This window comes from Lissotriton helveticus, chromosome 8 (genome assembly GCF_964261635.1).
Source record: "Lissotriton helveticus chromosome 8, aLisHel1.1, whole genome shotgun sequence".
NCBI lineage: Eukaryota > Metazoa > Chordata > Amphibia > Caudata > Salamandridae > Lissotriton > Lissotriton helveticus.
In genome coordinates this window covers 1,380,671,801-1,380,815,979 of record NC_136069.1, presented here as the reverse complement: position 1 = coordinate 1,380,815,979, position 144,179 = coordinate 1,380,671,801, and positions in this window count along the sequence as shown.

The window sequence follows — 144,179 nt, the reverse complement described above, 5'->3', positions numbered from 1 at the left end:
GCAAGTACATGAGAGACTGCACAGGGGAGACTCCAACACAGAAAAGCAACAGGGCCAGTGTCCATGGCAGGTGGCACAGCAAGTACATGAGAGGCTGCACAGGGGAGACTCCAACACAGTGGAGCAACAGGGCCAGTGCCCATGGTAGGTGGCACAGCAAGTACATGAGAGGCTGCATAGGGGAGACTCTAACACAGCAGAGCAACATGGCCAGTGTCCATGGCAGGTGGCACAGCAAGTACATGAGAGACTGCACAGGGGAGACTCCAACACAGAAAAGCAACAGGGCCAGTGTCCATGACAGGTGGCACAGCAAGTACATGAGAGGCTGCACAGGGGAGACTCCAACACAGCAAAGCAACAGGGCCAGTGTGCTAGGCACAGGTGAGAGTACAACACAGCAGAGCAACAGGGCCAGTGTCCATGGCACAGGTGAGAGTACAGCACAGCAGAGCAACAGGGCCAGTGGGGATGGCACAGGTGAGAGTACAACACAGCAGAACAACAGGGCCAGTGGGCATGGCACAGGTGAGAGTACAACACAGCAGAACAACAGGGCCAGTGGCCAGGGAGAAGTGCAGAGTCAGGGCATGAGAAGCTGCACAGTGAGTGTGTTTGACTGTACCCTTCCATGGCCAGCAACACACACATGTGGTAAACAATGGACAGGATTATCACACCTGTATGAGAGACAGGTGTATGAGGGGGACTACCACTCACTCTTGGCTGTCAGGCGGACTTGGAACTGGCTGTGTCTCGGGGACAGCAGGACCACTAGACTGGGGAGAGAGAGGCCCAGGTGATGTAGGGCTATCAGTGGTTTGGCAAGCTGGAGGGCTGTTTGGACCAGGTGGTATAGTGGCACGTGGAGGTAGAGTCATGCAGACATGTGACACAGTGTGGGTGGGAGTGGTTGGAGGGGTGCCCTTCTACTTTTTGGGAATACGAAATGGCTTCCCTGTCTTGGGGTTAATGGGAACTGGTGATGACACAACAGGCACACACACCAACTGTCCCGCATCAGGTGCAGACACTGGCACTCTCTCTGGTGATGTGCTGGATCCTGTGGAATGCTTTGTCTGGCTACTCCTCTGGACCACCTTCCCCTGTTTGCCAGGTGTCCCACCTACAGGGCCCTCCTTTGCCTCTTTGCCAGGTGTCCCACCTACAGTGCCCTCCTTTGCCTGTTTGCCAGGGCTAGCCCATACAGTGCCCACATCGCCCTGCTTCACTGGGCTTGGAATTGGAGATGATGTGGTGGGGGGATGTAGCCCTGTGCCCTTCCTAGGTGTACCCTTGCCATACAACACCTCCTCAGTGGGCACAGACACTGCACACCTAGCTCTGCGTGATGTTTTTGAGACAGTAGAGTCCTACGCTGGTGATGCCACAGAGGCATGTGAGCCTGATGTCAGCTTCATTGCTTTTTCGGCCTTGCTCTTCCCTGACTGACTCTTGTCTTTGCATTCTGGGGTGGCTCTTGTCTTTTGTGGGGATGGTGTCTGTGGGCGGGACCGCTTGGGTTGTGTCTGCTGTGTGCTCCTTGTGCTGTATCGTGTTTGTGATGCATGCGAACCGTGGTCACTGTCATCTGATGTGGCCACTGACTGGGGGGTGGACAAAGGCACCTGAGCAGGAATGGGAGTATGTGCCTGTTGAAGGGCAGACGTCACTGCGGATGACCAAGCCCAGACTGTACGGTGTAGGCCACCTACGTCAGAGTGTATACCCTTCATGTATGCAACCACCTGGCCTAATTTTTTGTCACGGTCACTGAAGGCATAGAGCAAGGTGGTCTGGCCCACACAAAGCTGGAGCAGGAGCTCTACGGACTCAGCACTGAGGGCAGCAGGGGGGACAAGTGCAGGCTCAGCGGTGCCAGGTGGGAATGTGACACGGACACAGGCAGCACCAGAGGAAGTGGATGGGAGGATGGCCACTGGCCGCTGTGTGGTAGATGATGATGCAGACTCACCATCCCCTGTGCCTACCAACATGGATGCATCACTACTGGCTTCAGATGATATAGTACTCTGTGTCTCAGGCACGGATTCCTCCTGCATACTACGGTCCCCATCAGATGCGCTGGTGAGCTCTGTGTCACTGGCCTCTGGTGCAGCTGTGGTGTTACTCTCAACACCACGGGTTTCCGGCTCCCGTTCCGCCATGTCCACTGGTGATTCTGCATGAGAGACAGATACAGGGTTGTGTTAGTCTCATCATCAGGACAAAGGAATCCAATCAATGCAGTACAGGAGATGCCCAAATCAACATGGTGAACACCACACCCTGCAATCACATTGCAGCAACACATTACATTGACCAGAACATTGCCTGTAACACTGAATCTCTGCCATGACTGAGCCATGTTGAGGCCACACAGCACAACACCCTGCCCGTGGATGAAGTGTACCAGGCACACATCTTGCCCAGCCTACACCTAGGGACATGATGTTGGGACAACACTTACTACTACTGACAGACCTTCTGTGAACTGGAGGGGACAACACACACACCTATTAGGACATGACAGTCCACAATGCCAAATAGGCCATACCAAGCACCATGTGCTACTCTGGGGCACCTTCTTGTCAGATGTGTGGGCCTCACCGATCATGGTGCATGCAAAGTAGGCATACATGAAGTCACACTCACATAGTGGACCCTGCTCTTCAACCCCAAATAGACTTGCCACACTATCCCAATGCTGAATGACCATGTGGATCCCAACACATCTGGCTATGAGAAAGCACAGCAGGGAAGATCACCTTTGTAAGGCCAGTTTGGCCCAATGCATGACACTGGCACTCACCCCAGCAGCCACTCACATGACACAGCACAGCACCACCACACGAACATCACATGGCCCACCGCTGCCATAGGACCTGTATACATGCATCCGCTCCCAGCCAAAGTCACCCTCGCCAAATACTCACCCCTGCCTTGCTGCCGATGCTCCTTCAGACGTGCATCCAGCTCAGGATGAGTCACTGCCAATATGTGGCCCATCAGTGGTGTCATGTTGCGCTGTGCCAAACGCCCATTGCGCGATAACAGGCCCAATGTAATCTCTGCTACTGTTTTTGCCAGCCGGCTGATGTCGTCCCGCCTCTTGTGGCAGTGGGTGCGTCGTCGGTTGGATGCCCCCAGGCCTCACACCTTTAATGCAATGGCCCTCCACATGGCCTTACGCTGGTGTACCTTGAGCTGCAGGTATGGGAGAAAAGAAGGGGAAATGATCAGTGACACAGTGTCATGTACTAACATCTATCAGTACATTAGCAAGACACAGACTCATGACCAATTTTAATCTCCCTCCATCACCAACTGGGGGACACCTCACAAGGGCACTCTGCATGGGTCAAATTGATGTGATTTTATGCATTCATGAGGGCGTACAGGGTCCCTGATAATCTCACACACATGCAGGATGACTGCACTGAACCCCCTCCGTGGCTTGAACACATCTCCTGTTCCATGCATGTCTGGCCACTACATACATTACATATCTACCTGTGTATGTGTGTAGAATCACTGTGTGCATGACTGGGCAGCATTCAATGAGCATGTCCTGTGACCATACGTGTATGTAATGTGTGTGGCATCGGGGCACATGGATTCACCACAAAATATCCATCTCCCCAAGTGTGGTTGTGTGCAAATATACATGACTGAGATGGTGCATATCTTCATTTCAGTGTGAATGAACAGGAGTAAGGACCCAGTAAGTTCAGTGATGTGATCTCGTTTGGGTGGGCGGGCACTGGGCCTAGTCTCTGGTTTCACACTGTATCGGACAACAGGGGCACACAGAAACAATCACCCAAGCAATTACTGCCCTGGCACCTGCATGTCCAATATCCTGTGGCTCTGTATGGCTGAGAATGTAACACACTCCACTCACACATACAGCTGCAGGCAGGGAAACAGTGACATTGGGACAAACACACTCCCTTGCCATGGAGACAGCTTGTTTGTCAGTGTATGACACAACCCCATGCCCTCAGGCATATACTGCAGCAGCACAACTACATGTCTGACAACCCCTGCCCTACACCTCCCTTCATGATGCCTTACCACTACATTGGGGCCACCATACAGCCTTGGGTGTTCCAGCACCTCGTCCACAAGGACCTCCAGCTCCTCCCTTGTGAATGCACTGCCACGGATCTTCTCTGTCCTTGCCATCCCTGTGGACATGAAACACCTGTGGTAGAAGTGATTGGTGAGGGGTCCCAGGCAGCAGGCACTTGGGGCAGAGCGGAGAGGGTCCCAGGCAGCTGTAGGCAATGCTCCATGGGGGGGTGATGCACCGCCGGGGTCATGCGTTAGCTACCACGATTTGGCCTGCGGAGCATGCCCACCGCCCTCTACACATGTCCCCATGGCAATGGCTACCGCACTTGTGAAGGGGGTGGTGCTGGTGTGGCACTGCCGGGGCCATGCGGTAGCTACCGCGATTTGGCCTGCGATTTGGCCTGCGGAGCATGCCCACCGCTATCTACACATGTCTCCATGGCCATGGCTACCGCACTAGTGAAGATGGTGGTGCTGGTGTCATACCGCCGGGGCCAGGCAGTAGCTACCGCGATTTGGCCTGTGGAGCATGCCCACCACCATATACACATGTCCCCATGGCAATGGCTACCGCACTTGTGAAGGGTGTGGTGCTGGTGTCACACCACTGGGGCCATGCGGTAGCTTCCGCGATTTGGCCTGCGGAGCATGCCCACCGCCATCTACACATGTCTCCATGGCAATGGCTACCGCACTAGTGAAGAGGGTGGTGCTGGTATCACACCGCCGGGGCCAGGCGGTAGCTACCACGACTTGAGGCACATGCAATGGAAATGTTCATCGTGAACACTGCATCGGTACACAGCAGCAACATGGTTAAGGGCACATTATTGTGCACACAATGCATTTATTCCATATAATCCACAGGTGCACGCACGTAATGTGTGACGCACATTGGTCTGTGGTCCCTGCCATGTCACTTATGCATTTGATGGTTGATGATGCTTGACAGTGTGAAGCTGGTGTCAATAATGTGAAACCAATCAATGTGTTGTGGGTCAGTGCTGAGCTTGGCAAGACTTGTCTCACTGTATGGTGTTGCTATTGACTTGTGCTTTCATATCAGCTAATGCACAAAACTGACAGTTTTTCGGCTAGTGTGATCAATGGATTGTGGATGAGTGCCAAGTTTACATGATGCATTGAGGTGTGACAGATACAGCAGATGGGTATGAGACAGTCATGGTCATTTCACTCACATTGGTGATGGTACCGTACCAGACGTGCACATGTGAAATGTGGGGTTCAGTATGTGTGCATTCAGATTGTCTTATGTGCTGTTTGTGGGACTTGTGTATTGTAAATGTAGAGGTGTGCCCTCTGTGAGTCTCATATGTCCAACCATGTAACCTGTTGTGCCACGCATTTCTCAGGGCAGTCTTCATTTTACCGTGGCATCCTTAACGGGATATGCTGTGGCCATCTCATGATGGTTGTCATTGACAGGTGTCCATTTTCAACTCAACTAGGAGGAGGCCTAATCTCAAACGTCACCTGACACCGCTGGAGGACATGGAGGATGTTGCGACCATTCGTAAATTCCACCTCGACAGACCGACACTGAAGACCCTTTGTGATCTGTTGGAGCCCCGCCTGCAGCCTCGTCACCACTACCCAACAGCATTCACACCCACGTACAAAGTGATGGCAGCCCTCCACTTTTTTGCAACTGGTTCCTTCCAGGAGACCGTGGCCAGCGCGGCAGGGATGTGGCAGCCCATGTTCAGCCTGGGGCAGAGGGATGTTCTTGCAGCCATGATGATATATAAGGATCGATACATACATTTCCCCAGGGGAGCAGAATTGGCCGTTATGAAGGGTGACTTCTATCCCCTTGGGCACATCCCCCATATCGGTGGTGCCATCGATTGCACCCATGTCGGTCTGCTGCCACCACAGGCGAGTGAGAAAATGTTTAGGAATCATACACATTATCATTCGATGAACGTGCAGGTGGCATGCCTTGCGGACATGACCATATCACATGTGTGTGCAAGATTCCCCAGCTCAGCCCATGACTTGTACATCCTGAGGAACAGCATGGTGCCCCGGATGATGGCAGATCTTCCTGAGCCTGCTTGGATTGTGGGTGAGTATGTCTAGTGATATGGCGTGCTGTGTGTGTGTGTGACCTGCTGCCCTCTGCCTGTGCAACGTTGCAATGTGTGTTTGTCATTCCTAGGTGACTCTGCATATCCCAGCCGTACATGGCTGCTGAGCCCACTATGGAATCCCAGGACCCCGGCTGACATCAGGTACATTAAGGCCCATGGCAGGACCCGACGTGTCATTGAGCGGACTTTTGGCCTCCTCAAGTCAAGATTCCGCTGCCTGGACAGGACAGGAGGTGCACTGTCATACTCGCCTAGGAAGGTCTGCAAGATCATTGTGGCATGCTGTATGCTGCACAACATGGCCATCCACAAGGGCATTCCCCTGCTCCTGGACGATGGTGAGGACCCAAGGCCACCACCTGCTCAAGGACCTGATTCCAGTGATGAGGACAGTGGAGAGGAGGAAGGAGTTGTCTTGCGTCAACAGCTCATCACCCGCTACTTCACTTGAAGGTGGGTGACGAGGTACAACTTGTACATTGTCCGGTGTGATTGCTGTTGTCGTGAAGGGCTATGTACGGATGGTACAGACAGGCACATGTGTAGTCACCTGTGTGTGGAAATGTGGCACTGACATTTCACCTGTGAACGTATATGGAACTCTGTTTGTCGGCACGTGCTGCACATTTTGCTGTCTGCTTGTTGACTTGTGTAGATGGTTGGTGTAGTGTCATGTCTGTGATGCCACACTCACGCCAGTGACTATTGTTCTGTTGTATCTCCCTAGGTGCCTACAATTTTTCAAGGCCTACATACTGTACTTCTTTTGGCATACATTATGGACATTTTGAACTGTTGAAATATTGCACTAAAGACAAATCAACACCAATTGAAGTGTATAAAGTATTTCATTTACAAAGTTAACATGTGAAGGGTGCGGGCAGATTTACATGAAGGTGGTGATGGAGCAGTGAGTTGACAGTCATGGTAAATGAGATGTAAGAGTTGACTCCACATGGATGTGGTGACCCCGTCCAACTGACAGGTGCCATTGCAAGGCAGTGTGGGGTAGGACAGTCCAAACAGTCAATGCAGAGGGGAAGAGGGTTGCCATCAGGGCTGGCTCCATGACTGGCCTTTGGCTGGTGCTTTGCCACCAGAGACTCCCAGGCTCTTCCTAGGACGGCCCCTTGCTCACTTGGCCAGGGGGGGGCCTGCTGCTTGGCCAGCGGCATCTGAGGACTCACCCCTCTCTGTGGCCGCAGGGGAGGATGGTGCACTGTCATCCTGCAGCACAACAGAGGGGGGTGGAGGTGTTGTTTGGGACACAGGCCTGTCCCTCAGTAACGCCACTTGCTGGCCCATGAGGTCCACCATTTGTCCAAGGCGTGTGTTGATGGACCTAATCAGCAGGATGCGCTCACTTAATAGTTCGTCAGACCGGCCACTTTATCCCTGGACCTGTTCGTATGACCCGATGACTCTGGTGAAGTGGTCCAGGGATGGTGTCCCAACCTCCTGAGGTCTGGGGGTGACCCTGGCCCTCCCACCTGCCCTGCTGCCACGGACCTGTTGCCTCGCCACTGAGGGTCCACGCACACTCTCCCTGCCGTCCACAGTTGTTGGTATGGGCTGGTCATCCCCTGGGACAGGGAGGGTGCTGCAGGTGGCACTGGTGGTGGTAGATGTGGCAGCGGTGGAGGCACAGGCCATAACTGCAGGGGTCTGCTGTACAGTTGTTATTGCAGCAGACGTGGTGGTGGTGAGGAAGGGGGGCTGGGACGAGTTGCTCCCTGAGACACCAGATGGGCCGACCTGGAGCTCATCGTCCAGAGAATCCTGGGCGTCTTCATCCGAGAGTCCATGTACCGGGGGTGGAGACTGGCTCTGCTGGTCATTGTTGATGTCCTCAGCAGTGAGTTCTTCGTCACCTGTGGATTAGATGGAGAATGGTCAGTGTTGTGCACTGTGCAAGAATTCTGTTAGCTGTTTGTCATCCACTGTCTGTACACTACACAATTGACTGATCTTCAGTAGTTTTGGTTAGCGCAATACTGTGCCTCATTACATATTGCAGAGGTACATCAATTACTCGTACATGTCAGATATTGATGCATTGCATACACTTGGTGCTGTGTGTAGGTCTCATACCCACAAACAGCCAGCCCAGAGAAGAAGGCTACCTACCTGTAAGTTTCTTTGGTGAACAGTGCAATGGCTTCCAGGTGCTCCTTGGTGGGGAGGGCTCTATCCAGCTCAGATGTGGGACAGGGGGCATGGTGGGAGTGGTAGTGCAGGCCTTCCTCCCCCACACAGGCGTCACTGTGAAGATGGCTACCTACCTGTAAGTTTGTTTGGTGAACAGTGTGGCTTCCATGTTCTCCTGGGTGGGGGGGGCTCTATCCAGCTCAAGTGTGGGATAGGGGGCATGGTGGGAGTAGTAGTGCAGGCCTCCCAACCCCACACAGGTCTCACTGTGAAGATGGCTACCTACCTGTAAGTTTGTTTGGTGAACAGTGCAATGGCTTCCATGTGCTCCTGGGTGGGGGAGGGCTCTATCCAGCGCAGGTGTGGGACAGGGGGCATGGTGGGAGTGGTAGTGAAGGCCTCCCACCCCCACACAGGCCTCACTGTGAAGATGGCTACCTACCTGTAAGTTTGTTTGGTGAACAGTGTGGCTTCCATGTTCTCCTGGGTGGGGGGGGCTCTATCCAGCTCAAGTGTGGGATAGGGGGCATGGTGGGAGTAGTGTTACAGACCTCCCACCCCCAAACAGACTTCCCAGGCGCGATGGGTTCCTACCTGTTAGGTGAGGGTGAACAATGCAATGACTGATACATGCTTCTGGCTGGTGTTGGGGGAGGGGTCCATCTTGGAAGGCTTTGGGACAGGGGGCATGGTGGGAGTCGTGGTACAGGCCTCCCACACCCAAACAGGCCTCCCAAGCAAGATGGCTAGCTACCTGTTAGGTGAGGGTGAACAATACAATAGTTGTATACTGCTGCTGGGTTGGTGCGGAGTGCTACATCCTGCTTAGGGGTGGGACAGGGGGCATGGTGAGAGTCTTGGTGCAGACCTCCCACCCCCAAACAGACCTCCCAGGCAAGATGGCTAGCTACCTATTAGGTGAGGGTGGACAATGCAATGGCTGACACATGCTTTTGGCTGGTGTTGGGGGAGGGGTCCATCTTGGTAGGCTGAGGGACAGGGGGCATGGTGGGAGTCGTGGTACAGGCCACCCACCCCCAAACAGACCTCCCAGGCAAGATGGCTTCCTACCTGTTAGGTGAGGGTGTACAATACAATAGGGTTTTGGTTTTACAAGACAGTACATATCAGTGTGTTGGTTAACATTTGTTTGTACTTACCAGCCTCCACTCCCCTTGATACTCCTGTGAGACTCTCAGGATGCTGTACGGCAAGCTCCTTCTCCTCACATTGTGTGAATGTTTACTGTGGGATGGGAGGGCCACTGCCAGTCCGGTTAGCCAGCTCCCAGTTCTTGCTCCTCCTCTCTTTGACAACCCTCTTGAGATCATGCCACCGCTTCATGCTCTCCTTCTTGGTTCGTGGGGTGGTCCCTACTGCATTGACCCTTTGTACCATCCTTTTCCCACATTTGTGTCCTTGTGGATAATGGTGTCTGTTGGACTAGGTTACCAAACTGTTGTGGTTCCACTCTCACTATCTCATTGACAATGACTGTCAACTCACTCTCTGTGAATTTTGGCATTTTCTGAGATGCCATGGTGTGTGGTGTTTGCAGTGTTTGTCGGTGCAGGGGTGGGTGTGGTGTTGGTTTGTGAGGTGTGTTGTGTGCTGGGGGATTGTTCGTGCTGGTGTGATGGTGGTGGTGGTTGTGCTGTATTGTCTTGCCTCTCCTGTCAGGTCTGATGTGTGCCCTTCTCTTCTGGAGTGTTGCAAAGGATTGTGGTCAGTGAAGGGGCTGGTTTTATACTCAGCTATGTGAGTGTTTCCAAATGGGATTTTGCTATCAGGGGTGTTGTGGGAGTTGTCTTGGGAATTGTATTATTTTTATTGCCATTTATTTTTACATCGGAATGTGTTTTTTGTATTTGGTGGGCATGGCTACTTTGATTGGTGCAATGTTTGGCATTGGGTCGGTGTTTTAGCATCCTCCGCCATGTTTGTCAAGTATCGTCCGCTGCGGTGGCTATGCTGCAGCTCTTCCGCTGTCTCTCCCATTCACTCCTGTGTGCGACCACGGCGGTCGGAAACAGCGGATCGTACCACGGGACCAACGGGGATATACTAATTTCCCGTACGGTGTCTCCGCTTTGCTTGAGGTGGGTTGTAGCTTTTCCGCTGCGTTTCCGACCGCCACGGTCGGTTTTTGGACGTCACCGCTCGCATCGGGCGGTTTTTGTTAGCCCGCTACCGCCATGGTCGGTCTTTTTTGGCGGTTGTTCCTAGTTTGACCGCCGGTTTATCCGCGGTCCCGGCGGGCGGTTGTTTCCCGCCTCCATGGCGGTCTGGATGGTTTTGCGCCCGCTATCCTAATGGGGCCCCAAGTGTGAATTTTGAGAGGGAGATGGCAAATCATTAGATAAATCACATCATAATATAAGACCAAGGGATATATGTACGCCAAAGTGGCGGAGCATGTCGTTAGCCTCCTGGGCTTAACGACATGCTCTGCAACTTTGGAAATGCAAGGTTGCACCATATTTACAAGGATGTGGTGCAGCCTTGCATTTCCCCCTGCGATGGCGCTAAGTTTCATAACTTACCACCAACGCAGGCACCCTTGCACCAGAGTGCCAGGGTGTCTGTGCGCAGGGGAGGATTGGTTATGTGTGGGAAGGTTTTCCTTCCTGCTCATAACCAATGCCAAAATAACATTTTGTAACTTTCATGTGTGCTGATTCATGCAGGACATATGATATTTACAAAATAGCATTATTAAAAAGGTTTATTTATGTACAGGAAGGGACACCTTCCTGTACATAAACAAACCATGGCATTTTGCTTTTTCAATGTGTGCTGCACAAGTCACAATAATGCAATTCTCCTTGTTTCGCCACCTTAAGACCAAGGTTTTCCTGGTCTTAAATGTGGTGCTGCCTCCTATGTACGTCACCCTTGTACATAGGGGGCAGCTCCAAATACAATGGGTGTTGCGGTGGAACGCCCACTACAACACCCACTGCATGCCCCTTTCGCGCTAAACATAGCTTTAAAGGGTGCCTTGTGTACAAGGCAGCGTTAAGCCATGTTAAGTGGCTTAACGCCGCCTTGTACATAAGGCAAGGCCCCGCTCACCACAGGAACATCACAAAAAGTGACGTTCCCATGGTGGTAGGTGCTTGTACATATGCTCCCAAGTTTGGTAAATAGTTTTGCAAAAAAGGTCACTATATTCTGATTTTTAAAAAATGGATTGCGGCCAGTGAAGCCTGCAGGCGAAACTTTATCTCATGTATAAATATACAGCATGATAAATTTTATGCAGTACTAAGTTCCGGGTTAGGGACAATCTCACACAGTTTCCAAAATGTCTCATTTCAATTGTTACAAATAACGATTGAGATGATGCCATTATGCCACGTCATGTAAATAAGATTTCGTTTGGATAAAAATCCTATCGCGGAAGCATGGTGGTAACATGAGCTAACCAAATGTGACCTGCTGTTGTTCATGTAATTTTGCCCTTATTTTACAGCAAAATGCCTCCTTGGGTCAATTTTGGACACGGTGTCCTTGGCCAGACCCTTGGAGAATTTTGCATCATTTTTGCCATTTTGCATAATTTCTGTAAAAGAAAATTCACTTTACCCTGGCTTAGGTGTAGTGTCTAGAATTTGACAGTTTCCTGAATGGTGGTGATTAGAAGAAGTTTAGGAAAACCCTCAAAGTCGCAAGTTTGTGGATTTTTTAAATATCTTCCCTATTGCACGTTTGTACTGGGTTTACTCACAGAAACTTACCCAAGAAATATTGAGAGTAACTGTAAATATGATGCAAATTATCCTATTGCAAAAAACACAGTTGATGGACAGAATGTAGAACAATGTCATACATTCACCCCAGTACAAGGATCTGGCCCTAAATCCATCGTTTTTTTGCACTCCACACCACCCTGGGTTAGACACTGGCTATATGCAAATCAGCTCTGACCCTGTGCCTCATGGGAACAGTCCAGTCCGAACTACCAAGCCATGTCTTTCCCAGACCGGAATCAAGCATCCAAGGACCGGTTTCTGGCTATCAGCCTTCATCAGCCTGGATAGCTTGACTCCAGTGGTGTGGAGAGCCTGGGACTCACGTCTGAGCATACCCAGCCCACTCGGGGTGAAAATTGCAAAAAACACAGTTGATGGACAGAATGTAGAACAATGTCATACATTCACCCCAGTACAAGGATCTGGGCCTAAATCCATCGTTTTTTTGCACTCCACACCACCCTGGGTTAGACACTGGCTATATGCAAATCAGCTCTGACCCTGTGCCTCATGGGAACAGTCCAGTCCGAACTACCAAGCCATGTCTTTCCCAGACCGGAATCAAGCATCCAAGAACCGGTTTCTGGCTATCAGCCTTCATCAGCCTGGATAGCTTGACTCCAGTGGTGTGGAGAGCCTGGGACTCACGTCTGAGCATACCCAGCCCACTCAGGGTGAAAATTGCAAAAAACACAGTTGATGGACAGAATGTAGAACAATGTCATACATTCACCCCAGTACAAGGATCTGGGCCTAAATCCATCGTTTTTTTGCACTCCACACCACCCTGGGTTAGACACTGGCTATATGCAAATCAGTTCTGACCCTGTGCCTCATGGGAACAGTCCAGTCCGAACTACCAAGCCATGTCTTTCCCAGACCGGAATCAAGCATCCAAGGACCGGTTTCTGGCTATCAGCCTTCATCAGCCTGGATAGCTTGACTCCAGTGGTGTGGAGAGCCTGGGACTCACGTCTGAGCATACCCAGCCCACTCGGGGTGAAAATTGCAAAAAACACAGTTGATGGACAGAATGTAGAACAATGTCATACATTCACCCCAGTACAAGGATCTGGGCCTAAATCCATCGTTTTTTTGCACTCCACACGACCCTGGGTTAGACACTGGCTATATGCAAATCAGCTCTGACCCTGTGCCTCATGGGAACAGTCCCATCCGAACTACCAAGCCATGTCTTTCCCAGACCGGAATCAAGCATCCAAGGACCGGTTTCTGGCTATCAGCCTTCATCAGCCTGGATAGCTTGACTCCAGTGGTGTGGAGAGCCTGGGACTCACGTCTGAGCATACCCAGCCCACTCGGGGTGAAAATTGCAAAAAACACAGTTGATGGACAGAATGTAGAACAATGTCATACATGCACCCCAGTACAAGGATCTGGGCCTAAATCCATCGTTTTTTTGCAAATGATCCTATAACACGTATATATCTCAAGGCATGTATCGCCAAGCGATTTCCTTGTTGAGAAAAAATATCTACTGCGCTTTCAAACCACACTTTTACTCCACAGACAGTTTGGAGATTGTAGAGAGGAGGGTGCTTAGATGAATCCTCTTGTAATAAAAAATTTATTAATGTCATACAGGCGTCGTAATTATAAAAAAAAAGTCTTTGAAATGAGTGTGAATCGGCCCTATAGTCTTTCTGTTTCTTTTCATTGTAGCACCAGATGGCAAAGACCTTTCTTGGCTCTCTTACAAGACAAGGTTCCACATTCCATCTTATTTTTTTCCTTACATCGACTCAATCAAATTGCAAAACCATTTCCGGGAGGGCCAGGCAGAGTTTCCACAGTAATCGGAGGTCAACTGTCAGGAAAGTTCTCAGCATGTGACTTACGCTGGCAAAAGCAAATTATGTTCCCGTTTCCAATCTAGTTATGGTTTGCAATAATGACATTATTCCGTAAATCCTACATTTAAAGGGGTTGTAACTATTTATGCTTTGCTGTGTCTCTGCCATTATAACAAGCCCCTGAGTTCTATTGGATTAATATAATAGATATGCATGCATGTTGCCTTACCTCCGGCGTGCATTGCCCTTGATTCTATTACACGATTCTGTTCATGCTGGCCGCTTGAAGGCATGTGAGAGATCAGCTTTCAGGACTTGGCTGAGACCAATTCATTTTAATTAATTCAGAGCGCATGCTGTCATCTAAATTATAGAAAGGTCTCCAATCGGGCAGGGAATTTATAGGTAGTTTTACCTTAATATGATGGCATTCTATCCATGCTGTTGGCTCAGTATCGACAGCACAATTCGGCACCGGTTTAAAGCAAAGAGATTCACAATCCCTTAGGGGGAAACACACAGACACGAGATTCGGGTGGACACATTCACCTACAGAGGCTTAGTTAGCAATCGTGCAGCAGGTGCAGTGTCACCGGGACCCAGAAGTGTGAGGTCGCTCTACATCCAGATTGGTGGCAGCCCTTGCTTGCATTAGGGACACTGTTCCTTTGCTACTTGATCGTTCACTTTGTCGATGAGTCTCAAAATGGACCTTGAGGAAACTTTCTAGTCTTTATTCTATGTTCATTCTCGCTCCGTGATAAGATTTAATGTTCGGGTTCCATCTAACAAATAGGCATTTTAGGGAAAACAGATTCCACTCTGGAGCCTTAACTTGAATAGGCACCCTTTTCCTCAAAGACATCATATTATTTTTAACAATAGGTTTTACAAAGCACGTCTTACATTCCTTTAAATTGTTGCACCACTACGTTGGACATTTCAACACAGAACTCAGAACAGACAGTTGCTGCCTACTAGGCTATGTGTGTGGCAATGTGTAAAACTCTCCCTTCCATAAATTGAGTGCTTTGTTTTTCCCATGTAAATTTATAGAATAGCGGCTGGTTAATTAGATGGGGCCCCATCCGTAGTCCCTATGTGTCATATGAGCACAGAATTGGGGGTACAGGTTTACTGTGCTTCATCTTTTCTCTACTTCAAGCCCAAAATCGAGTTTGGGTTAAGATTTTCATCCAGTGGTTTAAAGCTGATTTGTTTTAATTTATAGGACGTTTATGCTGAATATTCAAGTTTATTTTGGAAGTGTATCTTCAATTCTAAAAGGGAATAGTTGATGCATTTTTTCCTCAAAATGGTGGCATGTGCAAAGTTTGTAATTTTTTTTATAACAATTAAGGAATGATTTGGATCAGAGTGAAAAACACAGGATTCTGAAATCAAATAATAAACTTCCTTTAAATTGACAATGTTTTGTACCCTCCTTTTCAAAATGAGGTATGAGACATGGAGCCTGATGAATGACATTCCATTTTGAGGGTCGCAAATTGCGAATTATTTTTACCCGCAATTTGCAACTCAAAAAATGTAGTGTACTAATGTGTTTTAGTCACATTTAGCGATTCCCAATCGGGTCGCAAATGAGCTGCCTCATCAATATTCATGAGGCAGGGCACAATTTGTGACCCATTGGGAATGGGCAACAACCCAGGGAAGGTGGACTACTGGGGACAGCATGCCACCTTGTCTGTATTTGCTTTTTAAATAAAGCAACTTTTTTCCCAAATGTAGCCTGTTCTCCTTTAAGGAAAACGGGATGTGTTTTAAAAGGAAAAAATTAAAACTTTTCTGTACATATTTTAAGGGCAGGCGTTGGTCCGGGGGACCTCTGCCTGTTTAAAAAAAATATTTTTGTACACATTGACAAAGGGGAAGGGGTCCCCAGAGAAACCATGTGTGACTGGCTTACCTGCAATTGTAACAATCCAAAATACCAGTGTGTTATATCTAGGGGTCTCTACTTGGCAATGGTATTCACCTTTGTCCAAATAGGGACCCTTACTTCTAAGTCAGAATCAGGGGATTAAACTACTAAATAACCCCTGCTCACCCCCTTGGTAGTTTGGCACAAGCAGACAGGCTTATCTCAGAGGCAGTGTGTTAAGCATTTGTGAATATACACAGTAATACAGTGAAAACACTACAGATGGACACAACACAGGTTTTATAAAAATAAGTATTCTTTATATAGTCTTAACACAAGACCACAAACGACACAAATCCACAATACTATACTTAAAGTTGACTTAAAGATGATAAATGTTCCTTAGTTCAAGTTGATGGTAAATGCGACACAGTTCTCAACAAAATATCTGGATGCATAACGCAAAGTGAACAAAAGGCTTGTAAAAGGGGAGATGCGTTGGTTCTGTGATCCGGGTAAAATGATGTGTCGTGCCTCAATGCTTGCGCAGAGTAGGGGATGCATCGTGATCCTTACCGGTGCGGGGTTGATGGTTAGATTCTCGGCTTGCGGTCCGGTTGTGATGCGCAAGATGGCGCCTCGATGCGATGCGATGATCCTGGTGCAATGCGAGAAGACGGCACCCTTGATGCGGCAATGCGATGACGATGCATTGACGCCATGGTAGCCTTGCAACGAACCTGTACTTTGGAGCTGCGACAGGCCCTGCGACACCATCCTCCGGTGATGCGATGGCGACTCTCACGATGGCGTCACTCTTCTACGGTGAAGCGACAGCAGGCAGCTTTAATGAAAACACGGTTCCTGGGAGAGGCGGCAAAGGCCCGCTTCTCTGGCGAATCAACAATCTCAGCTGCAGCGGCGTCACTCTTCTTCTCGATGCGTCACGCTTCCAGCTCCCAGTGACAAGCAGGTTTTGGCAAACAGAATTCCCAGCAAGGAAACTCTGAGGGGAGCTGGAGGTGAAGTTTTTTGTCCCTGAGACTTCAGCAAGAGGCAAGCACATGTTCAAGCCCTTGGAGAATATTCTGTAAAATGATGAAAGACCTTGAAAATTCCTTCTCTTTTCCTTGGCAATGAAGAGACCACTGCAGGCCAACCCAGCAAAATAGCACTCTGGCAGAGGGGCAGTCCAAACTCCTGCAGCTTCCTTGGTTCTTCTCGTTGGCAAAAGGTTTCTTGTTCCCAGAAGTGATCCAAAGTTCTTGGGACTGGGTCCTAATATTTATACCCCAAAATCCTTTGTTCTCTGAAGGCAGAGAGGCCTCTGCCTAGTCCAAACCAGATCCTGAGCACTTTGTTTACATGACTCCTTCCTTCCTTTCACAGTGCAGGGCAGAGACATCAGGCACCCCACAGGAGGTGGAGCCCACTCAGGGGAGGGAAGGCACAGCTCTGGAGCACTTTGTTGACAAGATTCCTCCTCTCCTTTCACAGTGCAGGGCAGAGACATCAGACACACCACAGAATGTGGAGCCAGCATTGTAGAGGGAAGGCCCAGCACTATTCAGGTCCCAGGTGCAACTCCTCCCTCCCATCTAGATGCAGATCTCTCTATTCACCACTGGGCTGCCCCAGCCTGTCTCCTGGGATCCACCAGCCCTGTCACTCAAAACTCCAGGCAAGGAATACACAACCTAGCAGAGGCAGGCCTGGATAGTTAGGCAAGAAAATACCTGCTTTCTAAAAGTGGTATTTACAAACACAGAATGTTAAAACCACTGTACTAAAAGATGTATTTTATCCTTATGAGTTCAGGCATACTAAATTCGAATTTGTACCATGTTCCCTGAGTCAGTTAGGATTATAGGATGTAATAATCTAACAGCCCATTCTGGCCTATGGAGAACAGGTAGCCTTGCAATAGTGAAAAACGAAAATGGCTTTAATTCACTATTAGGACATGCTACACACACCAGGGCATGTCCTACCTTATACTTATAATGCACCCTGCCCCTGGGCCTACCATAGGGGTGTCTGATATGAACCAAAGGGAAGGTTTAGGGACTGGCCAAGTCAACATGGCAGTCACAGACTGCACACAGGCCTTAGGATGGCAAGCCTGAGACACACTTTACAAGCTGATTCTGTGGGTGACACAACCAGTGCTGCAAGCCCACCAGCATCATTTGATTTACAAGCCCTGGGCACACTTGGTGCGCTGTACTAGGGTCTGACTAGTAAATCAAATAACCCAATCACGGAATCACTAATTAGTACATCAATTTAACATGGGGAGCACTTGCACTGTGGCACTGAATAGCAGTGGAACAGTGCCCAAAGCATATAACCAGCAAAAACATATAAAAACAGAGGAGGCAATCAGTAAAAATGGAAGGGAGACTCATGCCAATGATGCCAGGTCTAACACAGTGCAACTTGCTATTAGGAAAGGACACCCTTGGCGCGCGCCATCCTAAGAGCCATTCACAAACCCTATTTTGCTAGTTGGTAATACGTTACAGATTCGTAAAATATGATTTGTATATACTGAAACCCTTTATACTGGTCGCAAATGACCCGATTTTCTGTTTGCGACTGCTAACATTGGTCGTACAACTGCCCATGGTCTGCCATTCTCTCCTATCCTTTAAAACTTCATGTGACCTCAAATAGCACCAGGAAATTAAAGTATTTACAATCTTGCTTTCCTTGTGCCTTTCTTTTCAGTCGCCTGCGGTTGGCTTGATTTAAGCTCAGACAATTTCATGTTTTATATTGGTCACACAATCCTGGCAAACAGGTCATAGAACCAGGGCCAGACTGGCTACCAGGCAGTTGTGTGTGCTGCCGAGCTGGGGGCTAATTTCGTTGATGGGGACCTGCGTGTGCAAAACGAAATTCGTTTTGCTTTTTTTATTTCAAATCGCACGCAGGTCCCCATCAATTAAATAAGTCCCCAGCTCAGAGAAATTAGCCCCTAGCTTGGCAGTAAACACAACTGCCCGGTAGCCAGTCCGGCCCTACATAGAACAGCCCAAATGGGCAGGCTAAGCTTGTGAAGCGTCAGAAAAACCTTTTCTAAGTGTAGAATATCTTCTTCCCCGTTGGCACAAATTAATGCTATATTATCATACAGAATTTGTGGGTCCTGCCTATCATTTTGTTCTTTAGCCTTTAAATAGTACCTGTTGTGTTCTTGGTCCTAGTATGCACCAAGTAAACTATGAATTACATCTTTTTATTGAGAGAGTAGGGATGGCTGTTCCTTCCTCAGACAGGAGTATTTGTTGTCTTTCTTTTAAGGTCTAATGAGCTTAAATACATGAATGCCCATAGAATGGGACTGGCACCTACTACCTTGAATGGAATGTGAGCTCTGCAGTCCTTGAAAAACCTCACTATTAGGACATCGCCACCCTCGACTCTTAATTGTTCACAGTCTAAGAATGTTGTTCTCCAAAATGTTGATTCTTCTTTCAACGTTCTGAGAGTCTGTACTTCTGCCTCGCATTGGCAGGTAAAGCATAACTTGAATTGAACTGTGCATTTACAGTGTACTTCCCTCGACATCAGTGAGTAATACACACCCAAGACCTCATTTACACTTCTTTATAGCTGGTTATGTAGAAGGTGAAATTGACTTCTGTGGTCTACTTGTGAAAAGCAACATGATCATATAAACATATTTGTCAAAGGTAGTTAACCTGTTCGCGTGTCAAACAGCATGGAGTTGCATATGTACTTTAGGATTCCGTTAGTAAGGTATTTTACTAATCTTTTGGTGCATAGTGCATGGGCCTGTCATGAATCCTAGGGGCTCCTAATTTGATAGTGGTTAGTATTAGTATGCACATCTTTCGTTATGGTGTCTATCTACTCAGATATTGATTTTCAGTTGAAACTACATTTACTATACATCTTTTTGAGCCCAATTTTCTTCCTCTTCCAACCCCTGTGCCATGAATTCTGAAACTGGGGAAGCAAGGATAGTGTTAGGCCAACCAAAGAAAAAGCCAGCTGCCACCATTGGCTTCCCATAAATCAATGGAGTAACACCAAATTCGTGGACCCCATGCAGAATTTGAATAGGAGACACTTAGGCACCCATATCTCACAGCTATCCGTTGGTGTTTGGCTAAACTGAAGTCACCTTGAAGTGATGAGGGGCTCTAGTATTCGGGGCCTGGTTGCAATGCAGGGGCATGTGTTACATCCCTGCCTTAACAGAGATCCAGATGATATTTGCATTGTCACTAAGTGGAATACAATGGCACTAATGATCCGATTGAAGGATTCAGAATAGTTACATACTTAAATGGATACCCAATACAGTTACTGTGTTGCACAAAATGGGCACTTTGATAAGTTGGGATGTTGTTTAAAGTTCTTTTATTAGGTGGTTCAAAAAGGACTACGGGCTGACAGTGGCAACATTAATGGTCTGTGCATCAAAATCCAAAAACTGGACTGCTCCTAATGGAGCAGGCTCTAGGCGACATTTAATATGACTGGTCTAATGCGTTAAGAAGAACTTCCAGTGTCTACGATTATTTTAATCTTTCCTTCCATCACTTTGTTAATTGTTGCAGTGTACCCTTTAAGTGCAATGGATATTTCAAGACAGGGGTTCTGTGCTTGCTGTACCACAAGAGTCAAACTGTACTTTACTGATGAGGTTTAAAAAGCTTGAAACCAGTCTGAAGTTGTTTTTGTTCCCGTCAGGAGAGGACCTGGCCTAGAAGTTCTGGCTGGACCCTTCCCAGAGACGGGCAAATACTAATTTGCGTATGACTAGTCCCTGTCAATAGTAGCATAGTTGGTGAAAAATGATGAACTGGAATGTGTCCTTGGATCATTGCCTGTGTTCAAAATTAATGCATGCATTATTTCTATCACTTGGATGTTTGTTGCAGTACATGCTTTAATTGTGACGGACATTCCCAGATGTAGCTCCTGTGCTCACCGTGCCACAGTACGTAAGCTTTACCTCACTGATGGGGTCTAAGTAGGCCAACCAATCTGGGCTAACTGGTATTCATATCTGAAAGACACCTGATCTGGCGTTTCTGGCTGGACTGTACTTATTGAAGCAGTGCTAAGGCGGATTTGCTTACGGCTTGTCTTTGTCCAACGTGACAAATTGGCACAGAGTCTTTGGACTGGAAGGCAGTCTCAGGTGATTGCCAGTGGCTGCAATTCATGGAAGCATCACCTCCATCATTTTGCTGTTTGTTGTAGAGGGTATCCATCTACCATCAACAAGTAAGAGAGCTGACCCACACCACTTGAAGGCAGCAGCTCTGCCTCAGTATTTAAGGCAGTGGCACTAGTCTCCTACAGTTCAAAGACTCTCTAGTCTAGAACGCCAACCCTACAATCATATTGGTTATGATGACTATGAAGCACAGTAGCCAACATCAAAATGTAAGTAATTGTACACAATTCACATATACTCTGATGTGCACATCTCAACATCTCGAATAAGCACAATCAACAGCTAACAGGGTTCCATCTGTTTAACAGCAGGAAGCTGCTATATTCTAATAGGACTGTCAAAATGATCTCTGTTGTTTGGATCTATTATTCCACACCTACCTGATACATGAGTGATGGTTTACCTGTGACAATCCCAGTAGCAGAAGACATATTCTACAGCACAGAGTTTGTCATTGTCCATAAAATAATTGTTCTTCAACACCTTTATTTCATGCCCACCAGTTACAGATAATGTGTTTCTACCGGAAACCAAGCTAATAGCAGCATACTCTACCTAACAAACTTTTTTGTAGCAAGCTGATCTGCACTCCAACATCACTTAAGTTCTGTAGCCCCAAAAACATTTGAAGCGGAGGAAACATGTGAAACTTCATAGAAACTGAATGCCCGGACACTACAACTCGTTCCTCACAGAAAATATGTGTACATTTCTAAAAACCAAGGATCCAAAGATGAAGTATAAAGTACATAACTGTAGTCAATTGGATTATTAGTTGGGGTGGATGGTGGTTCACCACATGTAATAATGTCACTATACTTGTTAGGTCCAGAAAAAGGTTTCAGTAGTTTAAAACCCTGGTAGCCAGTAGCGCCTCCCCGAGGGAGCGAATTACATTGCGCGCGCTGCAACCAAATTGGCGATGCAGCATGTGCAATATAATTTGTTTTATTTATTTATTTATGTAGTTACCTCGGTTCGGCCATATGCCGGAGTTTACTACACCCACCCTTCCACTCCCCCGCCCCGCCCCGCCTCATCCCCCCACAGCACTCCCTCGAGCAGCCGCCACTGCTGGTAGCTATGGCACAGAGCAGACAATCTTAACTTAAGAAAATCTGTAAAGCATCTGGGCGGACCACTGTATCGGGACAAAGGAAGGTTTAAGGCCAATCACGATGAAGCACGATTTGGATATGAAGCCCAGGTAGATGCTGGTCAAAGAATTACCTTGGGACTTGAAAATCTTTCTCGAGAAAAGGTGGTTGTTGACAAGTCAAGTCAAGTCAAGTCAAAACCACTTTATTCGATTAATTAAAATCATAAAAGTATACTAAACATTAATAAAACTATCTAAAACATGTTTAAAAGGTCAATTAATACGATTTCAGTCAAAATGACAGTTAAAACCCATTAAAAATAAAAATAATTACACAATTTCATTTCCATTCAAGCCCAACAATCCATTATTTGAATACATGATACAGAATAGTTAGCTTCCAGCGTTAAGAGTCCAATCTTGATCTCCTAATTCTTGTAGATGCAGCCAGAAAACTGGCGATACAGTACATAATTACGGGGGTTTCCATCATTTGCAGAAATAGCAATGCAGGCTTATACTGCGAAAATCTCATCTCTTTCAGCATTGGTTTTACAAACCGATTCCGGGGTTCGGAATACCAGGGGCAAAAAAACAAAAAGTGTGCAGTGTCCTGGACGGACTGATCATCACATTTACATGGAGTAGAATCCTCAAGCCTACACCATCCTTTCACATCCCAAAGAACCATATGGATTTGATTGAAACGGAATTTTGTTAGTAACCATCTATGGAAAAAATTTGTCACCAGTGACAAATAAGGAGCCAACTCAAGAGATGTGGTTACCATTACATGTGCCCTCACTGAGGGTTTATCTAGATCATCCGCTTCACGCTCGGCAACACAGAGCCAAGTGAAGTTAATCTTCACCCATTCTAGATCTGCTTTACACAGGGATTCTGGTCTAGCAAAAATTTCAGGGCGTCCTAGCTTCACAGCCAAGGTCTCTACATAGGACAACCACTGAATATCCCTCCTGTGATCTAATTTGAGACAATCCTTAATGATTTTATGATTAAGACTAAGGTTCGGATTCAGCCAGAGCTTACTCCGTAACAGGATCGGTGCTATTTTTAACATGTCTGTGATATATTCCAGTCCTAGCTCAAGGTGTAGGGAGTAAGTCGCTGTTGACTGAGGTAGGCCCAGGAAAGACCGCAAAAATTTGTTTTCCTCCATTTGGATGCGGTCAGATTTTACAAACCCCCAGATCGCAGCCCCATATCTTGCAATGGAGACTGTTTTGGCTTTGTAAATAGCCAAGATCGCCTCTGTGGGTTTCCCCCCTAGTCTTTTAGCGAACCCCAAAACTGCGGAAGCAGAACTACTCACCGCATTCGCCTTGGATGTTAGCTGTGGTATCCAAGTACCCCTATGATCAAATACTACCCCCAAGTAGGTGAAGACCTTTACGCTAGAGATAACCTCACTGCCACAGAAAAAGATTTTATCTTTAATTTTAGAGCAACCCACTGACATTGTATGGGATTTACCACTATTTATCACCAAATCTAGACTAGACATAAAAGTTCCAAAGGAATCAAGCAGTTTCTGCAGGGCAATCGGGGTCCTGGCTATCAGCACCGCGTTGTCGGCATAGAGGAGCACCAGAATTGGTGTACCCCCCATGCACGGAATATCCTGAGTGACAGCTGTTAGGTTAGTCTCCAATGAATTCACGTATAACGTGAATAACATGGGGGCCAAAATACAGCCTTGGCGTACCCCTCTGCAGGACCTAAAGCTTGCTGTACATTTCCCCTCTGTTGTCATTCTAATGGAGGCATTTAGATCTTTATGCAACTCCGCCAGGAAATGCACCAATGAGCAGTCAAGGCCCATTTTCAAGAGCATAGTCCACAGCCTTGATCTATTGACTAGATCAAAGGCTGTGGATAGGTCCATGAAGCCTAGGAATATGGATCCCTTTTTTGCCCTCGTGTACTTAGATATTATGAGGTGAAGATTGAGGCATTGGTCCTCCGTGCTCCTCCCCGCTCTAAAACCGTACTGTACATCTGTCAGAACATTATTCCCATTGACCCAAGATGTTATTCTAGCCAGGACAACCTTCCCTAAGATTTTAATAGAGGAGTCCAACAATGATATAGGCCTATAGCATCTTGGGTCTCCCCTCTGGCCTTTTTTAAACACGGGGAATATAGTAGCTCTGGACCAAGAGTTAGGAAATCCCACAGTAACTGAGGCATTAAAAACTTTAGTTAAAATATCAGGCCAGTACAAAGAGTTTGCCTTAAACATATCAGCGGGAACCCCACCAGGGCCCGGGGCCTTTCGACCCGCGGTACCCTCGATTGCTTTAATGACTTCAACTGTATCAAATCTAACTGGTGCCAAGGGGAGTTTGGATGCAGGGACCTCAAAAGATTCCTGGTCCATGTTGCTACCGTATATTTTTTCAAAATGGCTAAGCCAGTCTTCCTCAGGGATATTAAGTTCCAACACCGCATTTTGGTCGCGGGAGAACAGTGGGGTATTAATAATTGACCAGAACTTGGCACTATTTTTTAAAGTAGCTTTGTCCATGAGCTCAGCCCAAGCTTCACACTTTACTTCATTTTTACGTGCTTGGATAGCCTTGGAATAATCCTTTCTGCGCTGCCCCACTAAGACTTTATCCCTCGGGCGAGCATTAAGTGCTTTTTTAAGGAGGTTATGGGCTTTACTGCAGTTTTTGTCAAACCAGCCCATTACCGGTCTATTTTTATCTCCCTGGACTTTAGCTGATAATTTCAAGGCCACTGTCCGACAGACACCTTCAAAAGAAGTTAGAACCTCCTCGCTCTTAGAGAGAGGGTTAACACAAATATTTAAATCTTCTGCAGCCATTAACGTTATGTTAAGGAAAAAATCATCTGGAACTACCTGTCCCCATTTGATCCTCCTCCCCTGATCTTTCGCTTTAACTGGTAATACAACCTGTGGGGTAGCAGATGAATTTAGGAGTGAAAAACCATTAGCTAACTCCATCCCCACGGGGTTGTGATCACTTGATGACATGGGTAATGCATTATATGAAATCACATAATTAAGAAGGCCTAATGATAGAAAAATGTAATCAATTATCGATTCACATTCCCTTCCAGTATATGTGGCTACACGTGAACTTTTATCATAAAATTCTGCCTCATACAGATCATTACTAGTTAGTAAGTTTTCAAGAACCTCCCCCTTCTGGTTATGTTCAAAATGCGGAGGGGAAATACTGTCGGGGCCATCTGAGTCGATTAGGTCACAATTTGAACACAAATGAACATTAAAATCACCCAACAAAATAAAATGACAATAAGTGGTTTGCTTTTCCTTGTAGACAGTTAAAAAATCTGTTAGCCACAGTAAATGCTCATTAGCAGGGTAGCTATGTGGGGAGTTATAACAGTTTGCGAAGAGTATTTTGCTACCATCAACCAAAGTTACCTCTATAACAAGGAAGTTATGCATGGCGCAATCAACCCTTATAATTTTACCCTTTACATTCACCGAGACCAACATCAGAAGACCCCCTCTGTTCCTTCCGGCTGGAGAGGGCAGAGCAGGTACGAAAAATGAAGTAAAGCCATCCAACCAAAAATCGCATTCCATATCCCAAGTCTCCTGCATAGCGACAATGTCATATAGCTTTACAAAATTTAACCAGTTTGGGTCTCCTCTCTTGGACCGTAGGCCGGCAATATTCCAACTTAACAGCCTAACCTTATCCCCCTTATCAGGGGTACCCATTACCGGTTTATATCCAACGTTAGCAGAAGAAGGTACAGGAGCCATAGGGGCAGGGTCCACTATAGCTTCGTCAACCATACCCTCTCCGGCCCCCCGTCAATCGCACAGCCCAAGTCCTGAGAGTGCGTCAAACCTATTATGTGTTGCGATCTGAGGACCAAATCTAAAGACATTTTCCCTGCCTAGTCCCTGACTTGGACAAGTGGACCGTGGACCAGACGATTTAGCTCCTGTGCTCACCGTGCCACAGTACGTAAGCTTTACCTCACTGATGGGGTCTAAGTAGGCCAACCAATCTGGGCTAACTGGTATTCATATCTGAAAGACACCTGATCTGGCGTTTCTGGCTGGACTGTACTTATTGAAGCAGTGCTAAGGCGGATTTGCTTACGGCTTGTCTTTGTCCAACGTGACAAATTGGCACAGAGTCTTTGGACTGGAAGGCAGTCTCAGGTGATTGCCAGTGGCTGCAATTCATGGGAGCATCACCTCCATCATTTTGCTGTTTGTTGTAGAGGGTATCCATCTACCATCAATAAGTAAGAGAGCTGACCCACACCACTTGAAGGCAGCAGCTCTGCCTCAGTATTTAAGGCAGTGGCACTAGTCTCCTACAGTTCAAAGACTCTCTAGTCTAGAACGCCAACCCTACAATCATATTGGTTATGATGACTATGAAGCACAGTAGCCAACATCAAAATGTAAGTAATTGTACACAATTCACATATACTCTGATGTGCACATCTCAACATCTCGAATAAGCACAATCAACAGCTAACAGGGTTCCATCTGTTTAACAGCAGGAAGCTGCTATATTCTAATAGGACTGTCAAAATGATCTCTGTTGTTTGGATCTATTATTCCACACCTACCTGATACATGAGATGATGGTTTACCTGTGACAATCCCAGTAGCAGAAGACATATTCTACAGCACAGAGTTTGTCATTGTCCATAAAATAATTGTTCTTCAACACCTTCATTTCATGCCCACCAGTTACAGATAATGTGTATCTACCGGAAACCGAGCTCATAGCAGCATACTCTACCTAACAAACTTTTTTGTAGCAAGCTGATCTGCACTCCAACATCACTTAAGTTCTGTAGCCCCAAAAACATTTGAAGCGGAGGAAACGTGAAACTTCATAGAACCTGAATGCCCGGACACTACAACTCGTTCCTCACTGAAAATATGTGTACATTTCTAAAAACCAAGGATCCAAAGATGAAGTATAAAGTACATAACTGCAGTCATTTGGATTATTAGTTGGGGTGGATGGTGGTCCACCACATGCAATAATGTCACTATACTTGTTAGGTACAGAAAAAGGTTTCAGTACTTTAAAACCCTGGTAGCCAGTAGCGGCTCCCCGAGGGAGCGAATTACTTAGCGCGCGCTGCAACCCAATTGGCGATGAAGCATGTGTAATATAATTTGTTTTATTTATTTATTTATATACTTACCTTGGTTCGGCCATATGCCAGAGTTTACTACCCCCCACCCTGCCCCTCCCCCGGCCCGCCTCACCACCCCACAGCACTCCCTCGAGCAGCCGCCACTGCTGGTAGCTATGGCACAGAGGAGACAATCTTAACTTAAGAAAATCTGTAAAGCATTTGGGCGGACCACTGTATCGGGACAAAGGAAGGTTTAAGGCCAATCACGATGAAGCACGATTTGGATATGAGGCACAGGTAGATGCTGGTCAAAGAACTACCTTGGGACTTGAATTTTTTTCTGGAGAAAAGGTGGTTGTTGACAAGTCATTAGCAGGGCAAGCTGCAATTTGCATCTGAGTTCAGATTTGACGATGAAGGCAGGAAAGCGCCAAGCGGTTGGAGTCTGGTATGTGTGAACAGCCTTGACTTGGGGCTGTTCTCGGTGAACCCACCTATGTTCTGACTTAGAACTTTTTGGGAACTCAGATATCCTTTAGCAGGACCAATCAGCTAGTTAGATCCGAATGCAGCACACATAAAGGAGCAAATCATTATTGATTGTTTATGTGCAGAAAGGGACACCTTCCTGCACAATAACAATCATTAATGGTATTTTGCTCCTTCTATGTGTGCTCAAAAAGTGAGAATGGTAAGATATGTACAATTCAAAGTTTCAGCTTCATTTGAGCTTTTTGCATCTGAATACGGTTGATGTTGAGAGACCCCAAGTATCCACATTATTCCTTTCCAAAGGCCTGTGAAAGAAAGTAGTAAGCAACATAACTAAACCCATGAAATCTACACCCAGTGGCAAATTCTAACATTTATTACAGTGGTATGAACCTTAGCTGGATAAATGTATAATTATATTGGGGCAGTTTTATTCCTGCGATGAGGAATGAGACCTGAATTACAGCAGCATAGATTGTGATGGGCATATGTATGTTACTTGTTTTTGGATGGCAGTTCTTTTTTTATTTGTTTCTCATAGGGTAGAATGTAATAGGGTGGCCTTTTTGCATTATGTGGATTTAACTTATTTTTTTGCAAGTCCGGCAAGGTGTCTTGCATGAGTGAGATGTTCAATATATTGAGTATGTTTAGTACTTCTACAAGAGTACTACTACTAATACTAATGAACAATGAAATGCTACTCACTTACCTTCATGCCGGTACATGCAGAGGCCTCTGCCTCGGCTATGCCAGCCTTTCCTGTGTGGAAATCTCCACCCCGACTACAGAGATCTCTTCACACGTAGGCCCATGTTTTAGTAGGAAATGTGTGAAGGAGGTGGCAGTGGCAGAAAATGGAGAATACTTACTTCTAAATGGTGATTCAGGCGTAAAAGGAAGGCTTAAGGGAAGACTAGTGAGAACTTTAGGGAGTGACATGCACCTACCTATCCACAAAAGAGTAAACTCATGTCTATTCACAAACTGTGCTGATAAAAATACTATAACCAAAAATATATAATAATTTATTTTAAATTATTTTAATAAAATTTTTTTATTTTACAATAGATGTAATATTATTTTTCTTAGATTTTAATCCAATACATTCTTAAAATAATGTTACATATTTTTGATTCATTATAAATAAATATAAACATTTTACATTAGGTGTTTTTAATAAAAAATCTAAATCAGTTATAATCAATCAATCAGAGCATTTGTATAGGGCACTACTCACCCAGAGGGTCTCAAGGCGCTAGGGGAGGGGGGTCCGCTACTGCTCGAACAGCCAGGTCTTGAGTTGCTTCCTGAAGGCGAGGTGGTCCTGGGTAAGGCGGAGGGGGGTCGGGAGGGAGTTCCATGTCTTGGCGGTGAGGTAGGAGAAGGACCGTCCCCCTGTGGTGGCTCTTCGGATGCGGGGGACGGCGGCGAGGGCGTGGCCGGTCGATCGGAGCTGGCGTTTGGGAGCGTAGAAGTTGAGGCGGCTGTTGAGGAACCCTGGGCCTTGGTTGTGTAGGGCTTTGTGTGCGTGGGTGAGGAGACGGAAGGTGATTCTCTTGTTGACCGGGAGCCAGTGCAGGTCTCTCAGGTGTCCGGAGATGTGGCTGCGACGGGGGATGTCTTCAATGTTACTAAATGTATTCAAATTGCTTAACTATTTAAATCAAAATTATGTTAATGTAACATTTTTTCTACACTTAAACTATATTCACTAGATACATTTACCTCAATGTTTATCTTGAAAACGTTACTATTTATGTAAAACTTTAGCTAACTTACTCACGTGTAAGTTTCCGTTGTGAATAGCTCCTTACAGTTTCGGTACTTAATGAGAAGTGCTCTTTCACCTCAGAATCTACTCTCATTCTTATGCTTGTCATTTTTGGCTCCTGGATGTTTGCGCAACATGTGATATCAGGCAGTGGCCAGACATTCCAATTAGAGCAGATGCAGATCTCAAAGACCCTGTAAAAAGTACAAAATACCTGTAGTTTTCATATTACCTGCAATATAATGGCTTTCTCTTTAGCCTGATTGAGATAAATAACTGCCGATCACGATATTAAACACTGAAAGTTATTAATATGAATGTCTCTAATTTTATATTCCATCATAGGAATGTGCGCCCTCGTCTCTCTTTTCTACTCACTGTATTATGTGTTTTCATGCTCTATGGCCATTTCCTTTTTTCTATCCACCCCACCTCACGTTGTTTCTGCGTTGCATAATTTAACAACCTGCCCAATATATTCTCTTTCTTCTTATCAGTGGTGCTGTTGAGATCTCAGCTTTGTACCGACCTTTGACTCAGCATGGGTATCCTGCTTTCTGCAGACCTGTCTTTGTTTTGCTGGTCAAAGCCTGTCTGCTTTCCTTTCATAGCGCTTAGTATAATGCGATATCATTGCCTATTGTCTCCTAATGTTGTGGTTTATATTCTTTTTCTCGTTTGTTCCACAAAGAAGATGAGCACAAGACATATGGGGGTAGATGTATCAAGATTCCATTTTGCGATTTCTAAATAGCGATTTTTAAGGAATCGCTATTTAGAAATCGCAAAATGGAATATATGTAGAAAATCGCTATTTTTTTGCGATTTCTTAGTCTTCCTTATTTGCGAATTCGCATTTTGTGAATTCGCAATTAAGGAATAATTTCCCATGCATTCCTATGGGCCAGGAGGCCCAAAGGAATGATTGTGAAATATTTCTTAATTTGCGAATCGCAATTTGCGAATTCGCAAATTGAGAATAATTTCAAGGGTGCAGGGGTGTCTCAAAGACACCCTGCTGCACCCCTGAAATTTACATGTGTTTGCATATGGCGCGCATACATGCCCTTTGGGCATGTATGTGCGTCACATGCCACCTTCACAAATGTCAAATAGGGCATTTTTAAATGAAATCGCAAATTACCACCAACTACAAGTTGGTGGTAATTTGCGATTTCTTAACACAGATTCGCAATTTCTAAAAGCCACATACATCGCATTTAAGGAATCGCAAATTTTGCGATTCCTTAAATGCTTAGCAAAATAAGGAATCGCAAATTTTTACGATTCCTTATTTTGCGATTTTTTGTTACATTTCAAAAAATACAAAAAAGCCTTTTGCGAATCGCAAAAGGCTTGATACATCTACCCCTTAGAGTTCTATTCAGAATTATGAACAGTGCAGGTTGAGCCACTTTCATGTGTATTATCATACATATCAACATATGTTCAAACGTATCAACGCTCAACATTGGATTAAAATTTAAATACAATTCCATCAATCATTAAAACAGAACAAAAAGTGTGTGCGTGCTTATTAAAATACAATCATGGAAAAACTACAAATAAACTTAAAGTGAAATCTGACATGGGTAATTTATTCATATATATATATATATATATTGTTTCATAAAAAGTGTAGAGATCACCGACACTCAACCAGACCCCGCTGGTGGTGCCGTCAATGGTGCCTCCGCTCCTGAAGAAAGGGATTGGGACAAAGATTGAGAAAGCGCAGTCCTGTCCATAATCAAATATTTCTATCTCTGGCTAATCGAGTTTTATTGCATCATTAAGATTTGTTATCAAGAAACGTTACCTGCGGTTACATTATTAACAAGTGTCCGCGTCTTCCTGAATGCGCTTCTACCCGAATAGTAGTTTTTAAATATTGGAAAAGAATCAGAACAAGAAGTGATTTCCTTCAATCCTTGGTATCACTATTGAACAATCAAATAAAAAAAATATAACTATTCGGGAAGCTTGAACTATCCAGTCATGTTTTCTAACAGAATTGTTGGGGGTAAACTCCTGACGAAGGCACTCCCAGTGCCAAAACACGCATCGAAGAAACCATTTCTGCCACTTATTATCGTTGTTTTTTAATCATGTATTTTATGATATGTAACAATTAACGTCATTGGTTGATGACTTTTTCCCATAACATAAATGTATTTGCTTATATAATTAAAAGATATTGTTTTTTAATTTCTCTACTTCTTGAACTCATTTCTTGCATTGCATATGTTAATCGTTGCCTGGGAGCTCTATTTTCCACTGTGTCTTTACCCTGTCCCAGGAATTGAATAAATTCACAGGGGGTCCTTGATATTCACATGCCTCCGCTCCGGATGCCTTAAATTTCCAAACTCAACCACTATGATGAACCCACTACTCCAACTCTATGACAAAGTGCATTTATTTACGGCATGTGTGCAATGCACTACATCTATATATATATATATATATATATATATATATATATATATATTACCTACTGGCGGTCGCCAGTAGGTATATATAGTTAGGATTTTTTCCCTATGGGATTTTTGAAAATTCTATGTCTAATAACTTTGGCGTTTGTGGACGGAATTGGCTGAAATTTTCTGGAAAATGGAACATTTTGTTTCTGAGGAGCCCCTGAAAATTTGGGGGGGGTTCGTCCAGGGGGGGCCGAGAAAAAAGGGGGGTCCCAAAACGTGTTTTTAACATTGAGTTTTCCATAGGGCGGTTAGCCTCACTTTTAGCCCGAACGGCTGAATGGATTTGCACGAAACTTGGCTAAATTGTAGGGACTGGTAGCCCGATGTGCCTTTTGTAGGTCTCAATATATGTGCTGCAGTGGATTTTGAGAAATTAACGTTCAAAAAAAGATATATATCTGTAAGCGCGGACCGGGCAGCGCCCCGGTTCACGGACCTTAAGCGTACCGGAACTTCGCGTAGCGAAGCTGATTGGCTCTCCGGTGTCTGTCAACATTCTAAACAGTCCGGAGCGGCCGCCATCTTGTCTCTCGGTAGGATCGAGAGACAAGAGGAGGCCAAAACAAAGGGGGAAATAACTATAAGGGGGCATAGTAGATCCTCGCTGACCCCCTAGGTTTAATGTGGAGGTTTTAAAGGGGCCCCGCGGGGCAAAAAAAAATAAATTTTTTTTTTGTTTTTTTCGTGGTTAGCGCCCGGTCCGCGAACCGGGAAGCGTTCTGGGGAGCGTACTACAATGAAAAATGAATGATAGTCTTTTCAAATGCTGTATGTTAATTGATTGTTGGATTTTTTGATTATTTTTTATTTCCTTTATCTTCCCAGGGAGCGACCCGGTACGCGAACCGTTGAGCGCCTCGGTTCGCGGACCTTAAGCGTTCCGGGAGTCCACCATTTTGTGTTTCGGTCGAATTAAGATACAAGATGGAGGGCAAATAATGTTCGGAATGGGTAGAAGGGGGCACGGTAGAGTTATCTTGACCCCCTAGGTTTTCTGAGGGTGGCTGAGGAGGTTTATATGTGCGAAAAAAAAACATTTTTTTAAAAAAATTTCGCGAGGTTAGCTCCCGGTACGCGTACCGGGTAGCGCCCCAGGGAGCGTACTTTGTTGAAAATTAGTGAAAAAAGTTAGAGTAAAATAATAATTGTGAGTGATTAGATGTAGGGTAGCTCTGAGAAGAGCTTTTGGGTTTATGGTACATTTAGGTACTTATAAGTAGGTACCAATGCACATTCTTAAATTCAGAGTGAAAACTCTGTTGCCCTCATCTGAGAAGTGAACTCCATCTCCTCTGTAGATATCTTGCATGTAGTAACGCAAGTTATTGTTGTACAGGGAGCCCATTCCATGGTCTCTCATGTAAGCTGAAACAGATTTGTTTACATGCTTCCTCGACTTCTCAATTTGTGGACAAAATTGGTTTGACCACCTCCATTTCTGTCTTTGGCATATATTTGAATATACCAAGGCAGTCTGAGGAAAAAGTGCCATTAATTGCTCAAAGGTGTCCTTTAAAAGCATTTCCAGACCTACACCAGTCAAAGTGCCCAAGTCATTACCTCCACAGTGCACAATTAACAGGTCAGGTTTTGGCAAATGCATAAAGGTTTTCACCAATGGTATCAATTGGTGACATTTTAATCCTCTGTGGCCAAACCACTTAATTTCCACATCTTGTAAATTGAGGTTAGGTAAATTCCTGCTTTCAACGTACCTTTGAGCCCAGTGAATATAACTATGACCAACAATCCAGACAGAAAAAATGGTGAGAGAAGGTTCTCCTGCAGTCAGATGAAGTGTGGCAATGAAATGGCAGTTGAAAAAATGAGAGTGTAAAATGAAAAAAAAACTGTGGAGTTTCTGTGTTCATGAAGCAGTAACAGTGATTGGTGGATTTTGATTGATGAAAACAGAAAGTTAGGGTGCACAGATGTGTTCTTTGAAAGATGTATTTTGAGTGGTCAATAAAAAATCATTAAATGAAAGAATGCATTGGATATGCAGGTGCACTGAGAGTTCAGAGTTCAATTGCAACATTGTTGTGTGAACTTGCAAACACCAGAGTTTTTCCAAGAGGTGGTTGCTATAGAAAATAGGCAGAAAGGGCAGAGGGGGAAGGGTTTTCATTTGAAAAAAAGTGAGGGAAGAGTTTTGATTGGGTGACATGAGAAATATGTGTGAAGAATTACAGCATTTCTGTGCTTTTGATAGCTGCAGACTCTGGAGTGCATACCTTTTGCTCTGCTGAAGACAAATTGGTGTGTTTCTTAGACTGTTTTCAAACTCAAAGTATTTGCTAAGGTGAGAAAATATTTCTTTAATTTAGATAGAGAATAGTGTGCTTTAAGGAGAAAATTATGATTTATGTGGCGCAAATTGCTTGCAAATATGCTCTCACATGTGTATGGAAAATTTTGATTTTGAATGTTTGTGTTACATAGCCATGTTAAAAGTGACCCAACCATGCTGGAAAGCCAATCAAAAAATGCTTTCATGTGTTTTAATGACATTTTAAGTCATTTTCCCATGTGCAGTGTTTAGAAATTATGATTTGAAAATCGTTTTTGGGGAAAAGGAATTGTTTTTAAATTCATGACAAGGACATAATGGTGTATGCTTCTTTATAAGGCAATTGACTGTCCCTGATGTTATTTTTCTCATTTTAGTGTAAGACCTTTCTCTGTGGCGCAAATTGCTTGTAAATATGCTCTCACATGTGCATGGAAAATTTAGATTTTGAATGTTTGTGTTACATAGCCATGTTAAAAGTGACCCAACCATGCTCGAAAGGCAATCAAAAAACGCTTTCATGTGTTTTAATGACATTTTAAGTCATTTTCTCATGTGCAGTGTTTTGAAATTATGATTTGAAAATCGTTTTTGGGGAAAAGGAATTGTTTTTAAATTCATGACAAGGACATAATGGTGTATGGTTCTTTATAAGGCAATTGACTGTCCCTTTTGTTATTTTTCCCATTTTAATGTAAGACCTTTCTCTGTGGCGCAAATTGCTTGTAAATATGCTCCCACCTGTGCATGGAAAATTTTGATTTTGAATGTTTGTGTTACATAGCCATGTTAAAAGTGACCCTACCATGCAGGAAAGCCAATCAAAAAACGCTTTTATGTGTCTTAAGGACAATTTAAGTAATTTTCCCATGTGTAGTGTTTTGAAGTTATGATTTGAAAATCGTTGTTGAGGTAAAGGAATGTTGTTAAAATTTATGTGCGCCATATGCCCCCAAATTTCTTTTTTAGGGTTGCAGCAGGGTGTTCTTGAGACACCCCTGCACCTTTGGAATAAATTCCTAATTTGTGATGAGCAAATTGTTAATCGCAAATTGCACCTTCATTTATATGAGCCTCCTAGCCCATGGAAATGAATGGGTAAAATAGCAATTAGCAATTTGCTCATTGCAAATTAGGAATGGTAAAGAATTGCTATTTATTCCTTAAAATTCGCTATTTAGGAAATGCAAAATAGTTTGATGATACATATGGCGGTTGATCTCTAACAAGATAAGAAGCTTATGGATTCATTTATGGTGACTGGCGCAATGAAGTAGACATCACTTACTTCATTGGTAGAGCTTTACATGTATTATCTCCTCTGTATTCTTCATCAAGCGTAAATTTAATCTGCAATCCTGAGTAGGCCTCACTTTAAACAAACCTCTGGATAGGCTACATCTTATTGTTATCCTGTATTAATCATTTAAAATGCTAGGGACAGATTTATGATAGGTGTATACCTCTTTTGCGCCACTTAGAAAACATTGTCCATGGGGAAATGACTTAAAATGTCCTTAAGACACATGAATGTGTTATTTTAAAACGTTTGCAATTTTTTTGGGTCACTTTCAACATGGCTATGTGACTGAAACAGTCAAAATCTAAATTCGCAATGCACAGGTGGGAGCATATTTACAAGGAATGTGCTTCATGGGGAAAGGTCTTATAATGTAATATGGGAAAAATGACATCAGAGACACTGAAATGCCTTATAGAGAAGCATACACCATTATGTCCTTGTCATAAATTTGCAAACCATTACTTTTCCCCAAAAACGATTTTCAAATTATATTTTGAAAACACTGCACATGTGGAAATGACTTAAAATGTCAATAATTCAAAATTTGCGATTCCTTAAATGCAATGTATCAAAAAAAAAATATGTAAAAAATGATATTAAGGATTTGGAAACTACCACCAACTTCTAGTTTGTGGTAATTTGCGAATTCTTTTCAAAAAGCATTTTTTTTCAACAAAAAAAAAAAGGTCCCATATGACGCCCATACATGCCCTTAGGGCATGTAGGTGTGCCATATGCTCCCAAATTTCTTTTTCAGGGGTGCAGCAGGGTGTTCTTGAGATACCCCTGCACGCTTGAAAAAAATCCTATTTTGTGATGAGCTAATTGCTAATCACAAATTGCAACCTTCATTCCTATGAGCCTCCTAGCCCATGGAAATGAATGGGTAATTTGCAATTAGCAATTTGCTCATTGCAAATTAGGAATAGTAAAGAATTGCTATTTATTCCTTAAAATTTGCTATTTAGGAAATGCAAAATAGTTTGATGGTACATATGGTGGTTCATCTGTAACAAGATAAGAAGCTTAGGGATACATTTATGATGACTGGCGCAATAAAGTGCACATTACTTACTTCATTGGTAGTCCTTTATATGTATTATCTCCTCTGTATTCTTCATCAAGCGTAACTTTAATCTGCAATCCTGAGTAGGCCTCACCTTAAACAAACCTCTGGATAGGACACACTTTATTGTCATCCTGGATTAATCATTTAAAATGCTAGGGACAGATTTATGATAGGTGTATGCCTTTTTTGTGCCACTGTGCGTCACTTTTATGATGCAGCGGTGGTGCAAAAGATTTGCTATGAGGCGACAACATTACAAATTGATGCATTTAGGCAGATATGTCATGGTGTAAAAAAAACGTACCACATAAAACCCAAGCAGCAGTGATGCAAAAGATGCACCATGTCGCAAGACAGGCCTCACTTGGGGCCATATGTATCAAGCTAATTAGCATTTGCAAAGATCAAAATTCTATGAATTTCGGCCTTTGCGAATGTTAATTAGACAAATGGTATGTATCAAACAAGTTTGATGCAAAATAAGGAGTAGCAAAATTTGCTATTCTTTATTTTGCGATTGCACTGAAGCATTTGCAAATTTTGTGACTACTTAAATGCAATGTATCAAACAAAAACTATGTAAAAAATGACATTAAGGATTTGGAAACTATTGTGGTAAATTGGTGGTAATTTGTGAATTCTTTTCAAAAAGCTTTTTTTCAAAAAAACAAAAGGTGCCATATGACGCCAACACATGCCCTTAGGGTATGTATGTGTGCCATATGCCCCCAAATTTGTTTTTCAGGGGTGCAGCAGGGTGTTCTTGAGACACCCCTGCACCCTTGGAAAAATTCCTAATTTGTGATGAGCAAATTGCTAATCGCAAATTAAACCTTCATTCATATGAGCCTCCTAGGCCATGGAAATGAATGGGTAACTTGCAATTAGCAATTTGCTCATCGCAAATTAGGAATGGTAAAGAATCGCTATTTATTCCTTAAAATTCGCTATTTAGAAAATGTAAAATATTTTGATGATACATATGGCAGTTCATCTGTAACAAGATAAGAAGCTTAGGGATAGATTTATGATGACTGGCGCATCACCAGGGATGTGACAGTCATCCTGCGCCACTGTTCCGCCACCCATGTTGTGCTGCATTTACAATGCGGCGCAGCATGGGGCAAAAACGGCACAGATGCGTGACGCATCTGTGCCGTAAAGGTGGCGCATTGCTGGAGTTGTATCGCAAGTGCGATGCAGCTCCAGCAAGGCTCAGGGGTGCCCCATCTCCACAATGCTGCGTCAAGACCTATGCCAGCTTCAAGCAGGCGCAGGGTTTTGACGCAGCTTTCTCCTATCTGATTGTAAATGCGGCACACCATGGGTGGTAAAGCAGTGGTGCACATTAACTGGTGCATGCCTGGGGATGTGCCATTTAATATAAATCTGCCCTTTAACATTTAAGTATGTGCAGGGGACACAGAGTCGGTGAGGCTTATCCAAGGTTAAGAAGAGATGAGTCCTGTTCAGTGAAAAATTAGACATAGGCTTCACCTGCTCAGCATTGCTGGACATGGCTAAATAATAGCTGCAAAATGTTAATCTTGTTAAACAATTTTACTATTATAATCTCTGAGATTTGTTTCTTACTCTGCAACATCTCATTGTTGTTATCTTTCTTTAAAGATAAAGACAACCTCAACATGAGCGACAATCTGCAATCAGTTGATTTTGACCTCATCATTGAACTTGTAATTGAAACATCAGTGGATGTTGATCCTTTGGATGATTTAAATCCTGAGGATGAAGAAGAGCGTGATGAGGATGCAGATTTGTCCGAATTATATGATATAGGATGGGAAGCTGACCTGCTTGAGCCTTTGGAAATATAAACATTTATTTTTAAAATTTATAATCAATAAAAAGTAAAAAGGTAAACCGTTTAATTTAAAAATAAAGACACCTTCAAAAACAGGTTATGTGTAGTGTCTTCAATAAAATATTAAAATATGCTCATAAAATTAGATCAGATTCACATATAAAATAGCATAGGTAACATAAATATAAATGTCATTTCTTTTCTGGTATTTCTGTATTGTAAAATTGCCAATGACTAAAAAATCTTCAAATTAAAATGTCAAGTAGTGTGTTATGTTTTTGATCACTATTACTGATTTACTGTTTGATAATAATGTTTATTAACATTTTTTATTATATTTTTCCTCAGATTCAACTGCAGATCATTTCAAGATTTCACCATGCCTACAATACAAAGACAGATAAAGGCTGCAAAACGTCAAAGACAGCAGGTGAAAAAAAAAACGCAGCAGTCCTCTAACAAAAAGATTTCTCAAGCCACGAAGAAAGCACCGGGTAAGAGCTCTAAATATTTCATAAGAAATATTTGTAATAAAAAAATATTACTACAGAAAATGTTTCAGTCCATAACACAAGAAGGAAATCAAATGGAAAGAAAAGGACAATGAAAAATGTTACTGCTAGAGCAAGAGATAAATCTGTGCATGATAGTAGAAGGAAACAACAGTTTAGGGAGATTCGTAAACGAATGTTCCGCAACAGGATAATTGGCAATTTGTTAAAAAATATTAAGAAAGGTCAACAGAAACTAGTTTTTTATAAGAGAAAAAATAAAATTGAGAAAGTTATTGATCAGGCATTTGAAATTAAACGTAAGTTATTTATTTTGATAATCAATAGAATTAGGAAGCTAAACAAGGCAATTTTTGATTTCAAAAGAAATAGTAGATGGAAGAGAATAGTTAATCGTAGTAATTTTTGTGAAGTTTTTTCTGGAGAATGGATGCATAGTTCAAGCTGTGAGGCATTTTTTAATGAGGAGAGTTATTTCCAGGATAATGATTTGGTGCATGCAGTTGACACCAGTGGTCGTGCTTATGAAGTGAAAGATGGTTGTCCAGTTGAAAAAGAAAAACTTGTGACAACAGAGGCAGAAGAGTTGTTAGGTAATGAGGTTTTAGGAAGACGTGCTAAGGGTCCTGTGTACACCTGGAAGTGTAGTAGTATTTGCAGTGTGCGACAGGATTCCATCAATTTGCTTTGTGATTTTGTACGGTCATTTAACAAAAAAAGTTTGAAGCAGAAAATGATGTTGTTGCAAGAATTAGATCCTTGCAGAGTAAGAGAAGTGACAGGTTTGCATGGTCATTCACTGGCTTGTCTTTCCAGGAGAGTATGCCAGAGTGTTTTTCATCATTTCAGGATGCTAGCAGTGCATCATAACAAAGTGAGGAAATTAGTTAGAATGTTGTATTATGCTAAGAGTCCAGCAATTATGCTGAAACAATTATGCGCTGCTCTTTTGCATGGTTCTGAAATAGATGTGAAGAATATATGTGAAGAAATTGAGTTTTGTTACTTTGGAAGTAAAGAGGAGAATGTTGAAATTGAGCAAGAAGTAGAGGGTCATGTGGAAGATAGTGTACAGGTTTCCAGTACAGATAATTTCCAGAGGGAAATTGCGACGTTTGAGGTGAAATCAAGTGAGAGGCCTAATTTCACTTGTGTGTGTTGTAGACGCACTTATTATAAGAATCAGACTAAGTTAGTGGATTTATATGCAAAAAGTGAAAGGGAAAATAATAGTGAATGGAAGGATTTTGCAACATACTTGATGGTAGAAAATTGTTTTGATTTGGGATTGGATCAACGTGTGTGTACTTATTGTTGTAACAAATTAAAACAAAACCAGATGCCTGCTAGAGCAGTTCATAATAATCTGGAATTGGTTGAGATTCCTTCTGAATTGAAGGACTTAAATACTTATGAATCTATTTTGATTCAAAGTATCCATCCCTTTCAGGCTATTGTAAGAATGGAGCCAAAGACAGGGAAATTGCCTCCATCAGATTTACAGAGAGGATTAAAGGGAAGAGTTGTTTATTTGCCTCTAGATTTCAAGAAAAACATTAACACAATTGGAGTAGAAAAAGTGGAAGAGGAACCTCTGGTTATCTTAGTTAATGGGGTTCCGACAAAGAATAAGAAAATATGGCAAGATTTAGTAGATGTTAGGAAAGTTAAAAAGGCAACATTGTATTTGAAAAAAAATAATAAATACTATAAGAATGTATATGTTGCAGAAGAGGAAGTAAGTGAGGAAGAGGATAGCGATTTGTATGCTGGTCAAATTGAGAAAGTAGAACCCTCTACTAGTGAAGAAATATATGAACATTATAGTGTTCATCCTTTGCATTCCAAGGAAGTCATGGGGAATGCTATTGAGTTGTTTCAAATGAAACAAGCCAAAGGGAGTCCCATTAGTGTTTGGGAGGAAAGTTTGGAAGCTCGGCAACAGGTCAGGGAGGAAGATATGATGAACGACCTCATCAAATTCCTGCTTCTGAATACCGGACTTTGCGATTGTATGCAGGAGATGCTAGGTTTCGACAATGCATTCCTTATTTGTTTCATCTCCTGTTTGAAAGCGATCTGTCTGGACTGTCATATGCAGTGAACCACATCTTGAAAAGTGGTATACACATGCAAAACATCTCGGCAAGTGATTTTATGGATAAAGTGAATGTCCAAGATAGTATTTTGGATTCTCACCTGATTAATCTCATGGCGTGTCAGCGTGGTACTAATGAGTACTGGTACCGTCGTCATGGTGATTTAAAATGTATGCTGAGGAACTTAGGTACTCCCACATGGTTCCTCACTCTGAGTTGTGCCGAGTATGGCTGGGAAGACTTACTTCAATTTCTACGAGAGGCAAATGCTAACGTAGATAACATCGAATTCAAGACACCCAGAGAACTGTGCTCTTTGGATCCAGTCAATGTATGTAGGTACTTCAATCATAGATTTGAAGCTATGATGTCTTTCATCATGAATAAGAAGAATCCACCTCTTGGAGAGGTGTTGGATTTCTTCTGGAGAAAGGAGTACCAAGCAAGAGGTGCTCCTCATATACATATGTTGCTGTGGATCAAGGATGCACCTAAATTTGGAACGGATCCAGAAGACTCAGTGATGAGTTTCATCCAACAGTATTCTACGTGTGCTGTTCCAAACGCAAAGGAGAAGAAAAGCCTAAGAGAAAAAGTTCTGCGTTTCCAAAGCCATCGATGTGGAAAGTACTGCCGTCGTAAATTCCGAAACAAAGACAAGTTCTACACCAAATGTCGTTTCGGCTTTCCACGACCGGTGATTTCTAAAGGAAGAGTAAACAGTTTGATGTCTTCGCTGCGACATAATGTGATGAAGAAATCACCTAAAAACACATACAATTTGAAGAGGAACGAAGAGTCCAAGTACATCAACGACTACAACCCGGTAATTTTGTCCATGTGGAATGCTAACATGGATATACAGTTTGTGGCTGATAACTGTATGGCTGTGGCTCGGTATGTGACGTCTTACATCACCAAAAAAGAGAAGACAGAATTGAAGGATATGTGGGAGGACATTTCCCATGAAAAGAGCCTCAGCAAGAAGTTGTACAGTTTCAGTCTGAAGATGTTGTCGCATCGAGAAATCGGAGCGTACGAATGTTCTGACCGGTTGTCTTCAGCAAGTCTCTATGCCAAGTCCAGGAGTATCGTTTGGGCGAGTCTTGGTCTTGCTGCAACGCGTAATCGAGTTCTCAAACCTGTGCGGGAAATGGAGTATTTGGCGGAAAAGGAGCCAAACAGTACCGACATTTTGAAGACAAACATGTTGGATACATATTATCCAAATCGAAGCAGTCACCTCGAGAATGTTTGTCTGTATGAGGTTCTGCAAAATTACATATTCAAGAGGAACATCAAAGAAGATACTGAGAAAGGAGTGTATGCTGTAATAGGAAGTGAGGGATGTCTGGTCAAGCAAAGAAAATGCCACTTGGTAAACCATCGAAAATTGAGTGGCGAATCTCCTGAAAAAAAGGAGTTTTTCTATTTAGCACTTTTGCAACTTTTCAAGCCTTGGCGTGCAGAAGAGGAACTGTTTGGAGATTTCCTCTGTTACGAAGACTCTTTCAATGCCGCCAAGGAGACCATAGAATGTCCTGCTTTTCCCAAATATGTAGAAATGTTGAATGCGGAAATTGAGCAGGAAGCAACGATTGCAGCCGAGATTGCCAGAGACAGTTCTCAGGACAGTCAGAGTTCTGCTTCATTGAGTCAGGATCCACTAGGAGGACCTCTTATCGAAAATGAAGCTGCCACTGCTATGAATGAAGTGGAAAGAGCCATGGCACATGCTCAAGAGGATGCGGTTAACTTAGAAGAGTTGGAAAGGCAACTCAACGTTGAGCAGAGGAAAATATATGACGAAGTTACCATGCAAATTGATCATGGATTAAGTCATGATAAGAAAGAGTGCTCATGTACGTCGTTGAAGCCTGTCCGACTGTACGTGAGTGGAGAAGCGGGAACTGGAAAAAGTTTCCTCATTAAAGCAATTTCATGCTATTTGCAGGAAAGGACAGAGTCATCGCTGTCTTGTGTTGTCACTGCTCCAACTGGACTGGCAGCACATAATATTAAAGGGATTACTTTACATCGTTTACTGATGCTGCCAGTGGAGCATGACAACAAATTAGAATATCACAAGCTATCTGGAGATGCTTGTTTTGAAGTTTCAAGAATCTTGAGGAAAATGAAACTTCTTATCATTGACGAAGTAAGCATGGTTTCCAATGTCATGCTTGCCTTTGTGCATTTGAGGATGCAAGAAGTTCTCAAAACAGAGTATGATGTGTTATTTGGTGGCAAACACATCATTGTTTTCGGAGATCTTTTGCAGCTGACACCAGTGAAAGGGCAACCTGTGTTCAAAATGCTCACGCATGAAGATACCAGGAAGTGCCTAGGCAGCATTGGCAACGTCAATATATGGTTAAACTTCAATTATGCTGAACTGCATGAAAATATGCGTCAGGCGAAGGATGAAGTTTACAAGACTATTCTACAAGATGTTAGAATTGGAAAAGTGACCGAGCATGGGAAAGAAGCTTTACATGCACGATTACTGTCAAATTTATATCCAGAACAAGATGTTGTGCCTGAGAATATTTTTCAGAAAATTACTGAAAAGAAATCTGGAATATGTTTGATGCCAACTCTTGCAGAATGTGCCAAATTTAACAACAAAATGTTGCATTTAGAAAAGCAAGAGATTGTGAAACTGGAAGCTATTGATAGAGTAGAGCATATGGGATCAACAATTATTTTGTCTGAGAATCTGAAAACAAAATTGGATTCATTAGAGAAGAGTATATCTAAAACTGCAGGTTTTGAAAAGACTCTGAATGTGTGCTTGAACTGCCGTATAATTTTAAGAAGGAATTTACATGTTGAAAGAGGTCTGGTAAATGGATCAATGGGTAATGTTGTTGATTTTGTGAAATACAGAAATAGAGATGGAATTGAATTTTTAAAAATTAAATTTGATGGCATTGAGGAAGTACAGCTAATTGCTCGTTGTTCTGCTAGATTTTTGCTTGTAAAAGACTTATATGTTCGCCGTAAGCAGTTTCCTGTTTGCTTGGCATATGCGGTGACAATCCATAAATCGCAAGGTTTAAGTGTAGACAGTGCATTGGTGAATATTGGCAGTTCTGTGTTCAAGGAGGGTATGGCATATGTGGCATTGTCACGAGTTAGAACTTTATCGGGATTGTACTTGATTGAGTGTGATGTCACAAACATTTGTGCAGATCTAGATTGTGTTAAGGAATACAATAGGTTAAGAAGAGAGTATGCGCCACATTTGCCTCAGTTTCCTTTGTTTGAGAAACGTCTGGTAGGCCGGAAACGAAGAAATGAGAACAATACTGGGGAGGTTATAGCAAAAAGACAAAAAGTGAATGAACCTAAAATTACAAGCAGAAACAAAAAGGATTCTGTTGAAGATGTTGTTGGTTTTCAGTTTGAAAACAGTTCTGGTGTCAACTGCTATGCTAATGTAGTAATTAATGTTTTGTTTTCTCTAAAAAATATAAAAGAAGAGATTGTGGTCAATTCTGATCAAAGATTTTGCGGTTTGTTAAATTCTGTGTTAGAGAAATGTACCACTGATAGAAGAAACATAGAAAGTGTGTCTGAAATTCGAAATCTGTTAGACAGATGTTCAGGCCAAACACAATTCTCTCAAAATATTCAGCAAGATTGTCAGGAGTTTTTAATGTATATGCTTGATGTATTACATGCTGAAGGTGTAGATGTAGATCAGCTGTTTGGGCTTTCTTATCAATGGCAGCATGACTGCGAGAACTGTATGATATCAAGTACTACTAGTGTAGACTCAGAAAGATTTATATATTTAACTTTGCCAGACAGTAAATCAGTCTCCTTTAATAAGCTAGTAAAAGCTGCTAATCACAACATGGAGTGTAGCCAATGTAAATCTGAAATGATGTCCACATTATTTATACGAACATATGGCCAGTACGTCATTTTAATGTTCCAACGATGTAGGCCTGATGGAACAAAATTGACAACTTTAATAAAAAAATTTGTAGCTTCGCAGTTGTCAATATCAGGAAGGACTTTTGTAACTACAGCAATTATATATCATGACGGCCCTTCAATATCATCAGGACATTACACAGCTTATTTAAAGTCTAGAAATGGCTGGTCATTCTGCAATGATTCTGTTTTAATTTTCAAAAAAAAATTGCCGTATGACCTTAAAAACTCTTACCTGGTGTTTTTAAAACCAAAATTTTAGGGAAATAATCTCGGGATGTGCTCTGTGGAATTTCAAGAAGTTCTAATGGCTCCTACACAATTTGGCCTTGAGGATAAGTGTAGTTCAGAGACATAACTTCTAATCATAGGACTGGACATCATGGAGATATATGTGCACTTTGAATGAGTTCAGAAAAACTGTTTCTTTTTATAAGCTAATTGAAGCAGCCAATCAAAACATGGAGTAGAGGGAATGTAAGTCTGCAATGCTGTCTACTGTTTTACATTAATTTGTGATTAAAAGTGATGTAGAGAATTAAATAATTGTTGTAGTCATAGAGGAAGTGTAAGTCTGCTTCATATTAAGCAGTATCAGTGTCATAGGAAATGTAGAACATGACTGAGCAAGAAGGGGAAGATATTACTATTCCAGGATTGTGAAAATGATCTTCAACATTTTAATTCTGAAAGTTGCGGAAATGGCAAATGATGGGATTGGCTAACAAGAAATCCAAGAGTTATACATGGCTCTGACAAGATTTGGCCTTGTGGAATCTTGTGGTAGAGAGCAAGAAGTCATTTATTGTATGTAACATGTTTTTAAAAACGATGGAGATTTTCTTTCAGAAAGTGGCGGGCTGAAAGTAATAACAGCACAAAAGAGTGTAAGCTATTCATAGGACATCCTTGGACGTCATGGAAAGTAAGTTAACTTTAAGGAGTTCTGATTTTTGATTTCTGATGTTGTATGGGTTTTTTAAACACAATCATTTTGATTGTGTTTTTTTTCCCCGCTGTTACATGATGAATACCTTCAAGTCACTGTTTTTAGTGAATTTTGATACATTCTGAGAACAGCAAAAATAAACCATTTAACATGTATAATTAATTCTGTACTGTTTGCATTTATGATGTATATGTAGAACTGTGTAGGAGGCATGGAGAAGGTGAGGCTTCTGTAAGTGTCAAAGTTGTTGCATGCAGTGCTGCACTTCTGCGTATTCTTTCATATGCTAGACTACATCTGCACAATGAGATACCTAAGCAAAGGAAACACAAGTGATGTGATTGTGAAATGAGCAAAATAAATTGCATGTATTTCAATTACATCACCTGTGTTTCCTATCATTACGAATCACATTGTGCAGATCAAGTTTAGGTCTGTCCAGGGAAACATAGGAGGTTTGGACTTTGTTGAAGATTGCAGTGGACATGACTCACTTCATTGGTAGACCTTCACATGTATTATGTCCTCTATTCTCTTCAACAACTCGAAATTTCATCTGCAACCCTGAGTAGGCCTCACCTGAAACAAAACTCTGGATAGTAGACATCTTATTGGCATCCTGAAGCAATTATTTTAAATTTTAGTGTCTTGCGACACTTTTCTGAGACAACAGCAATGCAAAAGATGCACCATGTTTTAAGATAGGCCTCACTTCATCTGCATCAAGATAGTGTTAGTTTAAAATGTATATCTTTAGGACTGTGTAGCTTCTGTAAGTGTCAAAGTTATTGAAAAACTGTTTGTCCTTCAATCTTTGCCCTTGTCTTTTGTAATTTTTTAATACATGTTTTTATATTTTTCAAATGTTTGTTCTCTCTTTCACAGATTGAAAGTATAAAAATAAAAAATGAGTAATTTAACGACAATTATAAGGTAAATATTTTGTACTCTTTTCGTTACATTTCTATCACATTGAACTACTATTAGTTCCACTGCTTCATTTCTTTAATCCTCAGTTTCCTGCCTTTGCTACTTCCCTCATTCCTTTCTCTATTACCTACTTACTCAACTCCTTCCACTCTTTTTCTCAGTCCCTCTCTTCTCATAGTTCCTCACTCTTGTTCACTCACTCCGTCTCTATTACTCTTAGTGTCTTTGACTGATCACTCTATCACTACTTGTTCATAATGCTTTCTCTGTGTAGTTGAAGCACACTAAGGGGCATATTATGAATGCAGCCAATAAAATTATTGCTCTTTTTATTGGCAGAAAACTGGTGCAAAAGCGGCTTTAGCGGCAGTTTTCTGCCGCAAAAAAAGCTTTAGCGACACATTTCTGCCGATAAAAGCTGCAAAACTTTTATTGCCTATGTTGATAATATGCCCCTATGTTATTTACATTAGGGCTATATTGTCCAGTATAACAATCAAAATTGCTCTCCAAAGACACCAGGCAAAGCAGACGCTCCCTCAAACAGATCACCAAGCGCAATTTACCCTACTTACAGCCTAGCCTGTTCTCTGTCGAGACTTTAGCAATCTTTAGAGCACAAGATAAGATCTTTTCACATGGAAGAGCCAGACGTATTGCAATTCTACTTAAGAAACAAGCATTGGCATAGACAATAGGTCTCGCCTTTGGGACCTTATACGTGTTTAGCCATGCAACAGTTGATGTTGCTGCACCAAGGATATTATGCTGCATAACTAAATACTTAGAAGGTCCCAAAGTCGATACCTATTGGCTATGCCAATGCTTGTTTTTCTTTCACTTCGTTATCTATTTTGTTTTTCACAATTATACCCTCTTCTGTCTGTTCTTTGGTAAATAGATCTATTAAACAGTATCTCTTCTTTACTCCCTATAGCTGTCTTTCTTGAAACATCACTCTCTGTTTACTTTCCTTATACTTACACTTTTTTTTTTAAAAAAAAAATTTTTTTTGGTTAGCTCCCGGTCCGCGTACCGGGAAGCTAACCCGGGAGCGAACCAAAAGAAATAGAGCTTGCCAGAGTGCTAAACATTGTAGCAATTTTTTTGGAAAGGGAAGGTAGTTCTGAAAAGAACTTTTTTTTTTATATTTTTGTTGTTTTATATTTTTTTTGTATTTTTTGAACATTTTTTGTTTTTTTTGTATTTTTTGAACGATTTTATATTTTTTTTTGTTTTTTTTGTGGGGGGGGAAACAACAAAAAACAGGCGTTGAAAAGGGCTCAACAGGAGCAAAAAAAAATTACTGGGGGCGGTTAGGGCAATCATGGTGTTCATACGCCAGGTTCAGTGCATTGATGCTCATGTTGCCACAAGCTATTAATGCACGACAGTGCATACATAAGTGAATCATGTGCCCAAAATTTGGTTGGATATTTGGCACAGTTTCCCGTGCCTCCTCTGGTGATAAAGAAACCGATGTTGTTGGTCTCGCCACAGGAGTTGGTCGAGGATTGTCCATCATATCCCTTAATTCCGCCCGGCTGTAATTTAGGGGATGTTTCCTCGTCATGTGCCTATGCATGGTATGATTACCATAGCTGTATTTTTTGTCCGTCCCTCTGGACAATTGTTCCTTGCATATGAGGCATGTTGCGTACCTGGCATTGACCTTTTTTTGGCCACGAGGGATGGAAAAAAACTGCCAGATTAAACTGGGTTTCTTTCTTGAAACCCGGGGCAACTCTTCCAGGAATTGTGGATGTTCTCCCTCCTCATCCATCTCTTCATCTTCCTCCTCAGTGTTGGTAACCACCTGGGGAGGTGGTCCTCTCTTCCCATGAGGAGGTGGAGGTGGTGGTGGGGGTGCACCAGCTGAAGCAATCAGTGAAGCCATTTTCATACAATCAAAATAGGTCTTCCAAGAAGCAAAATAGGTCTTCCTCTCACAATAATGAAAGTCAGAGTGAGGAAAGAAGGAGGGGTTTTCATCATTTGGAAAAAACAATACTTCTCAACCAATGAAAAGTGTTATTTTTAGGTCACATGACCTAGCCTTCCATAATTATGAAACTAAAAGTGAAATGAACCAATAAAAAGTTTTATTAACAAGTCACATGACCTCTCACGCTCATGTTACGCGCTGCGGAACGCTCCCCGGTTAGCTTCCGGTTCGCTGCGCTTCGCGCCTCGGTCCGCGCCCCGGGACACTTCCGGGTGCGCTAACGCGATACGTCACAAGACGCATTTCGCGGCAACGCGATACGTCGCGCTTTCGCGCCGGGGATCGCTTCCGGGGAGTTGCGTTTCGCGCCTCGGTCCGCGCCCCGGGGCACTTCCGGGTGCGCTAACGCAGTACGTCATAAGACGCATTACACGGCAACGCGATACCGTCACTATGTTGATTTGTTACCGGTTCGCGGACCGGATCGCGGAATCGAATTGAGCTAACGGGAAGCTTCCCGGTTAGCGGACCGGGAGCGAAACAAAAAAAATATTTAAAAAAATTTATTAATAAACATATAAAATATATTTTTGGATTTAAAGAAGAATACATTTTACAGCTGTAGATATTAGCTTTTAAAAAACCAATGAAATTCACTGAAAAAACCATAGGTTATAGACCATATATAGTTAGGAATTAGCATTTACAAAACCTTGAAAATTCACTGAAAAAACCATAGGTTATAGACCATATATAGTTAGGAATTAGCATTTAAAAAAACTTATTTTACTCACACAAAACCATTGAAATTCCATATATAGTTAGTTGTACTAACTATATATCGCGCACCCGCAATCCACTGCTGATCATGTCACATATTACATCATTCATGACATGGTCAGTGACATCACTGATGACATCACTGATGACATCTCAAATGACATCACTGATGACATCACTGATGACATCTCAAATGACATCACTGATGACATCACTGATGACGTCATCCAGTGACTGTATAATTCTGTAAAGTTAAAATATGTCTTACATATTTAAGAATGAGTGGATGTATAAATGTCTGGATGAAGGATTTAGTAGGTGCATGACTGACTGTATGAGTGAGTGGTTAAATGTGTCTCACTGAGTGCATGGGTTAGTGACTAAACTGTCTCAATTTGTGCATCATTATGTCTGTTGTTCTATAAACTACTGCATGTGTTGATCATTAGCTATATGATTAACTATATGCGTTATTGATTGGTTGCCTACGTATTTGTATGGGAGACTGAGAGTGTGTATGGGTGGCTGGGAGGTGTATGACTCTGTGCATAGATGTGTGAGCAGTTGATTCACTAGATGTATGGGTTCAAAAGTGCATGTGGAAACAGCTGTATGGGCGGTTGACTGTGTGCATGAGTGTATTGCTGAGTGAATGGATATCTCAGTGCTACATGTAAAAGTAAGTACATATGTAAAACACAGTACATGTGAGAGTTGACATATATAAATAACTGTGCATAAGAGCCAGTGAATGTGTGAGTGGCTGTATGGATCATTGTGAACTTGTATCAGGGATTGTATAAGAGAGTAAATATGTGTTAGTATATGTTTGAATAAGTAAGGTGTGTATAACTGTATAGTTGAGAAAGTGGATGTGTGATTGATTCTTTGCATGACTGACTAGGTGTGTGTGTAACTCTATGGATGAGTGACAGTCTGTGAGTGTCTGTTTACACTTACTGTATCTAAGGTTATATTAGAGTCTGAAGAGCTTCATCGTATTATCACATGAATGATGTCATCAGTGATGTCATCAGTAATGTCAAATGAGATGTCATCAGTGATGTCATCAGTGATGTCATTTGAGATGTCATCAGTGATGTCATCAGTGATGTCACTGACCATGTCATGAATGATGTAATATGTGACATGATCAGCAGTGGATTGCGGGTGCGCGATATATAGTTAGTACAACTAACTATATATGGAATTTCAATGGTTTTGTGTGAGTAAAATAAGGTTTTTTAAATGCTAATTCCTAACTATATATGGTCTATAACCTATGGTTTTTTCAGTGAATATATATATATATGTGTGTGTGTAGTAAAATAATGGTTTATTAACTTTATTAACACGTTTCGTGCTGCCATCGGCCATTGGCCGATGGCAGCACTACCTCCCCAGTGCTGTCGTCGGCCAATGGCCGACGCGGCCCTGCCCGTTTTGCGAAAGTGCCGCACTTCCGCAAAATTGCGGCCGCCGTTAAGGCGTTAAAAACAACGTAATTGAAGTAATATTAAAGCTATGACCCTAATCCTCAAGTCCCCGAAATCTGTTGCTTATGCCAGCTATCCTGCCTTAACTATTCTGATGACCTCAACCCATGATCACACAGGTGACATCCCAGATAGCATTAGTTGCATCACAGATTAGATCTTATATGGCATCAGCAATGCTGTATTCATTCTCATCACTTATAATATAACAAATACCTCATAAATTGAATAATTAGCAATTTTCCGACTGTAACACTATTGTACTAAGCAGTTCACTCTTTACCAAAGGCCCCATTGTCATCTCCTCCTCTGCATGGAATTGTCCAATATGTTTAGCTATTGTCTTCTTTATCTGGTGCCACTTCATATGTGCAATAGTTTCCTCATATACCCAGTGCAGATACCTTGGATTTACTGCATAGAAAGCCAGTTCCCCAACCGGCCACGTGTTTTTTTCAGCCCAGTGGATGAGGCTATACGCTTACAGTTGAGTGACTTTAATTTTTTTAACCAGCCTCAAGGTTACAGCCAAAATGTACCTCATAGACAGAAGGAAGACAGAGCTCCAAAGTAGAATGCACTGGGCAGGGCAATATGCTACCTATTTTAGTCTGGAACATGAGGAAAGCACAGCCCAAGTCAGTACTGTATTACATTGCTGAAAGACTTGAAGATGTTTGCCTTAAAGTGTGAGATGGGATGTGCTTGCCACAATATATAGGGCCTTATTTAGAGTTTGGCAGATGGGATGCTCTGTCACAAATGTGTTGAATATTCCATCCCCTTGTCTAGTGCCTAGGACTAGTAATTCAGGGGACTGGATAATTTTAATGTATGTGACAGAGTAGGCTATCCTCAAACTCTAAATAGGACTTTTAGTCTTTCTTCTGTCATAAGTCATTGAGACCATCTTTTAGTCCAGACCTTAGCACATGTATAATTGTGTACTTGCATTTGTACTTCTGCTAAACTCAAATTTTTTCTTGAATACAAATTATTGGCCAAATTCACAAACTGCATTTTGTAGTATGCAAATTGATACTAAAGTAGTACTACTTACATGCTATAAAATGCAATTCTCAAACCATGGGCCTGATATAAATCTTGGCAGTAGTACCGTCATCCTGCCATGGCGGCAGTCTCAAGTACTCTGCCTAGCTGGTGGCAGAGAGCCTGCCCTGTTTAGATGTATGCTTTCTGACTCTCCATCCTCGTGGACAGTGTTTACCGCTGCATACGCAGCTCCCCCCTGCAGATGCTGCAGACTCCAATGCTGGAGAATAGTACTCTGTCGCCATCAGTTGCGCTTGAGGTGTTCTAGTAGCGGGTTGCTAATGGAGTGAATCCGTCATGGGACGGGGTCAACATTGGAATATTCCTGTCACTGTGCACCTTGAGACCCGCACCGGTGAGTAGTGCGCTATAGAAACCCCTGATTGATTGATTGACTGTAGTCTAGATACTAGAATCACACACCTGATGTCTTTTGGCTAGTTGTTCGCACCTGCATATCACACTATAAAACACACTCCATTTCAGTCCAAGACCCTTTGCCATTCTACATCACCACACCATTTAAAAAGGGGACATTTGGTCACTGAAGTCAGCTTACCCTGTTTCCTATCACTTTGTCTTCATGTATGTCCTTGTGGTTAATTAATCTGATTTCATCACATTTATTTCGATAATGCCAGGGCACAAAAATCTACGTTTTACTGAGGGAGAATTGTAAGTCTTGGTGGATGAAATCATAAGCGAAGAGCCACAATTGTTTGGAGCCCAAGTCCAAAACACACCCCATCTCCAAAAAGGGAAATGTGGTCCAGAATAGTTGGCAGAGTGGATGCTGTAGCAAACAACCTAAAAACACAGGAAGGAATTAAGAAGAGGTGGAATGACCTGGGGGAAAGATTACGTTCCCTGGCCTCCAAGTGTCACCTCGAGACCCAGAGGACTGGTGGTGGTTCTTCAACGTCCCCCTTATAAATCATACCATGGGAGGAGAAGGTCTTGCAGCTACTACATCCTGAAGGCTTGAGAGGAATACCTGGTGGAGTGGAGACTGGTAAGTTAGACTTTTCAATGTCTCACTAAACCTAAATGTCCTGCTTGCTTTAACGTTAGCTGTTGCTAATGTGTTCAGCACAATTTAATTTACATGGAAATTTAACTATATCAGTAACATCTTGTTTGGCTTATTTCTTAGACAGTATTGAGATGTATTGAAGATAAGAGGTTTCTAAAGTCATCACATTTCACAGGATGTTACGGTGCTTGTAAGTGGTGGTACTCCAAATAACAAATAACATATTTGTCTTTCGCATAGTAAATGTGTGTTCTCTTTCTATTGCAGATTTATGCACGGTATGTTCTACTCACAATTTTGCAAGTGTTTTGAATATTTCATTGCAATAACTACAACCACCATGATGCCTTGATTCAGTTTTGTGATAATAATATTGCCATTTAATTGTGATCATTCTCCCTTTTTTTATCATATTTTCACCTATGGTAAACTGTCATTTAATTATCAATCTATATTTAATGCTCTCTTTTGAAACCTGTTTGTGTTGAATTTTTCATGTTGTTCTTTCCTTGTCATGTAATTGAATTGATATCATTAGCTTCACAAATCAATGTTTGTTGACCTTTAAAACATTTAAGGCATGTAAAATTGTATGCTGACCAAAAGTAAAATATGTTGAAATCTGCACTGCTTATATGATGACTAATACTAAACTTCTCTCTAATTTGTGTAAATATCAGTTTTTCTAGCCTGCTAGGCTTTGGAATGGTTAATTTCACATTTCTCCCCTCTACTCAGTTGTGTTGAATGGCTGGTACATTTCATGTAAATATGCTAATTTATCTTTTTTTATTTCAGGACATCCACTTAGTTGTTTTTTAAGTCGTTATTTATTTAACATAAACTGTTTGTGTAATTAATTAAAGTTCCACTGAAAGGCCTTCCCCTTTCAGGTTGCTACATTATATTTGCTTAAAACTGATTGAATGTCAGATTATGTTTTGGAATGTGGCTGGATTGTAAACAAAAGTGACTAATAAAGTGTGGGGGGACTATGTGAACAATTATGAGATATTCAGTTTAGATGAAACCTGGGTTGAGGAGCCAATCCATATGTGTGGCTGCAAAACATGTCACACCCCAGCAACTAAATCGACACATGGTAGAGCAAAAGGGGGTCTTTGCACTTATATCTCCAATTACTTCAAAACCAGGAAAGTTGAATTAGTTGTGAGTAATAGCCATCACCATATTGTTAGTATGCACGTGGACCAGACATCCTGTGTGATTATACTGAATTTTTATAATAACTCCTCCTCTGAAATGGTGGGGGAAGTATTTGGAAATTAAGGCAGAGATTTGATTAACTTGCAAGGCCGGATGACTAAAGATGTTTTTGTTATTTGGGGATGGGATTTTAATTGTTTCCTATGTCATAAGGGGGACAATGGGGTGTGTGGGATTACCTATGATAAAGACGCTAGTTTTCCCGCATATTTCTCATACGCCACATGGAGATCTCTTGAATGATATCGCATTCTCTTGTGACATGGGGTTTGCAAATAGTCTATGCTTACCTGAGGTCCCATTTAGTCCAAATTTTAATGGCCGAGGTGTCTTTTCAACAATAGATTATATTGTGATATCCAGTAGACACTCCCTTGTGTCAAGAATTTTATTACTCATGATATCACTTTAAGCGACCATTTCCCTGCTATTATGGTGTTTAATCAAGATTTTAATAGTAAAAGCAGATCTACGCAGTTCCTGAATAATATTACTTTGAGTAGGCAAAACAGGTTTGCATTGAAGCCAATGAAGGTGAATTCAGAGGTATTTCTCTCCAAATTATTGAAGAGGTGTAAACAACGTTTCTCTGCCTGCCTTGATGAAAATTCCCTCCACCCAGTAATCACAGAGAATTTTATAGCTATTTCAGCCCAAATTAAAGAAATTCTCTGGGTAAATGCTAAAAGGCGCGATAATCATAATGAAGGGTGGTTTGACTAAACTTGTACCAAGGCCTACACAAAAAAGCTAAAAGCTAAAAGCTAGAGTCAAGGACCAGGACCTTTTTAAGGAAGCCAGAAGGAATTACAAGCAAGCATTAACACTAAGGAAGGGTGAGCTAAAAGAGGAAGCTTGGAATGCCCTGCATGATGCATTGTCTAACCCCGACTCTGCTACTTTGTGTCAGGCGGTTAATGCGCAACCATAGAGCAAACATAGAGATTGCCATCTCTGAGGAATAATGGGTTTCACACTATTCTAAGCTCTACACTAATCAAATACTAGACGACCAGGTACCTGTGGAGATTGAGGCCGATTTGGAGTCTCCAACCACTTTCCAAACCTCTAGAATGGACTTCACTTTGAGTGAGGTTAATTTGGCCATAGCAGCCAGCACAGGTAGTAAGGCACTGGGCCTTTTTACTTGACGTTTTGACGGTTGAATTTTGGTATTCACAGAAGGCATTTAGTAGTAGTAAAGTTAGGATTTTGTCTTAAGTCTGTTTTAAGTCTGTCTTAAGTCTGTCCTAAGTTTGTCTTAAGTTTGTCTTAAGTCTGTCTTAAGTTTGTCTAAAGTCTGTCATATGTTTGACTTAAGTCTGTCTTAAGTCTGTCCTATGTTTGTCTTAAGTCTGTCTTAAGTCTATCCTACTACTTTTGGTATTCACAGAAGGCAGTTGGTAGTAGTAAAGTTAGGATTTTGTCTTAAGTTTGACTTAAGAGAGACTTAAGACAGTCTTAAGTCAAACTTATTTTTCCATACCTTAGTAGTGATAGGTTGTGGAGATCGTGGGAGTCTCAAGGAATCAGAAGCGTAGGGATCTTTGAGAAGGGAATAACTTGTTGAGTTTCGAAGACGTCCAGCAGAAATTTGGAATTCCGCCGAGTCAAGGTTTCAAATTTGTACAAATCTTTCAAAACCTATCAAGTATTAGGCCACGGATTACCCCAGGTGGTAGAATTAATATGCTTGAGTATGTTTTGGTGGGAGGCACTAAAATTAGCATGATTTATAAAGTATTAATCTCAACAATTAAAGATGACCTGGATAAGGTTGAGGCCTCATGGATGTTGAAATTAGGGTATTCGGATGTTGATGTAGATAAGGCGCTACAATTGGCAGGGAATCTGTTTCGGTCCACAAATCTCAGAGCGCAACACTACAAAACATTGTATAACCTATATTTCACTCCAGCCAAGTTATTCGAGTGGGGGAAGAGGGATGACGATAAATGCCCAAGGTGTCATCAGGGGCCTGCTAACTTGGTTCATATGTTTAACACTGTAGTATGTTAACCTCATCGCTGCTGCCGACGGCCAACGGCCGTCACGTGCACTACCTTTGGAGTGCTGCGCACGTCCGTTGGCCATCGCGGCCCCGCCGGCACATTAGAACTTTCCGCACTAGCGCGGAACGTTCGGCGCAGTTAAGGAGTGAAGTAAGATCTGTGCTGAGATTGAAACATTTTGGGAGGGGCTACTAGTTGTTAAGATCAACCTATCCCCTACCCTAATGATATTGGGAACAGATTTCAACCTGGATTTGAAGAAGGAGGAGGAAGCTTTTGGTTTTATATGTGTGGCGGTTCTACGAATATTGTTGGCTGCTGGCTGGAAGGATTCCATGGCTCTCCTTTCAGATGTGGCTGTCTAGACTTTTGGGGATTATTAATATCAAATCCTCTCTTTATTCCCGGAGGGGCAGGAGGGTGAGGGAGATGGGCCAGAACATCTGGGCCCCCCTCAAGGGCTGGAGGGATTCCCGCATATAAGTAGGTTTTTTCCCAGGATATTATGGCTTCCCTGATGCTGATACCTGTGCAGTAATGCTGTGAATCTGTCTTGTTCTCGCTATTTTTAAATACCCCCTAGTAACGAAACCCTGATCCTTGTTTACTGACATATTGACTTATATTTATTCTGATATTTATTGTTTGTATAATGTAATGTTTTTGTAATTAAGTATTTATGTATTGTATTGATTGCTGATTGCACCAGGTATCTAATAAAACATTTTTTTTTAAAAAGACAGACTTAAGACAGACTTAAGACGGTCTTAAGACAAACTTAGGACAGACTTAAGACAGACTTAAGATAGACTTAAGGCAAACTTAGGACAGACTTAAGACAGACTTTAGACAGACTCAAGACAGACTTAAGACAAAATCCTTACTTTACTACTACTAAATGCCTTCTGTGAATACTAAAAGTAGTAAGTTTAGGATTTTGTCTTCAGTTAGTTATGTGAATTGCGCCCTCGGTATCACCATTCAACAGAAAACAAACCAAATGCAATTTTAAAAACTACCATTCAACAACTGTGCAAGTTGTGTCAGTACAAGAGATGTACACACAAAGTCTGTGTGTGTCTTCCACAGGAACAGCCCATGGCCCCTTTGTACTTTGAAACCACATAATTTAACTGCAAATGTCACAACTTTGAAATGTCCAAATAAAGATGACATGGTGAAGATACCTAAACCAGATTAAAACAAAAAGATGTTCAATGAAACATGATAAAATAGACACAATACAAAGTCATCTTTTTGAGAACACATTTTCAAAACCACACTCAGACAATGAACATTTATCAAACGTTAATGTGCCAAAACTTTGCTTAACAAAGCCTTGTGGCCTGGATTTATCTGAACTCACCCTTCCTAAAAATGTCCAGCACATACTGTTTTCCTCATTCATAAATAGTTGGCTTAACAGTTAATGTGATAATCTGTAAAGAGATACTTACACTCATGTGATAAAGTTGTCAATGTCATCATGAGGTAAGTCAGCTCCTTCCTTCTCACCACTATTATCTTTATTTGGCATTTCAGGATTCTTTTCTAGTGGCTCTTCATGGTCTCCACCCTCTGGGATGTAAGCGATGTTCTGTAACAGGGCTATGTTGTGCAGCAAGCATGCAGGCCCTGGTGGCTTGGCAGGTGAGTAGTGGTGTGATGGCTTCACCAGTCTTTTTCCAGACAGCAAAGTCTGGACATATGTAACACCATTTCAGATGATTCACCTTGAAATTACCCAAACAATATTATGTCAGATTGTACTTACCAACAAGCTAGGCCATCTCACGTCCAAGTTGAGACATTTGCAAGGGTATGCTGCTGTTCTATAGTACAAAGGAGTCATGGGCTAATCCGGGGAAATACGCACAGACACGTGTGATGTACAAATCAGCTAAGCAGACAACTTGCACATTGATTGAAAGAAAGTGCTTCACATCCCAATAGACTTGTTCCCTGGAGTGTGGTGGCACTAAGGTAATATATGTGCCATCTGTTGCTATAACCACATGTGGTAGGTGACCCAAAGCATAGAATTTGCCCTTCACATTCCCAAAATCCTCATCTTGTAGAAATTGAATGAAGCTGTTGATGTGTCTCATCTTTGATGAACGAACTTCTTGTAGCACACCACTGAAAGTTGATTGTGGCATTCTACCAGACACAGCCACAGAGTATTGAAATGATCCTGTGGCCACAAAATGAAGTACTTCCATGAGTTTGACTATTGTCGTAATAGATGTAGGAATTCTGTTGTGAGGCAGAGATCTGACTTCAGATTATGACATAAATCCAGTATCCAGTATAGTTTGCCTATTCAATCTGAACTTTTTGATAATGTCCCATTCTTCCATGGTGGCAATGTCTGGAAATGGGCAGGACACTTGAGGCTGTTGTCTCCTCACTCTAGCAAGGATCAAATGTCTGCCTTGGAAGAATTGTGAACATTTGTAAACATTTTCCACATAAATTGTTTATGATTATTAGCACAAATGTAATGTTGTGATAAAATGATATATGCTTTCACAACATATTTTAATTTAACCGCAATTTTGGTCATTTTTATGTCACAAATGTAATTTTGTAGTTGTCAATATTTTAAATATGAAAAAAGGTTTAAATAATACATTTCTAATGTATAATTTATACATTGTTTTCAACCAAAATATTGCCCCTACACAAATCTCATATTTAACCACAGTAACATGTCCTTCAATGTTTGAATATGTAAACAAACTAGACACCATTTTGAGTTGGGTTGATGCACTTAACAGTCACAAACAACCTATTTGACCTTCTAAAATGGTGGGCGCCTGATCTCGCCGTCAAGAAATTTGTAATCAGACATCCGCGACTGAAGCTGACCACATAAGTGGGTGTTCAACTCCATGATTGGCATAGCCATAGACTATCATGTGTGAAAGCAACATACTAAGTCCAAAGGCTGTGTTTTTCTCCGCTGATAATCCTGTGGGTCGCATGCATGTACACAGCAGTAAAAGAAAAAGCTCACTTGCCTCCAAACACTGCAGCAATCCCATCAAGACCTCATCCACTTTTGCTGCAGTTTGTGACCTCTACATGCAATCATGCTAGGTTGAGCAGGTGGAGGGCTCCTGCCTTTTCACCAGAGGAGTTTAAGTTACTGGCTCAGGAGGTCCTGTCCCTATGGCCAGCTCTATGGCTCACCAGAAAAACAGGTAAGTTTGAAATGTTTACGTGAATCTGTCTGGCTATTTTTCTTTACCAAATGCTACAATGTCCCTTTGAGTGCCTGTGTGAAGTGTAGTGATGGATGTGAAGTATCATATATTTTATTCCTTACGCAGGACAATGATGTTGGTGACTTGTAAGCAAGTTATAATGTTAAAAAACAATAACATTAGTATGTGTTGTGTGTTTAAAGCCCTAGGTTGTATTTGGTGTGTATGTAGAGATGTATTGATGTATGTTTGAATTCTATATGAAATGTAGAAATCTCAGATCATGTAACTCAGAAAACACATTATATTGTCTTTACAACTCTACATTTATGTGTTTTCCATACAAACCAATCTAAAAAGATGTTTTCGATGTGTATCCTCCTACAAATAAATCTTAGCCTAGATCAGGGTTCTCCAAAATGTCGATTTGGAGCTAGCAGTAGCTCCCAGGCCCCTTTGGAGAAGCACACATCCTTGAGGTCAGTTATTATATGGGCAGAAGGTCAGTTTTTTTAATATAAAACGAAGGGAAGGCTTTGTGAATTTTACATTGTGATCATCCGGGTGCAGATAGCATGATCTGATGATGAGCAGTGCTCAGTCACAATCGTGGACCAGGCTGGGACTGAGTCAAGTCAGCAAACAACTGAAGCATTGAGGTATATCTGTCAGACAAATACTTACTTGTCAACTCAAATTTAAAGGTGTACACACAAATAGGTTTCTGAATGTATTTAAATGTGTGAGAAGTGAAATAGAGTTATCTAACCTTTTGAGCTACCACTTCATTTAATTTTACTACAATTTCCGCCACGGAAAGGCATGCAGAGTCTGCCAGGGGGGCCCGTTGTGGGCCCCCAGGGATTCCGGGGGGTGGGGGATGCACATGGGGGGTACCTATGGTACCCCCCAGCAGTTCCATGCACAACATGCCTCCCTAATATTGTGGCGAGCTGTGCTGAGTGCACCGCCCGCCACAATGTTAGGGATGCAGGATGCCCCCGCCACTGTGGCGGGCACATCCTAATAGCACCCATGGGACCACCGCCTTTATGGCGGGCGGTCCATTTACACGATGGGATGGTGGGTGGACAAAGTCCATCCACCATCCTAATGGGCTCCTGTGTCTCACCTGATGAGACAACTGGCCCAGAGGGACACAGTGCCACAGAGGGTGAGGGGACTGGCAAGGAGGTCACTAGCTTGACATCTTTGGAGGCTTCCCAAAGTGGCCAATCCCTAATGGTGGTGGACTCTACTGCTCCAGTTACACCTGCATCCTTGTCCGCCACCCAGGTTTTCATCTTCACTCTCCCTCTTTCTCCCCCCAGTTGACCAACCATGCCCCTCTAAAAGGACTGCGGTCTCCTTTGCCCCAGGCACCTCACCTGTCCCTGTCCCCCAGCTGAGCTGAGTGAGGAGCCTGTTGATCTCCCCCGCAGCATCGCTGTAGGACAAACTGCACTCCTGAATGTCATCCACAGGCTTTGCTGTCATATGCAACAAATACTAGCTTACCTGGCAGGCATTCATAATGATTTGCCTGGTCAGTGGTCATTTCAAGGTCCGGACTTCCCACTGACTGCAGCCTTCCAACCACCCAACCTTGTGCCCAGCCTCCTGCCCCTTCCCCATCCCAATTCCCTAGTCCCAGCCCTGTCCAATGCACACTCACACTTTTGCACACACCCACTCCAACACACACAATCAGCACACATGCATAAACATAGAGAAAGCAAAAACACAATCAAACTACTACACCTACCACCACATCCACATGCACCTCCATCAGCACACCTACTGACACCGCAGCCAACACACACACCTGCACCACCCCACCACCATCATGCCTACAGGCACCGCACTCACACATGTATGCACCACCCACAAGATAAGCACATCCACAGACACCGCACCCTCACCACACATACCACCATATCCACATGTACCACAACCACACCTAACAACTCCACAGCACACCCATTCGCACACACACACAGAATCCACACCCACAAAACACAAACGCCCACACCCACCCAACCAACAGACACCTAGGAAGCAAGACACTCCCAAATGTGCATGACATACAACAGACCCACTGGAACCTGCACCCTCAACAGACACATGCACATCAGTCACTGCCACTCCATCTACCTCCAAAACCCAACTCCCTGCCAAACATCCTACCCATGCTCCCAGAGAGTGTTGTTTGCCCTTGACTTAACCTTTCCAGAGTGCAAACCACCCTTCTCAAATGCAAAGCTATCCCTTCCACACTCCAACCCATACTTTCACATCCCAACCTGCCCCTCCCAATACAGCAGCTACCTTTAGTAAAACCAAACATACCCCTCCCAAGTGCAACCCCGCTCCCAAACCCTAGAGCACACCTCCGGAATGCAACCCCCCTTCCAAATAAGATCCTTGAGGTGGCTGCTCTGTCCACTAGATGCCCCTTCCTCTGGGGCTTCCCTTGACAGTGAACTAAGAAGCAACCTTTGTATCACTGCACAGCAGTACACACGTCTTTGTTGGCATATTATGGGTTGCCATTTGGCTTTTTAAGGCTATTGAGAGATGTATATTATTGTTTGGAATAAATCCATAATGTTGATTTCACAGAATTAGTCCTGCCGTCAATTTTCATTTGCAATTGTTTCAATCCTAGCAATGTTTCTGACTAAAAGTTTCTTTATTATGACAGCAGTTAATACTACAGAATGTTTAATGTCTACTTTGTTAAGTATATACACTGGTTAACATAGTATGTGATGGTCATTTGAATGTAGGTGCAGGCATTTGTCATAGTAAGGGCCACTTGCACCACCTTATTGATGTTGGAAGTTTTTGGGGATGTGTTACTACATATGTTTTTGTTTCACCTTGACTACTCATCAGTATGAGCACATAGGCATTACACACATTCTAAAATAATGTGACTATTGAAATTGTGGACAGTGCAGGACTTCCACTAGACAAGGTGAAATGTTACAAATACAAATTTGGAACAGACATTGAATTTACTGGTAATTTATAAGTTAAAGATTACACCTTGTCTAATGCAATGTCTACATCATGTTACATTGCACTTATCCCAATGATGTGTGTGGCATTTTCAAAATTCCTTTCAACACACCTGTCAACAAGCAGCAGCAGCAGTGGCAGGACTTGGATGATTGGGTGCATGGCAGAAAAGGAAGTGTGGAAGTTAGAAGAGCTGAGTTTCTGCCTTATATCCACAGTCACGTTGGTGGGAAGGCACATTGTGATTCACCCATTGGACACAATGGCGGTCCTCCTTCCATCAGCCAATTTTGCCTACTGCGCCGTCAACGTGGGTGAACATATCTGGTGAAAATGGTGGCACTCTGATGACCTTCCATCCATCAAACTGCCAGCATCTAAATAGAGTCGGCGGAGAAACCAATGGCGGGACCATGTCCACCAAGATCTGAGTCAGGCCCTATACCTGAAGATCTCCACCTCTCCTATCTTTCTCTGTGGAGGTCTCAAAAATGTGAGGAGATCTGCACATCTACATATATGATTGTATGGTAAATGTAGGCTAGACCTGGGGAATGTTCGAAACACAGAGAATACATTAGTTCTAAATGGGAGAGATTTAGGGAAAATGTACTTTGCAATTGCGCACAAGTCACAAATATATTTACTACAACACTTGTTTGCTATTCACCATTTGCAAGTGGAGATTTATACCTGGATTTTGATTTACAAGTCTCCTACTCCTCAAATGAAGAGGTGGAGGTCTCCTACAATTGTATTTGTAACAGTATAGTTTCCAGAAGAACATTTTATGTTCTGCATAGTTGACTGACATATCCGACACTGGGGAGGAGACCACCGCCACAGAGATGTAAATCTCACAATGGAAAATTTCAGAGAAATTTAAAAACATTTATTGTTTAACAAAGAGGAACACAAATATTTAAATGTATAGTTTAATTGTAAGGTATTTTAAAATTAGTGTTTTCTAAACAGGATGTGAAATGTGTATTACATAATGCAATAATTTGAATATGTTTTATGAATATGATTTTTTAAACAATAATTTAAAAATAAAATATGAATCTTGACTGGCAATTTTACTTATATTTATTATTTAATAAAATTGGTTCAGTTTATTTATATTTAATTTAATTATACATTCTCGATTTTTGTAAGGTTTAAATGGTAAATGTAATTTGGCTCAATTAAGATTAATATTACATTTAATTATACTTTAGCCACTTAGAAATATACTATTTCAAAGACTGAAATATTTAATTTATTGAACAAGTATCTATGGGTGTTATTTTAACTCACTGCTTCCAAATATTGTTATGGGAATGTTGCAGTACCGTTGGTTCACCACGTGTGGTGCTTGAATTAGTCCAAAATTGGGCTGGAGTACATTTAAACCTCTTTTGACATCTTTATGACTGTAATAACTTTAGAAGTATATTTTATGCTCTCCAATTGTCTTAATATTTGTTGGTATATGTGTTGTGTTAACATCTACCGTCCAAACTCCTCCTTAAATTTCCATAACTGCCTCCTATTTACTAGTAAGTATTCCTATATTAACAGCCTACTCATACTTCAAAAGTGTACACATACAGGTAGCACAGACATCTGCACAGGAAAAAGAGGTGGTGCAGAGGTTGTCTGCAATAGGTTTGTGAATTGCATTTTGTAATACATGAGCAGTACTATTGTAGTAGTACTTTACATACTACAAAAAGTAGTTGTCAATCAGATCCTAAAATATAGACATACCTTCTCTCTAGACTAGTCTATTATGTGCAAGCTTTTAAAAAGGGTAAACACACCTGTTCACAGAAAACACAAGCTTGCACATACATGCAACCACACACATACAACTCATACATCAACACAAAATCAATAAACATGGCATAGTTGTTAAAAAAGCAATCAAGTATTAACTAGTCAATGTTTACTCCTAAATCTGGGACAAACTTGTTATGGTTTTGAAAGTAAAAAGGGTATTCATATGAAGCTGCATTTTTTGCAATTCTTTGTAGAGTACATCTGACAATTCTTTGTTATTTTTCATTTCTGCTTGAGCAAAAGAAAGAGCTTATTTGCACCTTTGAAAATCTCAGAGCAAATCATTCAGTGTATCATTTTTTTTCTTTTTTTCTCGTCTGGGAAATTATTTTTCCCCCTTCAAGAAACTCATTCTGCTATACTCTTACAAATGAGTCATATCTGTCTGCTATACTCTTACAAACTATTCACACCTGTCAAGCAGTCTTAGTCTTGCCATTGACAAGAGTAACCCATTTCCAGTTTAGGACTACTCAGATAAAATGCATTACAGTGATTGTGAACTTTCATGTTAATGAGTGTGTACAACTTAACCAAAGGCATATGCACTATGGAATATCAGCTCTTTATACATTGGTGCAGATTTAATCCACTTAATATTACACCTAAGAGGTCTAATGATGTCTCTGTAGTAAATAATTGTACGTGGGTATCTATCTTCCTCAAGCAATAATCACAATCACTGTAAGGGTGAACCATTATAGTCATTAAAAATACTTGAGCTAAACCCCCTGGTAGCTATGGTACAGAACTTAACTCAGTGGCAATATGTAAAGTATTTATGTAGTAAAAAGTAGTAATAAAGTGAAAACAAAGCACAAGAAAACCTGTTTAGAGACATAAATTCATCAATTTAGAAGCATAACTAAAAGTTTATAAAATATACCAACACCAAAAAGACAAAAATCCTGAAAGGGAAACTGGCAATATGAATTTTTAAAGTTTAAGGTTTAAAAAAGCTCCAAAATATGTTAAGCACCAACCACTATCATCTGTTTCTGCTTTACTGGTACCTGTGTTAGAGTTAAGAGCAATATAGATGGCGTCCATGTCGGATACAGAAAGTAGGTTCAACCCAATCAGAAGTTTTACCTTTGTACTTAGTCTCTAAAATGGAAGTTAAAACTTTTCAGTGGGGCGAGGGAAAGCAGCAGGATGTGGTTGAGAAAGGCTCCATGATGTAGGATAGCAGTTGGATGAGGTCCAAGTAACCTGGTCGACTTTTGACCAGAAGGCTCCGAACAGGAGAAATTTTATATTCACACCCAGAATCGGTCCCTTCACTGGCGGATACTTTTGGTGCCTTCTCCCAGAGAAGATTTCTATTTTTGGACTTAGTGGCTTTTTAGAAGTTGAGTATCATCCAGCGGTACAAGGCTGCAGGCTGTGGTGGAAAAGTGCTCCACAAGGCCTGTGATGTATTCCTATAGGTTCTGTATCGATCCCCCTATTCCTGACCCTATTCTGGTTAACAAGTTAACTAGCAGCCATCCCATGAGGCAGAAAACCCCCATGATGCAGGAACCGTTATCTGATAAAGCCACACTACGGCACAGGAACGTGTTATCTGATTAGGTCATAACGCTTGCCATCAAATTAGACAAGCGATATTCCTCCAGCCCCTGATAAGGCATACGGAGTTCTCAAAACAAATCAAACCTATGACAGACCTGGGAAAAACCCTGCGGCCATTGTTTTGATTTCACCGAGAACTTCAGCAAAAGAATGTGCTAACGACCAGGTCGTATGACATCCTTATTGACATATCTATGTCCATCCTTACGTCAATCTCGGCACCTTAAAGGTATAAATATTACCGATATTGCCCTATGCAAACACACGCGGTGGTGACGAGATCGGAGCAGCCAGACTTGCCGAAGCCCAGAGCAGAGCAGACCCCGCTGGCGCAGCCCCGCCTTCCTGATGCGTTGAGAACGAGACGCTGCTTTCTCCTGCCGAGAAATCCAGCTCCGGCGCTTCCGGGTAGCCCTCGCAGGCAGCCTGGAATATCGAGACCAGAGACGAGAGATACCATCCCTCATTCATCCTAGATTCCAGGTACAGAACTGAATAACCCCTTGCAGAGAATTCTTTAGTCAGTCACTTGGCAAAACAAACTTAACTTAAACTGCTACTTTCTACTCCCGCCCACGTATTAGGCTTAGGTCAGGTACACGGGGTAGGCGTAGTTAGAAACACCAGTTGAGTACGATTAGTCAAATGTAAATGTGTATGTATTCATTTTATTCATTTTAAACCTTCATATGGCTTAGAAACCATATCAATGTTTTTACAGTATTATTTTATACTTCTGCTTTTATTGTATGCACTTTACTTAACCATAAGTATTGCAATAATATCGATCCATTTCTCTTGTATGAGAAAAGAGACTGATCAATAAATAACATCTTTTATTGAACACGCCCGTCTCTTCCTTTTCTCTACAATCTGGTGAGACTAAGAAGGCACGTACTGACTGAGTAAAATAAGTCGTCTTTTGTTTTCACACGACTCTAGAGATACACTCTTGATTAGGGGAGAGCAAAGTTGTCATGTTCTATGGTTGTCAGAAACTAAATCCCTTCTTGTCTATCCAGGGAGGTTCAACTCCTCCTTGCCTATTCGAGAAAGTTTCTAGTGAACTCTGAGCTAGCTGGCAAACCCTAAACTTTAAGTCTAATATCGACAGTAGTAGACCTAGTTAACGTCTGGTCTAGGCCTATACTATTGAAGGTATTATTCCAATGCGCAGAGCCTATTGGGATAATAGGAACTACACTACATGGCGCCCAACGCGTTTGGAAGGGCGATAAAACTAACGTAAGACATTTAGAGTAACTCAGTCGTGCTTTTTCACTCAGACCCCTTTTTTCCCATAAATACTCCAAAGACGTCTGGAGTGGGTAAAAGGTAATATCCGCCAGACCTCGCAGGAGGAAACTCCTATGTATGGTCCTTGGTTTAGTCAACGTTGAAGGATACACTGTTCCAAAATATTGTGCATCTAATCTTTGTTTCCATAAGAAACCTGATCTGCAAACAAACTAAATAACCTTCCTGTCGGTAAAATGGTAGACAGTGATGAAGAAAGAGAGACAGTTAGGATAGCAACTGAACTCGCAGCAGCTGATAATGCACTGCAAGACACAGACCCGGATATAATACTCATCCCGGTCATCAAGAGGAAATCTATAACTTTAAAACTTATAGAAAATGGACTGACACCTAGAGGTGGCACAGTCATATTCGTGATTGAGGCACACGAATATCGGCAGACAGAGGTATATTATTCATGGATACATTTTCCAGCAGCAAATGCTGTAACAAAGTACTTCCACTATTACAAAACAGAGGACCCTCCTAATGAGTACACTCCTTTCGAGGAGGTGGAAGTACCACTTAAATTTCAAGAGCATCTGCTCTTATTTAATGGCGCCCTAAAACATAATAATCACATCACCAGGCTCGGTCCATTAGGTAGACCAGGAGCAACGTGGCCGGTTCTAGCCGGTTACACACCACATCCAGACATCGATGGGATGTCTGCAGCAGAGCTTTTAACACAGCTAAAACAATTAATAAAATTACATAGACAATTAGTCCAATATGTGATGCGGACTTCAACAATTCAACCAGCAATTAAAATTCCACAGCTGACCCCTCACCAGGGGAACACAAATAAAATTACACCACAGAACATACAGTCTTGCCTAGGTAAAGTACCAGCTAAACGGGAACAAATACCATTCTGGTTAGCACAAAAAATCACCCAAATAGAGGCGGTGTTTCCAGACACCACCCCGTTAGAAAAACACAGGATTCTGACTATCTGTCTTCCAATGGGAATCGCACCACACGTGGAGGACTGTGACACTTGGGGTACAGTCTTTGCTTCCATCTACACAAAAACGCACGGTGTTCCATCCATTTCGGTAATACCAGATGTGCTAAAACAAATTCAAGACGAATACGGTCCAGAACCCGCTTTAACTCTTGGTATGAAATTACTAAAAGACTTCAAGCAGGTCTCGGCTATATTATTAGCCAACATAAAGGGAGAAGCATCAAACGTGGCGATCCGCCAGAGGTTAAAGGAGACAGATATAGCAGACCAACCAGCTGAAATTGCCAGAATTATAGAAAAATCCTATGAGGAACTAGGTAGAGATAGTTTAGGTGGAATACCAGTAAAACCACAACTGATTGAAAGTCCTGAAAAAATATTTTTTAATAATAATTCAACATCACAAAAAAAGAGCTGGGATGGAAACAAACAATCCAATCCTAAAGAAAAGAAATTCCAGTCCAGAGGAAGGTCTCCTAGGCGGAGAGAAAAATCTCCGAACCAAAGACACAGGTCACCCCAAAGTGACCCCTCTGGGAAAAGATATAACCTTAGAAATAGGGATAATATAAAGAAGCCTGATAGATATCAAGATTTTGATACACGTCCCTCTCAATCTTTTCAGACTTCCTCGCAGAAATCGGAAAGAAGAGGACGATCAGAACAAAGAGAAGAGCACGCCAAGTCCAAAGACAAGGAACCTGCTCATCTAAAAAAGAAATTACAATTTCCAAAAAAGAAGGTAGCCAGTATCAAGGTAGTTAACAATGCCGAGAATACTGAGGACACAACTGAAAAACGGAGAATGGGTTCAGACAATGCTAGACAGCGCAGCAGAAGTGAGCATAGCTCGCAAAGTCCTTATGAATCTTCTGGAGACAATGGACACGAATGAATATCTTCAAGTGGAAACTGCAGACACCAGAGTTAGCAAACCTCACAAAATATATGAAATAACTTTACGTATAGAAGGGGATAAGACTAGAAAAATAAGGGGACTATTTTGGGATAATCTCTCCAAGGGCTATGACATCCTTCTAGCTGAAAAAGACTGGCCACCAGAGTTTGTCAGGGAGTGCCCTCATGGCGAAGAAATAATTATGCCTGCCTTCTCAAATCATTCCCAATTCATAAAAAATACACACTTGCCAGAAAGTGGGCAGTAGCTCAGGCTCCTGCTTTATATAAAAATCATGTAGGATGGGATGAGGACTCTCCTCCTCACAAAATCCAGTTACAATCACAACCTACTGCACAAAGACAGTATCCAATTAAGCAAGAAGCTAAAAAATAGGTAAAAGAAATCCTAGATCAACTAGAATACCAGGGGGTGATTGAAACTTGCACCTCACAAATGAACAACCCTTTGTTTCCGGTCTCCAAACCAGACAATTCATATCGTCTAGTTTTGGATTACCGACACCTTAACTCATGTTGCAAAACTTTTGCAGTGCAAAACTTGCACTAATGAATAACATAGTGCGCAAAAAATACAAAACAACATTAGACATCTCTAATGGATTCTTTTGTCAAAACATAGCACCAGAGAGCAGATATTTGTCTGCATTCTCAATAAATGGCACTCAAAAACAATTCTGTCGGTTAGCCCAGGGGTACAAGAATAGCCCAGGGGTATTCTCAGCGAGAGTAACAGAATTACTACAAACATATGATGACGAAGCATTATCTTATGTCGACGACATATACTTAACAGATGATGACTTGGATACTCACTTGAAGAGAGTGAACACCATAATACTTGGGTTCGCAGCAGAGGGTTACAAATTCAACTTTAAAAAATCCAGAATTGCCCATCTAACAGTCCTGTTCTTAGGATACGAATTATCAAGTGAAGGCAAAAGCCTGGCTGACAATTTCCTAGAGAAATGTGCCGTACTCCAAGCACCTAGAACACTAAAAAACCTACAGTCAATTCTAGGCTTCCTAAATTTCGGAAGAACATACATTGCAAATTACGCAGAAAGGGTCAAACCCCTTTATGATCTAATAAAACCAGATTTTAAAAGAACCAATTGGACTCAAATACACACAGAAATTTTGAGATCCTTACAAACAGACATGGATTCAAAATGGTTACAAAGATGACACAGGTGCAACAATAAAGCAAAAACTGCTTTGGGAACAAATAGCTCTTTTACAAAAAGAACTACCAAAGACTCACGTGACACACTCACTGAGTCATCAGCGTGATGGCGTTCACGTTGCAGGGAATTCATTGGCTGAGACAGCCACAGCGGTAGCAACTAAATCGGCTTCCGTAGCTCGAAAAAAGCGTACAGTGAAGTATATTGACGGTGAAACAGTGCTGGCGGTGAAAACGTCATCAAAAGGCAACTGCTCAGCGCTACCGATCAACTATCCACTCAATTATACATACATAATCGATGCAAACTCCGTCCCTTTTGCTCGAATCCCTGGAGTGGGGGATAGAGTGATTCCAAAGATGGACAGGAGAAACTTGTTAATAGCAGACGCACATATGGGCGAGGGTCTCAGACACCTCAAACTAAAAGATTCTCTGGAAGAATTACAATCAAGGTACTGGTGGCCAGGCATGAGCCTGCATCATACCATTTTTGTAAAGAACTGCCCAAACTGTAACAGAAATCGCAGTGGTGAGAGAAACGGTGTAATACCGTGTCATTTCACTCCAGAAAAGATCAACAGTAAAAAGCAAAGCGTCCGATTAACATATACAGGCTAGTTTCCACTTATAATGTAGATCATCAGCACTCGGCTGACGTCTGGACTGTTATACAAAGATTTGCGAGTCTAAATGGCATATACGCTAAGAGCATGCTACGTTTGACCATTGTTTTCAATCTGGCCCTCCAGCCTGAGGGGAAACATGGCCAAGTGAGCATAGCACAGCGGGACTCTTCTCACTTCCTTCCTGAGGGATACGGGATGGTGTAAAGAAAAAACCAAGGCATAAAGCTATCTATAACAGAAAGGATATTAGGTTCGGGAGCTGGGTGGGTCAAACATCTAATAAGTGTCCAACGTAGTCTAAATAACTTGCCAAGAAAGTCTCTGAAGGGATTCAGTCCGTACGAATTATTATTTGGAACTAGGATGTTAGTCTTAGACCTCGACAGTCAGACTTCAGTGGTGAAGGAAAAAAGCTTTGATATCAAAGATCGTTTGGCTGTTTTGCAGGACTTAAACGAAACAAGAAAAGACCTGAGCAACATAAAGTTGAAACAGCAGCCAACAACCACTGAAGAACCACCACCTGTCCCAGCAAGACCTGTCTGGATTCCAAAAGTCGGGGATCTAGTCAGAGAAAAGATCGCGGTAAAGAAGGAATTTGGGCCTTCTTACAGAAAAGCAGTTCCTGTCTTGTCTGTCAACGGGACAAGATCAGTTGTACTACCGCCGCTTGCTGGTAAAAAGGAGAACCGAGTTGTATCCATCGACCTGGTAAAACCACAACATGTGGCCGATAACAAATAGTAGGCCAAGTGGACTCCCGAGAAGTAGTAGAACACCAAGATTTGCTACTAACACAGAGGTTCAATCTAAGAGGCTAATCACATTCGAAACGCCTACAGAACTACAACAAGGACTATGCAACAATGCAATGGAACTTAGACCTCTGAAAACCCAAATAAAAACATTTAGCTGAGACACACCAATCTATAATGAAGTAACAAACGACTATGCAAGGAACAGTAATCCTGAAGCAATTGGAACAATTGACAGAACTGCATCCGGCTACTTCATAAACTTCGATGATTCCTCTGAAGGCTTCACTGAATCAAAAACACAGCCATCAACAAAAACCTTTAAAGATAAAGTTAAAGTACTTTTGAAACAACTGAAAGAAACATATCTAATTTCTCCATGGATTGAATTTTGGGTGGGATTTGGTGCATTTATCCTTATACTTTGGCTCATCATGGTACTAACTTTGGGACGCTTCATTGAGGGAAAATATGCTAAAATGGACACAGCAAGTCAGAAAATCAACTTGATCCTCAAACCACACACATCTTCACACGTCGAGAAAAGAGAACTTTCTTCAGTCAACTTCACAGCCAATCCTATACCGGGTGGGGTAGCATGGGACAAAACTGACTACGAAATTTATGGTCCGGTTGAAATCCTGAAATATCCACACCAAATTAAGATCTCGTTGAGTGACTTTGTAAAACCAAGCTCATTTGCTGATGATTGGGACTTTGAAAGTATAAATAATATGATGTCTGACTTAGTGATGTCTGCTAAATTTACCAAACATGATTATTTGCAGGGTTCGACAAATTATGATAGTATGTACTGTTATAACCACTATGGTAACCATTTTCTACATAGATCTGCACAACCTAGAAATGTTTTAAATTATAATCAATGGGAACATTGTGCAACCCCTCCAAAAGGAAGCTCAAGAACCGTTTATGACAAATATTCATACTTTTCAGGTTTTAACACAAGTAATGCTGAAACATTTTATTTCAAATTGTCAAATAAGACAGGGACAAAGACCATGATAACAAACACGAAATTGATATATTCAGACTCATTCTTTGAACAAATGAATACTTTTGGTTTTGATTATTGGGACAAAAATGTTGAAGTAAAGAGTGTTTGGGGTACAAAAGAATGGCAAGTGCAGGGTATAGAATCATTGTTTAGAGCCTGCATGATCCCAGAACAAATTATATTTTTAAATGACACTGTTCAACAAACTACCTGTCTTGGCTTAGCCAAAATCAAAGACTTAAATAAACCGTCTATTCCAAAACCAACAATGAACAGCAATAGCTCCACAGATGAAGAGATAGACGTAAATTATGTATTAAACCAAAACAGAACACATCCTGATTGGAAACAGTGGTTGATCTGGCCCACAGATACTAATAACTGTCAAAACAGATTCCTGAACAAAACACAGGGGTTCAAAATGACCAGGCCAGACCCTAGATATTCCCAAAGACAACACCCAGGAATAATAACCACCTACAGTGTGGGTAAACTATGCCTTCAGTGGCTACAGACTTCCACACTGGCAGAAATTAAGCAACACCTAACTTTACTTACTGATGGTGCTGACTTGCGTGATTTCATTATGGGACCGCGCAAACAGCGTCAGAAACGTTTCATAGCAGCCTCTGTATATGCAGCATACAACGAGGCCTGGAAGGTGACTCAAATTGAGACAGCAGAAAGAATACGGGAAATTGACCGTATTAATTTGGAAAAATCACTTTCTGTAGTGGACAATGGGTTAATGACTCTGTCCTCCAGAATTTTTTCTCTGGACAGCATTGTGTCTTCAGCTATCGACATAATATCGCACGACTAACTGTTGTTACAACACGGTCAGTCTCAATTGCGTTCTATTGTACAGCTTGGCTGGACGTTACAAAATCTGCGTTCAGGCTATGTGCCTTGGCGTTTAATCAACACAACGTCACTATTCAATATCTTTAACCTTACTGATAAACAAATCAGTATGGCACAAAAGGGTGCTGATTATACAATTCTGAGCATTGAGAAACTCGAGAGATTACCAGTGACAATGTCAGAACGACCTGTCAGTGAATGGATAATACATGGGATAATTAATATTCCAATATCAACCTTCAGGTTTCAATACTGCCAAAAATATATACAGGCTGGCATGTACAAAAAACTGGGAAAGGGGTACATTAAAACAACATGGAACTTGCCCTATTCACATGCATGTGTCAGTAATAAAGGACAGAAAGTGTTCTTAGTGGCAATAATTGTGCAATGTCACTGAGCGGTACACTTCTGTGTAATGGAATTAGTTTGCATGGAGCCTGTGAAGGGAACTCAAATAACCTTTCATGTCACCAGCTAGGCGCACCTGCAACAGAGATAGAACCATTCTTTCAGAGACTCTATAATGGGAGTTACATTCTAATTGTAGATCGCAGATGCTGTAGTCTTATGCCCGGGACTCCTTATCTCGTAACTACGACTGCGAAGGTCAAGTGCTGTGGACGCTTATTGTTCCCCAGCTCCCTTCCAGACAGGGAGGCAAGGGCATGGCCCAACTTGAAAATTACTTCTATTCGAATAGATACTTTAAGCAGAATGAAAACAGTGCTTCTTCAGACGCCGACTAGACTCACGTCATCAAAAGAAACGTATGATCTCCTAGTCGCAAGGACGACTGCAGAGATTCACTCCTTATTATCAACTAATTCCCCCATACATTTCGCAGAAATCCTGAATGAAATCTTAAATATTTCTGATACCAGTGGAGTCTCAAAAGTATTTAAGACAGTATTTTCGATGGCATTAACACCATTCAAAGCCATACTGGGTATTTTTCCAGATTTCGTCCATTCGATTTTTGGCGGACTTCCCCTCATTTTAGGACTAATTGCAGGAATCCTATTCTTAGTCCTTATATTTCGTTATGGCAAACCATGTCACAGACAAAACACCTGCGACAAGGGAAGAAACAATCCTAGCCATTGGATACCGGGACCGGATATCAAAAATCCTGGGACTATCCCGGCTTAGAGACCTGAACATCACTTGGTTTCTTTCATTTCGACCAATGTGGCATCGATGTGTTTTACCTGTATTAAGGTGCTTGCTATGCGGAGAAGAATGCGTGTTAGACACCTGTCTGACTCTACAATCAGATGCGCCAATGGATGCAGAAACATTGTTGAGTCCAATAAAGGCTCATGCTTTGTGCTGCCCTCAACGGCTACCAATCCTGATGACGGCATTCGTGGAAGCTTCACCACTACGATTAAGGGGTAGTGAAGTTCAAGATGAAAGCAGCATTGATCAGGTACGACCTTCTGTCAGCAATACTAATCAAAACGTCAATGGAAACAATCATGCGCACGAATGCATGGTTACATCTTTTTCCGAGTTAGTGGAACTCTCCCAGGAAGCTGTTGACAGCTTTTTCGACAGTCTAAATGATATGATGTTCTCACCAGAGCAGAAATAGAGACTTTTGAGCAAGCTCGCACACGGCGTTCCCTGAATTTGGCCTTCAACTAGAATAGCAAAATACCATGGACACTTTTCCCTCCAGTTCACGGACAGCAATTTTTTTTCAGCAGCCCCAAAATATTTTTACGAATTTTTCGGGACACTTATTTTCTGCTTAAAGTAAGAACTATTCTTAGAGAACTAAAATTTCTATTTTTAGATACTTTATAGACATTAGCTGCCCGCTGGTATGTTCATAATTATTTTATTCTGTGATGGAATGGTCTCGAAACTTTTTTCTGTATTAAGAGCCATTTCATGTGTAAATTCTCTTATACAAATTAGTGATAATGTATAGATATGCGTGATTACTTTAGCATTATTCTACAGCTTGAGTGCATATATTACATGTGACTGTTTTTTCCGTATATTTGATAATTTCAAAATGCATTTATGTATTTTGGGGTGGTAAGGTATACACGATACTCTACAGTATGTTTTACTATGCATAGATTCGTAAATATGTCCATAGTTAGCGTGGAGTGGGTGTGATGTATTCCTATAGGTTCTGTATCGATCCCCCTATTCCTGACCCTATTCTGGTTAACAAGTTAACTAGCAGCCATCCCATGAGGCAGAAAACCCCCATGATGCAGGAACCGTTATCTGATAAAGCCACACTACGGCACAGGAACGTGTTATCTGATTAGGTCATAACGCTTGCCATCTAATTAGACAAGCGATATTCCTCCAGCCCCTGATAAGGCATACGGAGTTCTCAAAACAAATAAAACCTATGACAGACCTGGGAAAAACCCTGCGGCCATTGTTTTGATTTCACCGAGAACTTCAGCAAAATAATGTGCTAACGACCAGGTCGTATGACATCCTTATTGACGTATCTATGTCCATCCTTACGTCAATCTCGGCACCTTAAAGGTATAAATATTACCGATATTGCCCTATGCAAACACACGCGGTGGTGACGAGATCGGAGCAGCCAGACTTGCCGAAGCCCAGAGCAGAGCAGACCCCGCTGGCGCAGCCCCGCCTTCCTGACGTGCTGAGAACGAGACGCTGCTTTCTCCTGCCGAGAAATCCAGCTCCGGCGCTTCCGGGTAGCCCTCGCAGGCAGCCTGGAATATCGAGACCAGAGACGAGAGATACCATCCCTCATTCATCCTAGATTCCAGGTACAGAACTGAATAACCCCTTGCAGAGAATTCTTTAGTCAGTCACTTGGCAAAACAAACTTAACTTAAACTGCTACTTTCTACTCCCGCCCACGTATTAGGCTTAGGTCAGGTACACGGGGTAGGCGTAGTTAGAAACACCAGTTGAGTACGATTAGTCAAATGTAAATGTGTATGTATTCATTTTATTCATTTTAAACCTTCATATGGCTTAGAAACCATATCAATGTTTTTACAGTATTATTTTATACTTCTGCTTTTATTGTATGCACTTTACTTAACCATAAGTATTGCAATAATATCGATCCATTTCTCTTGTATGAGAAAAGAGACTGATCAATAAATAACATCTTTTATTGAACACGCCCGTCTCTTCCTTTTCTCTACAATCTGGTGAGACTAAGAATGCACGTACTGACTGAGTAAAATAAGTCGTCTTTTGTTTTCACACGACTCTAGAGATACACTCTTGATTAGGGGAGAGCAAAGTTGTCATGTTCTATGGTTGTCAGAAACTAAATCCCTTCTTGTCTATCCAGGGAGGTTCAACTCCTCCTTGCCTATTCGAGAAAGTTTCTAGTGAACTCTGAGCTAGCTGGCAAACCCAAAACTTTAAGTCTAATATCGACAGTAGTAGACCTAGTTAACGTCTGGTCTAGGCCTATACTATTGACGGTATTATTCCAATGCGCAGAGCCTATTGGGATAATAGGAACTACACTACAGGCCGGACATCTTTTCCCTGAAGTTCTGCTAAATGTGAAATGTGAAAGGACACATTGCTGGAGTTGCGTCACTTTTGTGACACTCTTCAGCAATGTGTCACTTTTGTACCATACAGATACGTTAGAAATAGTAATGTATCTGTAACTCCTTGCGACATGATGCGTCATACAGTAAATATGATGTATCAATCATGTCCAAAGGAGGGCGCACTGAGAAGTGACGCATCGCTGCTTTCACGCAGCGATGATTCACTTCTCATAAATGAGGCCCCAGATCCTTTTGACTGCCATGACAGGCTGCTGTGGATCCTGTGCCAACCACACCCACTCAGGCAATCTCAACATGTCCAGTTGAAATCTGAACTCCACCTCTGTCCAGATGGTGTGTTCTAGGACATTCCCTAACAGACATAATCTAGACATGGCCGGACTCACAGCTTTAAAAAAAAACTTGAGACCTCTCTCCCATTCATAGGGAACTGGAGCCACAGGACAGTGACTTACCTGGTTGTCTGATGTCATAACTTTGTTGACTACATCAGGGACTACATGCTCTGAGGACACTAGATGACACCTAACAGTAGTCATACTTATGCTGTGTCCCTCTGAGCCATTACCCTCTGTTCATTGACGGTTAGCCACTGCCTATATATTTTTGTATTGTCAGGCATATCATCTTTTTGCGCCAACTCTCTGTCACCCAAGGACACTCTGCACTCCCCCCACTAAGTGGGGCAGCCTCCTCTCCAAGCACTACACTGGACATTCCCAGAGAGACCTACCAGTGAAGGGTTGCTTCCTACGGGGGAAGATGGCATCCACCTTAGAGTGCCCATACTGCTACACTTATGGCACTTGGGCCAGAAGTAATCTTGGGACATCTTCTCATTAAAACCATCCTTCCTCTGCTCAGGATGGAACTGGGATTCCTTCCCCTGAAAACTGTTTACAGAGCCTTTGGAAAACTCCTTAGATTTTGTTTGTTTTTCCCTCCTTCTGGTGCCGTCCCTGTTCACTATTCCGGTGATCCCACTCAGGTACTTTCATGGATACCATGGTACTAATCCAGAGGTCAGCCTCCTTCACAAGCTCACTGGGCACAGCGAGTTTTGAATCAATCAAGGTGTTGACACTGCTCTGCAAAGCAATTACTGAAGATGTGCTCTCTCAAAAATAGATTGGATAGCCCATCATAGTCACTCACTTTGCTACCCTTCACCCAACCTTTTAGTGCTGCCTCGGAGTAATCCATTAAATCCACCTTAGATTGATTAGAAATTTGACTGTATCTAAACTTTTAGTGATACTTCCAAGGTACTCTGGGGTCAAGTCACATTTAACAATAAGGGCTTCCTTCATGAGGCTATACTTCATCCTGTCAACATTCTGTATGGGTATCCCTCAATTATATATACTTACAGGCACCTGCCCACCAATCTTCTTCAGGGACTCCTCATAGACCTCAAATCACTTTCCAATATCATCCCCATCACAAAGCTAAAAACTAGACCTTTTGGAATGTGGACCTGTGGACCTCTGTGTTTCTGCCACTATCTATACTTGACTCTGTGACCCTCTTGACAGTTCCCGATTTTCCTAGCTCATTCCATGGGCCTGCCGAATTTTCTTCTCCTCCAGGGCTAGCCTTTCCCCCCAAAAGGTTTACTCTGCGTCTGCCTTTTTCTCCTCCAGGGCCCAGGGCTCAGGATGTGGGAGGACACACTGCTCCTGTCAGGGAACCTCACAACAGTGGGCCCTCCTCTCTCCGCTGGCTCTGGGGCCATTTCTAGGATATGTTCTCCATCCTTCTCCACTCTACCCTCCCCTCATGCATCATCATCATCATCATGCCCCTGTGATGTAGACTGCAGCATGCAGGCCTATTTCTAGAATAGGAGGGTCATCAGATACTACAGCTTCCTGGAGTTTTTTGCTTGCTTCAGCCCTCTCTCTTTAACAACTTTTTCAATTCTGCGACAAGAAAATATTCAATGTTGCTGATATCCATCCTCCTTGCATAAATCACAGGTGCAAAATGTGAAAACAGCAGTGAAAATTAGGAAAATACAAAAATGCCCAATCAAAAACAGGAGAATTTAAAAATTAAAAATCTATTTTTTTGTCAGATTATAAAGGAGTTTTAGATTTTACACAAATCACTGAGTTGTACTACACAAACACAAGCATTGCATCCCACCACTCTACAAGAAAATAAAGAATTGGAGTGGTAGCTGAGGGGGTGACAATCCACCTCAAATAATGATCATAAAGTCACTAAACAAAACTGTGCTTAACCCTCTGGTGACTTGTCAAACAAGTGGTTAGGTTTAAATTAGAGGCAATATGCAAATTATTTATGCAGCACTCGAACCGTAAGAAAGAAAAAACAGAACATAAAAAAAATCAGTAGCAAATTTAGAAAAACACCAAAATAAAATAAAATCCAATGAGTAGAAACGGGGTTATGACTTTTTTACATGTGAGGTTCAAGATAGCACCATACAGAGTTAAGCGCCAACTACAGTAATCTGGTCAAGCAAGAATGGGTCAAAGTTAAGGCCCACGGTGATGGAGTATGAATCATATACAGAGACCACAATCTTTAGTGGTAGCAAGTTTTTCCTTTTGAGGTAGTCTCAGGGATGGGAGTCAAAAATTCACAGCAGGGTAAGGCAGCAGGCTGAGGCAAAAAAGGTCTCTATGTCGTCGGATAGCCTCTGGATGAGATTTCAGTGAACCTGTTGACTTTTGGCGGGAAAGGTCCAAGTGGGTGAAATTTGAATTTCACACCCAGCGAAGATCCCTCTCCAGCTGGATACTTTTCATGCCTTCTCTCTGTGGAGATTTCTACTTGCAGACTAGACTGAAGCTGAAGAGGGCTCCACGAGGCCGAACACATTCTGCATGCTGTCCAGCTGAACTGAATGAGCTGCTGCCATGAACAATGCACCGGGAGCAACCTGAATCTTTGCCCCAGCGGTGATGTACCTTCAGTAGGTAGGCTTTGCAGGTTGGCCCCGGACCCCCTTCTGTGCTCAGAGCAAAAATGTGGCAAAACGTTTCTGAGTCCCAGGTTTCAGGAAGCTTTTTGAAAAGTACACTTCGACAATAGGACCTTGGGAGCAGCGCTTGACGGGTCAAAACTCACTCCACCAGAGCCCAGAAGCAAGGTCCAACTAAGGTTAAGGTGGAACTGGTGAGCTGGGCATTTGTAGAAAATGCCTCAGGAATATTCTTATGTCCTGTAGCTCAAAAATGAGGTCAGCCGACTGACCGCTGGAGTCACTTCGGGGGGGAAGCAGGTCCAGTCTTCTTTCAAGTTCTTCAGATAGCAGGGCAGCCCTTCCTCTGATTCTCCACAGTTACAGGAGTGTTCTTCAGCTGGTTTCTGTCCAGTGCAAGCTTGTGGGTGATAGAAACTCATGATCACTTACTAACCAATGGAGTAAAAGTTACCAGGAGTGACCCTACCCACTTTTTATACACTTCCTGTGAGCTTTATTGTAAATTAACCCACAGTGACCTTCTCTACATGACAGAACCTTTCTTCCCCTGGTGAGAGATTCCTGTGCCGACCTAGAGGAGTGGATATGATAATGGACAAACCCTTTTTTGTTGTGATCACTCTTAACCAGTTCTGGCAGCAGACCCTCTTCCAATGGGATTGGGGCCTTTCTGGCTAACAAGACAATAAAGATGTGACTGTCATCTGCTTGTGACAGGGTAGGCACATTTTGAAGAGTAATTAAGTCCTGAGCACTGCCTGATTGGCCATCCTGTTAGGGAAAAAAAGCATCTCCCCAAACCTAAGCCATTGTCTACTCTCTTGGAGCAATTAAAAATAACAGACAAAGAACGGAAACCTAGCCTGTGTTCCCTTTTTTCTGCCTCCCACCATTTTGTGTTTCTTATCGGTACCCGTAACCAGGATCCTCTATCTTGACGCCGTTGACCACTGGACTGCTCCCTGTGTCACTGGACTGTCTGTTTCCTCTTTTTGACCCCCCTTTCAGGTCCCCTCTACCCCTCTCAGCTTGTTCAGTCACTGCGACACTGGATGTGGTGAATGCTGGTCCCCTGCCAGTTTGTCTGACTTTCTCTTCTGACTTTGGGTTTCTCTGAAATACATTCCCCCTCATGGGTCTGCCTGATCCGATTGTCTTTCCAATCCCTTTTTTACTTTTCCTCCTCTACACCCCTACAGACATTTTGTCTTAGTTATGTTTTACTTAGAACTCATGTTACTGTGTAACACTGTCTTTTCCTATTGGTATTTTAGGCTCCAGTAACAAATGTAAAATTGTAACTTGTGATTCCTCATGTAAAACGCTCTGATACCTCGGGGTCTAGCCAGCGCAATATAAAATTCTTCAAATAAATACCAGAGGAGAGCCAGGTGACACTAAATCCTGGCAGAGAGGCTCATTTGGTGTACATGGGAAAAAGTCAACTTTATAAAAGTAAAATTTTCAAAATTGCAGCTTAAAATCCAAATTGACCATTACATTGAATTTGAGTTACAATAAATTTGAGTCCTTCAATTATTGTTCTGGTTATTTCCACATTGATGTTATTTTTTTATAATGTGCGGCAAAGTAACCCATTGCTTTGCTATGATTGACCCTGCCTTGCTACAATGAAAAACGGCTATAAAGATTTTTCATTGCCAGGATATGTAAAACTTAAGTATACATATACATCTTTTTAAATACCGTTCACCCTGCCTTATGGACATTTAGGGCCATTAGGGATGACATATATATTAAAGATGAAGGTCTATGCTTTGCAAAAGGTTATTTGGCAGGTCGAAATAGCAGTCTTGAAACTGCCCACCGAGGCTGCAACAGCAGGCCAGGATACATGCTTTATAGTGGTACTTTAATGAGTGCCACAATGAGTGCTGCAATCCACTAGTAGCATTTTATTGATTGCCTTCCTGGTGCTCCAGCAGATGACAAGTCCTAGGAAGGCTTAAGCAAACATCTAATGATGTTTGTAACAAACGGTTTCACCTTAATTTCCAATTAGTTATTTTTTTCTAAGAAAATACAACAAGAGCTATAAATGATAAACTCACACAGCATGCTCATCTTTTTATGTCACAGTTCATGTGTATACTAATGTACCTTTGTTAACATTTCTGTACCAAAACTTTATTTTTCATATAATATCCCAAAAATAAAATGAAAAGTACTTAATGAATAGCAGCATACGCTGTAAAAGAAAAGAAAATGATTTCCTGGTATAAATGTCATCTATACTTAAATTCACTTACCATAAGGTAAACATGTTTACAATGAGTTCAGGCCTTCCTCCAGATTACTGTCATCCTGTTGATGCATCTCCCCAACATCACCTGGGGGTTTCCACTGCTAGTCATCATCATTGATTATGGGAAAATTCCTCTACAGGGCAAATTTGTGCACAACTTACTTGTAGACTTTCCCAGAGAGTAGAGAAGAGGTCCACCAGACTTGTCTAGGTGCCTGAACCAGGCCTTCAGGAGCCTAAATGTCCACTCCACAGGAGGCCTTCATGTTTGCACATGGGCTTTGGTGAAGCAGATTCCCCCAGGCATTGTTGGATTTCTCAGAGGTGTTAAACGCAATGTGCTGCTAGGATAACCTGAGTCCCCTCAAAATAGAGTCACACATGTAAGTTATATCTGAAGGGCCAAACTTTCAAACCAGATACCACTACACAAATGTTAACAATTAATAACAAACCATGTCCTCTTTGGTTGGATTCTGCCATCAGTTGTGGTATGCAGCTCTTGGTATCCTGTTTGTTAGCATATGTGGATATTTTATAAGAGAAGGAATGCTCTGCACAGAGGAAATGTGCTTTACGTAAATATTGTGTAGGTGGTATGTGATTAAAGGAGTTAAATAATTTACCCCTTTGGAAGTTGTGGGTACCTTGGCTGCTTTTGAGCCGGCAATAAAGAAAATGAGCATTAGAATTAGCGAAAAAAAATACAGCGATGGAAAGATTCAAGTTTTGTTCATGTGCTCAAAAGGATGAGGAATATATTTAAGATTATGTTGCAGCTTTAGGTCTATTAGCCAGATTTTGTGAGTTTGAAACTTTCACTTTTGACCTGTTTATATGGGACCAAATAATGATGAGAACAAAAAGCAAGAAGATTCAAGAAAGGTTATTGGCGGGTGCAGAAGCAACTTTACATGCTGTTATTAATAATCATCATCACATCAAACACCAAAAATAGTGGGTTGGTGTGGAGTTTTACCAAAGGTTACTCCGTCCCAATCATCATGAATGTTGTATGTGTTTTGCATCTGCATTCTTGGAATACCAGGGGGGGTAACATTCGGGGGGGGGGTAGAGCCTATGGGAAAATGGTTAGGCAGACTTGGCAAGACCGTGGAACAGGAAGGCTGTAACCGTTTTAACTTAATAAAAAGGCTTGTTGAACCAATGCACATGCCCCTCATCTTTTCCTCTAGCGCAAAGAAAATCTTATCCTCTTTATCATAAGTGTCATAGATATATTGAACTAGGAAAAAGACTGATGTGGCATGTGACTTGTTTGTGGGGGATTTAAAAATCCAACTAAATAAAATCCAGGACAGTTCAGTATATCAAATGTTGTGAAGAAAAGCAACATACTTGATATTGGACCTCGGCCTACATAGTGGGCCTGATTTTCAGTTTTGCAGACGGGTTACTTTGTCACAGTGTGGCTGAGATAGCGCCCACTTTAATACAAGTTTATTACAAAGCAATCTACTTATAATAAGGTAAACACAACAAGATGATGGGCGAAGTGCTGACACTTTTCAACCACTCACCCCCAGTTACAGATCTGGGTTAGTTCTGTTGCTCACAATGCCACCCCAGTTCGGGCCGAGCCATATGCAAATCAGTCTTGATCCTGTTCCTCATGGGAACAGTCCAGCCCAAACTGCCTGGTCAGGTCCTCCCTGGACTGGAAACAAGCATCCTAGGACCGATTTCAGGGTTTCACCCCACATCAGCCAGGCTAGCTTGAATCCAGTGGCACAGCAAGGAAGGGACCCACGCCTGGGAATATCCTTGCCACTTAGGGAAAAAATAGCAAACACAACAAGATGATGGACGAAGTCCTGAAACTTTTCAACCACTTACCCCCAGTCACAGATCTGGGCTTAGTCCATTGTTCTTGTGCTCACTATGCCAGCCCAGTTTGGACCTAGCCATATGCAAATCAGTATTGACTCTGTTCCTCATGGGAACAGTCTAGCCCGAACTGCAAGGCTAGGTCCATCCTGGACTGGAAATAAGCATCCTAGGACTGGATTTCACCCCTAATCAGCCAGGCTAGCTTGAGTTCAGTGACACAGCGAGCAAACAGATTGAAACTTTTTAGCAATCCATTCACTGTGCGAGCCATAAAACAGTGTCATCTGTACAGGAGTAAAGGAACTGGGAGAGAGGCTATCTGAGGCATGACTATGGCAATCAATCTTAGATAGGGCTCAACAACATTATTATAGAGTGTAAAAAGAAAATGGCCAAGAACACACTCCTGATTTACTCCCCTAAAAATGTCAAATGAATTTGTGCATTCATCTGCTAAACGATAACGGACACAGGCGGTGTTATTGGAATGCAACTGTGCCACAACAAAAACACATTGCCTGATCCACTTCTAAAACTAACATCTTGTTCAATAATTTAGACTGATTCACTTGACCAAAGGCTCAAAACAAATCCATACTCATTAAAGTACCACTATAAAGACACTTTCTTGGCTTGTTGTGGTGTTCAACCTCACATGAAGGGAGCTATATATATCTGCAAACTTTTTATGAAAGTAGGTGGCTAATGCTTGCATTTTTCCTTTGAGGCTTGGCGTGAGGAGTTGTCCTGTGTCATCATGGAAAAACTTTACACCACTCTGAAGAGTTCTTTGGAAGAATTCTGAGCCTGGGTGATCTTTTCCTCCATGTACCCTGCCTGAGCCTCTATGATTTTAATATGATAGGTTCTAATCGCCATCTTATACCTGGCTTTAAGTTGGGGGTCATAGATCTTTCTTCATTCCCTTTCCAACTTTTTACAACCATTCCTTAATGATGCTAGCGGAGCGTTTAACCAGGGTGCCTTTTTAGTGTTATTTGGTTTGGGATTCATTATGGGGACCGCATTATCCAGTGACTCCAGAATCCACCTCTGCCAATTCGCATACCCTTCATCAATGCTTCCATGCGTAGCCTGTCATCTGAAGGAAGACCTTTTAGTTTAGAAAATTTCTATTCTCTATGACTATGGAAGTGCCTTCCCAGTGTGTTCTTGTGGTTTGAGAGTTTGCCATTTATTGCAGTACTACCCTTTTACCTGTGTTTGGTACTCTTTTGTAACATGCACATGTCACTTTTCTCTTGTAACACACTGTTTGCTACCTCTTACATTTTGTTTGCTTTCGATACTTGCAAAAGTGCCACCATTGCCTACGTAACGTTTGTACTTGTGTTTGAGTGTCCTCCATTTATTGCAGTATTATACCTCTTTTTGTACTTTGTACGCTTTTGTAACCTGCACACGTCACTTTTTCCTCCTGTAATGCACCGTTTGCTACCTCTTGTATTTTGTTTGCTCACGATTGTCACTTTTGCCTCATGTAATATAACGTTTGCTTTTGTAATTTGTTCACTTGTAATGTTCTCATGTATCAGTTCTGTTCCTATAATGAAGCGCTCTGACACCTTCGGGTAAAGTCTGCGCTATATAAAAAAGCATAAATAAATAAATAAATATTCTTTGCTACTTCCCTCTTACCTAGTACAATGGAAATTAGATGGTGGTCAGAGCATGGTAAAGGGACTTGAAGGTGTATTGCAATATTAGGGTCATTGGTGATCACAAGATTGATTATGTGTCCTTTAATATGTGTGGCAGACGGTATTACTTGGGATAGTGATAAACTCTCCAGTTCCTGCTCCAACCTCTCAATGTACATTCTGATCACCAAAGTGCAAGGTGAGATCCCCTAGAATAGTGATGCAAGCTTTCTTCATCATGAAACTGGCCACTGTATCTATAAATCTGTCTAAGAACTCAGCCTCGGGGCCTGGGGGCCTGGGTGCCTATGAATTAGCAGCCTAGAGAAGGTTTGTGAGAATGTGGATTGCTAAATCATGAAATCAGCCTTGTTATCCTAAATCAAGTCACTAATGACTGAAAATGGGTTAACTTTGGCCTATTTAACCTGAACCTCTTTGACTTAACCTGGGTAAGATCCAGACAAATGGTTTTGGCAGTTAACCATATACCCTTGCGACACAAGTAAGGGATGATGACCACTTGCACTGTGGGCAAACACCAAAAAATGTAGTATGCTTGGACATGGATCCTCTGTATGAAGAATATGATCAATGATAGAGCATAAATCTCACCCTAAAAAAGAACATACCTTAACCAAATTCATTGTAATGTCATCAGAGGCAAATAAGAGGTTATATTACAAATCTGAACATTCAGTGTGTCTTAGGCCCCCTTCTCAATCCTATATTTATTCGGATGACACCCTCCTGGCCCTAAGAACCGGGAACTAATTGCTAGATGGAATTACATCTGCAAGGCTTCAGGAAGAGTCTCTCCTGCGGGGAGGGTGTAAACCCACTTTGCCCAAGACGCTGTCATATGCTTACACGACCCAGGGGCTAAAAATTGCTATCCTAAACACTCGATCCTTGCAAAAACACCATCTGGAAGTGTTTTCCCTCCTTTTGGATGGTGACATTGACATTCTTGCCCTGACTGAGACCTGGCTGGGGGCTTCATCTACCCCTGATGTTCTGGCATCACTGCCATTAGAATATGATGCAATGTGGTATAACCGCCCGGAGGAGGGTAGAGGGGGGGTGTTGCAATATTATTTTTAAAAAAACTCAGGGTGACACAGGTTGTCGCTGAAAACTGTGATAGCGAGGAGTTATTGGGAATAAAAATTTTATTGAAATCCTCATGTATTATGCTGGTAGTAGTGTACCGCCCACCAAAGAGTTCCCCAGACTTTAATGAAGCGTTTTTGGAGCGCTTAACTGATCTGGGATCAAGATATAAGTCTCTTTTGGTGGTAGGGGACTTCAATTATCATTGGGATAAGCTACCCAGAGACCCCATAGCGGCAGGGTTCGACACTAATTTAACCTTGCTTAATTTGCGACAACTAGTGGCATGCCCCACGCATGTGAAGGGCCACACTTTGGACCAGGGCTGGTCCTCTATGCCCCAGGCTGAGATAATTGATGTCAGCCCATGCATATGGTCAGACCACTCCTTGATTAAGTGTTGGGTCCCATGCGACCCTTCACCGGTAGCGTCTGATCCGCGCTGGAGAAAGGTTCATGCCTGGAAGAAGGAGGAAGCTGAGTCTTTGATTTCCATGCTTCTCTCTAATCCGCCCCCAGAGAGGAGCGAGTGAAATCTAGACTCATACATCGTAGCCCTTATGGCCTGGATCCGAGTTGCCTTGGATACTCTTGTCCCTGAGCGAACAGAGAGGACCAGAGCAAAGGGGAAGTGAGCCCCGTGGTTTGATGTCTCGCTAAGAGAAAAAAAACAAGCTCTCCGGCAAGCTGAGAGAAGGTGGAGACTCAATTACAGCCAGGCAGAGTTCGAAAATTATAAGGCATTCTTGTCGAAATACAAGGCTGACTTATTATTGAGGAAGGCAGCCTTCTACGAGGACAGAATTGGCCGTGCAGGGAACAAGCAAAGGGAGATTTTTGCTATTCTTAGGGAATTAACACAGTTGGAGGGAAAAACCCCAGTAAATGATTGCCCGGACTGTGACACTTTCCAGAGGTTTTTTCTCCAGAAAGTAAAAGACATCATCATGGATATCAAAAAATCCTCAGCTGATTCTATTCCCTTAGTTCCCTCGAATTCCCAGAGGCTGGCCTGGAATTTGAATAGCATCCCATGCCTGGATGAAGAGAGGCTGTCAGCAATTACCTGCCAAATTAAATCAGGATCCAGCATGGACCCGTGCCCCCGAGAATATTCCAAATGGCCCTGCCTGGACTAAAAAAACAGCTGCTGAATCTACTTAATGAGTCACTGGAATCAGGTCACCTTCCAGGGAATTTGAAGGAAGCCAGGGTCATCCCCCTCCTGAAGAAAGCGGGAGCGGATAATAAGGATCTAAAGAACTATAGGCCTATTTCTCAACTTCCATTCATGGGAAAGATCCTGGAAAAGCAAGTCCTGAATACGCTGGCTGGCTACCTGGATGAACATGGTCTATTACATCCTAGGCAGGCAGGCTTCCGGCCACAGCATAGCACGGAACTGGTTATGGCCACGGTTGCTGACGATCTGAGAATCAGGGCGGACAATAAACATCCATGTGCCCTGATTCTATTGGATCTGTCAGCAGCGTTTTGATTGGTCGGCCACACCATTCTGCTGGACCGTATCATGAAATTAGGAATAACAGGGCAAGCACTCAAGTGGCTCAAATCTTTCCTTACTGGCCGTACCCAAAGAGTGCAAATGGGAAACCAACTATCCGAGGCTAGCGCTGTGACCTAGGGTGTTCCCCAGGGGTCTGCACTGTCCCCCCTGCTGTTCAACATCTACCTTCAACCTCTGATAGAGGATCTAATGCATAGGAATTGCCAAGTCTTTAACTATGCAGATGATACCCAGCTGCTTGTCCATCTGGAGAATACTAGGGAGGCTCAGGAATCTGTAAAGAACTTGGTTAGATTCACTGTTAACTGGATGACCAACAACCTTCTGAAAGTTAACACAGAGAAAACGGAGGTGCTGGTTATCACTAGTCAAGAAAACCCCTGGTGTGAGCTGTTTTGGCCTTCAGAATTAGGGGCAATGCCAACCCTGGGAAGAGTGGTCAAAAGCCTAGGGTTGAAAATTGACGCTGACCTATCTATGGCCACACAAGTCTCGGCGGTGGTGGGTTCTTGTGTTGGTCTGCTTAGACAACTCCGGAAGCTGGTACCCATTCTGTCTGTTTCCACACTGCAATCCATAGTGTCCGCTACGGTTATCTCGCGGCTAGACTATGGCAATGCCTTGTATTTAGGCCTCCCGGAGAAACTCCTGAAGAAACTGCAGGTTGTGCAGAATGATGCGGCCAGGTTGATCTATTCCCTGCCGAGGAGAACTCATGCGACCCCCCTTCTTTTGAAGCTGCATTGGTTGCCTATCAAACTCAGAGTGCAGTTTAAATGTCTTTGTATGGCCCACAAAGCCATCTATGGAAAGGCCCCTAATTACATCAAAGAGCGCTTGAGGAAATACACTCCGGGCAGAGCTCTGCGATCTGGCAAAGCCTGCAAATTGATTCAGACTAGATTTAAGCTCAAATCCAAGGGCGGCAGAGCTTTGTCGGTACTTCTTCCGCAAATCTGGAACGAGCTACCTGCTACGTTGCAGGGGGACTCAGTGCGACTTTCTTTTAGAAAGAATTTAAAGACCCACCTGTTTAAAAGGATAACATCAATATCCTAACTGGGTTCGATGGCGGAGGGCGTTTTTGGGCTGCAGTAGGTTATGTACTTTTTCTGTGAAAGCGCTTGGAGACCAGTGGTGATTTGCGCTATACAAAAACACTGTAACATAACATAACATACCCCTAAATTGTGCTCAAAGTGAACTGTCTTCCCCTGCCGTATTTTCCTACCCACATGCTGCTCCAGAGGGTTGCTTGCATACATGTGCATTAAAACTGCACATCCACAACAGTGACCAATCTCCTGTGAACCATGTACTCAATGTACATTTGAAGCTCTTTGAATATGCTGTTGATGAATAGGAATCAGGGAGTGTTGTTTCCTTGCACAAGCTCGTCACAAAAAGGTCTTTGGCCTTGTCAGCTTACTTTAATTTGAAACGTTATTTTAACAGTGCCACATATTTAACCAATGTTTGCTCAACTAGATTAAATTCTAGTCAAATTTGATTGTGTCTCATGGAACTCAGAAACTTAAATATTAATGTAAAGAGTTTGTTTTGTGCTTGATTTACCCAGGTATTTAATTTGCTGCCAAATGCTTCTAGCCCAAAGTTTAGAGTTGAAAAGAACTTTGCATTCAGTACATGAAGGTCCACCCCTAGATATTTGTATGATGTGGTGTTAAGGATTGAATGGTTGTCTAGCTTTTATGCCCAGTTAGTACTACATTGTTTTTGAAAAGGTAAGAAGTTTGTTCTTTTCTAAATGTATTTTCATTTTCTAGTGGATGCTGTAGGTCTATTGCGTCATAATCAGGAATGCCGGTGTCACCAGATAATAGGAGTACAGGGAGCGGTTGACATTTTATCTTAGGTGGTTTTGCTATTGGGTTTCCAACTGTAAGCTCTATATTTGGTATATAGAAGTTGAACAAACTCAGGTCAAGGGCACAGCTTTGCTTCAATCTTATATTTGAAAAGATCTCTTTGGCGAGGTTCCTATCGGCACCTAATTCCACTTGGATTCAAACAACATTTAATATTCAAGATTTTAGACGGAAGGCCCCATCTAATAAGTTTGGCTTGAAGAAGTCTTCTACCCTGTTGAAGGCCTTTTTTAAATCGATGAGGAAGGCATGAAGCAATCTGCCCTCCCTTTTTTTTTTTTTACACATGGAGACAGAACCAAGAAGTTGTCCATTGCTCCACTCTTTTCTCTCTACTCTCCTTGGAACTAAAGAACCAGTCATAGTTTGCTGCCCATTCCTGCCTGAAGGTCATCGAGGATCACTAAGGCATTATACTTAGCCTCAACATCCATAAAGGCTATGAGCCTGAAGTTGGATGTATCCTTTCTATTTCCTTTTTCGTAATTTTTACTTTTTCGTAATCCCTTACCTCTCATGGGCACCCCACTTTTAAAGGGTGGGCATCAACATTGTTGGACCCCTGAATCCCTAAACTGCCTTAACCACCAGGTTTATCCTGTTTTACTAGCCATGCCTCTAGATATCCAGAGTTAATCATTCTGAAATCAGCTAAGATTATCGTGAAATCAGGCTTGCATTCTGGAGTCTGTGGCTGCACCTGCAGTGGCAAGGACTCTGATCAGGCCATTCAGTGCCTAAGTAGGGTTCTCCAATGAAGAGGTGATTGACAGAGACACCAACTTCATGTCTCCCCCTCCGCTCGGGTTCTGGGGTCAGGGTAAAAAGAAGCTCCTCTTTTTTCCAGCTCTGGAGCTGTTGTAAATGTTCCTCTTCAGCCTCTAATTCTTCTTCCTCCTCATCCAGTACATCCTCTCATCCTCTGGTACAGCAGCTTGCATTCTTTTTTCCCTAGGCCTCAGAACCAGAGTAGAGGGGAAGACCCAGGAGGCTGGATATTTCTTTGTCGAAGGACCATTGAACAAGATTTGCTGCTGTGAAGAAGAAGTTGCTGCAAAGTCAGGTCGAGCGACAATACAATACACCTTGAGTGGATAGACAAGCAGGTTGGTCCCATTCTTCTCTTGGTATCAGAGCAGTTCCGGCCCAAACATTTCCAAGTCCCAATTTGTAGCCCATCACCAAGGATCCAGGACTAGAGGGGCACCAAATGGGGTGGGGTACTCACATAGGCTGGTTGGTGCCTTTTTTGTCCCTCAGGCTCTAAACAGGAGGCCAGTTTACTAGCCCGTGGAGTCTTTTTGGTATTCAGCTTTGGAAGAGGACTCAAACAGCCTCAAACAGCCTCTGAGGGTTCAAGGCACGCTTAAGGCCGCAGAACAGTCCTTACAGGTGCAGCAAGGCAGTCTTCTGAAATACACAGAAACACACAGCATGAAGCAGTCCTCCGAGAGTCCTACCAGAGGTCAAGAAAGCAAACTGAAGAGCCAGACTGAGAGTCCTATTCTTATGCCTGGTGTCTCCTTTGAAATATAAGTTTCTAGAAAATATCCTTTGAAGTGCTTAAAGTTTCTTGACTCCCCTGCTCTGGCTCCAAGCTGGCTGCATGAACAATTTGTCAAGTCCTTTGCGTGAAGGCAGAGCACAATCCATTAATTTGCAAGTGGGCCAGCACCCAGCTCTGCCCCGCAATCCTGCCAGTTGATGGCCCATTCAAGCACATGGAATCCCTTTATTGTGTGGCTGTCTGAGAGTAACGGGCAGTATCTTAGGATATGTAGGAATTGCAACAACCTCTCTGATTACAAACAGCAGGCGAACGACCTGACAACCAAGCTGACGAGCAGAGGGTACCCCAAGGGGATAATAGACAAGAGTCAAAAGAGGGCCAGAAATCAACAAAGGGATGTATTGTTGGACGACCATCCCAAAATAGGAAGTGAGGAGATCCCTTTGACATGTGTGACGACCTTTAACTCATTGTCAAATGCAGTAAGTAAATGCATTACAAAGAACTGGAAAAACTAGAAGAAGCCTAAAAGACTCTTTAGTCCACACACGACCCAGGGAAGTGACAACAAACAACCATGTACCGAGTGTTTTAAATGCTTGGGGTTTACCACCAGTTACAGGACATTTCCCGCGCGGGAATTGCAATGTTTGCCACCTCACTTCCAACACGAAATTCTTGGAATTGACTGATGGCACACGATGGGAACAACACAGTCACACAAATTGTAATACCGCCAATGTTGTGTATCTGATAACCTGCAGATGTAGTCTACAGTATATAGGGATGACTTCTAGACGCATTAAAACCAGGATATGTGAATATCGTAGTAACATACGTTGTAAAAGAGCAACAACTAAGTTGACAGCACATTTTTTACAACTAAACCACACACCGAATGACCTACAGTGGGCGGTATTGGAGCATCTCGAAACCGGTTTAGAAGCTACGTTGTTTGAGAAGGAACAACGCTGGGTTTATCGGCTCGGCACGAACAAAACCGGTTTGAATGATGACATACCATGGGGCAGTGTGTTAAGAAAACAATCCATCGCTAAGCTAGGAACACAGTGGCTCACTGGTTAGAGGCGGCAGATCTGTAAGCAGAGAACGGCCCGGGACCAGGGTTCAATTCCCGACGCGGCAGGGTCTTGGACCAGGGTCAACTGACTCGATAATTCTCGCCTCAGTGCCTACTCTAACCAGGGAACACACTCGGTAACTCTGGGCATTAAGCTTGCCTCATCTCTACAACGGCCCCCCACAGACGCCGGGGATGCCTAGTTTCACCCTGGAGATACCCAGAAAGGGAGCATCTCACAGGGAAAACCAGGACGGGTTCCCCAGCGGTCTACAGCGCCAGGACACTCGGGTAAGGTAACAGTGCGCTTTACAAGTATCCCACATTTACATTTATATTTAAAGATCATTCGGCTGTAATAAGGAATGTGGACTTCTATATTCTTTCGCACATTTTACTATGTGCCTATGGATTAGGATTACAAAAAAATTTTGGGGATAAGATATCACCACCCCGGTTACACCGGGATTCAAACCTACATTTTGGGCCTTTTTAGTAACTGTCACTTTAAGGTATCCGACCAGGCGGCAGCTACGTAGTGTTACGTCACCCACCGGTCCTGGCGTATCACTGTAGGATAAAATATAATGCCTCTCCCAGCCCATTTCCTACATTTCCGGGAGACAGCAGCCGAGAGAGCAGGTATACTGCGGGGAGTCGCGAGTGCTTAAGTGCGTTTTTTGTCCATTAAACTAGCCACCAACAGTACGGGCACTCATTTACTACCCGAGGGCTTACTGCATCCCCCTTTTTTCCTCTTCAGAGAGACACCGCGTGAAGTGATCCCGCGCTGTCCTCACCGAGGAGGACGGCAGCCCGGGGACGCCGCAGTCAAGTTAAGTCTTTATTATTTTACCTTTAATGACTTTTTATTTAATTCTTACTGGGAGGGGTGAAGGCCGGCAGCAGAGTTCCACGAAGTTGGTTCCCAACTCCGTGGACCTTCGTGTAGTCCCGCTCCGCCTTCTCTGCCCAGAGTTATCTGAGAGAGGAATAAAGAGAGAGGAATAAACAAATTCCAACTGCCGGTTGACCGGTATCTCGCCTGCTCTTAGATTTTATTTCAGTTTGCCTCTGTACTGCCTGCCTGGTTTTTCTTCTGACTATTTCTCTGTGCCCCACTGCTGGTATTTTGTGCCCGTTGTTCTTCCTTCTGCCCCTTCCTTGTTGTCCCTTGCCTTCTGTGACCCCTACCCGCTCCCGCCTTTAGCTTCCCGCCGCTGCTCCCCTGCGGCCCGCTCCACTCAAAATCCATTCGCCATCCCGCTCCCACCTCCCAGATGCTCCTCCCTCCCACAGCTCCTCATATGGAGGCCACGCAGTGGTAGAGAAAGCGACCCTTGACCCTGTCACCAGGCAGGTCGCTTCTCTCACCTCCACGCAGCCCCCTGTGTGACCTGAGCGTCACTGCTGCTGTCGCCCATTGACCAGTATCTCGCATGCTCTTAGATTTTGGACCACGCCCAGTGCCAGGACCCCTGGCCCCGCACACACCACGATGCCCACCTCCGCTATGGCTACAGCACTCTCCATGCACTCAACGCTGGACGATCCTGCTCCTGCTACCAGGCTGCCCCGAAACGCACCCAAGGACCCTTCTCTTGCCGGAACTGCCGCTTCACCAGCATCCAGCCCACCAACCCGCCCAAAATGGAACCCAACTTCCTCAGATGCATCCAGCTCAACATCCGCTCCACCTGCAAACACGCCGTTGAACTCTGGGACCTACTCGACACCAATGCCCCAGACGTCGCCTTCCTGACAGAAACCTGGCTGAACCCCTCCTCAGCACCCGGCATTGCCATAGTCATCCCGGAAGGCTACAAGATCACCCGCAAGGACTGCAACAACGGAGTAGGAGGAAGAATCGCCATCATCCACAGGAACACTCTCAAAGTGTCAACCAACACCGACGAGCCCCTCAGCACCGCCGAACACCTGCACTTCCAGATCTACACCGACCCCAACACCACCCTCAGAGGCACCCTTATCTACAGACCCCCGGACCCTGACCGCAGTTCAGCGACTCCATTGCCGACTTCATCAGCACACATGCCCTCGCCTCCATGGACTTCATCCTTCTCGGGGACCTGAACTTCCACCTTGAGAACAACAATGACCCCAACTCTTCCACCCTGATCGGCAACCTCAGACTCAGACAACTTGTCACAACACCCGCCCACTCTGCCGGCCACACTCTTGACCCCATCTTCTCAGCAAGCACCCAGGTCTCCTTCAACCACACCTCCGAACTCCACTGGACCGACCACCGCTGCATCCACTTCACCTTCCGGAATCCCACCATATACCACCACACCCAACAGACCGCAACTGGAGCAAGGTCACTGAAGACCAGATTACCACCGCCCTCGCCCAGAGCCTACCTGCAGACCCGACCAACCCCAATGCCGCAGCCCGCAGCCTCAGACAATAGATCGATGACTGCGCCAACACCCTCGCTCTGCTCAAGAAACCCCCGAACTCCCACACCAGCAAGAGAGCCAGCTGGTTCTCCGAAGACCTCCAGGCCTCCAAGCGAACCTGCCAAAAACTCAAAAAGAACTGGGAACAAAGACTACACAGCTCACAAGAACGCCACCCACAGACACCACCGCCTCATCAGATCCCCCTAAAAGACCTCCTTCAAAGACCGCCTAGACAACAACGCACACAACAGCAAAGAGCTCTTCAGTATTGAGAAGGAACTCTCCAACCCCAGCTCCAGCACCAATGATATCCCACGTTCTCAAGACCTGTGCGACTCACTGGCCACCTTCTTCCATCGCAAGATCGCAGACATCGACAACAGCTTCAACACCGTCACCACCCCAGCAACCGCTGAGTTCCTCGCTCCCACTACCACCACCCGCACCAACCGCCTGCTGGCCTGGACCAACATCAATGATGACGACACCATCAAGATCATGAACACCGTCCACTCCGGGTCCCCTGAAGACCCCTGCCCACACCACATCTTCAACAAAGCCAGCAGCACCATCGCACCCCACCACCGGAAAACCATCAACATCTCCTTCGAGACAGCGACTTTCCCGGAGAGCTGGAAGCATGCAGAGATCAATGCCTTACTCAAAAAAACCAAGGCAGACCCCAAGGACCTCAAGATCCTCCGACCTATCTCCCTGCTCCCGTTCCCGGCGAAGGTCATCGAAAAGGCCGTCAACAAACAACTGACCTGCTTCCTCGAGGACAACAACATCCTTGACCCGTCCCAGTTTGGGTTCCGCAGCAACCACAGCACCGAGAATGCCCTCATCGCCGCCACCGACGACATTAGGACCCTACTTGACAACGGAGAAACCACGGCCTTCATCGTCCTAGACCTATCAGCCGCCTTCGACGCGGTCTGCCACCGCACACTAAGAACATGCCCTCCACGATGCCCGAATCCAAGAGAAGGACTTGGACTGGACCACCTCCTTCCTCTTCGGCAGAACTCAGAGCGTCCGCCTCCCCCCTTCCTCTCTGAAGCCATCGAGATCATCTGCGGCGTCCCCCAAGGCTCATCCCTCAGCCCAACACTGTTCAACATCTATATGGCACCGCCCACCCACATAGCACGTCGATGCGACCTCAATATCATCTCCTACGGCGACAACACCCAGCTGATCCTCCACACCGCCAAAACCAACCTCCACGAAGGAATGCAGGCCATCGCCGATTGGATGAGAAACAGCCGACTGAAGCTGAGCTTGGATAAGATGGAGGTCCTCAACCTCGGACCCACCCCCTCAGCCTTGGACGACTCCCGATGGTTGACTGCACTAGGAGCACCCCCTACACCCACCAACCACGCACGCAACCTAGGGGTTATCCTCGACTCCACCCTCTCCATGATGAAGCAGGATATTCAAGTGGATCCCCACCAAAACGAGAAGGCCGGTCACCCAGGCACTCGTCAGCAGTAAACTGGACTACGGCAACGCACTCTAAGCAGGATCCCGGCCAAACTCCTGAAATGGCTCCAACGCATCCAGAACGCCTTAGGCCGCCTGATCCTCGACATCTCTCACCGCAGCCACACCATTCCCCACCTGAGCGACCTGCACTGGCTCATCATCAACAAGAGGATAACCTTCAAGTTCCTCACCCACGCACACAAGGCACTCCACAACACCAGACCAGCGTACCTCAACAGCCGACTCAGTCTCTACATCCCCACCCGTCAGCTCCGCTCCGCAGACCGCGCCCTCGCCACCGTCACCCACATCCGAAGAGTGACCCTGGTGGCAGATCATTCTCCCACCTCGCTGCCAAGACACGGAACACCTTTCCCATCCGCCTGCGGCAGACCGAAGACCTCAAAACCTTCAGGAGACTTCGCAAGACCTAGCTCTTCGAACAGTAGCAGCATCCCCCTCCCCCTCCAGCACCTTGAGACCCTCACGTGTATGTAGTGCACTTTTTTAAATACCATGATTGATTGATTGATTGATTGATTGATTGACTACACCCAGTCATGTGACCCAGGATCAGGCTGTGGGCACCAAATTGTTAGGGTAGGAAAATGTAAATTTTCTAAAAATAGTATTTTCAGAATTGTAATTTAACTCTAACTTTACCATTAAAGAGGACTTTTAATTAGAATTACTCAGACACCAAACATGAAATGTTCACCTTTTCCCAATAAAAGGTTAGCGCTTATAAATGTAATAAGGCTTATTAGGAGTGTGGCCTGAACGTCAAAGGTGCCGGCCGTAAATCTCTAGGCTCTGCTTCCAATCCCACTCTAATCCGTCCGCAATCAGCAGCGAAGCTGCGGGCAAAGTACCTCCAATGGGGGCAACAGCCGTAGAGACGCTGCATAGTTACATTCAGAAGCACTGATAGCCTGCCCTGTGTCGTGGTCCGTGAGCTGTCTGCTTGGCTGTGGAGGCTGGAGTAGAAGAGAAGGTAGTGGAAGAGCTGCGCACCAAAACCAAAGGCCCAGAATGCCAGTGCGTTGCCCAGAGGAGCTGAGGTGATGTGCGCCCCGGGGTGATGCCGGCCCAGTACAACAGGTGCTGAACAGCAGGGGCAAGTCTCAGCCCAGTACAGCTGGGTAAAGCCACTGCTGGAGTAGCTCCCAGGGAGCAGTCATGGTAATAAGAGCGGGAAACTCCCACAACACCTGGCAGCACCATGCAAAGCATAGGAGCTGGGCTGTGGCCATCTATCCTGGGACCCAAAAGACAGCGGACCAGCACAAGCACACCCTAAATGGGAGACCAGGTCTGCACACATTGCACCAGTAAAGACCAGCTCCAGACAATGAGTGGAGGCAGGGCGAGCCCCACTCCCTGGTGGTGCCAGAATCAACAGGACGGCCGAACTGTGGTGGTGCTGCAGCCTACGAAGAACGAGACAGACTGCCGGATTGATTGGATATGATATCCCCCATGCCTCTGGCCTAGGGAGCTCGGATGAGGGGTGGGCCTTGAGGAGCAGTCTTCTTTGGCCTCTTGACTCCCTACAAAAGATTGTGGCGCTATTGGGCTGTGAATGAAAATAACATTGAGGTGTGAATTAAATAGTTACCTTGGCCTGCGGCCACACACCATTGGTCCCCCCCACAGAAAAAACAGGTGTGCTTCTCCCAGGTGTGGATGGCCGTAGGGGGTCAACACTGGTGGACTAACCACAAGGAGGCCAGAAAGAGACTTGGATAGGGTAAGGGGCTCTATCAGTGGGCCACAGCAAACAATTCTGAAAGCTCATCCCAACCTGGGCAGCTGCAACCAGGCAATCCTCCAGGAATCATCATGCCTGCTTAGACTGGCCCCAACACCAAAATCCACGAAGGAGTCTGGTGCACAGAGGGCCTGGGATAAGAGAAACAGGAAAATGCATGGGCCAGGGATGTATAGGTAGATTCAAAAAGCATACTGTCATGTGCCCGAGTTAGGGCCAGTAGGAATTAGTTTCATTCTTGCATGTACACAAATCCTTTTTCATAAAGTTGACTTCTCTATGCCACATTAATGTTTGTCACACATTCTGCATGTGTGATTCTTGGACTGGTTTGGCAGAAATATCGACCTTGTTGAAAGAACATTTTGTGAGAATACTTTTACACTGCCTTGGCATTACTGCAAGGCCTCTCACATGCGTAATACAAATGTGTTTAATATTACATACACATGGTTGGTAGATCACAATCTCGGCCCAAGACAAAGAGGCCATTTTCTATATATAGCCATTTGTTTCCTAACATATTCAGAGGAGACACTTCTGCTGGTTTCGAGGGGTCCCAGCATGCTGAACCTTTCGCCTAACAGCTGACTGACATCTCTGTAAGGGGTGTCCGGTTCATGACCAAAATGGGGTAATACACTCTTACCCACCCGGTGGGGTACGCATGACTGTTATAACCTTTTATATGTATGCATATATAGCCTACCTCAATGAGATGGTGGAACTCTTTGTTCTATTCTCTGTGTTGACACTCATTATAACTTTTATCTGCTTATGTCTATTAATCATCCTAGCCCATATATTCTACACAAGCATCACTATTTTTCTATAACTATTCAAAATGCCCCTCAGTGTATTCTTTGTATATTTCTCTGAGTCTCATGAATGACTGAGCAACAGTTTGAAATCTGTCACCAAGGTTCCTTAGGGAACAGAGTTGTATGTTTAGTGGTTGCCAGAACTGTTAGCTCCCTGTTCAGGTTTGGGGGGGCTAACGGAAGCACAGCGAGCTAGATGGTCAAATGGGCAACATATCCTCTGGGGGTACATGGAATCAGTCTGGCATCATTTTAAGTTTATGTTGTCTGGAAATGTGCAGTTCCTACTGATTGGTGGAAACTACACGACACAAAGTAGGACCCCGAGGATGACCAGCCTGACCACCGGGGCCACCGGTGGAGCCCCCACAGCTCAGCATCCACCATACTCTAGGCAATTCAAGACTCTAGATCCTCCATGGAAGGGAAAATTGGAGAACTCAGTGTTGATCTCTCCCTACTCTGACAAGACCTGTGGAACACTGTGGATAGGGTTACTAAGGCAAAGGGCCCACATGAAGCCAAGGATACAGCCCATACTACAAGGGAAGCTCACATAGCTACAGAGAAGGGTCAGTGCACTTGAACATCAAGTACAGGATGCCGAAGGGCTCTCATGATGAAACAACATCCATCTGGTGGTGCTTCCAGAGGGTGCAGAGAGATTCAACCCCACGGAATTCATCTCCCGGTGTCTGTGAACCTGGGTACTGTTGTGTAGTTCCTATAATAATTATACAGGATCTGTGTGTTTAGATAACATACACTGTAGGATTTGTGCCAGACTGATTCTGAACACCCCCACCACGTTTGTTGGCCTTTTGTACCAACTAGCTCACCGTGCCACTAGAATCTCCTCTTACCAAGGAGAGAATAGTTCTTGGCAACCATCTAACATGACAACCTTGATGCCTCAGGACCGTTGAAACAAAATACTACTTTTTGCTCAGTCTCTCGTACTTACTTAGTCTGTTTCAGAGAGATACACTGAATAAACAGGCTGGGTGTTTATTGAACAGTTGTTATTCTGGTGTGGAATAGATGAGCTGCAACAACCATTAGACAGTATAAGATATAAATGATTAGCAGTACTATAAAGGTAACTGAATGGTATAGGTCTACCATTTTACAATAATCATAAATACATTTCAGTATATAAAACACATGATAAAAGATGCGTACTCCTACGATGTTTCCCTAACTAGATGTACCTAAATGTAGCTTGCATGTGTATAGGTATTAAGCCAAGAATCCCTCTAGGATTTAGTCAACCCCAAAACCTGAAGTGAGAGACTATGGCTCCCCGTCCTGGTCTCGAGTTGGACACCCCGCAAGGGATATTAGACTACTGCTAGCTGGAGTGTCTGCATGCAGAAACCTCAGCATCTCTGGTCAGTGTGTGGGCTGCGAAGTCTTGGTCTCCTCTGCTCTATCTTAGCAAGATGTGATGTATATATACACATAGGTCTCCCCAAGGGTCCTACCTCGCTGTATTACTGTGTCGGCCTAAGGATGACGTTGGGCATGAACGTTATACATAGATATTATGCAGGAGATGGTCGTCCTGCTGTGCTTCCAAGAATCCTCATGATTAATGTATGAGATCTCGAACTAGGGAAAACCTGTGTTCTGAATGCAGTGTTGTATCTAGGTAAAAGGTCAGTCCCTGCAAACCGTGACCAGTGTAATGTAGGGAATAATACAGGTGAAGGGTAATACAGTTACCAGGCCTATATTATGGTACCTATATGGAATATTACAGTACCATTGGATGGCCTGTCATCATGCTTCCTGGTGCAGAGTGCCCATAGGTCCTTGGAACCTCAGCCACCACTGTGGTCCGCCGAAGACCGATCATAGCTTGTATCATCAATTTCTCAGACAGAATTATGATCTTCAGTGGGGCCCATAAGAAAGATGCCCTTTTCAATGACTCTTTGAAAATCATGTTGTTTCCATACTACGTAATGGATGTGCAACAGCAGAAATGCTCCTTTCTCAACATCAAATGGAAATTGAGTGGTATACACATGCAATACATGCTCCTCTTCCCAGCTTGCCAAAAAGTCATATTGTCTGGCAAGATGATCAATTTTCAACAACCCGGAAAGGGCATAGTACTGGATCGAGGAATGTCCTGACTGCCCTGACTGTCTGAAGGTAGGGAGGCACAGACCTGTGCTTGGTGGATGGTCGCAACCCTGGTTATAGATACTGTAGAGGAGCCGGAGATACAAGAGACACCACCACTCAGCGGAGGAGGTGATTGGCGTTCCAGAATGCCATAGGTTGTTCCCTGAGACCAGAGGTTTGCCAGTGCCAGTGTCTGACCTTCAATGAGACACTCAAGCCCCGAGGTCCTCACGGATGAACTCACCATGCAAACTTGCCTGCAGACTCCAGGCACACCACTCCTCTTCTATCCAAGGAAGGTGGAATGTGCCCACCTCAACAGACAGACTATTTAGTTGTTAGTTGCCAATCAGTTGTTTTCAAGGGGACTATATACCAGAGTTGGGGAGTACTGATGGGTTTAGAGTTCAAATGGCCAGTGGGCAGTTTTCCCTACTATTCTCTATGGGAGATAATAATTCATATTTTAAAAGTATTGGGGGTGTTTACATACACAATTCAATGTACCTTTATCACTCAGATACAGTTCTGATATCTACCACACATGGCAAGGCATCCTACCAACACTCATTTGGCGAAGGCCTATACTCATGGCTGCCCCAAGATTATGCAGAGACCCTCCTCTCTGTGAACAGGCTCAAATCCAGCTCTTGACCTCGGATGTGAACAGGTTCCTCAATAAAATCAACAAAGGGGAAGCTCTTAAGGCAGCAAGACACATTAATCCTGACTTACTTCTGCTGTAGGAAGCTTGCTTAGCAGGTGATCGATGTCCCTTCTTGGCCTGGTCAGGTTTTTCACATTTCTTCCATGTTGGTTTTGCTCGGGGCTCCTGTGGAGTGGCCATCGTGCGCCGCCCTACAATCCCCTTCCAATACACACATGTAAAGAGAGACAAGTGGGGTATATATATAGTGATTTTGGGCCAGCTCATCACTGGACTTGTCTACTTTTTTAGTGGGAACACCCGCCCGTTATCCATAGAATTTCTCCACACCCTGGGAGAGGTCCCCATGCACTCCCCTTGGGGCTGTGGCTATTGGCAGGTGACCTGTTCAAGGACAGGTCGATGACTCTGCCCACACCCGACCCACACAATGCACCTAGCCCCCTTTCTAGAAAACATGGCACTGACAGATGCTAGGCTTCTCTGTCACCCCAACACGCAAGAATGCACTTACTACTCATGAGCTCATGAAGTGTTCGTCGTCTTGACTACTTTATTCTCCGCACCTCTGAGGCCCCACATTGAGGACCTGCAAGTCATTGAGCACCTCCGGGAGAAATGAAACAATATATAATGCACAGCAAAGGTACTGTCACCTCACTGGAGACACTGTGGGAGTTGTTCAAGGCTGCAATGAGGAGGGCTTATCATCAGCTATCAAACTGAGCTGCAGCAGATTATTCAAAAGGATATTGCTGATTTGGGGGCCCACTTGTTGGCAATGGAACAGCAATATATGAGGACGAGCCAGAGGCAGTGCTCTTGAGAAACATTGCATACACCCAATCTTTAACTCGACAGACACTCATGGAGGAATCATGACAGACTTGGACAGCAATGCAGAGCCGCATTTATCACTGGTGAGACAAAGATAGTAAAACTCTCCACCACCTATGTTCACCTGCAGAGGCATGCCCTTCGGTGCCCTGGCTAGTGGATGATGCAGGAGAGAACAAGAAACCCGTAATAGCTCCCAAATTTTCAGCCTACTACACCAAGCTCCACTCTACAATGTCCAGATCCTCTGATACTGACATGGCTTCCTTTATTAATTATATGGCGTCCCAACACCTCTCCCAAAAAAGAAACTCACTCAAGGAGTCATTAACCCGGGAGGAACCTGTAGAGGCCGTGGCCCAACTCCAATCAGGCAAAACCTCAGGTCCAAATGAATTTCCATTAGAATTCCTAAAGGCTTACTGGGCACTACTGAGTCCAATACTTGTAGACACATTCCAAGAGGCACTCAAGGTAGGCCAACTGCCATCTGACCTATGCCTGCCAGATATAGCAGTGACCCCCAATCCAGGTCAGCCCTGGACCTGCTGCTCTTCCTACCTCACCATTTTTTATTAAATACCAAAACTAAGATCTGGGAAAAAGCTCTTGCTACTAGATTGCTAAATGTGGTGGGATCCTTGGTCCACTCTGAACAATCTCACCTTTATGCCTGGTCGGGCCACGTGACACAATATTAGACAAGCACAGAGCACCCCAGGGGACTGTATACCAGGACATAAGGCACTACTCTTCATCGCCTTTAGTAAGGCCTTTTACTCAGTGGAGTGGCCCTAACTCTTTGCACTTCTTACCAAAATAAACTTTGGACCCATATTCATCAGTTTGGTCAAACTCCTTTATACTGAACTCATGGCCTGAGTCTGGATGGGGGATTGATGTCCTGGGCCTTTCCCATACTCTGAGGCACGCAACATTGGTGCCCCATCCACACTACTCTTTACGCTGGCAATACAGTCTCTGGTGGAATGGTTACTTGTGGATGATCCAATGCTGTTCTTTAAGGGGTGTACTGGCATATCAGATGAGATCCCCTTATATGCCAGAGACCTGCTAATCCTTCTGTTGGATCCACCGGTATCAGGCCCACAGGTGCTCTGAATTTTGCATGTCTTTGGGGAGTGTGCCGGCCTACTCATCATCGGCGCTAAATCTACTAAAACCCAGTAGAGAGTATGATGCAAACATTGTCTTGGGCCACAGACCTCAGGGTATGTACTTCCGATACATAGGTGTATACATTACTGAGGACAGCTATGGGGCCTAGGAGGAGAACCTACACCCACATATGGCCAGACTGCATACCGAATTTGTCTTCTGGTCCTTGCTTCCCCTCAAGCTCAAGATCATTTCATCAATCAACAAAATGGGTGGGCTCCCCCGACTTCTATACCGGCTATCCGTATCCCATACCCAAGAACTTCTTTGCATGCCCCGGTGAAGGTCTGCAGCATTTCCTATGGAATAGTCGGCCACCCAGAGTTACTCTTACTAAGTGCCACAAGTCCAACTTTGAAAGGGGGACTGGCCATGCCAGGCCATCTCTGATATTACACGGCTGCACATTTGGTAGTACTCAACGAATGGTGGCATGGACCACGGAGATAACCCAGCCTATGCCTCAAAGAGGTGGGACATGAAGGGGACCCCAATTTCAAACTTTGTGCCCATAATGCCAATAAAGTGTGCTATAAAAAATGTTAGCACTTGTTAAATGTGATAAGGAAATCCAATGTTATCTCATGGGAGAGGTAGGTCTCACAGTTGTGAAAACTAAATGTAAGGGTTTTTCACTATCAGGACATGTACAGCTTAAAAGTAGCTGTCCAATCTTTTAATTACAATGTACCTTGCCATATGGGGTCCCTAGGTCCTACCTTATGGATGACTTACATTCAATAAAAGTGGAGTTTAGAGCTTGGCAAAGGGATTTATTTATTTATTTATTTGCGGGTTTGTAACATGCTTGAATAAACTCCTGAAGGAGCATCTCCGCGCTCCAGAGACAACAGTAGCAAAACCAAAGGGCAGTAATCGTGAACAAAGAGTCATATATGATTAAATCATGGCCTAGCTAATTTAGTCCTGAAACATAAAGGTTTTCAATTTTTTCCTAAAGGCAAAGTGGTCCGGGCACTGCCCAAGCTGGAGAGGAAATATATTCCACAATGTTGGACCCACCACTGACAGTGCTTTACCACCCTGTCTGGCTCTTCTAATCATGGGCACCCTCAGAAGCAGCTGATTACTTGACCTGAGAGCGCGTATGGGAACATAGGGAACACATTTTTTTGCCAGATAGGAGGGTCCTAGGTCATGTAGTCCTTTATGTACTATGCAACATATCTTAAATTTCACTCTTTGGCGGACAGATAACCAGTGAAGTTTTTCTAACAAAGGTTTAGACGGGGATCTGGGGGGAGCGTTGAGGACCAACCTGGCCGCGGTATTCTGTATCACTTGAAGTCGATCCAGTACCTCTTCATTAGCAGATGCCAGGAGGCCATTACAGTAATCAAGCCGACTGATCACTAAAGCCTGGGCCAGAGTCTTTCTAATGGAGTCCGGGAGGAGCGGAAATACCTTACGGAGGAGTCCTATCATATGGAAACAGGACCCCACTGTGTTATTTCCATGTTGTTTCAAGGTCAACTCCTGTTCCAGGCGAACCCAAAGGTTCTTGATTACTTGCTTTGGTTCGGGAACTGGCCCCAAATCTAATGGCCACCAATCAGGGGACCATAGTATCTTGGCCTCACCGAAAAGCATTACCTCAGTCTTACCAACGTTACACTGAAGAAAGTTGGAAGACATCCACTGGGATACTGCTTTCATCCCTTCGGAGAAAGATTGCTTAAGCTCCGAGGTCAAAGATTTAAATGGAAAAAGCAGCTGGGTATCATCAGCATAAGACACTGGACAAAAATCAAAGGCTCTCATAATATTTGTCAGGGGGGCCACATAGATGTTAAAGAGAGTTGGGCTCAAACAGGAGCCCTGTGGCACCCCCTTGGTGATCTTAACCTCATCCGACCGGAACTCACCCATGGTGACACATTGAGTGCAGTCGGAGAGAAAGCTCTTTAGCCAAGCCAGTGCCATGCCCTCCAGTCCACTCTCAGCCAGTCGTTCGATCAAGATCTTATGTGAAATAGTATTGTACGCTGCCGATAAATCCAGCAGTACCAGGACAGCTGAGATACCCTTGTCCTGGTACATACGGAGATCATCAGTTACCGACAGCAAGGCCGTTTCAGTACTATATTTCGGCCTGAAACCGGACTGAGAGGAATCCAGGCTTCCTGATTGTTCCAGGAAGTTAGACAGATGTTTATTGGCGTGCTTTTCGATGAGTTTACCCAAAAATGGCAGCAGGGAGATAGGTGTAAGGTTGGACAGATTGGTCCATGGAACGGAGGTGTTCTTCCGGATAGGTCTTACTAGAGCCTTTTTCCACTCTCGTGGGACACAGACCGTACTAAGCGAGAGGTTAACAAGGTTCTGGATTTCAGGACCAAGTACCCTGCCCACAACTCCCATTGTTCTCGCTGGTAACTGGTCTGAAGGACTCCCACTCTTGATGTTATCAATCAGCCCCTCCACTTCTAACAGGGTGATATTGGGAAATTTGAGAAATGAGCCAGGATTAGCACCTACTCTTGCCTGCGTGTGAACTATATGATTACTTGTAGGTAGGATAGATGCCCTAATTTTTCCATAGATAATGTCAATCTTATCAGTGAAAAAGCCTGAAATGTCGTCGCATAGTTGTTGAGACGACATATCCGTACTTTCACACGCCACCGGTTTTAAAATGGTGTTTAAAATTTGATATAGCACTTTAGGAGCATTGCCTGCCGCCTCCAGTTGTAAGGTAACGTGACTCTTAAGTGCAACTCGGATGGCTTTGTGGTAGGTGCTCAGTGCCATCAGGTAACTGGATGTATCTACCTCCAGGTGCGACTTTCTCCAGGCTTTCTCAAGTTTCCTAGCAGTTCGTTTAAGAACCCACAGCTCTTTGGAAAACGAAACTTCCTGTTTTTTTGCAGGACGGTTTTTAAATATTTTAAGTGGGGCGATCTGTTCTACTGCTGTATGCATGGCAAGTTCATATTTAAGTAGAGCGGAATCAATATTTTCCGTGGGCTGAAATTTCGGCGCAATATATATCTCCTTGAAGGTTTCATGGGAAATCTTATGCCATTGTCTTCGCCGTACCGGAATCTGCAGAGCGGCTGAGAGGTACATCAATTTTGGGCATTGAAAACTCCAAAATAAAATGATCTGTCCAATTTGTCTGTTTAGGTGCGTGACACTTAATATCAGGAAAATTGGAAAAGATCAAGTCTAAGGTATGCCTCGCCAGATGGGTGGGCCCGCTGTAGCACTGTTTTAGACCTAGCAGGGAGACATCATTCAGGAAGGACTGGGCCTCCAAGTTATCCTTTAGCTCGCTGTGGATATTAAAGTCTCCGAGCAATAGAAAATCTTTGTCTATATTGACATACGGAGCCAATACTTAACCAGGGAGCTGGAGACTCTTTTTATAGGGCCTGGAGGGCGATAGACTAATGCTCCCTTCCTACAATACTTGGCAGACGTACCAATTTTAAAAATCATTATTTCAAAATCAGAGTTACAACATTGATCTAAAATGGAAACAGCTATGCTACATTTATGAACAATCGCTATGCCCCCTCCTGCTTTGATGGGCCGATCCAGTCTAATAATCTTATACCCTTTCGGAATCCCAAGGGTGATAACAGGGACCGAGTGGGGTTTAAGCCATGTCTCAGTGAGGAAACAGAGGTCAGGTTCGTGCGTAGAAATAAGATCCCAGACCTCAGTATAATGTTTGGGCAGATATCTTATATTGCACAACAAATTCCTCCCACCCTGAGTAGTTTCGATGGCCATACATGCAGTCTTATTTTGGGGGTGATCTGTATTCCAGGGAGTTAGATCGCCTAGTGCCTGAAAATGACATCGCCTACATGAGAACGGCCCCTCGGGAGGGGTTCGTTCTTCAGTCCCACATGTAATCTGTGGTATTACCCTTAAGTGCATCATTGCCTGGGAGGAATAACTCACCCTGACCTTAGGTGGGCCACTTCCTCTTGAGGGTGTTAGTGCCATGGCCCCTGGCCCCGTCCGGTGGCGGACGGCCGCAGACGGGCTTCTCTTAGGCTTGTCTTTGGCGCGTCCTTTGGCGCTCCCCTGCAAGCAATCACTGCACGCTCGGCGGGATGGGAGGGCTAAATAGCCCTGTCAGGTAAAGGGCTAGAGCGCTAACCGCTCGTGCGCTGAGAGGTCCCTGGCTCTGCCTGTCCCGCCCTCCGCTCTACGGTACTGGTTACCAAGTCGGACCGTGGCGGGAAGGCTGAAAAAACGAGCACAGGCTGCTGCAAGTAGGATGAACCCCTAGTGACCCTTCAGAAATGATTTTGAAATGTCAGGATTACTAAAATTTAATTTTCAGTGAAAGTGCACACAATTAAAATGCGGCGAAAAAGGTTTAAAAGCACATGGAACTGCAAATAATTAAGCGTTTCTACCGGACATTCAAATTACACAGATAATCATTCAGTGAGCAGAGTAACGCTCTAAAGTAAATACCACTGGCCTCAGAAGCGGATCAGGAAGACACTGCCACCGTCCTCACTACCGCACTGAGCCGGCCGTTCTTTCCAGCCTAATTAGCCCTGTCAGGTTAAGGGCTAGAGCGCTAACCGCTCGTGCGCTGAGTGGTCCCTGGCTCTGCCTGTCCCGCCCTCCGCTCTACGGTACTGGTTACCGAGTCGGACCGGGGCGGGCAGGCTGAAAAGACGAGCACAGGCTGCTGCAGGTAGGATGAACCCCCAGTGACCCTTCAGAAATGATTTCGAGATGTCAGGATTACTAAAATTAAAATATCAGTGAAAGTGCACACAATTAAAATGCGGCGAAAAAGGTTTAAAAGCACATGGAACTGCAAATAATTAAGCGTTTCTACCGGACATTCAAATTACACAGATAATCATTCAGTGAGCAGAGTAACGCTCTAAAGTAAATACCACTGGCCTCAGAACCGGATCAGGAAGACACTGCCACCGTCCTCCCTACCGCACTGAGCCGGCCGTTCTTTCCAGCCTAAATAGCCCTGTCAGGTAAAGGGCTAGAGCGCTAACCGCTCGTGCGCTGAGAGGTCCCTGGCTCTACCTGTCCCGCCCTCCGCTCTACGGTACTGGTTACCGAGTCGGACCGGGGCGGGCAGGCTGGAAAGACGAGCACAGGCTGCTGCAGGTAGAATGAACCCCCAGTGACCCTTCAGAAATGATTTCGAAATGTCAGGATTACTAAAATTAAAATATCAGTGAAAGTGCACACAATTAAAATGCGGCGAAAAAGGTTTAAAAGCACATGGAACTGCAAATAATTAAGCGTTTCTACCGGACATTCAAATTACACAGATAATCATTCAGTGCGCAGTGTAACGCTCTAAAGTAAATACCACTGGCCTCAGAAGCGGATCAGGAAGACACTGCCACCGTCCTCCCTACCGGATTATTTTACCAAATCTAATTTGTAGTTTAAAACTACAATCAGGCTGAAATGGCAGTCCTCAGACATATTGTCTGGGGCAACTTAAGTGGGTGGCACAATAGGTGATGAAGACCCACTAATAACATTTCATTTGCCGTCCTGGTATATATGGTAAACCACTCTACATGGGACTTACAAATAAATTACAAATGCCAATGAGGTGTAAGACAATTTTGCCATGTTTAAAGGAGAGAGCACAAGCACTTTAGGACTGGATAGCAGTGGTACAGTGCAGTCCTAAAGCCAACAAATATGAATTCATCAGAAATAGGGGTGAAGGCAAAAGGTTTGGGGGTGACCCTGCAGAGAGGTTCAAGTCCAACAATTTCAGTTTAAGTAGTCATGATGACCCATCAAAATATATTGGGGTGTTAGTAAGTTGACATAGTTAGTGATGCCATTCTCGAAGTGTTGGCAGGTCTCTTCAATAGAAAAAGTTCTTGTGAATTCTGTTGATTTCTTGTCCAAGTTTACTTCTTAATTTTGTGGTTCTTTCAGTTTTGGACTTGGCTTGTGCGTCATCTGTGAACTGATAGTTTTTTCAAATGAAGCATTCTGAGATTTGGCCTGGTTGTGCTTTATCTTCTTCAGCATGTTAATATTGATTAACTTATTGTCCTGTCATGAAAAGTTTTTTTTTTTTTTGCCAGGGTTGAAATTGTCTCAAAACATTTTAACCCATTATGTTCTATTTCTACATGCATGGATTTGGCCTTGTTTGGTGGGAGGAGACGTTGGTTGATTGGTGACATGCCCTGGTGGGTGACTATAGGTGACTACTTGCCCCTGTTGGACTGAATCAGTTCTTGTCAGTCATGTTCTTGTTGGTTGAGGTTGTTATCTTGGTTGCCACACTTCTCATTGCTCATCAGTCCAGCCAAATCAAATTGCTTACCTGGGTATATGGTATTATTAGGAGCGTGTTTGGTGCTGCCAGATTACATGTTTGTTGTTTCTGGTTTAGCTTATTCTCTTAGGATTGTTTATTGATATCTGTGGAGAAGAGAGTTGTAATTTCATGTTTGAGTCTTCTTCTGACTTATCGATTAATATTCCACGTTTGTGTTAGTTTAGTAATCTTAGTCTTTTGTAATTCTTATTTGAAATGTAGGGCAGGAACTTTTCTTTACCCTGCTGGAGCGATGATTTTAGTTTCAATCCTAATCTCAGTTTACCATCATTAGAACCAATCCCTATTCTCCCTGGGTTGAGGGACTTTTGACGTTGAGTGAGATTAATCAGGACTGTACATCACATAATATTTTAAACACAATGAACTAATTGCATTTTTGTCAATAATGAGAGTTTGCTGTGAGTTAAAGGTTTTTAATATTGACATTTCTAGTAAATCATATGTATTCAATGTCACAAATTAATTTGTATAAATCTCAATCTTCAAATATGGACATACATCGATAATCACTATTTGTCAATCAAATAATCATAATGAAATACAGAAGTGCATTCCATAAAGGAAAGAATCCCTATTCTAGGAATGGGGAGAGAAAGGAGTCAGTCAGAACCCATGGAGAGTTCCAGTTCGAGAAAGTGGGAGTACAAGCATAAAGCTTCAGCATTAAAATCAGATGAATAAATCGATAATCGATCAAAGCAGAATTTCTCATAACCCCTTCGATGCTCATGACGAGCTCAGCTCGTCATGAGGTATACCTCTAGGGTGCTCATGACGAGCTGAGCTCATCATGACCACACCCATTATCAATACGCATCTAGTAGAGGCTGAGAAGAGGAGTTTCTGTAATAGTAAAAGCTGGATTAAGGAGGTCATTTGCACTACACAGCAAACAACAACGAAGGGTGTAGCAACAGTTATAAAGAAACATCCCGCTATTTCAGTAGAGGGGGCTAAAGTGGATAAGATGGGCAGATGGGCCATAGCAAATGTGAAGTTCTTCTCACATAAATTTACTATTGCTGGCTATTTTGGTCCTAATCTACATGACCCGGACCCACTAAAAAATGTATGCGCTGAGTTACTGCTATTTCGAGACCCCCTAATACTGACAGGAGACTTCAATCTAGTCTTGGATCCGATGCTGGATAGGTCTCTAAAAAGTAGAACTCCACAGAATTGTAAAATGAGATCTTTACTGAGAAATACAATCAAGCAATTGGGGTGGACGGATATATGGAGAGAAAGAGAGGGAGGGAAAAGAAGCTATACGTTTTACAACAAGAAACACGGTCACTAGTCTAGGTTAGACTTTTTTTAATTAGTGCGACGTTGAGGTCAGGGGTAACAGAAATGAAACATTTAGGTGGACACTTATCTTACCATGCAGCTGTAACACTAACGTTGAAGCTTCCAAATGCCCCTACTAAGGCAAGATGGACTCTAGATCATGCAATTCTGACGGAGGAAGAGATTGTAGATAGATTAGTGGCAGAAACTGAGGCTTACATTTCAACCACCTTAGACAGCACCTCCATAGAAATAGTGTGGGACTCATATAAAGCTTACTTAAGGGGATATATAACCTCTATTCAAATTGCAAGACAAAAGAAATATAGAAATGAGATAAAGGATATAGAGAATAGAATTTAAGAGCTAGAACATCATTCTATGGCACAAGATGATACAGAAAAATTTACTGAAAGACTATTATCTCTTAAAATGGATTTGGCAGCGATATTAGATGCAAGGTTACAAAAGAGATGGAAACCGAGCAAGATGGTGCATTTTGAATATGGGGAAGGATCCAGTACGCTTCTTGCCTGGAAAACTAAACAGGACCTAGTTAGAAGCCATATAAAGGAGGTGATATGTAACTCTACCGGGAAAATGTGTCAAACTCCTGCAGACATTGAAGAGGTTTTCCGAAAACATTTTGAATCAGTCTACAGGGAAGAATTTAATCCACAGGAAACCACAATAGAAGCATGGTTACAGCAGTATCCTTTAAAAAGAATCAGTGATGAGTCCTCTGGCAACTTCAATATATCTATATTGCAGTATGAGATTAGGAAAGCAATAGAATCTGGTAAGAAAGGAAAAGCCCCAGGGCCAAATGGCCTACCGGCCAAGCTATATAAATCCTTAGCAGTAGCTCTGATTCCTGTAATTAATGAATTGTTCTGTCATATCTTGGAGAAAGGAGGGCCTATGTCTCCCTCTTGGTGTGGGCAAAGGTGGCCTTGATATTAAAACCACTGAATCCTGCAAACCAATGTGATTCATATAGACCGATCTCTCTGCTTAACCTTGGTTATAAAATCTTTGTTAAGGTTTTGGCAGAGAGATTGATTGGCATCATGAGTGGTCTGTTACATTAGGATCAAAAGGGTTTTTTGAGAGGAAGAGGGATGCAAGACTTAATTTACAATCTGGTTGGTTCTATTGACCTTGCAACTCTATATAAATTACCATTAGCTATTATTACGTTGGACGCTACGAAAGTATTTGACCGTGTGAATTGGGCTTTCTTAAATAAGGTATTAGAGAAATGTAATTTGGGGGAAACATTTCTAGAGTTATTTCAGCAATTTATAAAGCCCCAACATTTAGAATATTAATACATGGGAACCTCTCCTCTCCTATACAAGTGCAAAGAGGTACAAGGCAGGGCTGCCCCCTGTCCCCAATGCTTTTTAATATGTACATAGAATCTTTTGCAGAGAGCATCAGGGCACATGAGGACATACTTCCTTTTAGAACTGGCAGTTGGGAGAAAAAAATGTCACTGTATGCTGATGACATTCTGGTATATACGCCAGATCTAGAAAGAACTATCCCAATTGTATATAGCTTAGCTCAACAATTTGGTAACATCTCAGGATACAAGATCAATCAGTCAAAAACTGAGTGCATGGCTTGAAATGTTATCGTTTCCTCCCCTCAATCAAAATTAAAAAGAGAAATGAGATATTTGGGACTAAAAATTACTCAGGACATCCATGATATACCCAACACAAATGGATGTAAAATTGACAAGGAAATCTCTGACTCCCTACAAAGCTGGGCATATTACCCGTAACATTAATAGGAAGGGTTAATTTGGTGAAAATTATGTTACTACCGAGACTGATCTTCTTATTCCAAAACATACCCTTAGCTTTTAAGGAGGAAAGTTTGAGGAAAATCTAGTAAAAAATGAATTCATTTATATGGGCATCCAAGGGCACTAGAATTTCTTGGAAGAAAATTAGAAGAAGAAAGAACAAGAGAGGCTTATGTGCACCTGATTTACTTATTTATGCTTGGGTTATCCTAATGAAGGCAGGGAAAATGCTTATGAATGAACCAGACCTGTCGGATATAGGGAAAATGTTTAAGGAAATGCTCCAGGACCCAAAGGAAGCCTAATATGTGTATCTGTATTAATTTGGAGACCCATGTTTCTTCAAGAAAGTCCAATTGAAAGTTTTAAAAGATTTAGCAATCATTTAGAGCAAAATTAGAAAACTGTCAAAAATCAGCTATTTTAGCGCTATGCGCCTATATGGGACACTCCTGGTTCGTCTGAGTGGACTAAAGACTCATTAGTAGTACCCTTAAAAACCGCTGGGGTGAATTGTTGGGCCCAACTGATTCCAGAAGGGTGTTTGATATCTTGGGAAGAGATGAAGCTAATAACAGACAATCAGATATCCAAATTTAAGTATCTACAAATAATAAGCTGGATTCAAAAGATTGGAATTCCGATTGGCTATACAAACGATTTAGAGACAGCACTTAGAACCAGGCAACAAAACAAAAAAGAAGTGCCAAATCTCTATTGGCTCCTGATCGATTTGGCTGACAAGAATTTGTGCTAAAAGGTATGGAAGGAATATTTGGGGTCGATATACAGGTGAGCATTTCTCTATTCTTCTTTGGTCTCTTCCCTGGGTATGAAATGTTACCTAGAGATTTTAACAAGCTTAGTTTATATCTCATTTTATTGGCCCGGAGAGAAATTTGTAAATGTTGGATTAAAAGTACCCCCCCCCTGACTTCTCTAGACTCGGTAAATGCTATTAAATATGTAATGAAATTGGATATAGCTACAAGAAAAGAGAACAGCAAGAAGGTTGCGTTCTGGAAACCATGTATAATTTGGTTAGACAGTCTCTAGATTAAATTGGGGGTAAACTAGTCGAATGATTATGCCTCTACATAGAGTTACTTCACCACTCGGGTCAGTTCCAGGGGCGTATAGATAGAAGAGTGGAACAGATCATTTTGACAGGTTCTGTGTAAAGTGGGATTGGTGTGTTAAACGCGCTGAGGGATATTGCTGCCCCTGACCTGCGGGGGTGCTGTGAAGAGACTCATCCTGGACCCCAGCGGGACTGCGAGGACCAGCGGGCAGTGCGTTGCTCAATCTGCCGCAGCTGGTCCTCTTCCCGCCCCCACCTCCCGGATCAATTAAAGTGCTGAGCAGACCTCACCTCTGCGGATTGCTGTGTTAAACGCGCTGAGGGATTTCGCTGCCCCTGACCTGCGGGAGTGCTGTGCTTGTTGTTTCTTGCCCCCTGGACTCCAGCCCACTTCTCCCGGCCCCCGCTCCGCGGGAGCCGCTCGATTGAGGAGACATTGTTGGAGGGTTGTGAAGAGACTCACCCCGGACCCCAGCGGGACTGCGAGGACCAGCGGGCAGTGCGTTGCTCAATCTGCCGCAGCTGGTCCTCTTCCCGCCCCCACCTACTCCTCCTATTTAATTGACCAGGGCCTCGCGTACGCGAGACGCGCGCGGGCAAGCAGGGCTAAGCACGGGCAAAGGGCGGGCCCTCTGTGGCCCTCAGGGGCAAGAGGAGGCTGGGCAGGGCCACCCCTCTTGGCTGTGCCACAAAAGGAGGTAAAGTGACTAAAGCAACCACCGGAGATCATTTATATTTTCGTCCGGGCCTTCTTTGAGGGATTTAATATTGCTTAGCAAGAACACTTCTGGTGTCTTTTTGTTGCCTTCCTACTAAACATATAAAAGCCAGATACACCATGACTTGTAAGGGGGTTCCCAAACATACCATCACCAAGAGGGACTCACTAAAGGGGACACTGGACCATTACAGCTACATCGACTATTGATCGCGAAATAGAGAGAACAGAACGATGTCTCTCTACAGACATTACATCTACCAGGCTATCTCCTTTACTGTCAGCTGATACAGCACAAAACTCTTCTCTCTTGGAGGAATTAAACAAGATGTGTAACACCACATACGCTTCTTTGGGACCGGGAAGTGGGCAAATCAGAGTCCCTACCTGCCCTATAGTAAATACAATTCCCCAGTCCAGTATATCTTCTCAAACAAACGAAATTCCCCTGGGTACTCCCCTCTTACCATCAGCTAAAGATAACAGGCAACCGATAGTGCTGCCTCAGGTCCCTTCTGTTAAAAGAAAGCGAAATGGGACTAAACATACGGAGAGTTCAGCAAAACACCAAAAATTGTACTCAAGCCCCCCCCCCCCTGGCTATTAGTACCACCATTAAACCATCTAAGGCACATTCAACACTGGAATCTCCCCCATTTTCTCCACAGCCAACTCTATTGGTCCAGATTGAACACCTGGTTAAATCTATAATATCGCCGCTGATAGGAAGAATGAACAGCTTAGGGGAAAGGCTCACGGGCATAGAGGAAACGACTAAGGCAAACTCACTACTAATACAAAGCATGCTAGGATCAAAGCAATTGCAGTCGCGAGCTGCCACCGCAGCGCCTAAGGCTACTGCACATAGTATTACTGTCCACAATCAACCACCAGTCCTACACACGTCACCTTCAAACACCCAGAAGGCAACCCTAAAACCGGTAATAGTACAGAGTTTTGCTCTCAGAGAAGGGCAGAACAAAAAACCCACACTCCACGAGGGGTCAGTTGATAGCCAAGTCAATATACCAAGAAAAACCAACCATATACACTTACCACCGGAGGCCGCCCCATTTGTGTGCATCCTCTCGGGAGTGCCTGTATTGACAAATGGAAAAGCCGAAAGGCAACAGGACCTAAAAAACAAGGTAATGTTCTGGCTAACAAAAAAAAAAGACCCCTGCCACCAAACATCGATGGAAGAATATTAAATGTTAGACGGGTGGGTTGGCTAGGACCCCTCCCAAAGGATATAGCCGGAGACTTGGTACTAGTAAATTTCAGGGATAAGCATGTCATTCCATATCTTCAAGCCTGGCAGCCACAACTAGGAGACGGCCCTATTGTAACCTGGGAACTGCGTGACGTTTACCCAGGTACATCATACTACCCACCATTAACATCAAACGCAGAGAGTAACTATTCGAGGGGCAGTAGAGGCCTTGCATTGAGTGGCTACAATATTACCACCTCCAACCGTTTTGACTTACTTTCTGGTCTAGATTCATAGCTGATTTGTTCCATTGATTTAATTCCATTTTAATGTAATGTTATTTATTGTGAATGAAATGTAATGGTGTATATATATGTATTGTTGCTTTTATGATTTTTATATTGCAAAAATCGACTAAATCTGAATCTGAATCTGAATCTGTATAAAGTGCAAACCATTAAGATCAGATTTTTCTTGCTGGTGCCAACACGAAGGGGGACAGAAGAGGAACTCAGTTAGGTACTGGAGAGATCTAATGGCGTATGAGGACAATTAAAAAAAAAAAAAAAAAACGGACCTACCCTATGAAGTACCTATGATTAACTCTAAGCAACATCATAGCAACCCATTGCAGTTTACAAGGGGCTTTCTGAGAGCAACCTCCAACGACTGTACGTTCCTCTTTGAGAAATAAACATCTATCCAAACTGTACTGAATTGATTTTATCTTAAGAAATCCAACATAATTGTTTATCCACGGATTTAAATTGCATTGGTTTTAAAAGGGCATTTGTTTATTCAGTAACAAATAAATACCACTGATTCGTTCAGTACAGTGCATCGCATTGCAGCTTACAATTAGATCACCCTTTTATTTATCCAGAGAGTACATTATAATCAAGTATACATACTAATTCGGTTGTAAAACTGCCCGCCTCAGCCAAATACTATTAAACCAAATTATACAGCTCTGTACCAGAGTGCACTGTGTAAAATGGCTGCCTGTTTATGGTGCATCAGATCAAGTCAGTACAAGCGTGTTGTCATAAGGGACATATGTGTCTAATAACAGGGTGCTAGTGCCTTTATGCTGAGTTGAATGATCTATTGAGACACAGTCTAGGAATATACACAAGCATGTTTTCTAGAGAAAGAAAGGGCAATGCTCTGTTCATATATCACATTCTTATCATATGACAAATAACCAGCAGTAGATGGAATATTCAAACCAGCTGCGTAAGTTTCTGTGGTTTCATCTGCAGGAACACTGTAGGTACTGTGCATGATGCATTCGACTGCAACACAGCTGTAATGTTAATGAAAGGAGAAAATAGCTTTATAAAGTGTAAACAAGGCTCTGATATGTTCATAGTAGCACGTTATGTTTTGGAATGAAAAAGAATCCAATTTCCAGGTTCATTACCCCAGAAAAAAACCAGATATTTGAAACACGAGATTATTTTTTCGTCTGTACTATATATCACATATTGCCTCACATGCTTCATTCCCTCCTCCATTTTAAGAAGAAGGAAAAGAGCAAGAGAAATGCATTCTGCCCGCACAATAAATGGATGCTCACTTTGACCTCTGGAATGCCCTCTTGCCTTAACCTTTCAAGTACCTTCTGCTCTTTCTTTCAGAAGAGTGTGATGAGAAGGAGTCCCTTCCAGACAGAAATTGATCACAAAAGCATTAATGAAGGACATGGATTATCTGCAGCATGGCATTATGCGCTTTGCCTAAGCAATTTCACCTTAAATGTGACTGGAAAGGTTAATCCTCTTTCTACAACCTGATTTAGACTTTGCATTACACGCCTTAACAAAATAGCAATAAAAGAGGCTGAATATGTGTCAGTCACCCATGCTAATGCCAGGCAATTTTAGACTTAGTAGGACTGGGTAAATAAACAGGTCAAGGTGTGGGCTAATTAGCTTTTAGAATATGTCAACGCTTACTTTCAGCACTCTCTTGAGACAACCAATTGAACCACGGGTCTCTACAGATGCATTACGGGTTGCCTGTTTTTCTGATTGTGCCATTAGCCATAACTATATATCCGGTATTATTCTTTTAGAGGGAGTTTCCCTTTACTTGACAATTTAGACTTCCATATGAAACGCTGAGAATTGTAATTGCTGTTATCTCACAGTGTCATATACCAAAACAATGAAACATGTGAGGTGAAGCAGTGCTAGGACACATTGGGTAGTTTATTTACAATGTGTAAAAGAGATAAGGATGAATGAGCAAGGATGTTCGTCCCCTAATGCATTAAAGAATGTATTATGAGGTGAACGATTTACTAGACACGAACAAACATAGCATACCAATATGCACGAAGGATAAGTTCTTCAATGTGAATGAAGTGGATAAAATGAAAGAATGCGGTTTAGATATGATAAAAGTGAGTGAAAGTCACCTGGTACACAATTCATAAATTGCACGAAAAATCTACTCTGCACATTTCATGACCACTTGTGATGGTGGCAGTAACTTATATTTGACATACATTCCATCATTTTCAGTATATTATTTTGCTTATTTTTCTTGTTTCATCACTCTGCTTTTTTTTTTTACAAAGCTCGAACCGCCAGTGGCACTGACTGAGGAAGCTCCAAATAGAAAACTGATTAGTTCCATGATTGAAAGGGATAGTGGGCTTAGAGAGGGGATTTTAAGCCACTGAGCTTTTCCTTTGTTTGTCATGAGCCAACGCGGAACACTATGCTACCGTCTTCCTATTTGTAGTTTAGTTTCTAATTCCAGGGTGAAACCGCACACTTAAAACCAGAAGGAAAAACAAAGCAACACTAATACAGGAAACAGCAACTCTGAATCGGACAAAATCACACTGAGTCGACACCTTTCAGAATATGAGCTGCTTTGGAATAAATCCATCGAAATAAAACAAAAGTCATATTAAATCAAAAAAGTATGGGCCTCATTTTCAAAGCTTATTTTCATACGAAGGTTTAACATGGTACTTTCATTTCAGCACGAAGTCAGTAGTAAATTGGTTTTATGAGATTAAAGCGCCTATAAGAAGGACTGATGGTTCTAAACCATTGTGACAAACTAGAGACAAAGGCTCCGAAGGTGGTCTAAAGAAAATCTCTCCTAGAACTCCTTTGTGCAACCAGTTGGCACTCAACTATCCTGACCTGCCACCTCAAGACCTCTGCCTTTCCAACAAATCACTTTATGGTTGTTCCTATGGTCATGTAGGACCTCCAACAAAATATAATATTGCTAATCAGCCAAGAAAATGATTTGACACACTGCAAAAGGGCCTACAGCAAAACAGTGGGGGTTATTCTCAAGAACGTGTGATAATTATCGCAGAAATAACGCAGTGTTAACGTTGTATTCTCAACATGGCGGTACCATGCGATAGTTACACGATAATGTGTCAAATGACCGCGTAAAAATCAATGCAACGCTGCAAAAATGCGAAACACGAACACGAAAAAAGCACTGATGTCCCAAACCACGATACAAAAATCAACGATAACCAGCGACAGGCCTGCAATTTCCACGCCATTACAAAAAATAGAGTAACCCAATAGTGGTCAAGGATTTGGGTACAGTGCGATACAAAAAACAATGGTCCTGGACTTCTATTTGAAAATTGACACAAATCAAGTATCCTATTAGCATATTCGGTAGAAAATTTTCACGAGCATCAGCAAAACGATTTATCAGCTCGCAGTACTCAATACATTATTTAAAGAAAAAGTAGAAGAACTGCGACAACCATGGTCTACTTCACCAAGCTTTTTATTCTCATATCATGTAATGAGTAATCAATACATTGGCTGTATAATATTAAAAGCAAAGGTAGGTTGCTCCAAGGGGGAACGTGCAAAGGAGAAAGTGCTCTGGTGTAGAGGTAGTAAAAAGGAATTTCAAGGGAGTTGCATAAAAAAAGAATATACACATTCAAAAAAGTTGGACCGGTTATAAATCACCGTCCTTCCTGGCCTGGCCACATTATAGTAAACACATTTCTTTATACATAATTTCAAGTTTACACAGAAATGTATTCATATGTGGCACATTAGGGATAGGCTCGTGGTCCAGGCAACTTAAGGGGGCGTCGACGTTTGATCCATCTTAAGGCCACGAGGGTGGTTTGTACCTCGGCCTTTCAGGTCTTCTTCAGGACAGTCTGGGGAAACCTGAATAGGTATGGGGCCCTGTCACATACCCGCAGAAGCTTGCGGGATGTAGGTTCCTTGTCAATCTAGGGATTCCAGATGGAGACAATCATCAAGAGAAGGAAGACCGTGTGAGCAATTCCGTAGGTAATTGCACATGCAGGCAAGGGTTGCCGGAACTTCAAGTCTGCCAAGCCGGTGTCCCGGATTAAGGTTTCTTGGCGGAGGCGTTCATCGTGGTTAGGAGACCGCTGAACACTACCATCGGTGAATGCGACAATGGACAATAAATGTCGGCATTTGTGTGACAGAGGTGCCATGACGTGGATGGTTTGTCTACATGGCTGGCCATGGTTATCACAGTTTTACGATTACTTGTGTTGTCGTGTCTGGTAGGTGGGCAAGTTGTTTGGCATGTTGTATGTGATTTTGTAAAGTGTGCATTCCCACAGTTGTGAGTTGCATGAGTGTGGATTTGAGGTGTGCGATGTGTTCATTTGGCACTTACCAATGAGCATTGCATTTCCATAGGTGCCATCCTGGAAACGCTGGTTGATGATGGACTGTCGAAAGATGTAGAAATCATGTACACTGCCTGGGTAGTTGGCGACAATGTTGGTGAAGAGTCCCCGGTGGTCCACTATCGCCTGCACATTTATGGAATGCGTGTGCTTTCTGTTGTGGTAATTGTGTGCAGTGTCGGCAGAGGGCACAAGTGGGACATGTGTGCAGTAAATTGCCCCCAACATGTGCGGGAAGCCATCTATGGGGTAGAAGCCTTGCTTGGTCTCCAGCTGTTCATGCGCAGTGTGGGGGAAGTGAATGTGCAGGGGTATCAGGCTGATGATGGCATCCAAAACAGTTTTGATGAACTTTGATAGGGCTGGCTTTGTCTGAGGTGGGATGTTGGTTGTCCGCTGTGTTGCTACCGTCAGCCTGTGGGCAATGATGTTCAGGATGCCGAGGATGGTTGCCCTTTTGAGCCTGTAGTGGGCAATGACATCCTCTGGTGTTAAGGTAGTGAGGCTGGTGCGTTTCCTGAAGGTCCGCTGTCTTGGTCTGTGTTGCCTTTGTGTTAGTACGGGGGGTCCGGGGAGGGGTGGCGTGCCTGGGGGTGGTGGCGGTTAGTGTTGTTGCCCTCTTGGGGCTCCGGGCTGCATGATCAGTAGCTCCATGGCATCTGTTGTTCTTCAGATGTGGCTCTGGGCTGGGCCCCCTTTTCTGGTGCAGATGGTCGTCCGACTTTACACCAGGTAAGAGCAGGTGTTAAATTCCTGCTGCTAACGCCCCTTATCGCCTGTTTTATGATCTTATCGCCGATCTGGCTGGTCGTTGAGAATGTTGCAAAGTGGTGTTGTCGCAGCTTTTCGCACAGTAATGCCTACTCTGCCTCTCATTAGCGATAGTTGCCGTGTCATCTGTGACAATGTTTTTTGCGGCTGCTATCGAAGGGAAACTGGTGATGTTGGATGTTAGCACCAGCTTGTGAATGGGGCGATCCAGACTTTGGTTGCGATAAAGTGCAGCTAACTCTGCGATAAGTACTTGAGAATATGTCCCAGTATTCTTCATTTATCCTCCACACTTAGACAACTTTTTCACATTACTGTATCTTGTCTGAATTTCTAATAGTGTTTTCGCTATTATAAAATTCATGCCCTATCTAGAATATATGCAGAGATTCGCCGAAAGTTATATGCCCTTATTACCATTGTTGAGTGTTGGGAGGGGCCGTGACTTACGAAAGACGAAGCTTTAAGTGGGTCATGACCTCCTCCCCTTTGTCAACAATGGTATCAGAGAGCATATTACACTTTGTGAATCGGCATAGGTGTTTTAATCCATGGCCCTTTTTTCATGTGTATTTGTTTCAAAGGTGCTATTAACCAAAACTAGGACGCAAGGCTTTAAATTTGATCACTGAGGTAAAAGCATATTGAAAATGCCTTGTAACTATTAGGAAAGTAGCTTCACTCTTAAAAGTAATGTAAAATACCATGTGTAGGGCATCAAACAGTGTTTTTCACAGGTCAATTTCACTGTACTGTGGCACTAAACTGGAAATTTACCTTTCCCCTATAGTAATAAACGCGTGAATGTGTGTTTATTTTGACAGTTCCTCCCAATAACGTGTTATTTGGGCATATTTATTTACAGTGCTGTGGCATGAACTAATGTGTTACATGTAATAACACCCCACTGTCTTGTGTTACCCAACTCTGATGTAAAACCATGCAATGTTGTATTGAGTTCCAACGTTTAATTATTCACTCTCATTACTTATGAAAGGACTGATGCCACCACTCACTGAGCAGCTTAGTAACGTTAACTTTAAGGTGCCCCTATTGTTCAGTTTATGATCTGACTCATTTTGTTTTTAATTTCCAGTCTTTCCCAGATTGCTACTTCTTGGCTAGTCCTCTATGTTCCAAGACTGGTGTTAGAGTTATGCCTCTCCCCCCCCCATCTTTTTGCGAGAGGCAAATCGAGGTAACTAGATTTCCCATACCCTCCCTGACTCTTGTCTTACAGTGGGTACTTACATCAGGTGCTCCATGTAATCCTGATGAATCTCCAGTGCTATATTTCACTTTGTAAAGCCGCAGAGAGAGGGAACGTTTTTAACTGGTCATCCTGCACCATCCCTTAATTCCCTAAATTGCTGTGGAATTTGAGTCACTCATCACATGTAACCCATGGCCTCTGTGTATTTAGATTTTCTGTTCAGGGGTTGGAAACACAGCTGTTCTAACATGTTACCATTGTTCATAAATCTGCTGACGCTTTTAGTCCACCAGTATTACAACACGGCAGTTCAATCCTTAATCCTTTGGCACTCAAGGGGGTAAAACACATTTTAAAACATTTGGAAAAGAGACCTCGTCAAACACGGGCAGTGAGGACCATTGCTAAGATGGGAGGTTTGGGTGAAAATACATTTTCAATGGAGTGTATTAGGGGCATTTCACTGTCAGGTTCTGTGTCAGACATTATCGATTGGCAAATTAAAATGAAGAGAGTAAGGGATTATAACGCAGGAGTTAAATCTAGAAAGAAAGCAGAGCAGCATTATTGCAGCCAAAATGAGAAGTAGAATTCTGAGAATGGAGCATGTTGGAAGAACATGCTTATTATGAATGATCTATGGTGAATTCAAGTCGATTGGGCCTCAGGAGAAAAGGGGACTTTCAATATAGTCTTGTCATTTCACAAAAATATACCGTTATTTGTTACAAGTGAGCCTGGGCTTTTCTTGAACCCAAAATGTCCCATATTTGAGGAATAGAGACGGAAAGACCAGAACTAGTAGCGATATTAAGGAAGAATCTTCAGAGCATGTTCTAAGAATCATATCATTTTGAAGTTAGCATTTTTTCCTTCCGCCATTTTATTGTGTTGGTGGCATCTGTTTTGTTTGTGCTTTTTGTAGTGTCTTTAAGATTCTGAGCACTAGGATCCTCTTGGTTCTGGGTGGACTCTAAACAGTAATCATCCAGGCTGTTAGGATGTGTTAAGGTGTGGTTATTAAAGTCATGATGCAATGCGTTTAGTGTGTGATCGTATTCTGAAGAATAAAGATGTCTGTTACAGAGGTCCATGTGTGGGGCGTTTCATTGTATGCTCCAAGGCTGAAGAGGACACTACACTGTGATGCTTTTGTATTACTTTATTGCAATTTGATTTATTGCATTTTTTGTTTTGTGTTCAGTTTTAACTGTGTTGTTAGGATGAATGCAAGAGACAGAATTCTGTAGAAGGCATGAATCATAGTGAAACAGCAAAAGCCAGCATCAGATTACTTTATATCAAATCAGCTTTCAGAGTAAAATAATGTGTTAACATTTAATCAAACGTGTGTCATTTCGTGCAATCAAACTGGCCCCATACTTAGACAACAACAAAAAGTGAATTTGTGGAAATCATAATCACTATCTCCACCATAATTAACCAATGCACTTGTACCAGCATTGATTGTTGAAGTTTCTGAGTATATCATACAGTCAGATCATCATCATACCACTGATTCTAGGACACAATGATTTGGCAGTATTTCAGCATCTGGAAGAATTGAAAGACATTTTAGAGATTAGTAAAATGGGTATAGCACAGACTGGATCTTTTCAAGCTTCTGGCTCCATAATGTTCATTATGGTCAATGAATCTGATCTTGATGATTACTGATATTTGTATCACCTAGAGCCAAGCTCAGGCGCATAAAGAATAAAAGTACTGTTGTCAAGATACCCTTCAACCCCTCCGACATAGGGCCAGAATTACAATTTGGTGGAAAGAATATCTGTTCCATATGTGACAGAGTACCTGTCTACCAAACTCGAAATCAGGCCCTTTGAGTCTAAATATACTGAAACCGACCATGAAGAGAAAGGGAAACAAGCAGCACAAACGATCATCTAGCCACTTATAGCAGTATAAATGATACATTTGTCCACTGTGGAGCTACAGATCAATCATAGGTTTACTATGTTTAAAGGACCACCCCCAAAGACCAGAAATTGACAGAACAGTCAGCAGTTTACAAATTGAATAACAAATGAATGCACCAATGACAGTGCTAGGACAATGAGATCAGACATAGCCCACAAGGTACATCTTTTGTACAAATTCAAGTTATTTATGACAAATAAAAGACGCATTCTGTAACTTGCAATATGGTCCAAATGATTGTGCATTGTGAGGAATGATATTGTTATGGGTACCATGTCCATATATGCTCGTAAGGAGGCACCAACTTTATAACAGAGAAGAACATGAACAGGCCCCTAAAGCCCAAGTCCAACAGTTGCAAAGGATCAATATTCTGGCTGCATTATGTACAATTACCCTTGACTATGTTACTACAATCAACTCTGCTCATCACACTCCCAATAACATCACGACACATAATCTGAGGAGTGAGAAAGAAAGACTAATTCTAATGTGACTGATCAGTGTAACTGAGGAGTTTGAATATCCCCAAAACTATCACAATGGTCATGAGAAGCATGATTGCTTGATGCAAAACTTGCAATTATACCGACAGTCATCACTCTAATCTACTCTTTTGCATGGAGATCTGGGCTTAGAAGAATTATATATATTGCAGAAAATTACTTGGGAATTCCCAAGTCACTCTAACTTCTTGGGTGTTTGACCAGAATATCGACTGCCAAATATCATTTGACGATAATATTATGATCACTCTAGGGACATGCTGCTGGCGGGGGCCCTAACTACAAGCCGCAGAATAATTGCAACTTTGGGTGTAGAGCCTGCAGTCAGTGCCATAAATTTGGCCCCAGTTCATGCAGGGCAGGATGTGAGAGGCCCTACAGATATAGAGAAAGGAAACCATTGCACTCCTGGATAAATAATCAGGTCAATTTCCTGCCAAAGCTAAAGGTGGGTAGGGTGCTAAAGATGTTCACCTCCTGTTCGTAGAGGTGCCGGGGTAATGAGTCATCAGAAGACTCACAAGGGTGACCCAGTAATCAATCTGGTATGTACCTAAAGTAGATGGTATCAATTTAGAGAGAGAACAGCTGGGCTGTGGGCCTGATTAGCAGGTCCACAGCCACGCTAAAGTCGAAAAACCAGAGAATCACAGCAAAAAGTGAGGGTAACCATAGGAAGCAGACCCTACTCTCCTACATCCATGGCTTGTAACCCCATTTTATGAGGAATTGAAGTGTACAGCAAATTTACATCGATCGTACATAAGTAGAATTGTTGCTCTTTATCGAGATGAATGTTAATAATATTTCTCAAGAAATCAGTGGTATCTTGGATGTAGGTAGACACATCTAAACCTATAAGTCACTCCTATGACAGGCCTTATCAATCCTGATCCTGAAGGCAGAGTGCTTGGGATTGTGTGGGACTGTGCCCAAGCATGAGCTGAGCCCCTCTGCAGCTTTTGTAATCTATTCTCTGATGCTGTTCTGTGATGCAGCCAGACCATATACTCTTAAGTGCATTATAACCTTGCGGTAAATGCTTACTTTGGAATGGCTGTATGGAAACATGTCGTGTTTGGTGTCAAACACTTTGGAATCCTACCCCACCCCAACCCCCACCCCCGGCAGTCCTGGCTGCAGGGGTAGAATTCCATCCTCTAGAGGGAGAAGACATGTACACACTTACTTAAACTGTAATAGTTTAAAAGAGCCCTGGCATCACAAAATGGAAGCCACAGACACAGATCTGACCTCCTGCTGCTGGACAAAAGTCTGGCAGGGGAGGGCTGAACAATAGGTGTCCTGTCATAACTACCTCCCAGACAGGTTTTAGTGTATTGGGGCTGGGTGGGTGCATTCATAGAATGCTTTTCAGACAGTGCTGGGGGCACACTAGGTGCCCCTGTGCATATCCCTGTTCAAACCAGTTTCAGGGGCACTCAGCCCCTGCTCTGGTGTGAAACTGGACAAAGGGAAAGGGGTGTAACCACCCCCTCCTTGGGCCCTCCCATAGGTGGGGCCCTAGAGTAAGTCTAACCCCTAAACTTAGTATAAGTATAGGAACCCAGTCCTTAGGACTTTGGATTATACCTGGACGAAACTCTGCAATGTATATCCTAGAACATCGACATTCTATTTTGACTAGAAGACGGAAGAATCTCCCTTGGGGTCAAGGAGTGACTCCCCTGTTTAAACAGGCACCAAAGAATCATCTTGCCGGTCCGCATTACCAAGGCTCATGCCGGATCCCGACACATTTGTGACACAGGACCCAGACTTCAAGACTTCGCTGAGGCCAACTCAAGATCCCAGCAAAGCTGAGACCCGCAGCCCTCACGAGTGACATGGAACCGGAACGCCTGGACACCATGCACATTTGCTAGTGCATCATCTTCCCGAGCTTTCCTGAAGTTGTGTATTAGGCTACTTGTAGTCCAAGCCCCGAACTCCATTTGCACTGAAGATTGTGGACCTACACTCCATGAGTGTTCAGTGTGCCCGCCTCTAGCATTTCCACTTGAGGCTCCTTGGCGATCCCTGGTCCATTGACTTGTGGGTCCCCACGAAGGTAACTCTTCTGTTCTTTGGGCTTTCCTGGTTGCTACAGACATGACCTGACACCCCTCCAAAGGGTGAGTACCTCAGACCTTGCTGGTCTGCACCGAAGCCAATCTTTGCTTTTTGCATGGGTTGCTGTTACCAAGGCTTGTTGGGTCCAATCCGGATACCAACACCGCAGCACTCGACATCCTTTGTGGGATAGCTCGAATCCAGCTCCTGGTTGTCGTCAACACCTCCTGGTCCTCGTGGCTGAAGAGTCACGCTTCACCTTCTTCACCTGAAATCACCCGACATTGGTTGGCATCTTCTCAATAAATATCCTCAATAACGGTCAGGGCATTGACCCTCCTCTGCTTCAGCGCATTATTGCCCTGGACATCCTATCCCCTTTAGTCACACTACCCTTACCTACGACATCTTCCCCAATGTCCCAGTCCTGTCCCTCCTTGGTTTCTTCCCCCCTCCCCTTCTCTAGCATAGCTACTGCCTATCTACTCAATACCAGATCTGCGAGTAGACATCAGCTGGAGATCTTTAATTTATTAGACACTGATGCCCCTGATTTCCTTTTTCTCACGGAAACTTGGTTCTCTGCCGACTCCCTCCCTGATCTCCTCTCCGCCCTCCCCGACTCCTACTATGCTCTTCGGGCGGATCGCCCCGCTGGTAACCTCGGGGGGGAGTAGCCATGATCATTCGGTCCAGTTTCCAGTTTCAGTCCCTTCCTTATCCTCCCATGTGTGGAGTAGATTTCTTAGTTGCCCGCTCTGTCAATCTCAGGGCTCCTCTTACTATAGCCCTTTTCTGTCGTCCTCCGCAGCATATGTCCTCCTTTGTCCCTGCTCTCCAGGAACTTCTGGCTACGCTCGTTGTCAATAACTCCTCTGTGCTTCTTCTAGGGGATTTTAATTATTGGCCGGGCGACCCCAGAGAAGATCTGTCGTCTAAAGATTTCTCTGCTACCCTTCAGTCTCTTAATTTCTCCTCCCACATTCACTCTCCCACTCACATTCACGGTCATGTCTTGGACCAAATCTGGTCAGTTAACTGCCCCATTCCCCCCCCCCACTGTACTTCCCTGCATTTGGTCTGATCATTCACTGATTTCTTTTTCCATTGAGCTCGGAACGCAAGAGAGGCGCCCCCTACCCAAAAACATCGTGGCCCGTAATTGGAATCGGGTGGACCTTGACTCCCTGTGTGTCTCCCTTGCTTCCTCCGGCCCGACCTATGCAACCTCCCTATTGACCGTCAAGTAGATGCCGTAAACCATTGGCTGTCCTCCTCCTGCGACTTGGTCGCCCCCCTCAGGAGAGTCAAGACCTGTCGCCCCCATGACGCTCAAAAATGGTTTTCAGATGAGCTAAAAATCCTCAAACTGGACCTTAGACGCTCTGAACGTCATTGGAGGCGTAAATACTGCCCTGATTTGCGAGCCAAATACAAAATGCTCTTGGCGAGTTACAAGAAAGCCATACTGCAAGCCAAAACCATCTACTTCTTGGAAAAAATATCCCTTTCAGCTAATAAACCTAAGGAGATCTTTGCTATAGTTCGCAATCTTGTTGCATCTGACAGAGCCAACTTGACCACTATCCCTTCTCAAGATCTCTGTCTCTCTCTTAATGACTTCTTTCTGGAGAAGATTGCCAAGATCAAATCTAATATTCCCTCTGTTTCTTCTTCCCCTCCTTTTTCTGTCCCCTCTTTGTCCTCTATTCCATTGAATCAGTTTCCCCCTATCTCCCTGGATGTGTTCTTGGCTCTACTCCAGAAAGTGAAGTCTGGTTCCCCAGCTGACTGTGCGCCTGCCCGCTTCCTGAAAGTATTTTTACCCATTGCCCCGACCCTCCCCTTTCTCTTCTTAATTTCTCCATTTCTTCTGGTTCTGTCCCAAAGTATTTCAAATCCGCCATAGTTCGTCCTATTTTAAAAAAACCTGGTCTAGACCCCTCCCTCCCCTCTAATTTTAGGCCTATTTCCCTTCTCCCCTACCTCGGAAAGATCCTGGAGAGTTACATCATCTCTTGCCTCTCTTCCTACATCGAGGACAACCACCTCCTGGCCTCTCACCAAGCGGGCTTCCGACCGGCTCACTCCACCGAGTCTGTTGTCTTGTCTGTCTTGGACGAGCTTAAGAGTAAGGCAGATTCTAACTTGCCCCAAGCCTTAGTGCTCCTCGATCTGTCCGCTGCGTTTGACACGGTCGACCATGCCATCCTCCTCGACCGTGTCAGCGCAGCGGGCATTCAGGGTACTGCCCTCTCCTGGCTCGCTTCTTTTCTTAAAGACCGAACTCAGGCGGTTCATCTTTCCGGCTATTCTGCTCCTTCCCGCTTGGTCCCCTGTGGAGTTCCCCAAGGCTCCTCTTTATCCCCTCTTCTTTTCAATCTTTATATCCGTCCTCTTATTCTTTCCCTTCTTGATATGGGGGTCTCCGTGTACAACTACGCGGGTGACCTCCAGATTGTTTTTGATCTTTCTTCTCCCTTGCACTCCCCACCCAAATTTCACTCCACTTTGGTCTTTATTTCAGATTGGATGAATCGGAATCAAGTGAAGCTCAATCTGGACAAGACGGAGTTGGTCTTGACTGGCTCTTCCTCCTCCCCTTGGTCGACTGCCTTCTGGCCCTCCATCTCTGGCCCTCCACCCTTACCAGCGGCCTCGGCAAAGACCTTGGGCATTAGAGTCAGTCGAGACCTCTCTATGCATGCCCAGATCAGCTCGGTTGTCTCCTCCTGTTTCCTCTCCCTCCGAATCATCCGAAAGGTGTCCCGTTTTTTCTCTTCTGACGCCCTTAAACTCATCATTCTGGCCATGATTCTTTCCCGTCTCGATTACGGGAACAGCCTGTACGTTGGCATTCCAGCGTACGAACTTCGCCGATTACAGGCTGTTCAGATCCAGGCCGCCCGTCTTATCTTTCACCTCCCTAAGTCCTCCCACATTACCCCCGTCTTGAAAACTCTTCATTGGCTCCCCGTCTCTCAGAGATCTCTCTTTAAGATGGGCTGTCTGGTTTTCATGGCTCGAGCCTGCACCGGCCCAGCCTTCATTAATTCCCTCGTCACTCCCTATACCCCCAACCGTTCCCTCCGTTCTGCTAATCAGTTTCTTTCTAATGTACCTCGGTTTCGTAGATCCAAAACCGGAGGCACCAGATTCTCTGTTTTGGGCCCCTCCTTTTGGAACAGTCTCCCCCTTGCAATCAGATCCATCACCGCTTATCGCCAATTCCGCAAGGCTCTAAAGACCCACCTTTTCTCCATTGCTTATTCTTATTAAACAGTTTTGGCTTCACCTCTCTCTCAGATTCTCACCTCTAGCGCCAGGAAGCCGCTTGGTCACAGTGCGCTTTATCAAGAACCTTTTTCATTTCATTTCATTTCATTTCATCGCCTTCCTGGTCACTGGCAAGTGACCCCGACTCTGTCCCCTCTGCTTTCAGGTTCTTCCGATCTCCGACCCACCCTTGGATCCATCCGGACACTTTCGACTTGGTCGCCTGCAGCACTTTTCAGCAGCTCGCCTTTGAAAACGATGACGAAACCCAACATCAAAAGACACCTATGCACCTGGCTTCCCTGGGTGAGGTAACTCTAGTACTCCGGTGCTCCCATGGGTATTGACTCTAGAACTGCCTATTTCTAAAGGGGTGTGTTCCAAGTCCTCTTCTAAGTGTCCTTAATCCGTAATTTTCCAAACGCGACTTTACCCATAGAAGTTAATGGTGATTTGCGGCTGTGTTAAGACACTGCATGTGTCCCCCGTGGGTCCCCTGTGTCACTACCTTGGGGGGTTCCTGGTGGCTCCAGCGGTTCTAAAGGCTCTAGGCCTTGTACCTATGTCAGTCGTGGTTCTTATACCACTTTCTTAGTATATGGCTTGGTACGCCCCTAGAGCTAACCATATATTGTGCTAATTTAGTGTGCTAAATAAGTTTACTGTATGTACTTTTGCCTATAGCCTCATAAAGAGACTGGAATGATGTGTTTAGAATAAATACATATCTTCTATTCACTGAAAAAACCATAGGTTATAGACCATATATAGTTAGGAATTAGCATTTAAAAAACCTTTTTTTACTCACACAAAACCATTGAAATTCCATATATAGTTAGTTGCACTAACTATATATCGCGCACCCGCAATCCACTGCTGATCATGTCACATATTACATCATTCATGACTTGGTCAGTGACATCACTAATGACATCACTGATGACATCTCAAATGACATCACTGATGACATCACTGATGACAACATCCAGTGACTGTATGTTTCTGTAAAGTTAAAATATGTCTTACATATTGAAGAATAGTGGATGTATAAGTGTCTGGATGAAGGATTTAGTACAGCCTTGAGACTGAGTGTGTGTGTGTGTGGGTGGCTGGGAGGTGTATGACTCTGTGCATAGATGTGTGAGCAGTTGATTCACTAGATGTATGGGTTCAAAAGTGCATGTGGAAACACCTGTATGGGCGGTTGACTGAGTGCATTGGTGAGTGAATGGATATCTCAGTGCTACATGTCAAAGTAAGTACATATGTAAAACACAGTACATGTGACAGTTGACATATATAAATAACTGTGCATAAGAGCCAGTGAATGTGTGAGTGGCTGTATTGATCATTGTGAAATTGTATCAGGCATTGTAAAAGAGAGTAAATATGTGTTAGTATATGTTTGAATAAGTAAGGTGTGTATAACTGTATAGTTGAGGAAATGGAGGTGTGATTGATTCTTTGCATGACTGACTAAGCGTGTGAGTAACTCCATGGATGAGTGACAGTCTGTGAGTGTCTGTTTACACTGAGTGTATCTAAGGTTATATTAGAGTCTGAAGAGGTTCATCGTATTATCACATGAATGATGTCATCAGTGATGTGATCAGTAATGTCAAATGAGATGTCATCAGTGTTGTCATCAGTGATGTCATTTGAGATGTCATCAGTGATGTCATCAGTGATGTCATTTGAGCTGTCATCAGTGATGTCATCAGTGATGTCATTTGAGATGTCATCAGTGATGTCATTAGTGATGTCACTGACCATGTCATGAATGATGTAATATGTGACATGATCAGCAGTGGATTGCGGGTGCGCGATATATAGTTAGTGCAACTAACTATACATGGAATTTCAATGGTTTTGTGTGAGTAAAAAAAGGTTTTTTAAATGCTAATTCCTAACTATATATGGTCTATAACCTATGGTTTTTTCAGTGAATTTTCAAGGTTTTGTATATGCTAATTCCTAACTATATATGGTCTATAACCTATGGTTTTTTCAGTGAATTTCATTGGTTTTTTAAAAGCTATTATCTATAGCTGTAAAATGTATTCTTCTTTAAATCAAAAAATATATTTTATATGTTTATTAATAATTTTTTTTATTATTATTTTTTTTGTTCGCTCCCGGTTCGCGAACCGGGAAGCTTCCCGTTAGCTTAATTTGGTGCCGTGACCCGGTTCGCGAACCGGTAAACGTTCCGTTTGCGCAACTGCCGCGTTAGAAATCAACATCGTGACGCGTCGCGGAAGCGCGACGTATCACGTTGTCGCGTAATGCGTCTTATGACGCGCTGCGTTAGCGTACCCGGAAGTGCTCCGGTACGCGAACCGAGACGCGAAGCGCAGCTCCCCGGAAGCGATCCGGGGCGCTTCGCGAAAGCGCGACGTATCGCGTTGCCGCGTAATGCGTCTTATGACGCGCCGCGTTAGCGCACCCGGAAGTGCTCCGGAGCGCGAACCGAGGCGCGAAGCGCAGCTCCCCGGAAGGGATCCGGGGCGCGTCCCGCAGCGCGTAACATAAGCGTAACAGGTCATGTGACTTGTTAATAAAACTTTTCATTGGTTCATTTCACTTTTGGTTTCCTAATGATGTAAGGCTAGGTCATGTGACCTAAAAATAACACTTTTCATTGGTTTAGAACTATTTTTTTTCCAAAATGATGAAAGCCCCCACCTTTTTTCTCACTGTGACTTTCAACTTTGTGAAAGGAAGACCTATTTTGCTGAGTGGAAAATGGCTTCACTAGTAGCTGCAGCTGGTGCACCCCCACCACCACCACCACCTCCTCATAGGAAGAGAGGACCACCTCCACAGTTCCTTCCCAACACAGAGGAGGAAGAGGATGAAGAAGAGGAAGAGGAAATACAGCCAACACAGTTTTTACGTGAGGAGCCCCGGATATCTCACCATAAAAATAGTTTCATTTGGCAGTTTTTTTCTTTTCCTGAAGGACAAAAAAAAGTTAATGCTCGCAATGTGACGTGCCTCATATGCAAAGAGGACTTATCTAGAGGCACAAATAAGAAGTATAGTTACGGCAACTATACTATGCACCGTCACATGCAGAGGTGGCATCCACTAAATTACAGCAGGGCAGAGATGCGTGACCTCCAGGACAACCCACCAACTCCTGTGGCCAGGACATCGGCACAGGTAACTCTGTCGGGGCCATAGGCACGGGAAACAGTGCCAAACATTCAAGACAACTTTGTCCACATGAAGATAGTGTGTTTATATTGCGGTACCTTACTCTCATGTGGCAATATGAGTATTAATTTGATAAACAGAGCATTTGAAAACCACAAGTGCTCAAAACGCCCCAACGCCCTTTCCAATGCCTGTTTTTCGTTGTTTCCCCCCCAAAAAAACAAAAAAAACATACAATTGTTCCAAAAATAAAAAAAAACCAAAAATGTTCAGAAAAATAAAAAAAAAATATAAAACAACAAAAACATTAAAAAAAAGTTCTTTTCAGAACTACCTCCCCTTTATAAAAAATTGCTAGAATGTTTAGCACTCTGGCAACCTCTATTTCTTTTGGTTCGCTTCCCGGTTCGCTCGCCGGTACGCGAACCGGGAGCGAACCAAAAATTTTATTTTTAAAAAAAAGAAGAGTAAGTATAAGGGAAGTAAACAGAGAGTAATGTTAAAAGAAAGACAGCTATAGGGACTAAACCAGAGATACTGTGTAATAGATTTATTTACCGAAGAAAAGATGTAAGAGGATATAATTGTGAAAAACAAAATAGATAAGGAAGTGAAAGAAAAAAAGGAGAGTAGAAGAATAACAAAGAAGAGTTTCTTAGAGAATGTGAGTGAATGTTCAAAATAAGATTAAAACATGTGGAATAACAGAGAGAAAAAACAGAAAGCAGAAAAGAAGAAGTAACAGAAAAAGAATAATTGAAACAGCAAAGAAATGTAAATAACATAGGGGCATATTATCAACATAGGCAATAAAAGTTTTGCAGCTTTTATCGGCAGAAATGTGTCGCTAAAGCCGCTTTTTCTGCAGAAAACTGCCGCTAAAACCGCTTTTGCAGCAGTTTTCTGCTGATAAAAACAGCAATAATTTTATTGGCTGTGTTCATAATATGCCCCTTAGTGTGCTTCAACTACACAGAGAAAGCATAATGAACAAGTAGTGAAAGAGTGATCAGTCAGAGACACTAAGAGTAATAGAGACGGAGTGAGTGAACAAGAGTGAGGAACTATGAGAAGAGAAAGACTGAGAAAAGGAGTGGAAGGAGTAGAGTAAGTAAGTAATAGGGAAAGGAATGAGGGAAGTAGCAAAGGCAGGAAAGTGAGGGTTAAAGAAATGAAGTAGTGAAACTAATAGAAGTTAAATGTGATAGAAATGTAACGAAAAGAGTAGAAAACATTTACCTTATAATTGTCGTTAACTTAGTCACTTGTTATTTTTATACTTTCAATCTGTGAAAGAGAGCACAAACATTTGAAAAATATTAAAACATGTATTTAAAAATTAGAAAGGACAAGGGAAAAGATTGAAGGACAAACAGTTTTTCAACAACTTTGACACTTACAGAAGCTTCTGCTTCTCCAGGCCCCCTACACAGTCCTAAAGATATACATTTTAAACTAACAGTATCTTGATGCAGATGAAGTGAGGCCTATCTTGGAACATGGTGCATCTTTTGCACTGCTGTTGTCTCACAAAAGTGACGCAATGGCAGCGCAAAAGAGGTGCACAATCATCATAAAACTGTTCCTAACATTTTAAATGATTGTTTCAGGATGGCAATAAGGTGTGTCCTATCCAGACGTTTGTTTCAGGTGAGGCCTACTCAGGGTTGCAGATGAAATTTAGGCTTGTTGAAGAGTACAGAGGAGATAATACATGTCCAGGCCAACCAATAAAGTTCAGACCTCCTCTGTTTCCCTGAACAGGCCTAAACTTCATCTACACAATGTGATTCGTAATGTTAGGAAACACAGGTAATGTAATTGAAAAACGTGCAATTTTTTTTGCTCATTCCACAATCACATCACCTGTGTTTCCTTTGCTTAGGTATCTCATTGTGCAGATGTAGTCTATCATATGAAAGACTACGTAGAATGTGAGCACTGTATGCAACAACTTTGACACTTACAGAAGCCTCAGCTTCTCCATGCCTACTACACAGTTCTAAATGTATATCATAAATACAAAAAGTACAGAATTAATTATACATGTTAAATGGTTTATTTTTGCTGTTCTCAGAATTTATCAAATTTCACTAAAAACAGTGACTTGAAGGTATTCATCATATAACAGCGGGGAAAAAAAAACACAATCAAAATGATTGTGTTTAAAAAACCCATATAACATAACCAATCAGAAATCAGAACTCCTCAAAAGTAACTTACTTTCCATGACGTCGAAGGATGTCCTATGAACAGCTTACACTCGGTTGTGCTGTTTTTATTTTCAGCCCGCCACTTTCTGAAAGAAAACCTGCATCGTTTTGAAAAATATGTTACATACAATAAATGACTTCTCGCTCTCTACCACACGTTTCCACAAGGCCAAATCATGTAAGAGCCATTTATAACTCTTGGAATTCTTGTAAGCAAATTCCGTCATTTTGTATTTCCGCAACTTTCAGAAAGAAAACGCTCAAGATCACTTTCACAATCCTGGACTAGTAATATCTTACCCTTCTTGCTCACTCATGTTCTACATTTCCTATGACACTGATACTGCTTACTATGAAGCAGACTTACACTACCTCTATGACTACTACAATTATTTAATTCTCTACATCACTTTTAATCACAAAGCAATATAAAACAGTAGATAAAATTATATCAACACCTAGAATCATTACACGCCAGTTACCTACCCTAAATTCTCTTTTCTGAAAACAGAAAGTAACAATATTTTTAAGTAAAAAGACAACATTGTATCGTAGTCAAATGGGAATAATTTCCGAAACAGCAAATTTTTTTACATTTTCAATAAGCTGTGTAATAAGCGGATCTTGTCAAATGACCATCATGCCATATAATAGCTGCAGTTACAAATGTTCTTCCTAAAATCAACGACTGTGTAGCCACAACATTTGTAATTAAAGTTGAAGACTTACTTTCATCAGGTTTGTATAGTTGGATTTTTAAAATGACATTATAATCAAAAGTTTGGACCAATAATCTAGACAGCATTGCAGACTTACATTCCCTCTACTCCATGTTTTGATTGGCTGCTTGAATTAGCTTATAAAAAGAAACAGTTTTTCTGAACTCATACAAAGTGCAGTTATTTTTCCATGACGTCAAGTGTTATGGTAAGAACACCGTTTGCTTTGGGAAATACTCTGTTGTCCTTCAACTAATCTCTGCCCACGACTTTCTGTAAGAAAATCTTCTTTTTTTCCAGGAACTATTTAAAACTCAAAAATAACTTTTGACTCTGTACTACACTTATCCTCAAGGCCAAATCGTGTAAGAGCCATTAGAACCTCTTGAAATTCCTCAGAGCAAATCCTGAGATTCCTTCCCTAAACTTTTGGTTTTAAAAACACCAGGTAAGAATTTTTAAGGTCAAAAGGCAATTTTTTTTTAAAGTTAAAACAGAATCATTGCAGAATGACCAGCCATTTCTAGACTTTAAATAAGCTGTGTAATGTCCTGATGTTATTGAAGGACCGTCATGATATATAATTGCTGCAGTTACAAAAGTCCTTCCTGATATTGACAACTGTGAAGCCACAACATTTTTTATTAAAGTTGTCAATTTTGTTCCATCAGGCCTACATCGTTGGAACATTAAAATGACATACTGGCCATATGTTCATATAAATAATGTTGACAACATTTCAGACTTACATTGGCTACACTCCATGTTGTGATCAGCTGCTTTTACTAGCTTATTAAAGGACACTGATTTACTGTCTGGCAAAGTTAAATATATAAATCTTTCTGAGTCTACACTAGTAGTACTTGATACCCTACAGTTCTCGCAGTCATGCTGCCATTGATAAGAAAGCCCAAACAGGTGATCTATATCTACACCTTCAGCATGCAATACATCAAGCATATACATTAAAAACTCCTGACAATCTTGCTGAATATTTTGAGAGAATTGTGTTTGCCCTGAACATCTGTCTAACAGATTTCGAATTTCAGACACACTTTCTATTTTTGTTCTATCAGTGCTACATTTCTCTAACACAGAATTCAACAAACTGCAAAATCTTTGATCCGAATTGACCACAATCTCTTCTTTTACATTTTCTAGAGAAAAGACAACATTAACCACTACATTAGCATAGCAGTTGACACCAGAACTGTTTTCAAATTGAAAACCAACAACATCTTCAACAGAATCCTTTTTCTTTCTGCTTATAATTTCAGGTTCATCGACTTTTCGTCTTTTTGCTACAACCTCCCTACTATTGGTCACATTTCTTCGTTTCCGGCCTACCACACGTTTCTCAAACAAAGGATATTGAGGCAAATGTGGCGCATACTCTCTTCTTAACCTATTGTATTCCTTAACACAATCCAGATCCGCACAAATGTTTGTGACATCACACTCAATCAAGTACAATCCCGATAAAGTTCTAACTCGTGACAATGCCACATATGCCATACCCTCCTTGAACACAGAACTGCCAATATTCACCAATGCACTGTCTACACTTAAACCTTGCGATTTATGGATTGTCACCGCATATGCCAAGCAAACAGGAAACTGCTTATGGCGAACATATAAGTCTTTTACAAGCAAAAATCTAGCAGAGCAACGACCAATTAGCTGTACTTCCTCAATGCCATCAAATTTAATTTTTAAAAATTCAATTCCATCTCTATTTCTGTATTTCACAAAATCAACAACATTACCCATTGATCCATTTACCAGACCTCTTTCAACATGTAAATTCCTTCTTAAAATTATACGGCAGTTTAAGCACACATTCAGAGTCTTTTCAAAACCTGCAGTTTTAGATATAGTCTTCTCTAATGAATCCAATTTTGTTTTCAAATTCTCAGACAACATAATTGTTGATCCCATATGCTCTACTCTGTCAATAGCTTCCAGTTTCACAATCTCTTGGTTTTCTAAATGCAACATTTTGTTGTTGAAGATGGCACATTCTGCAAGAGTTGGCATCAAACATATTCCAGATTTCTTCTCAGTAATTTTCTGAAAAATATTCTCAGGCACAACGTCTTGTTCTGGATATAAATTTGACAGTAATCGTGCATGTAAAGCTTCTTTCCCATGCTCGGTCACTTTTCCAATTCTAACATCTTGTAGAATATTCTTGTAATCTTCATCCTTTGCCTGACGCATATTTTCATGCAGTTCAGCATAATTGAAGTTTAACCATATATTGACGTTACCAATGCTCCCTAGACACTTCCTGGTATCTTCATGCGTGAGCATTTTGAACACAGGTTGTCCTTTCACTGGTGTCAGCTGCAGAAGATCTCCGAAAACAATGATGTGTTTGCCACCAAATAACACATCATACTCTGTTTTAAGAACTTCTTGCATTCGCAAATGCACAAAGGCAAGCATGACATTGGAAACCATGCTTACTTCATCAATGATAAGAAGTTTCATTTTCCTCAAGACTCTTGAAACTTCACAACAAGCATCTCCAGATAACTTGTGGTATTGTAATTTGTTATCATGCTCCACTGGCAGCATCAATAGACGATGCAAAGTAATACCTTTAATGTTATGTGCTGCCAGTCCAGTTGGAGCGGTGACAACACAAGACAGCGATGACTCAGTCCTTTCCTGCAAATAACATGAAATTGCTTTAATGAGGAAACTTTTTCCAGTTCCCGCTTCTCCACTCACGTACAGTCGGACAGGCTTCAACGACGTACATGAGCACTCTTTCTTCTCATGACTTAATCCATGATCAATTTGCTTGGTAACTTCGTCATATATTTTCCTCTGCTCAACGTTGAGTTGTCTTTCCAAGTCTTCTAAGTTAACCACATCCTCCTGAGCATGTGCCATGGCTCTTTCCACTTCATGCATGGCAGTGGCAGCTTCATTTTCGATAACAGGTCCTCCTAGTGGATCCTGACTCAATGAAACAGAACTCTGACTGTCCTGAGAACTGTCTCTGGCAATCTCGGCTGCAATCGTTGCTTCCTGCTCGATTTCCGCATTCAACATTTCAAGATATTTCAAGATATTTCAAGACATTTCAGGATATTTCAGGACATTCTATGGTCTCCTTGGCGGCAGTGAAAGAGTCTTCGTAACAGAGGAAATCTCCAAGCAGTTCCTCTTCTGCACGCCAAGGCTTAAAAAGTTGCAAAAGTGCTAAATAGAAAAACTCCTTTTTTTCAGGAGATTCGCCACTCAATTTTCGATGGTTTACCAAGTGGCATTTTCTTTGCTTGACCAGACATCCCTCACTTCCAATTACAGCATACACTCCTTTATCAATATCTTCTTTGATGTTCCTCTTGAATATGTAATTTTGTAGAACCTCATACAGACAAACATTCTCGAGGTGACTGCTTCGATTTGGATAATATGTATCCAACATGTTGGTCTTCAAAATATCGGTACTGTTTGGCTCCTTTTCCGCCAAATACTCAATTTCCCGCACAGGTTTCAGAACTCGATTACGCGTTGCAGCAAGACCAAGACTCGCCCAAACGATACTCCTAGATTTGGCATAGAGACTTGCTGAAGACAACCGGTCAGAACATTCGTAAGCTCCGATTTCTCGATGCGACAACATCTTCAGACTGAAACTGTACAACTTCTTACTAAGGCTCTTTTCATGGGAAATGTCCTCCCACATATCCTTCAATTCTGTCTTTTCTTTTTTGGTGATGTAAGATGTCACATACTGAGCCACAGCCATACAGTTATCAGCCACAAACTGTATATCCATGTTAGCATTCCACATGGACAAAATCACTGGGTTGTAGTCGTTGATATACTTCGACTCTTCGTTCCTTTTCAAATTGTATGTGTTTTTAGGTGATTTCTTCATCACATTATGTCGCAGCGAAGACATCAAACTGTTTACTCTTCCTTTAGAAATCACCGGTCGTGGAAAGCCAAAACGACATTTGGTGTAGAACTTGTCCTTGTTTCTGAATTTACGACGACAGTACTTTCCACAACGATGGCTTTGGAAACGTAGAACTTGTTCTCTTAGGCTTTTCTTCTCCTTTGCGTTTGGAACAGCACACGTAGAATACTGTTGTATGAAACTCATCACTAAGTCTTCTGGATCTGTTCCAAACTTAGGTGCATCCTTGATCCACAGCAGCATATGTATATGAGGAGCATCTCTTGCTTGGTACTCCTTTCTCCAGAAGAAATCCAACACCTCTCCAAGAGGTGGATTCTTCTTATTCATGATGAAAGACATCATAGCTTCAAATCTATGATTGAAGTACCTGCATACATTCACTGGATCCAAAGAGCACAGTTCTCCGGGTGTCTTGAATTCGATGTTTTCAATGTTTCCATTTGCCTCTCGTAGAAATTCAAGTAAGTCTTCCCAGCCATACTCGGCACAGCTCAGAGTGAGGAACCATGTGGGAGTTCCTAAGTTCCTCAGCATACATTTTAAATCACCATGACGACGGTACCAGTACTCATTAGTACCACGCTGACACGCCATGAGATTAATCAGGTGACAATACAAAATACTGTCTTGGATATTGACTTTATCCATAAAGTCACTTGCCGAGATGTTTTGCATCTGTATACCACTTTTCAAGATGTGGTTCACTGCATATGACAGTCCAGACAGATCGCTTTCAAACAGGAGATGAAACAAATAGGGAATGCATTGTCGAAACCTAGCATCTTCTGCATACAATCGTAAAGTCCGGTATTCAGAAGCAGGAATTTGATGAGGTCGCTCATCATATCTTCCTCCTTGACCTGTTGGAAATAGCTGTGGGAAACACCGAGCTTCCAAACTTTCCTCCCAAACACTAATGGGACTCCCTTTGGCTTGTTTCATTTGAAACAACTCAATAGCATTCCCCATGACTTCCTTGGAATGCAAAGGATGAACACTATAATGTTCATATATTTCTTACTTTTAGAGGGTTCTACTTTCTCAATTTGACCAGCACACAAATCGCTATCCTCTTCCTCACTTACTTCCTCTTCTGCAACATATACATTCTTATAGTACTTATTATTTTTTTTCAAATACAATGTTGCCTTTTTGACTTTCCTAACATCTACTAAATCTTTCCATATTTTCTTATTCTTTGTCGGAACCCCATTAACTAAGATAACCAGAGGTTCCTCTTCCACTTTTTCTACTCCAATTGTGTTAATGTTTTTCTTCAAATCTAGAGGCAAATAAACAACTCTTCCCTTTAATCCTCTCTGTAAATCTGATGGAGGCAATTTCCCTGTCTTTGGCTCCATTCTTACAATAGCCTGAAAGGGATGGATACTTTGAATCAAAATAGATTCATAAGTATTTAAATCCTTCAATTCAGAAGGAATCTCAACCAATTCCAGATTATTATGAACCGCTCTAACAGTCATCTGGTTTTGATTTAATTTATTACAACAATAAGTACACACACGTTGATCCAATCCCAAATCAAAACAATTTTCTACCATCAAGTATGTTGCGAAATCCTTCCATTCACTATTATTTTCCCTTTCACTTTTTGCATATGAATCCACTAACTTAGTCTGATTCTTATAATAAGTGAACAACACACACAAGTGAAATTAGGCCTCTCACTTGATTTCACCTGAAACGTGGCAATTTCCTTCTGAAAATTATCTGTACTGGAAACCTGTACACTATCTTCCACATTACCCTATTCTTCTGGGTCAATTTCAACATTCTCCTCTTTACTTCCAAATTAACAAAACTCAATTTCTTCACACATATTCTTCACATCTATTTCAGAACCATGCAAAAGAGCAGCGCATAATTGTTTAAGCATAACTGCTGGACTCTTAGCATAATACAACATTCTAACTAATTTCCTCACTTTATTATGATGCACTGCTAGCATCCTGAAATGATGAAAAACACTCTGGCATACTCTCCTGGAAAGACAAGCCAGTGAATGACCATGCAATTCTGTCACTTCTCTCACTCTGCAAGGATCTAATTCTTGCAACAACTTCATTTTCTGCTTCAAACTTTTCTTATTAAATGTCCGTACAAAATCACAAAGCAAATTGATGGAATCCTGTCGCACACTGCAAATACTACTACACTTCCAGGTGTACACAGGTCCCTTAGGACATCTTCCTAAAACCTCATTACCTAACACCTCTTCTGTCTCTGTTGTCACAAGTTTTTCTTTTTCAACTGGACAACCATCTTTCACCTCATAAGCTCGACCATTGGTGTCAACTGCATGCACCAAATCATTATCCTGGAAATAACTCTCCTCATTAAAAAATGCCTCACAACTTGAACTATGCATTCATTCTCCTGAAAAAACTTCACAAAAATTACTACGATTAACTGTTCTCTTCCATCTACTATTTGTTTTGAAATCATAAATTGCCTTGTTTAGCTTCCTAATTCTATTGATTATCAAAATAAATAACTTTCGTTTAATTTCGAATGCCTGATCAATAACTTTCTCAACTTTTTTTTTTCTCTTATAAAAAAACACTTTCTGTTGACCTTTCTTAATATTTTTTAACAAATTGCCAATTATCCTGTTGCGGAACATTCGTTTACGAATGTCCCTAAACTGTTGTTTCCTTCTACTATCATGCACAGAGTTATCTCTTGCTCTAGCAGTAACATTTTTGATTGGCCTTTCCTTTCCGTTTAAATTGCTTCTCTTTTTCTG